Here is a 130,587-nt window from a genome sequence, read left to right on the forward strand (position 1 = left end):
AAATGCAAAATGCAAAAAGGTTTTTAGAAAAGCATTTCAAATGCAAAATGCAAAATACCCATTTTCAAAATGCATTGAAAATGCAAAATGGTTTCTCAGGTCAAACAATTAAAATAATTATAGAATTTTTAAACAATTTTGTCATTTAATAATGGACATCAATGTAGAACAAACATATTACATGATGGTAAATCCAAAAACACCACTACATATTATGAAACCACAAAAAATTTGGGCGGGACTAATGTTGCCAACGTAAAAACATAGAAACTGCTATCTAACGTTTAATATTACAGCGTCATGGCCCCATGTTCAGTATTTGAATCGGTATTTTTTGTAATGGTATCACTCAATTTCCAGGGCTCCTACCAGGGAGCAACTTGACAAATGGAAATTATCTCTCATAGCAAGGTTGAGGACCGACTGATATTTGGGGCTTATGAAAAAAAGATGAGTGGAGATAGTAGGAACAATGTTGCAAAAAAGCATTTAAAATGGAAAATGCATTGAGAAAAGCATTTAAAATGCAAAATGCAAAATGGTTTTTAGAAAAGCATTTAAAATGCAAAATGGAAAATACCCATTTTGCATTTCCATTTGAAATGGATTTATTTGAAATAAAGCACATCTCTGGTGAGCACAGAGATCAACCAGCTCTCTTTTCGAGATCTCCTGATAACAGTATTTAGATTTGAAAGAGAAAGAATTCTAAATCAGGTGTACCTTCCAGTTTATAATAAAATGCAGATATTATATTTAAAGTGATATTTATTATAATATAAAAATGTACAAAAATGTGAGATCAAAATTGCCACTAAACACATTTTAAAAATTTTATTTACCAACATTAAAGATTTTTGTCAAATTCATACATGATCTGAAGGTTAAAATAACTACTAGCAATTTTCTTCAAGTGATTAGACTAGATTTAAAATCATATTTCATTGAAGAAAAAAAAAATTACCAACAACATTCTTGGCAATTTAATCATTTTGCATTAAATAATATTTAATTAAAATATGGATTTTCATAATACTTCTCCTAAATATTAAAGTTATTATTTTGTAAAAAAAAGTTGTGGTCCTACTAATATATTTTTATTTATATCCATAATTTTTCATATTATTGTGATGATCATACATTAATTATTTTTCATTGTGATAATTATTGATTTGTACATTGTAATACATCTGCTATCGAAGAAGTGCAATAATGCAATATTAAAACCAGTTTTCGGATATTTTTTGTTATTAACCTAACTGATTTTCATAGGTTTGTAAATATGTGGAAATCAATAGTTTTTAATGTCTAGGTAGGTACCTACATCGTATTATTATTAATTTGAGACAAAGTATTTAGATTTGAAAATAACTTTTTAAAGGACGGTTCACATTCTTATATTGCAATATTATGCATAATACTAAATACTCGTAGTTTCTCAAAAATATATTTTTGTTCTTAAAAATTTATTACAAGATTTTTTATCGATTTCTCTGCGTAGTTAATTACAATCACGTCACACAAAATATTTTTATAATAGAAAAATTTCAACAAATTATAGTGAAAATTAACTGACTATATCATTATTATTCCTTTATTCTGATGTTTGTGGTTATGATATTATAAATAAACAAACCTTGTGGTTTTTGTGGAAAACTTCTTTTTTTCTATAAACTTATTCAAGCACCATAATGTACAGTTCATATTAACACTAACAATATATTGTTTCCATAATTCACACAAAACTCAACATTCAATCCAGTGCTATATAAATTATTATTATAACCCTTTTGCCGCCGTGTATGTACAAATTAAAATTCTATACGATGTACATTGTACATGATGCACTTGCAGAACTTTTATAAAGAAGTAGGCATACCAATACCATACAGTTTGCCATGGTACCAACTGAAGAACTGTAGTCCAAAGCTTCACAGGCTCAACGGCTTTTAGAATATAAAAACAGAAGATATTCAAGATTAAAAATTAATTCCATCAAAATCTTAGTCATAACTTTTCATAACACTTTGATTTGTCCACCTCAATTTTACAAAAAAATATTAATAGCATTCGTTTATAATAATATAACTGGTACAAAAATTATTTAGACTATTTAAACTTGCATAATAAAACATATAATATATAGGTATACATTGAAGTAAAACACATCTCAGTTGTATATTTTCTTAATCAATAAAGTTCTAACAATACACACATAAAAGGATTTTAAAACACCCCTAAAATCATTTCATCCTATACCCATCGCTTCTTACACTATTATTTGTATTGACTGTACATTATTGAGTTATATTATGTGGTTTTTTAAAAAGCACAGTTTCTCAGTCTTATACGGGGCACCTTACGCTTCACCATGTTTGATTCAGTCATAAAATTTAAAAAAATCATTTCAGTTTACGAAGGAATTATTTTTAATAGCTTCCTCATATGCAAATGATGCCATAGTAAATAGTGCTAATTCCCTCTAAATATAATGAACAAATTTTAGATTATTTTGTTTAAAAACTGTCATTGTTTGGCTATCGCCAGCTGACAGTGGAATCTATTAAGGCACAATAATGAATCACAATATTATATAATTTACATAGAAGTCTCTAAGGGCTGGCTTTTGCTTTTGTTTCTGCTGGCTTCCGTCATGGGTTGAGGTAGGTCCATATCGTCTTCCAGTTCGTCCACGTCAAAGTTGGTTTCCAATAACGCCTCACTCTTGGATCGGCTCTTGGGCATTCCCCTCGGGACATTGTTCTCGGGGGAATATCCGTGGCTCGGATAGGGCTCAGGGCCAGGGCTGTGCCCTCCATTGCTGTGGGGGGTCGGGTGCAGGGACTCATAATGCGGGGGGTGTGGGGGACTGGGAAGATTGTCTTCATAGAAACTATTTCCTGGAAGCCAAAGAAAACATTATAATTTATTTATCACATCTGAGTATTTGTTTATATAGGGCACATACTATATGTAACAATATGCATAAAAGCAATCACAACAAAAATAAAAAAGCATAAAATGTAAATCAATGGCAAACAGATGCATCCATTCAATCCACAAACTAGAATAGTCAATGTGAATGTATACATATTACAAATTCAATGCAAATAATTACTCAGATTTTATATTTATTCTCGTAGATTGTTTGTAAAAATAGTTTTACTTAAAAAAATGTGACAGTTAAAGATTGAGAAGCTAGATGCAATAAAAATTTAAACGCACACAAGCTGTTTTTGCTCCCATCGCCTTTTTGGTATCTCCAATCCCTTCTTTGTCTACTGTGTACATATTGTTATGTAGGTTTTACACAGACGGAGAACACTCGTTACAAGTAAATACTGTGCATTTCAAAAAAGGTATTTTACTCAAAACTAAAATTTTTATCATAAGTTGTCGTGTATTCCACTAGCTCCTCAATTGAATAAGTAAATACTATACATTTCATTTGTACATGGCAATACATCATCACACGCTTATTTAATTTTTTGCAATAAATCTCATTAATAAATTGTAAAATAGAATTTTAGTTTAGCATGATTTCCTAGCGAGACAGGCACAGTATGTCCACCATGTGCTAATGTAATTTAAAAAGCTGAAATTAAGAAAAGTTTATATTTCAGTGGATAAGTAGGCATCACACAGGCCTTTGGTCAAAAGAGTTTTGATTAGCAATAGGGAACAATACCGACAATTTGAATATACAAAATATTTGAATGTACAAAATATGTATTTACCGGCAATATTTTTTCGTTGCCCAAAGCTGGATTGTGAAGCAGAAACATTGGCGGGAGGCTCGGGGATTCTATGTTTTAACTCTTTCAGGAAGGAGAGCTTAGGTTGCTCTCCAAACATGGGCGCACCATATTGCCCGTACTTATTATCATGTTCAACTTCTTTTTTCAAATCTAACGTGTCATCAGATTTCCCCATGTGTCCCCTCAATGGAAGCGTGTCAGAATTGTAATACTGGAAATCACTGTGAGGAGTCAAGCGTTCGTCTTCGCTGTAATGGTTATTATTGCTGGTGGAGGCCCCTTCCCTGTGATGAATGATGGGAGTTTCTTCGGTCAGCAAAGTATTGACGGATGGATTATGGCTCGGCAACGTCGATACGTCTCTAAATCCTTCATTTTTAAAAGACAAATCAAAAGCTGGATTCATGTTTATCGGAGAGGAATATTTCGGTGACTCTTTTTTGTTGAAAGTGGATTGTTGTTTGGGTAACAGCATCGGGTTGGGATTATGGGCCTCGTATATATCGTAGCTCTGATTGTCTTCTAGAGAGGAGTTAAACTGACTTTTCTCAACGGAATCCACTGAAGCGGTGGATGACATCATCTTCTTGTAGTCTGAGTTCTTCGTTAATGTCAGGGTGTCAGTTGACCGGCCACTCTGAAACATTCAAATTTTTTAAATATTAATTTTTTTTTTTGCCTTTAACCTTTGGAACGCCGAGCTTCGGCAACCTAATACCTCCGTAGTATTCCGAGGGTGAAAATCCCACGAACATAATGTGTTAATGTCAGAAATTCTTAAAGATACGTCAGCATTCAATGGGTACAAATTTTTCATAACTTTAAGGATATTTCGGTGAACAATCGATAAAATACTCTCATACAAATTGTAAATATTTTGTTATTAAACTTACCATAGGACCCTTTCTTCTGTAACTGAGGTCGGAGAATCCTCCATTAACGCTTGCCATAGATCTCACAGAGTGCATTGACTGCCTGATAGAATTTCGTCGCTGTAAGCGTTCTACGTGCCTGAAAATGATCAATTCAAATTATAATAACATATTCAGGTAATATAAATTACAATGTATATTTTTTAATATAATTTATATTATATTTTATTTACCTGTGTTTTGATTTAGAGTACCAACAAATAATTGCGGCCAAGACAAATAATAGAGCAAGCGAAAATACTCCTATAACCGCTACCGTCACCACATCATCCTTCCAAGACAGCGGGTCTATCAACACTTTGGGATCTGAAATAATTAATAAGGAGAGCATTAGATACATTAGGCATAGTAATAAATTAAAGGCAACGGAAAAATTAAATCTTTGTCAAATTCATCAGACATTGTTACAACGCGATAATTAGACTTACCTATTTCGCAAACGAATGTGTTCTTCTGGCCGCATTGATCTATCTCTATAGATTGGTAAACAAACACAGTACACTGACTAATGTAGTCGATGTGTTGAATCCACACTTTGTCGCTGTATTGGTGCCATTGGTTTTGCTTTCGAAGAAATTGGAATAAGGACACGTAGTTGCTGGAGATGTAGGGCAGAGATGCATTATCAGACTGAAATTAAATAAAACATTCAGTTAAGAAAACAGTTAATTTAGCAGAATCTATCGACTCAGAAGAAAACATTAAAAATATATTGGTTATTATAAAATCAATTTTTGAAAATACTTACACTGCAAAACCGTCTAGCTTGATCAAATGTCATCGGAGCACCCACGTAAATATAACAAGTGTCGCCAACAAGGTCCCATCCTGGTGGACATTTTCCATTCAGAACAGTCTTATTGTTCAAGTAGAATGGTCGGAAATTAACTTCGAGGAGTTCGGAGTCGTCTGATCGATCTCGGATTCTGCCACTCACTGCCCATGTTTCATTATATCCCCAATAGTTATGGGCAGCATCGATCCTTGTTCTCCAAAGGTCCAAATTGCTGTTGAAATTATTTATAAATATTACAAATGGAAATAACTTTAAGATAAAATATTATTTTAGTAAATTAATGATGAGACAATCTGCCAATAATTACAGGCAAATGAATGATATGGAATTAAGTTTGGTTGAATGTTTTTATTAATTGTGTTGTTTAAATTATGCAAGTAGTTAGTAATTATTTTTCAATTTATTGGTAAGCATTGAAGGGATGCTGAACAACATTTCCATCTCCTCGGTAAGTTAGTTTGTACATCCTTTATACTGCGAAATCCCAACATGCTTTCTCTTGAAATCATGTTTGTTCTTGGTTTTAAGTTCAAATTAAATTAAATTTTTGAAAAGAAAGACAAACATTCCCGGGTTACGAATAACCTGACAATATTTGAAAATCTTCCAATACCACCACAGCAAGCGGAAAATGCTGTTTGTGTCATGATGGAGGACTTAATAACGTGAATTGAACTAATGATGCCTGGGTGGGACCCAAACGCGATGCCAATTCAGCCATTTACCGGTCAATGTACCTTACAAAAGCTCTTAGTCCCAACGGGAGTTTGTACATCGTCATCATCAATGATCGTCCTCTTCCTTCACACACAACGTGAGTGAAAACGAAAAAGATTGAAGATGCAAGAATGCTGACGTCACGTAAAACCTCTCATTGGGACTAGTACAGCTTATATTTTAAGGTTCATCAAACACCCAGACCAGGCAATGCTTATAATAGACAATCAACGTAAATTACATGAATTTTTTGTTTTGAAGAGTTTATTTATTTCTCAATATACATTATTTGTCATTTATTTTTTATAATCGCTACAGGTTTTGATTCTACATATCACCGATGACAGATTATAAAACATAGGTAACAAATGTATATTATTTTAATTCTTATAATTCGTGGTGGAATTCCATTATAATGATATATTGAAACAATTTAAATTTTTTTTTCCTCTTATGTCAGCTTTTTGTAGCCATCTGGTGCAATTGTTCCTTAAACTATGGATTACATATATACAACATTTGAGGGAGGATGTGGGGTTCACAGGGATGGATGTGTTTATAAAACGTTTAAGGAATAATTGTACAAATCTGAATATAGCTATGATAAGCTGAAACCGGCAACGGTAAAAAAATAAAATAGATTGAAAAAAGTTTAAAATTTTTTCAGTATATCATTGTAAAATAAACCCTTAAAAACAAATTAATGGCTATAAATTTTTATATATTAAAAGCACAAGAAATTATTTCATTGCACTGTACGGGTATCGAACATGTAACCTCCCGTCTCAAATCCAAATGCTTAGACCAGTATTTAAAATATGGAGGTTGTTAAAAGCTTAGGGAGATGGATCTTGCACATAGATATGTATGTTATTATTTTATGTAGTGAAATCTGGATTTATTGTTGACAGTTTGGTGATAATAACGTTTTCATAAGATTAATTCTGCATTCCTTGTAATTAATCGAATTAATTGATCACTTTGTTAGCAATAGATCTAGATTTCACTTAGAATAAAATGGAGATGTATATGATTTCAATGACGTACCTGAATTTGTTTGGATTACTTTCGAAAAATCTAGAAGGCGATGAAGACATGCGGAAGCAATACATGCAAAGTAAATAAAATAGTGTTAAATAAATATACGGTCACCCATAAAAATAACTAGCATTTAAAAAACATTTAATTATTATTTTTATACCATCAGATATTATATGTTCTTAAAAAAACTAAACAATATCACAACACCCAGACTGATCTTATTAAATCAAGTTGAATGTTGAAATCCCATATTTGATATAATCCATCTATGTATGTAGGTATGTACTTCACTTATTTGGTTAAATATAATTGTAAAGCTGCTCATCTCGACACAGAAATTCCCAAGTGAGATGTGCGGCAGAGTATTCTATTGTAATGTATGTTTTTATAAAAAATAAAAAATAAATGAATACATAAATCCACATCAATGTAATTTTGCATTGTTTCTGTAATAAAACCTCAAATTTCTCCTTAGACCACTACACTATGGAGGTTGCCTTTTATTATTTTAAAAATTCTTGACTAGGCAAGATATTATATATTCCACAATCTGTGAACTAATTGATAGGGGTTAAGAGGTAACTATTATGTACTAAAACCACACAGCTAAAAATGTCTAGTCGAATCTACTTTTTAATAAATGAATCACATTTTTTTAATATATTTCAATATGGCTACAGATAACTATCAATAAATTACCACCTTAATCCTTATTTTTCAAAATGTAAATATACCAAATTTTCCTACTACGTACTATTAATAAAAAATATTTAAACATATCATTGTTATTTATTTTTCTAGTAGGTATGGATGGTACTTACAAAGATTGATTGACAGTGATCATTTCATAGTCGTTATCCGGATTGAAGAATATATTGTCCACATAATGCTGTCCCGCTGTGCCAGCAACTACCGTTGCACGGCCTTCCCTGTCCAAGGCATAATTCCTAAAGAACAACAAATACCATTAATACAAAAAATAATGCACTACATTCTATACAAAACAAGAATCATTGTTTGAATAAATATATGTATATCTTTTTTTTCTTTATTTAGCACAACACAGCATAGCACCCCAATAACAAATAACAAAAATACTTTTGGCCGTGAAAATCTTAAATCATATTTGATATGTATATCTTATGACAAACATGGTTCGTGAATGGGAAAATGACAATATTTCTTAATGAATGCGTGCACAAAACTTGCTAATGGTAACACAAAGCTAATGACCTATTATTTTTATTACTTACTATCTTTAACATTTATTATATTTTTAAAAACTTACTACTTGCTCTATTATTCTATGTATGTACTATCATTATAAATTCAATAACATGAAACTACGCTATTATGTTTCCTTACCTGTGTACATGTTCTAATACTATTCTAACATTGTAAATATGAACAATTCGTAGTATCAGGTATCTGTACAAAAGCCATGTAATTGGGCTCATGTTGGTAAAAATAATGTAATAGTTATTCAATAACCACTCGAGCGAAAGAGATTTTCGGGCGTTCAGTTTTGCTTTCCTAAAATCACACCTCTGAATACCCGAAAACACATAAACCGCTTACTGTGGTAAAGCTAACTGCCTGAATTTCACCATTTATCTCATATTTTTGATGAAATTGCCCTAACTTGTACTTATTTGCGGCAATATCAAATATTACTATTTCTGTATGTTGTCTATGGTCTACTGGAAATCTCTACAGTCACAGATATCAAAAACGCAAATTTTTAACATGTAAACAGATGTTAATTTTTTATAAAACAATTTTAAATTATATACAATATTAAATGAGACCAACTTCAGTTCATAGTGACATCTTTTGGTATTCGATAGAAGTTAGCTAGCTATCTAATAAACATATATTACTACTGAGAGCGGGAAGTTCAAAATAAATTCATTTTTGATAAATCACCTATCGCTCGAATGGATAAGGAGATTAAAAATACATATTATCACCGCCATCTTTGTGTACTAGTACTTGTACTAAGCCCAGTGCAAGAAGTCCGAAAACAGGTATTTTTAACAACTATCAGTGCATTTTCTACAGCATGGCCTGTATTAATAAAGATGGTGGTGATATTATTGATTCATTCCATTTGCTAATGTAACAACTTGCTTTCAAAATTTAAAAATGAGCTATTTTCTATGTGGATTACATAGATAGCAACTTTGTGCTAAGGCATTCTGATATAATGTATTGTTTTCTATCTTACTTGTAGAAGCCGTTATGCGATGTGGTCTGGTAAATAGGCAGTCGCACTCTGTCAAACCCAGAGACCTGCAGAATCCTCAGACCAGTGTTCTCGTGTACATAGTTCATTGTGAAATTCGATACCACTTGTCTTAGGACTATGACATCTTTGAAAGGTGTCCTGTTCCGGGTGAAGTAATTGCGGTAGATGATCACTTCTTGGTAAGGGGAAGATTGACGGCCTGGAAAATAAGAAAAATCAAATAAAAACTGTAATCTTTACCGTAAATTAGAAAATAGGTTAATCCTCAAGATTTTACAAGGGACCAGAAAAAACTTCTTGCATGGGAAAACATTACTATGTGGGATAAATTAGATCCTTCAAGTGACCCAAATAACTATTATTAACTAAATAATTAAGATCCATCAGTGGAAACCCATTATTGGTTGTATTTTATATTACTTATACTGCTACACTTTACAAAATATTATAACTGTTGGTTTTCCAAATAAAACAAAATAAAAAATAAAAACAAAACTTCTTATGTGGGAACGTTATACATGGGTGTCACTGTATATCCAGCTAAATGCTTTTGAAAGGTGGGCACTTGGGTTATAAAAATTTGACAACATTGATCTGTTTGGAATTTACAGGTCAAAGCTACTATGTTTTATAATTTGTTAGCTTTGATTGTAATTTCCATAATGAATTATGGAGCTTTTAAACATCTAGAAAAAAAGTCTAAAAAGAAATATATACCATACCATACCATAGACTAAATACATAATACATCAATGATTTATACATATTTTGAATCTTTTATATTGAGCTAATAACAGATTTATCTTGTTATAACAGACTTACCTTCGATTTTTAGTGCCGGTAAATGTTGATTTTCAAAGAATAAATTATTATGAATCCATCCCTTTAGCGATGTTGCAGAACCTCTCGAGTCAGCTCTTAGTGAAAGTCCTCCCACATTGTTTTGTACTAGATTACCCTGAAAATTAAAGCATTTCAAACACTCTGTAGTACCTAGATTTGACGAAGTTAGTAATAGATACACAGATGTGGTGGATTTATTTAACTGCATGGTACAAGATGGCTATACTACCATATCTTCTGAATCAATATTAATTTAACCGAGTCTACTTGTACTTAAATATTATACTTCGTATGTACTTGTATCTTCTACTTTTATATCCTTGTAGAGCTTGTATTCATTTTATACTTTTTGTATATAATAAATAGTTATATAAAAATATATAAATTTCTAGTATCGGCTAAAGCTTGTATATGTATTGTGACATCTTGGATATTAAATAAATATATTTTTTTATATCAAATTAAAAATACACTTTGTAAAACACCACTTTTATTTTGAATTAATATTAACAGCCAACCAGGTTTCGCTTAGCTCAAGCTTCATCAGTCTGATGAAGCTTGAGCTAAGCGAAACCTGGTTGGCTGTTAATATTAATTCAAAATAAAAGTGGTGTTTTACAAAGTGTATTTTTCATTTGATATATAATGTCACATCACAAAGTGTTTGCTTCCTTCGATAAATTTTTTTTTTTAGTTATTAACCTTCAAAGGTTGTCAATATTTACCATATTTACTAGATATTGCATGATCTGTTTATTCCTTATGGATATTTTCAATAATTTAACTCACCCTAAAGTAAAATGTTTGCGTATTTTGAATGTCCATGTCGATGCTTGATTCACACGTCGTAAAGTTTCCATATAGTTTATTACAATTATCAGTAAACTGATTCTTTTCTACCGTAATAATGGGATTAACCTCTCCGGCGGAGTAATAGCTCAATGCGCCTTCATTGTTTCTGTTGAAAGTGCTCTGAGATATATTGTGCTGAACATCACGATCTGAAATAAATAAAATATATTTTGATCTATTTTGTAAATCATAATGTTGAATCATCATGAAAAATCAGATTCGCTTTTCACTTACTGAATCCGATAGCAGAAATAGGAAGTGTTACAACTTCGGCGAAAAATCCATGTTTAGCCGAGGCACCATTAGCAAACAGTCGTATGCTGAGACTTGGACCAGTTGTTTTAAATAACTTCTTTTCATTAGGAGAACCATTTTCCAAGTGAGTTATAATCGGTGCCGATACATTGTATATATCCCCATCATAAAGAGTGATTGAATCTCGTTTTCCGTATGTTTGTGTATGGTTAAACAAATTGAATTGAATCAATCTAAAACCAAATGGTTTGACTCTGTACTGGCTGTTAAATATTTTAACACAATTAACCGGATTGTTGTCGTACTTGAAGTAAATGAGGACTCTCTCTTCAATGGTGATCTCTTTGGTGGTATCGCAGATGTCTATCACGGAGAACAGGTGATAAGGCAAGTTTAGGGATTTCAGCGGAGAAAAACTGGATTCATCCGACTCCCGTCCTTCTCCCGTCAGAGAAACAATACTCATTCCGACTCCCAACGAGTCGTGGACCTCATTGAACATGAGGTTAATGGTGTCACTAGGTGAAATCAAGTTGATTCCGTGAGATGCGGATTGAGATATGTTAACAAAGTTTATCCTTGGACTTTTTAAAATGCTTTGTACAGCAGGAGACTTTTCACTGTGCAGTATGCCAGCACCGGTAATGTTTACATATTCCATTATACTTTCAACTTTTCTTACTGTCTCGTGAGTGTGAATATCGTGAATTCTGTGTTCGTATAGATTGTACTCGAAATCTTTATGAGCAAATCGTACTCCTCCCCAATAATTCTTCGATGCATCCATATTTCTGGTTCCGCAGTGAATGAACACGAAATCGGAATCCCATTTGCACTCGTGCCTATGTCCATACAGCTGGCCATTTAATCTAATGGGGCAGTCCTCGTAGTGATCTTCTGTTCCCTTGCACTGTAGGGGCTCGGGCCACGACCACACTCTGGATAGTGAATTGCTGTGAAATTCTATTCGTCGGTCATAATCAAAGTAGACGTTGATGGGGTCAAAGCCGAGCTCCTTGCAAACTACTTGTGCGTTACGTTCTGTAAACCTATGATCGCACATTGGCACCCACTGCAGAGTGGTGCGATTATAATACTCCAAGAATCCTTCGTTGGTCTGATTAATTAAGCGATCATTTATTGAACAGTTTCTTCCAGTGCATAATCTTATCGAGTCTAAAGCCATCATTTCTTCTAAATCACGTTTCAGTTTTTCTGCTTTTTCATATCTATGATAGTTTTGCGCATTTCTTCTTTCTTTATGGTTATTTTCCAAGCTTCCCGAGAAGGGTCTCATCTGAATTTCATACCCCTTAACGCCCTGAGCATTTAAAGTTCCCAGAACGAGGATTCCAACGTTTGGCATAAACTCCATGACCACTCCTGGGGAAATAGTCAGTGTAACTCCTGGCATTACTGTTATATCTGACTTTATGAGGTATGGAGTGTCCTTTCTATGTAGAATCACATTCTCAAGGAGGCGCCCACCCAAGTCTTCTAAATCAGGTGTGGTCGATTCTTCAAAGGAAACTGATAAACTAGATTGCAGAGAATCTTCTGTAAGGTATGGCCGGAAGTTGGCAACTGCGTGATTGTTCCAATCGTCGAAATCAAAAATACCTTTTTTAATCAAAGTCTCGTCGTTGTAGCCCCACCAGTTCTCAGAAACATCGAGCTGATTATTTATTTTGGCAGTTTTTATTCCAGCCACCAGATTATAATCTAAAGCATTATTAGCAAAGAGATTTCTATTCACTTTAACCTTCTGAATTCCACTGAATCCAACCACAAATGTTGGTTCCCCGGTTGTCTGAAGAAAACCTCTCCTGAAAATGGCCACAAATTTATTATACTTAATTTCGTTGTAAGCAAATGTGGCTTTTACTTCTCCAACTATTTCACTTTGACTGTCGGCTTTAAATTCGATGATAAATTTTCCATTATTACGCTCAAGTTTATTTCTCTTTATCTTCATTTGCTTTTCCATTCCCCTTATAGAAATGAGACCATTCTTACACACATTGTCTGAGAAAATATTATCGGTAATATTGACTGATGCGTAGTGACCATCAACAATAAACTCATAAATTTCATTATAACGCCATGTGTTATTATTCATATAAACTGAGTGCGTAAAGTTTTCATTGTATTGCCAGACGTACGGCAAGCTGATTTCAAATCCTCCACGATGATTTCTTTCAATAGAGTTATCTTGCAATATATAGTGGTACAAGTTGTTAGAGCTCCTCAAATCCCTGGCAAACTGCAAGATGCCCCTTCCGTTGTCAGTTATCAAAGTGTTATTTATCATAATAGTTATTTCAGACATGTTGCTCTCGTGTATGTCCCAGAATGGAGTATGGATGAAAACGGCCTCTCCGAGGTTATGAGATATTTCACAGTTGATAATTTTGATTGTTTCATTTGCCTTTCTTAAGAAATGATCGCCTATTTCATTGAGATATCTATTGTAGTAAGAAGACTTGACACCTTGAGCATTTCCTTTAATTTTGGTGGATGTAATCGTTAGCATTGGAATGGCTCCTTTTACAATTTTCCTTTTAACATCTTGAATAGGTGCATTAACTGCACTCACTATCAACACAACTCCACCGAGCGCATTGTTTCCACTATCATAGTCGATGACAATTCCATAGCTGCTACTTGTGGTTGGGAAGACAGATAAATCTCTCTTCAGGCACCACTCCTCGCTGCCATAGTTCATGTTGGGAGAATCATAGATGCAGATTCTCTCCGTGGAATAGTTGTGAATAGGATTTAATAGCTGAATTCCAATCACATACCCAGGGTGGCATTTAACATTGTAAACTTTTTTGTTTGGTGCTCCTAGCAATTTAGATGTTACAATGTAACGTGTTTCTCCATTTTCTAATGATATGTCAGTAGCATATTCTGGGAAAATGATAGGATGGTAGTTTGAATCTGCAATATTAAAATCCGGTGCCATGTTAAACCAACCGGCAAGTTCTCTCTGTTGCATTCCAGAAATGTGCTGATCATGGTTTATTCCAGCCAGATAATTATTTTCAATAGTTGAACCGTAGATTTTCAATCCCAATTGCTTGAAACTAATACCGTTCCCCTTGTTATTTGAGAATTCTGAATTTTTAACAATGTTAATAGCATCTGCTCCATACAGATCGGAATATAGAATTCCCAGACCATCCTGCAAATTGTCCGATACCCGTACACTCTCTAAGCTATGTCGAGCGAAATCTATTTGCAGCGCAGGTTTAAAACTGTTGGTGGCATAATCTAACAATCCAGCCTTCTCTATGTTTATAAACTGTAGGTCTGACCGCTCCGCTAATACTCCAAATCTCAGGCCTGCCCAAGATAGATCGTAGCATTTAACTCCTACATCCAGATCATGGGTGCATGAATTTTCAAACTCTTCGACATGTTCAGATTTACAAAGCGTGATATCATTATCGAATTCGGTACACTCCACATTAGACATTATAATATTTTCCGAAGTGCCAGCGTTTGGGATTTGATTTCTTTCCACAAACCAATCATCTGGGTTCAAAACTAAACCCAGCTGATGGCAAACTAGAGCAGCATTAATAATGTTCCATTTGTAATTGCAGACTGTTCCCCAGTTAGAATTGATGCGTACTTGTAAGCGGCCTTCGTTTGAAGTTTTACCTCCCAATAATCTTACTGGCACCAGGGGTTCGATTTCTATAATAGGTGTCTCAGTATCGTATTTCTCCGTGTCAGTTTCATAAGTGTCGTTATTTACCATTAGTAATTCTTGCTTAAGTGTGAAGGTGATGTCTTTGGGAGAATTACCACGAGCATCCAGTTTGCCAGCTATCATGATTCCGATGGCCGGAGGGAAGTTTAATTTGACCCCCGGCTGAAGAATAAGCTTTCCTCCGGGCCTGATGTTAATATCTCTCTCCACGGTATATTCTCCTGGCTTCAAGACCTCAGTGCCGTCTACCTCGCCTCCCACAGTATTGGTTCCCTGGATGTAGAACTGTGGCACAAACATTGCATTGTAGTTTATTTGTGTGGCTGCTGGATTACTGTTGTGTAGCAAGTAGGGTAAATATTCTATCTTTGCAAGATTATATCTGTCTTTGCGATGAAAAATTCTCTCAAATATTTTGCTCTCTTCAGAGAATCCTAGCCAGTTGAATGTACAGTTTATGATTTTACTTTGGTCCTCGAGATGTGATCCAATTTCATAATTTGATTCAGAATTGTGTAATATGTTACGGAAGATTTCAACATTACTGGAAGACACTACGACAGCGGCCGCCACTCGGCTACGCGGGATGAGGCTAGATGTAGGTTTGTCCGGTGTTTCAAAGGGTTCCCTGATCCTGTTTTCTTTCAAAAAGTTTCTTGTGAAAAGTATTTTCTGATTGTGACTGTACGGTGATAGACCAAGATTGACCACAAACACTCCCCTGTTGAAGTAGAAGTGATTGTGCTGAATCAGAATATTCACTGGGAGGGGATCAAACTCATCGTAAACTCTGTTTTCAATTTGATTCTTAATAAATATCCCTCCAAATCTACCGCCTTCAAAGTGATTATATTCAATGCGGCCATTCACGTTCAATGCTGGATGAATTTTAATTGACAACTTTTGACTTTGTATAAATTTATTATGACCAATTTGAAGATTCAGATGATGATTATTTTGGTCATTCCTCCAGCAGGTAGATATTTCTACAGCATCTTCCAAGCTATTGTTAAACCAGTTGGAGGTGACATTCACCCAACTATCGCCACAATAATTTCCATGAAGTATTCCAATCTGAAGGTTTTTAAATATCTCTGAATATTGCACGACTGTCGACTGATTAAAATGAATATATTCTGTTTCTCGGCTATCATTTAACCAAACGGCCATACCATTGCCCAAGTTGGAGCTCAAAGTAGTAAAGGAGACATTTCTGTTTCCACCAGAGTATGTGATATTTATACCGTCTCCTTTATTAAATGATATTCGACTGTGAGTTACATTAACATCTCCTACTCCACTGACCACATGAAGCCCAGCCACGTGGTTATTGTTAGAGATTGAGCTTTTGTGGACGTGAACTTGTGACCGAAGGTTTTCAATGGCTATTCCTCTTCCGTTGTTGTCGGCGATTGCACTGTTGCTGACGTTTAAGTCATATGTTTTACTGAGACCTGATGTGAGTCTTAAAAACCCAACAATTTCAGTTTTAGTTTCAGCTTTATATTTAATAAAGATCATGTTCCTTGTAGTAGTAATAGTTTGAGGTCTTGTGTTATTCTTTAACTTAAACGAAGCGAGCAATTTGTCATTCATCGAACTTCCGTCATAAACAGTAATCACGGATGATTCATTTCTATCCGTCAAGAGTTTGATAAAATGCAGTGTGAGCACGTGCCCCGGTCGAGTATAGAAATACTTGTTACAATCTCTTTCCGAATTAGAATATTTAGATTGTTCAATAAACATTTGTATAGGGAATGTCTGACTGGCAGTTGTGGGAAGAGTACAGAAGTCGTAAATATCTGTTCTGTCGTGTTTCTCATTCGGGTTAATCTCGTGCACTACATATTTAACTCCATCACCGCCATTTTCGTTAATCACACAGTTATCTAAGTGGGACAAACCATAGGATGAATTAATAAATATGCCATATCCTCTGTTATTCCTTATTGTGCAATTGACAATAGATACTGGAGCATTGGGAGTCGTTATATTTATACCATTGTAAGCTGAATTGGTTATTTCTAAGTCCTCTACAACGGGCGGCACACCAATCACATCCAAAGCGCCGGTGGCATTGTTATTTCTGCCCACTCCGGCGTATTTTATAACGATGTTGGTTAACCTCGACATGGATGTTGGAACATATAAAGTATTGGACATAGTGAGGATCCTCTCAAATTGTGCTTTTTCGAAGCGAATGCCTCTCCAGTATTTAGTGGTTTGAATGCGATTGCCATTTTCATGAATAGGCAGACATTGAATTCCCAGGTCGGGGTGGTAATCGCAGACGCCCGAGCCTAGTTGGCGGGAGCTCCAGTTACATTGTGTTATTTCAGTCTCAGTTCCTTTGCATTTAGGTTCCTCGTACAGCAGGCGAGGTTTCCTCCCAGGTATCCTGTCCACCCAGTTGAAGAACTCTCCTCCGTGGAAGCCGAGCTGTCGACAAGCAGTCTCCATGTCGTGTCGGGTCCAACTGAAATATTTTAAATCTTATTTTATTTTTTTATTTTACAATTAATAATGCATAGTTACAATGGAGAAATTTATAGATTTTATCAGTATTTAAATTATGTTGGGCGCACCCAAAGCCAAGTTCTTCTAAAACAGTATAATAATGTATATTTTAGGTATTATTGTCAAACAGTTGACATTTGTCCCACGAGAATGGGTCGTTTCTACGACTCATTCCTGAGTTCAAAAGCTCGGCAGTGAAGGATTTGCCATCCTTTGTGTTCCCCCCTCCTACAAGATGGGTCTCTTCAAAATCATTTTTCACTCATTCCTCTCCTCAAAGAGACCCTCTACACAGCATCCCCAAAGATGACAAAGGAAAATAATTTCCCTCAGGGCTAAACTGATTTTGTGAAGCAGGAAAAAGTATGCCATCATGAAATATATATGTATAACTTTTACAATTTCATTTTCCGATATCAAAACAACATGAATTTTAGATTGCAACATCATTTGTGAGTTATGGAGCTTTGAAATATTCAATAGATAAGTGTTTTCTTACTTCCTAGAATTGGTGCAGACGGAGCGCCACTCGCCCTTATGTAAAAGCTGCACGCGGCCGGCCAGAATGGAGGGCCCGTCCACCAGGCGCAGGTCTGGCACCTCCTTGGCCGGCTGCTCGGGGGGCTCCGCGCTCGTCAACACTATACGGCTCTGCTCGCTGCCCTGGAATTCAAACACAAACACTCGGTTCATTTCACAGAGCAGGTATTCCATACAAGTGTGATCCACATGTAGGTAGATAGAAAGAGCATGGAAGCGTGCTGACTAATAGCCAGCAGGGCCACGCAGATTGGTTATAAACTGCACAGACTACCAGACCGGCAAAAACACCTCTAAATTATAAAAATGTACTTTTGCTTACTAACCCTAAGAGAGCTAATGAAAATACAGCGCTCTGTCTCTTTTACACTGCCTGACATCATAAATAATCTCAATATGGGAATTGAGATTATTTGCCCATAGAACCATTTATTGTATAACCAACACCCCTGCCATAGGTCACCCCGAGAGGTCTGCTACGTTTGGTGACTTAGAAGGGGTGCCCGGGTTCATGGGGTAGGGTTTGTCTAGGCTCTAGGCTTTGATGGCGGATGCGTTTGCCCACCTATTGCGTGGCAGGTCGGATCGGGAGAGACGGTTGAGGGAGACCTTTTGACCTCTCCAGCCGGATTCTAGCGACCCATCGCCTTACACCGCAGTGGGTCGTGGGAGGGATGGATTCATAAGTCCGTCACTCCTGGATAAATTCACTTCTACCCACAGATTCTTACCCACCACTCATACCTTTTTCCTTCCCAAAACTTCCTCTTGTTGCTTTCCCTAAAATGACCCTCCACACAGCATTCTAAAAGATGATATAATCCCAAGTTTTTTTTTCCTTTAGGGTCTCCTGTGTAGAGCTACCGCCATTCCATTTGATTTTGAATTTGTACCGATGGATTCAATTTCTGAATTTTAAATTTATGCAGAGTTTTTCTTGTGACATTTCTTGTGTTTTTTTATATGGCCTACTACTTGCAGTAGGGCAGTAGGTATCGATGAATGATGTTAGTGGAATGCGTTGTGCGCGGTTTCATACTTATAATGGTTCATGGAACAAAAGACTAAATAAATATCGTATATATATTTAATCGTCAATTCACTTTAACACCTTTCACCTCATGGGCTACAGACAACCAATGAAACAGATTATCTGTTCAAGAAAGAATTTAGATATTTGAAAAACTAATTTCCATCAGTAACCGTCGAATGTACTTACGCCATTTTTGTGGTCAATTTGAACTGTTCAATAAAGTGCACAGATATATAATATATTATGATGAAAAATCTAAAAAAAGATGCAGGTACCTACCTACTTTTTATTTCAAGTAAGGGGTGTATAATAAATATTATTTAGCAATTTTCTGTTGAAAATAGGTACTTTGTTTTTATCATGCAAGCAATCGGTGATCCTATCTTCATCTGCCGAGTCATCAGTCATGCATCCTACACACGTCTCAACCGCCCATAACACGAAGCACATAGCCCCATAAGACAGCAGTCAAGTTGCAGTTAGCAAGTGCACTCTTGCATCGTGAACAGATAAGCTATATTATATTAACTCACCTTGACTGTACAGATCCGCACATAACGCACGTCTTACTTTTTTTAAATTCCACTGTTGTTAATGTTGCGTCCTCAACAACTGTTTACGAATTACAGCTTCAGCTGCACTTAAAATGGACTTATAAAGTGGACTGTAAATAATGAAGAAGAAAACGGGATGACCAATCACTTACCACTACATCTCTGCGAAGGAGCACACAACACAATCACAATATATGTAGTTGCACCGTGATGCCTCGAGGTAATTATCGCCACAACAAAACGAATGAGTACTTAAAACGATATTAGGTATATATTCAACATTCTTTTTTTTACTGTTCAACGAAATTATGTACACGAAAAACACCAACAACTTGATCCAAGGTAGTCCCAATGGTCCCAATCCTTCATCTATTTTAAAAACAAAAGCACTCGAATTTCCACTATTTTCTAGCCATTCTTCCAAATTTCAACTTCTTTTCCAGCAAAGTGATGGTTAGGGAGAGGTAAGAACTGAATAAATGACATCCCAGTAGGAACTAAGCCTATTTTCATTTAAAAATGATGTTACCTATATTTAGAAACGAAGTACCTATCTTACTGTTAAACTAATACCCTATAAATTTCTAGAAATACCTACGGTGCATGGTGCGTATCTTGGATACTTTTCCGTGCATTCATTATTTTCACTCACATAAATTACGTAGTTAGCAAATAATACCTTGAAGAAGAGTGAAAGATTATTATGGTAAAGGGGGTGAAAATGACATAGATTTTTTTCAGTGTGGTTTGCTATACCAGTATGAACATTCGATATTAAATTATTTATTTAAAATATGGTACATCTCTTATCAATACAAAAAATAGATATCTAATAATCTAATCACGAAAGTGAATGATCATATCAAAATAGGAGCATGAAAAAGGGAAGATGTCAAATTAGTATGGCTCCAATACAAATAATTCAATAATGCTAACATCGTAATACAACGCCTTTTATACCAATAATCAAAATCAAATTACCTAAATTACCTACATCGTATGGATGGTATGCATACGATGTTTTCATATTATAAACTATCCAGTGAGGCATATTATCCAACGATACAAATAATAACATATATATTTATTTAAGAATGTTTGCACATTACAACTAAAAATGCATATTATTATGTATATAATAAAAGTAGACATGCACCATGGACCTAATAAGCCCATGCACTTGAGCTTGAGATGGCTTGACCTCTGCAATTGAACAATACATATAACACCAATCGTGGTACATAGGTAACTGGCGTCTAAAATATTTCGTGAAAATATTTGACACAAACCTTGTATTTTATTCCAAAACATTATAAATTCTTCCCTTGACACATTGACAACTTCAACACATTTGATTTGATGGACAACTGACGAGCTGCAATGACTTGTGGAGCCATTTTTGTATTGGTATTGAAGGAGGTTTATCGTGTTAGTGCGGCATATTGTTCCATATTCACCTGAAAATTTCGCGTTTAAGTACAACATTCGTGAAAACAAATATATCTATAGGTAACTAAACCTAACTAGCTATTTTTGTTTATTTTAATTCAGTTTATTTTCTGCTTCAATTAATTACCATAATAGAGAAACACCCTTATAATTTATACCGCAAAGATTAGGTAGGTACTATCTATCTAAACACTTCCGTATTGCCGACTTTTTTAACGGAAATATACCTGGAAATGTACCTATTATCCACCCTGGCAACGTTTTCATTAGGGTAAGTATACCTTTGCGCACCGAAACGCGAACCATACCACGAATTACGGGAAAGAAGCGAATCAACTGCAAACGGTGTTTCGCGCCATTTACGGTTGCTTCGTTTCTTTACCCTAAAGCCGGGAATACACATGCCTGTAGCTGGCACACTTGCATGCCAGCTCCTTGCACATGCCAGCTACTATCATGTGTATACGCTAACTTGCATGCCTGTACCTGCCTTGCCAGTAGATTGCACAACATTTGATTTACTGGCATGCAAGTTGAGGGAGGGGACGAGGGGGGCTATGAAACCGGCATGTGTGAACGTCGTGACAAGTACGGGCATGCCAGTAGCTGACCTGTTGTTCGCCGCGGCCTTTTCTCTCATTAAATTAGCCACACATTGTACTGCCAATTGCAATACGATGATATTTAATTCACTTCGAATGTTTTCCATTGCCAAAAAGCTTGAGACTACTCAGTCTCAGAGTGATTTGAGACACGTACTGTCTAGTGACTGGCATGTGTATACGTCTTGCAAATACAGGCATGCAAGGACGCAACTGGCATGCAAGTTTAACTTGCATGTGTATTCTCATTGCGCCAGTAGCTTGCACATGCCAGTAGCTTGCATGCAAGCTACTGGTCCATTTTACAGGCATGTGTATCGCCGCCTTTAGTTGAGGTTCAGTTCGGCAGTTCGGCTCGCGGATATATACGTAGCATTAGGTACCTACCTGCACAGTTCGAGCTTAGAGACCGGTTTTGCACGGAAAGTAACCTCCGACCGGTCCTGCTTAGTTTAGTTTAGTACTGCCGCTGATCACTCTCCGAGACGAATGAGTAAAAGAAAGCACGTGCCAGATGGAGTTCACGTATGCGCTCATTGACAATGTGCATCGTGCGTCGGTGTTTCATCCCATTTAGGCCTATAATGATTGTCACGCTCTAGTCCAGACTGCTATGCTATGGCTAATTACCTGTGAGTCAATGTACCCCAGCTCTTACTACGAGTAGGTATATGTAATTCAATAGATACCTTTACAAGATAGTGGGCTCTCTAATTATTTTTGTCACGCATCCATCAATTATTATTATTTCTGCAGGTAGGCAGGTGCATAATCTAATATGGCGGCACAAATTCGTAAATCAATGACAGTATTTTTTAAAACGTATGATGAGTATTATTAATTATAATGTAGGTGTCCATATCAATTTTGGGTAGGTAGGTAATTTCAAGTCTAACAGTAGAAATAGTTAAAATACAATATTGCAGTCGACGTTTTTCACAATTATTTCAAAGTAGCTACGCATTTAATCAAAATTTAAATGGCTCTCTGCCAATCACTGTTAGAATACGGTATTATCGGATGGGGCAGTGCATATAAAAATATACTAAATCCACTAATTAAAACTCAAAAAGCCATAATGAAAATTATACTGAAAGTTCCTGTAAGAACTAGCACTGACGAAATCTTCACCAATCTTAACATAATGTCAATTAAACAACTATATTCTAAAACTATAGTCATTTACATTCATAAGTACAAAACCCAAGAAATAACAACAAGCACGTACAATAGAAACACTAGATCTCATGGTCAAAAACTTATACAACAAATAACCACTAATACAACTTTTGGGCAAAAAAGCTTCTTATATCATAGTATTACTCTACAATAAAATACCACTCTCATTCAAAAACCTCAACATTATAACATTTAAATCTCAAATAAAAAGCTGGATACTTAATATAGGGAGATCTAAAATAGAAAATATAGTGATATCAAACACAGACTAAAGCCGAATCTACTAAACTGAACTATACAAAAAACACTATCTTACTTATTTTAAAATTATTAAAAAATATATATATATATATCCTACTACATGATATATGTTTATAATTAAATTCATATGTTATTTTGTTGTAATATAATTTTTTTATAATTAAATTCTAATATGTAAATTAAATCCTCAGCACGGGAGATCCCAGTGAGGATATCATTATCTCTATATGTTACTAAGAAAAGAAGACAATAAATCATTATTATTAGTATTATTTTAAAATTTCATAATAATAATTAATAATTAAATTCATATGTTATTTTGTTGTAATATAATTTTTTTATAATTAAATTCTAATATGTAAATTAAATCCTCAGCACGGGAGATCCCAGTGAGGATATCATTATCTCTATATGTTACTAAGAAAAGAAGACAATAAATTTTTTTTTTTTTTTTAAACTTCCGATTTAGTTGTCCGGGTTAAGTCTTCCCCAAAGGAAAAACTTAACCCTTCCACTCACTTTTCCACAAATGATCAGCTAGTCAATCAACACTATGTAAGTGCATTATATAAGTAAAATAAATACAAAACAATACAAGAACAACAACACGTCAAATCACCAGATATCAAATGGGAAAAAAAATTCACCGTCTCCAGATATTTTCATATCAGAGGGTTCGGCTCGGTAGAACTTCTAACAGGGCCTATAAATCCTACTGATCCCTCAACATAAATATTTAAAAAATCTTTTGTTATCCTACATGTATTCAAAATGACCGACTTTTGCATCTTTATATATAAATTTTTTGATAGATCTAATACGCCTAAATTTTTAATTAGAGAGCTAGGTATAATGCCAGTAGCCGAAATAACGAATGGTAATATTTTTATAGTCTGAGAATGCCAAATTCTTTTTATTTCATTTCCTAAATCTGTGTATTTTCTTATTTTTTCACTAACAGATTTTTGAATATTACAGGAATTTGGAATAGCAACATCAATGATATAAGTTATTTTTTTAATTTTGTCATGTAAAACTATATCGGGTCTATTATGACTAATCGCTCGGTCTGTTAGTATAGTTTTATCATAATATATTTTATAAAATTCGTTTTCTAAAAATGAATTTGGTTCGTATTCATAATATGGTACTACATTACGGCAGTCAATCAAGTTATGTTTAATTACCAAATTTTGGTGAATTATTTTTAAAACTTGATTGTGCCTAAATGTATACTCGGACGGTGCTAATATAGAACATCCCGATATAATATGTTCTATAGTTTCCGGAAAAGCCAAACATTTTCTACACAAATCATCAATTTGATTTGTATCTTTGATTATATGCTTTCTATAATTTTTAGTATTAATGACTCTATCCTGAATTGCAAGCATAAATCCTTCTATTTCTGCGCTCAACTCTCCAATACTCAACCATTTGTTTGACTTAATTTTGTCAACATACGTTTGGTTGAGATAATTGAAGTGTTTTGCGTGTAAAATTTTATTTGACCAGGAATCTAATAGTTCCTGGTTGGGATTTATAAAAATGTTGGCATTCTCATCGTATAAATTTAAAGGTGTAATATTTCTATCTGCCTTGCAAATTATTTTGTGCATTTCTGAGCTATGAGCTTTCCTATGGAAAAAAGTTCTTAGCATTTCTACCTGATTATGTTTCAAAGAAGTTATTTTGACTATACCTCTACCTCCTAAATTTCTAGGTAAATTAACTCGTTCTATAGCTGAATTTGGATGATGGCAATTAAACTTTGTTAGCGTAGTTCTAATTAATCTTTCTAAGTTATCTAAATCTGTATTAGACCATTTAATTATGCCAAATGAGTACGTTAATAGAGGTATTGCCCAAGTATTTATTGCTTTTACTAAATTTTTAGCAGATAGATTGCATTTTAAAATTTTCCTTATCCTAGTTTGAAATTTAATCCTAATATCATTTTTAATACTACTATGGTCTAATCTATTTGATTGTGGGTATCCTAAATACTTATAAACCTCATCCCTTTTCATACTAGTAATTTGGAAATTTCTAAATATACTCTCGTCCCCATCTACAATTTTGCCTTTCTCTATATGGATCGTTCTACATTTATCTAAACCAAATGTCATTTTGATATCATCTGAAAAGTTTTTAACTACCTCGATCATTTTCTCTAAATTTTGTTCAGAATTCGAAAATAATTTTATATCATCCATAAATAATAAATGCGAAATTGTACTACTCTCCCTTGTATTACCCTTAACTTTTATTCCAAACTTGCTTTTAATTAACATTTTAGATAGAGGATTCAATGCTAAGCAAAACCAAAGAGGACTCAATGAGTCTCCTTGAAAAATCCCTCTTTTAATTGAAATGCCCGGTATTACTATTTTCTTACCTTTTAAATTGATAAGTAAATTGGTATTCCAAAAGGACATAATATTTTCCAAAAAGCTAATAATAATGGGGTTAATTTTATATATTTTTAATACTTTGATCAGCCACGAGTGCGGGACACTATCGAAAGCCTTTTGGTAGTCTATATAGCAAGTATGTAAATTACGTTTTCGAGTTTGAATCTGTTTTAGAATTACAGAATCGATAACTAATTGTTCTTTACATCCCATATGTTTTCTGCGACAACCTTTTTGTTGTTCAGATAAAATATTTTTTTCATCTAAATGAGTATATATTAAATCTGTTAAACAAGAGGTTAAAATTTTGTATATTGTCGGTAAACATGTAATGGGTCTGTACTGAGAAGGATTATTAATATTTTCGCTTTTGGGTAACATATAAGTAATACCCTTAGTTAGAAAATTTGGAAAATTTTGAGGTTGACTGACAAATTTTGAAAGATTTTTTGCCAAAAGAGGATGTAAAGTAGTCAGACGTTTGTACCAAAAATTATGTATCCAATCGCAACCCGTGGCTTTCCAATTATGAGTATTTTTAATAATTTTGGTTAACAATTCAACCGATATATTAGAAAAACTCATTTGTTCAATACCTGAAAAATTGAGTTCTTCATTTTCTATCCATGGAGTTGACTCGTTATGTTTTATATCTTTACTCCAAATTTTAGTCCAAAAATCGCGCATATCTGATTCAGATGGTAACGGAATATTATTATTCGAAATAATATTTTGTTTATCGTCAAGTTTGGAATAAAATATTTTTTCATTTTTCTGAAATAATCTATTATTATTTTTTTTATTATACGTATAATTATATCTTTTTAATCTACTAGCTTTTACGCCTAATTTTTGTTTTAATAAATCCAATAAATCATTGATTATATTTTCATTATTATGACTATCAATGTTATAACCAAATTTTCTACAAATTTCATCTACATGTCTCAAAATTTTCCTACTTCTATTTCCATTTTTATATTCTATTACTCTAGCTATGTTACTTCTTAAAAATACTACATCATTTTCTAATCTGATCTGCCATTCTGGTTTACTATAACTATATGATCTATCGTCAGAGGATGATTTAGTATTATTATTATTAGTATTAGTATTATTTGACTTAGAAAATACATGTTTTACAAAAATGAAAAATGCTAGTCTTGCAAAACTGCCACATGGCTGCACCTATGGTTTTTTGCTGTCACTAGATCAATTACGATTTCAGGATGTCTAAATCAATCAATTCAGTACACGTAAATATTAATCACTGCCTTGTTTACCTTAAAAATTAAGTGTAAGGAGGATATATGATGCAAATGCGAATGGTAGCAGAAGTCGGGGACGCCCGAGGAAGACATGATCAGATACTCAGATACTAGAGTCGGGACATGTCAAGAGTCAGAATAATAGAAGAGTATTTATGAGACGATGTATGAATGTGAATGAGGCAATAAGTGTGTGCCAAGACCGAGTTGTTTGGCGGTTCGTCCTCTCTGCCTACCCCTGCGGGGAAACGGCGTGATTGTTAGATAGATAAATTCAAAGATGAACAATGTAGGTAACATTGGAGTGATGTGTCAATATTAACTCTTCTGTTCTGACAACACATAAATTATGCATATTATGACATGCATAGGAAAATTGGTCTTGAAATAATTACGTTCCTTCCTACCTAGATGATTTTAAGCATAAAAAATGGCGACGGGTGTATTAGCACTGTTAAAAGCAGACTTTAACTGTTAATTAATCTAACGATCGAAAATAAGACGCGCCTATGATAATGTAACCAGCATGTCGGGGTGTTTCACACAGACTAAACAATAGTTGTTTTATTACGTGGTTTGTATAATATAACGGGCTTTACAACTTAGGTAAATCCAAATAAACGGAGGAAGTTCTGGAAATTTGGGCAGCGTGGGAATGTTTGGATTCGCGCCACATGCGGTACATAATATTCCACCTACTTTGGTTTCAAACTAAGTTAAAACATCGACTTGATAAGTAACGCTGTGATTAAAAATTATTAATTGAAATACTGGAACTTTGAGAACGTAGCTTTATTTGTTAGAGCACGCCAACTTGTTTCGATGTAACCTCGCCTTCATCAAAGCAGATATAGTTTATATTATTATCAGTGGCGTGTAAAGCTCTATGGTCAAAGGTGTAGGTTGTGTGCAGGTCCGGCCCTGTGCCAAACGGCGTATAGCGCGAGTTAAAGCTTGGCGTCACTTGTCAAAACCAGTAGATACCTAGGCCCTAAAAGGGAAATCAGGGTTTTATTTGTAATCACTAAAACAAATACTTCAAAACATTATTTGAATAACCTTTGAAGTTTATACATCAATTTAATATTCAATAAATGGAGAGGGAGATAAAATTAATAAATCTAACTGAAACACGAAACTGTCTATGTTAAAATAATATATTTGGGTAGATTTTGGTAATCATATAAAAAGATAACAGTCTATAAAATTTGGAGATAATATAGGTAATTCTTAAATAGAAATTTGAGATAGATAAATATTATGGAAAATAATCAGGGATCAATAGCTCAGTATTGTCCTGGCAAGGCAGAGGTCCTTGGTTCGTTTCCCTTTTGTTACCTTTTATTTTCTGTATCTTGTACTGTTTCATCTTTCGTTTAATAATATTGTCCTTTTCATCAAAAAAATCTTATATTGGTGATTTTAAAGATCAAATTATTAATCTCCATAAATTCGACTTTCTTAAATAATTAATTCGATTCAAAACATTAGATAAATTCTATTCGAACATTTTCCATAGCCAGTCAAACGATTTCTAAAAAAGAAGAAAATAAATGTACTACGGAAAACCTAGTAAATGCAATACTTAAATTCAAATAATTTCTAAATGGACACCAAATAACATTATTTTGGGTTAATAGCCGAGGGTGTTAGTAAATTTATTGACTAATTATTGTGCTCTGTGATATGTTTGTTGTTCTTAAACGCATTGCTTTTTAAGTCTTGACAAAAATATTCAGGTACGCTCCATGGGTCCGTGGCTACACCGCGGAACACACCATAGGCGCTATATGAATATTACAGCACAGGCAGTGTTCCTTATAGCCGGATATACATTTTTCGCTCTGGTGAATCAAGGAATTGTGATTTATTATGTAGCTAATTATTATTGCTGATGTTATTTAATATCTCCCCCATGGTAACTAAATAAGCACTTCACTGTAGTGTCACCAGACTTGGAAGCATTTATTTCATGCACAATTCAAAGTGATATTCTCGTAAAGAAGGGAATCCATCCATCAGTGAGGTTTATGTTAATTATTTCTCATGAAGTATTACAAAATTTTTAGATGTTTTTAGACGTATACCTGTATACGGTCACATCTAGGATTCGAACTGGACCCATGCCTTGCCGGGACACCTGTCCTAGAATCCCTACATGTGACGTATCTTTTCTGATTTTTCTGTTTCAAATATTCGTTTAGGAATTGCTAATATTGTCATCAATAATCAATAATTACAATTTGAGGTTTTCTCATTAAGTTTTTCAAAAAATATATTTATTCAACCTAAGTCTACTTATACTTGTATATATTATTTATTAATATATAATTTATTATTTATAATATATTGTGGATTCTAAACGAATAAATTAAATAAACCTAAGTATATGGAGTAAAAGAAATTGAAGAAATATTATCTTTTCTGATTTTTCTGTTTCAAATATTCGTTTAGGAATTGCTAATATTGTCATCAATAATTAATAATTACAATTTAAGGTTTTACTCATTAAGTTATTCAAAAAATATATTTATTCAACCTAAGTCTACTTATACTTGCATATATTATTATATGGAGTAGTATATTTTCTGATTTTTCTGTTTCAAATATTCGTTTAGGAATTACTAATATTGTCTTCAATATTAGCAATATATATATATATATATATATATATATATATATATATATATATATATATATATATATCCCGCTACATTTGTTGCGTCCGACCCCTAAAAACTCCATAGCATTGCAGCGTCCACCGACTTACAGCGTCCGATATACGGACGCTGCAATGTTTTGACCTCAAAATTGGCCAGAACGATTCTTACCCCATGTAGAATCGTATGGCAAAAATTTTTGTGGAAGCAAAAAATGTCTCAGAATGTCTGGAAACGAATATTGAACGTTTGACATTTTGCCGACAGGTTCGCTACACGATGTATATATCGAGCAGTGTATGTTTTTATTCATTTCTACGATCTTGCCGCGTCCACGAAGTAATATAATTTTCGATACATAACGACGATCATGCTGCGTCTACGCATTACATCGTTAGTATTGCGTCCTCAAGACCGATTACGAGTAGATATTATTTTATATACATAACGACGGTCGTGCTGCGTCCACGCATTACGTCGATAGTACTGCGTCCCCGTAGCCGCTCATGAGAATATACTATTTTTAACTCATAATGACAATCATGATGCTTCCATGCATCACGTCGATAGTATTGCGTCCCAGTGAACGATCACGAGTAGATATTATTTTGAATATACAACGACGGTCATGCTGCATCCACGCATTACTTTGATAGTATTGCGTTCCCCTGGCCGATCACGTTGAAATATTATTATGAATACATAACGACGGTCTTGCTGCGTCTACGCATTACGTCGATAGTACTGCGTCCCCATGGCCATTCACGAGTACATTTTTATAAATTATTTGAGCGTTTGGTTGAGTAAATCATCAGATTTGGCAACGTTGGGTTAATTTACAACGATGCCGCTTGACACTAAGAACTAAGAAGCATCCTGCGTAGTTTTTAATGCATAACGACGATCGTGATGCGTTTACGCATTACGTTGGTAGTATTGCGTCCGTTGTTGTTTTTTTTTAAAGAAAAAGCGTTTTTTTTGGGAGCGAAACCCGGTCGGCACAAAGTATAAAAAATAAAAGTGGTGTTTACAAAGTTATTGTTTTATTTTAAATTAAATATTGTTGTCAATTAAACAAACAATTTATAAGTTCCCGAATATTATCTGAATATAAAATAAATCTTATAGAATAAAATAAAAACCTCAAGATATGAATTGAAATCTAGCAAGAATATCGTAACACAAATTGTGAGGATTATTATTAATATATTCATAGAATTATAACTATATATTTTATCACACCTTCATAAATGCAATGAAAACTTTAACTTAAATGAAATCAACAAAAAATCAAAATATAGAAGAATACGTATGTGAAACATACAGCGAATGCACTAAAATCTAGAACAATATAATAAATCTACTAACAATCTTGCACTTAAACATAAGGAGTATAATTTGAAACATGGACGAACTTCTGGTATACCTATGTATTTAACATTATGTCCACAACCAGATTTTTTAATACTATCCGAGGCACACTCGCATGCAATACATAAAAATATACCAAGTATTCCAAACTACAAACAATAAGTCACAAATTATCACAAAAATAAAAGTAGTGGAATTGTAGTCTATGCTAAAGAAAAATTTACTGATATCAATGTTAACGAAATACAATATGTAACGCAAACTGTTTGTCAATTAATGAATCTAAATAATTAGCCAATTAATATAATCGCATGTATCGAATACATAGCTCGTTATACCCTTATAGTCCAGTAGGTACCCAAGCGATTCCTTCAGAAACTTGATCAGGGTGCTTAGGCTGTGAACATCTTGGAATAATTATCGATAATTACATCAAATGGAAAAGTCAAATAAACTCCACAGTAGACAGAATGAGAAAACTCATCTTTATGTTTTTTAGACTTAGAAATACTGTATCATTAAAAATACTTAAAGGTATTTATTTTGCACTTGCACATTCTACACTACTAAAATATGAAATCGTGGTTTGCGGGGGGGGGGGGGTGCGTATAAATCATACCTACGTCCACTTGTGACAATTCAAAAAATATTAATAAAAATCATATTTAAAAAAGCCATATAACTATCCAACAATAAATGTTTTCCAAGGTTTCCCGGTTCCCCTTCTCACAAAAATTTATGACAAAAATACTCGTACATTAAGAACTTCAATTACATAAAGATTTATTTGATAAAAATAATATTCCATAACTAATTTTAAGCTAAATAATTATTTTTATTGGAGGACTAACCGTACCACTAGTTCGAACTACAACAGCAAAACATCATTATTTATTTAACGGTATAAAATTATTCAATAAATTACTCCTGGATATATCTGAGGAAAATTATGACAGTTACAAAAAAAAACAATTTAAAATTCTCTAATACCACCTAATAAATTTTCTTATTGTTTTAAATTATTTATTTATTTATTTTATTTCAGGGAAATCAACAGTTTACAATGTGGTTCATTTATACACGTGTAATTTACCTAACTGAGAAACCAATTGCAGATTTCCGCAATATTCTATTCTATTGTGTATGTAAAAATTTAAAAACTATACTTACAAGAACTAAAAAATATTAAATTTATCGAAGAAAGCAAACACTTAGTGGCTTAACATTGTACAAAATGAAACAAATACTTTGTTTTAAACCACTTTATTTTTATTTATATTTCGTCGACCGGTTTGGATTGAACCCAAATATTGTATAAAATAAATATAAAGTGGTTTAAAACATAGTATTGTTTCATTTTGTAAAAAATATAACGTTATTCAAGAGGGAGATTATTATAACATGAGATTATTTTAACTGGAGATTATTATAACGTAATACTACATAATATATGTCATTACATAATATAATAACATTTTATGCAGTTTGGTACACGTTTAATACATTTTTAATATAGTTTTTATATTTATTTTGGTTACATTGAAAATAGAATCAGAGAGAATGTTATTATACATATGTTGAACATATTCTTTTAAGACAAGCATTTTTATTTTACTAGTTTACATGAGCGTGTGGGCCGTGTAGGTACTTTCAAATCAATTCTGCTTAATAAACTCCACATATTATGTTTCTGCTTATCATTCCTTGGTATTATTTATAACTAACCTGTTTTTATTACTTTTATTGTATTTTCTTGTTAGGCTATTAATAGTTTTTGTAATAATATTTGCTATATAAATATGTAAAAATATATTGTTGTCCTCTCCTAAGCACAAGCAACAATATTATGTTGTAAATATTGTAGCACTAAAGATGTTTAGAAATAAAAATAAAAAAATATTTTTATTTTGAACTTAATGGTATTAATAAGTTTAACTCATTAATTAAAATATTGCAATTTGAGGTTGAACTAATTAAGTTAAATATAAAAACAGATATTATTATATTGAATACGTAACGACAGAAGTTCTGCGTCGATGGTATTGTATCCTCGTGACCAATCACGAGTAGATATTATTTTGTATACATAACGACGGCCGTGCTGCGTCCACGCATTTCGTCGATAGTATTGCGTCCCCATAGCCATTGGCGAATTTGTACATTTTTATGTATTGTTTGAGTCCTTGGTGAAGCAAAACCCCAGATTTGGCAACATTCAGTTCATTTACAACGTTGCCACTTAGCACTCAGAACTAAAAAGCGCCTTGCGCGGGTGGACATTTTTGTAAGATGGTTTACAATGGACGGTAAATTGATATCCCGACCTAAAAATGTCCGACCGCCCTCTGCAATGGAGCGAACTGGCGCATTATGAAATGATACATTTTTACTAAGGATATCGTTGTAAAAAAAATTGTCGCACGCCTGCGCCCAGTAGGTACGTTTGTATACAAGGTGCAACAAGATATTCATTCAAACTTCTCACTATCAATAGACAGTTTGTTGTCAGGTCTGGTGTGTTTCTGGATGTCAAAAAAATAAAACATAAATATATATACATATATTTTTTTATATACCGCACAAGAGTCTCAACCGCTCCCGTCTGGAACAGCGAGACTGTGGCATCCCCAATCTGAGTACTAGGGTGAAGGTATTGGGGAGGGGAAGAAGATGAGGAAGAGAAATGTAAAAAAGTACCTGGCTATTTATATCTGGTCACCAAACACGGCAAAAGCTTGGAAATAACGTTTCCATTCGGAATGGTGGTCACACACCAGGGCGATACTGAGAGTATATTTCACTCTGGAACGTGCTGCAAACACACTTTATATTATGTTTAATGTATTAATTGTGAAATAACACAAACAAATAAAAATTTATTTGCGCACGCCGGGTTTGACCGTCAGATTACGGGCTTCGGATTGCGAGTCGAGAGTCTTATCTCTCAACCACAGATGCTGTAATTAATTAATTAATTCACTATGAACGTGAAAACTTCACTATAAAAGTAATTAATATTTTGTGTTGTTTATTTATTTGTTAATTTATTTATTACACCTAATAGACGTTTACATTCTAGTTTAATAGTTGAGTATCGCAGTTATTATAAATTCTTCAAAATTAAAACAATAGAGAAAACAAAATAGAATGAAAAAAAGTAAAATGTTACAACAAAAGCGTATAATAAAATAAGATACATTGGTAAAAATAATAAGAAGTCTCACATAAGTAGATATTCAAAATAAAGAAAAGATTGCAAAAATTATAGATGTCTATTTGTCTCTATATAAAAGAATTAAAATAAACAATATTTATATTTATTATTTTTAAGGTGAAATATATCTCCCATATCAGAATAAGTCATGTAATCCTAAGGGGTTTAATAATATAAGGGGCATAACAACGGCCTAAATTTACCTTTTGAAACTCTCAAAACAAATCCAAGAGTCTTAAGGGCCGTATATACGGAAGACGTAAAAATTAAATCGACCTTCAAAACGCCATGTAACAAACAAATAATATACACTCGGACGCAAGAATATATTATTCAGTATGGACGTGAAACCTTTATTAGAATAGTCAGAAATATACGGCAGACGTAACAATTAAATTAGAGTGAACGGACGTGAAACCTATATTAAAAGGAACCTTCAATATACAAAAAATATACACCCGGACGTGAGTATGTACGTGACGCTAGAAATGTATGAGAGTGTAATAAACATCAAAACCTGCATTATTATGAATATTAAAAAAATATGATATTAGCGATTATCATGAGTAAAACATAGTGCAATATTCACAAAAACAATCTAAAAAAAAGAACTAGAAGTGCTGGACGCCCAAAGACGGATTTACGCACGGACGCAATAAATGTTGTGGGACCTATATATATATATATATATATATATAGGCTCACATTTTAATTAAATCCGACGAATTTGTAATGATAATATATATTTGTTTCAGACCGATCCTTACGGATTTTTTTTTGATCGTTAATGTTTGAATGAGTTAAACCTCAAATTGTAATATTTATATATATTTATTATAATATATATATATATATATATATATATATATATATATATATATATATATATATATATATATTATAATAAATATATATAAATATTACAATTTGAGGTTTAACTCATTCAAACATTAACGATCAAAAAAAAATCCGTAAGGATCGGTCTGAAACAAATATATATTATCATTACAAATTCGTCGGATTTAATTAAAATGTGAGCCTAGAGCAAACCCCAGTTATTAGAGTCTTGTGTGACCGTGTGAAGATATTTATTGGCACTTCAAATAATACAAGAGGAAAGATCAATGCCCCCACTAGGGGGCACCGCTACTTTAGATATTGTGATTACCTGTGCTAAATAAATTAGTTCGTTAGTTTCTGCACAGGTAAGTTTTGAAATCTGATTGTTAAATTGAACGTAAAGAATTAACACAGATCTACAAAATACCCCCTATAGATCGAGCAACAAAATCCCAACCCACAATTCAGTTGAAACTGACATACCTACTTATTTGAAATCGGCTCTTCTTTTCTTCTTCCCTAAATAGTATAAACAAAGTCACTATCCGTGTATAAATATAATATCCATGTATTATATACATAAACTATTCGGAAAAAAATCTCTAAATGATAGTGAAAACCCTATCAAACTAAGTTGCATAGTTTAGAAGAACTAAGCGCACAAACAGACAGACGTGGATAGTGACTTTGTTTTATTTATTTAAGGCCCAGAGGGCTTTTACATGTGGGTGGTACAATTTTAATGACAGTTTTGAAACATAAGAAAGTAATAACAATAACAAAAATAAAATTACATTACATTACATGCGGGACACTATCGAAAGCCTTTTGGTAGTCTATATAGCAAGTATGTAAATTACGTTTTCGAGTTTGAATCTGTTTTAGAATTACAGAATCGATAACTAATTGTTCTTTACATCCCATATGTTTTCTGCGACAACCTTTTTGTTGTTCAGATAAAATATTTTTTTCATCTAAATGAGTATATATTAAATCTGTTAAACAAGAGGTTAAAATTTTGTATATTGTCGGTAAACATGTAATGGGTCTGTACTGAGAAGGATTATTAATATTTTCGCTTTTGGGTAACATATAAGTAATACCCTTAGTTAGAAAATTTGGAAAATTTTGAGGTTGACTGACAAATTTTGAAAGATTTTTTGCCAAAAGAGGATGTAAAGTAGTCAGACGTTTGTACCAAAAATTATGTATCCAATCGCAACCCGTGGCTTTCCAATTATGAGTATTTTTAATAATTTTGGTTAACAATTCAACCGATATATTAGAAAAACTCATTTGTTCAATACCTGAAAAATTGAGTTCTTCATTTTCTATCCATGGAGTTGACTCGTTATGTTTTATATCTTTACTCCAAATTTTAGTCCAAAAATCGCGCATATCTGATTCAGATGGTAACGGAATATTATTATTCGAAATAATATTTTGTTTATCGTCAAGTTTGGAATAAAATATTTTTTCATTTTTCTGAAATAATCTATTATTATTTTTTTTATTATACGTATAATTATATCTTTTTAATCTACTAGCTTTTACGCCTAATTTTTGTTTTAATAAATCCAATAAATCATTGATTATATTTTCATTATTATGACTATCAATGTTATAACCAAATTTTCTACAAATTTCATCTACATGTCTCAAAATTTTCCTACTTCTATTTCCATTTTTATATTCTATTACTCTAGCTATGTTACTTCTTAAAAATACTACATCATTTTCTAATCTGATCTGCCATTCTGGTTTACTATAACTATATGATCTATCGTCAGAGGATGATTTAGTATTATTATTATTAGTATTAGTATTATTTGACTTAGAAAATACATGTTTTACAAAAATGAAAAATGCTAGTCTTGCAAAACTGCCACATGGCTGCACCTATGGTTTTTTGCTGTCACTAGATCAATTACGATTTCAGGATGTCTAAATCAATCAATTCAGTACACGTAAATATTAATCACTGCCTTGTTTACCTTAAAAATTAAGTGTAAGGAGGATATATGATGCAAATGCGAATGGTAGCAGAAGTCGGGGACGCCCGAGGAAGACATGATCAGATACTCAGATACTAGAGTCGGGACATGTCAAGAGTCAGAATAATAGAAGAGTATTTATGAGACGATGTATGAATGTGAATGAGGCAATAAGTGTGTGCCAAGACCGAGTTGTTTGGCGGTTCGTCCTCTCTGCCTACCCCTGCGGGGAAACGGCGTGATTGTTAGATAGATAAATTCAAAGATGAACAATGTAGGTAACATTGGAGTGATGTGTCAATATTAACTCTTCTGTTCTGACAACACATAAATTATGCATATTATGACATGCATAGGAAAATTGGTCTTGAAATAATTACGTTCCTTCCTACCTAGATGATTTTAAGCATAAAAAATGGCGACGGGTGTATTAGCACTGTTAAAAGCAGACTTTAACTGTTAATTAATCTAACGATCGAAAATAAGACGCGCCTATGATAATGTAACCAGCATGTCGGGGTGTTTCACACAGACTAAACAATAGTTGTTTTATTACGTGGTTTGTATAATATAACGGGCTTTACAACTTAGGTAAATCCAAATAAACGGAGGAAGTTCTGGAAATTTGGGCAGCGTGGGAATGTTTGGATTCGCGCCACATGCGGTACATAATATTCCACCTACTTTGGTTTCAAACTAAGTTAAAACATCGACTTGATAAGTAACGCTGTGATTAAAAATTATTAATTGAAATACTGGAACTTTGAGAACGTAGCTTTATTTGTTAGAGCACGCCAACTTGTTTCGATGTAACCTCGCCTTCATCAAAGCAGATATAGTTTATATTATTATCAGTGGCGTGTAAAGCTCTATGGTCAAAGGTGTAGGTTGTGTGCAGGTCCGGCCCTGTGCCAAACGGCGTATAGCGCGAGTTAAAGCTTGGCGTCACTTGTCAAAACCAGTAGATACCTAGGCCCTAAAAGGGAAATCAGGGTTTTATTTGTAATCACTAAAACAAATACTTCAAAACATTATTTGAATAACCTTTGAAGTTTATACATCAATTTAATATTCAATAAATGGAGAGGGAGATAAAATTAATAAATCTAACTGAAACACGAAACTGTCTATGTTAAAATAATATATTTGGGTAGATTTTGGTAATCATATAAAAAGATAACAGTCTATAAAATTTGGAGATAATATAGGTAATTCTTAAATAGAAATTTGAGATAGATAAATATTATGGAAAATAATCAGGGATCAATAGCTCAGTATTGTCCTGGCAAGGCAGAGGTCCTTGGTTCGTTTCCCTTTTGTTACCTTTTATTTTCTGTATCTTGTACTGTTTCATCTTTCGTTTAATAATATTGTCCTTTTCATCAAAAAAATCTTATATTGGTGATTTTAAAGATCAAATTATTAATCTCCATAAATTCGACTTTCTTAAATAATTAATTCGATTCAAAACATTAGATAAATTCTATTCGAACATTTTCCATAGCCAGTCAAACGATTTCTAAAAAAGAAGAAAATAAATGTACTACGGAAAACCTAGTAAATGCAATACTTAAATTCAAATAATTTCTAAATGGACACCAAATAACATTATTTTGGGTTAATAGCCGAGGGTGTTAGTAAATTTATTGACTAATTATTGTGCTCTGTGATATGTTTGTTGTTCTTAAACGCATTGCTTTTTAAGTCTTGACAAAAATATTCAGGTACGCTCCATGGGTCCGTGGCTACACCGCGGAACACACCATAGGCGCTATATGAATATTACAGCACAGGCAGTGTTCCTTATAGCCGGATATACATTTTTCGCTCTGGTGAATCAAGGAATTGTGATTTATTATGTAGCTAATTATTATTGCTGATGTTATTTAATATCTCCCCCATGGTAACTAAATAAGCACTTCACTGTAGTGTCACCAGACTTGGAAGCATTTATTTCATGCACAATTCAAAGTGATATTCTCGTAAAGAAGGGAATCCATCCATCAGTGAGGTTTATGTTAATTATTTCTCATGAAGTATTACAAAATTTTTAGATGTTTTTAGACGTATACCTGTATACGGTCACATCTAGGATTCGAACTGGACCCATGCCTTGCCGGGACACCTGTCCTAGAATCCCTACATGTGACGTATCTTTTCTGATTTTTCTGTTTCAAATATTCGTTTAGGAATTGCTAATATTGTCATCAATAATCAATAATTACAATTTGAGGTTTTCTCATTAAGTTTTTCAAAAAATATATTTATTCAACCTAAGTCTACTTATACTTGTATATATTATTTATTAATATATAATTTATTATTTATAATATATTGTGGATTCTAAACGAATAAATTAAATAAACCTAAGTATATGGAGTAAAAGAAATTGAAGAAATATTATCTTTTCTGATTTTTCTGTTTCAAATATTCGTTTAGGAATTGCTAATATTGTCATCAATAATTAATAATTACAATTTAAGGTTTTACTCATTAAGTTATTCAAAAAATATATTTATTCAACCTAAGTCTACTTATACTTGCATATATTATTATATGGAGTAGTATATTTTCTGATTTTTCTGTTTCAAATATTCGTTTAGGAATTGCTAATATTGTCTTCAATAATTATATATTACAATTTGAGGTTTAACTCATTCAAACATTAACGATCAAAAAAAATCCGTAAGGATCGGTCTGAAACAAATATATATTATCATTACAAATTCGTCGGATTTAATTAAAATGTGAGCCTAGAGCAAACCCCAGTTATTAGAGTCTTGTGTGACCGTGTGAAGATATTTATTTGCACTTCAAATAATACAAGAGGAAAGATCAATGCCCCCACTAGGGGGCATCGTTACTTTAGATATTGTGATTACCTGTGCTAAATAAATTAGTTCGTTAGTTTCTGCACAGGTAAGTTTTGAAATCTGATTGTTAAATTGAACGTAAAGAATTAACACAGATCTACAAAATACCCCCTATAGATCGAGCAACAAAATCCCAACCCACAATTCAGTTGAAACTGACATACCTACTTATTTGAAATCGGCTCTTCTTTTCTTCTTCCCTAAATAGTATAAACAAAGTCACTATCCGTGTATAAATATAATATCCATGTATTATATACATAAACTATTCGGAAAAAAATCTCTAAATGATAGTGAAAACCCTATCAAACTAAGTTGCATAGTTTAGAAGAACTAAGCGCACAAACAGACAGACGTGGATAGTGACTTTGTTTTATTTATTTAAGGCCCAGAGGGCTTTTACATGTGGGTGGTACAATTTTAATGACAGTTTTGAAACATAAGAAAGTAATAACAAAAATAAAATTACATTAAAAAATAATAAATGCAAGCAACAAAATTTAAAATAACCAGAACATAAATTAAAAAATACAGCGATTTGACTGGTTTACAAAAATATAACTTCCATTTAGGAATAAGAATATTGAAATAAGTCTTTTACGTAATCCCTAAAATTCGCAAAGTTAATATTAAATATATCGACATCACCTAAGTATTGGTTTCCCATAGTGTAAAACCGTTGTATTGGGGAGTTCTGTGTGTTGCAGTGGAATAGTGTATCTTGTCGTATTGTTATTGTAGGTATTCGTAAGTTTATGAGTTGCAGAAGTTCGCAACAATATATATTTATACTATTTATAGATTTACCAAATGCCCAATCCCGTTTTGAAAATAAAAAATATATTTCGCAGTGCATTTAACCCCACACACCTCTGGCGTAGTGTCAGATGATCAGATTATTTCCGCTTTGCAATAAAATCTATATAAATTGAATATTTTTAAAGGTAAATTTATTAGAAATAAACATACAGTTTTTTAAGTACAATTTTTCATTAATACAAACAAATATATTTTTAAATGGCTCACCTTAGGTTTTTCCTTACTAAAATTAATAGTAACGAAAAAATAACAACACATACATATTTCATTAGACAAAATAATGTATTATAAACGTTATTGTAACCTTACTTTTTGCTTTTTCATGTAAAAATAATTCAAACATTTTTCAAATTGCAGTTGGAAACTTTGGTTTTTTTATGTCATTGATATTGCAACACCAGCACATTGACTATTGGGCTGTTGTTGCTCACTATGCGATGTTACTCCAAAACAACAAAAGCCTATCACTAATTAAATTATACTCTATTATTACCTATAGTATTTAGAATTAAATTTTCACTTAACGTAGTTAAGAATTCAACAGAAAATTTCAAAATTTCGCTTTTCTTTCAATCCTCCAGAACTCAGTTCAGTTTTATGGGATTAGGCTAGTGTTGCTCTAAACAGCTCAGATATTGTAGGTAAAAAATATGTAAATAAAACATAAACGATTAGAAGTTCGTACGTTGGTGCATTTGTTTCTTTTTTGGCCGCCTGTACAGATATGTATCTAGGCATATTACAAATAAATAGAAAGGTATAAATGTTTTACAGCGAGGACTCCTATGTATAAGCAAACCCACTAACACGAACGTTTTGCGAAATAGAATTTGAAATGTATCGGTAAACAAAAAAGCTAAAGAAGATAATTGATAATTATTGGTACTGTCGCTGAGAGCTCAGAGTCACCTTTTAACCTTACTTTTTGCCACACAAACACGGTTTATGATAATGAGGTGGAGGTTACCGCGGAGTTATCAGCGGTATGCCTTTACGCACGTGCCTTAGATACATTACGCTATATTATGCGCGTATAATTTTGGCGTGGCATATACGTATTATATGTTGGAATGACACGCTATGCTATAATATTCCTCAGGAAAGGGGTTCAGATCAATTGGGGAACTGCCGCGGAATATCAATTCTTTATATGGGATCTGTAACTTTTACAGATGATAGCCGCGTAACTGTCGCATAATTTTCAAATATCACCTGGCTAGCAGATCACAGCGCATATCGTCGCAACGCCAACACTTATAAAACATCATATTTTTGGTGTGACAGGTCTGTATGGGATTGTATGGCGAGCAATATGGAGTTTTGAACGCTTTGAACTTATAGAGTAATCTGTCAGCCCCTTTACAGACGTGCACCTACCCAAACAAACTAGGTGTCTGCTATCAATACCACCAACGGCGTGGCATTAACCTTAGTAACATTTTCAAAAATGAATTGCGAAAACCCGATTTCAATTTAAAACTTTTTTTTATTCTTTGGCATTAACTGGAAAACAAATTCTAGGCGTTTTCCAACGTCATACAAGAGAGGGTGCAAGTAAGATTGTTGTATTTTCCAGGAATATAATCTGATAGTAATATTATCTTTTTTCCTACTCAATAAACATTGAGGCTGATAAGAAGGAGGGGGGTCAACCCCCAAAACCCCAACCCCCCCCTTATATGCTCCCTTGCTCAAAGAAATGTTAAAATTAATTAGGGACACAAGTTCGGTGTTGCAGTTGATTTTATTGTTTAAAATTCTATGTAGAAATGTTATGCTACGTATACATATGCCAATCGAACTGCCGAACTGAACATCAACTTATGGAAAGGGACCAAGCAACCGCAAATGGCGCGAAACGCCGCTTGCAGTTGCTTCGTTCCTTTCCCGTAATTCGTGGCTCGGTTCGCGTTTAAGTTCGCAAATGTATGCGTACCATTAAATCAGTTACTGTTCGCCTTTATTGCAATGATTGAAATATATGCTGAAAGTTATTGTTGAATTTTAATAAAATGAAAGCTTATTGCTATTCTATCACTGGTCAGTGTTTACAGCACAAAATTTTGGCTTTTGAAAAAATAATTAACACACTAATTGTATTATTTTTGGATCAATTAGATACCATTAGTGCCACCTGTGAAGGTTAGGTTATAGTATTTATGAAAGGTTCTCGCCTCTGCTGTATTTAAATCGCGTCGACAAGGACAATTCTTGTATTGCTGACTTTTGAATTTGAAGTTTGTCAACTGTCTTTTTCATATAAAAGGTTAGGTTTCCTTAAAAACTCTCTCTTGCTCAAAAACAACCAAAGGTTTCACATTTCCTAAAGAATCACAGGAACTGGCCTGTATCTAGAGTATTTTACTGTAAAAAGTTCCTGGTCATATCATGTGAAAGTGTTTTTGTGATTGAAATAATAAAGTTTGATCTTAAAAATAACGGAGTTTAATTTAAAAGGTCCCTAATTAATAACAGTAATAAGTGTCAACACATGCCACTGAAATGCAGGATTTACTTGGCAGACATGAAATGGTATAGTATTTATGTACCTAGAGCTTATTGATATTAGGTACCTACCTACAATGTAAAGCATATTGTGTTAGTAGAATGTAGAATGCATCAGAGATACAAATGTTGGATTCAACATTCAAAATAAGGTCTACGAGTATTTCTATGTATCATCGTTTGCTGCGTCATAGAACGATAGTGAGCATTATAAAAATTTATATGGGTATGTATAAGTATTGTCTTTTATCTTTTCATGTATCTAGTGAGGAAGTGAGTGACGCAGGATGTGGTAAGTGGTAGGACCTACTTAGTGTTTACGTGTCAACCACACCATTATTTCATTAATGAAGAGGCATGCATCACATTATCTAAGAAAACATAGAATAAATAATAACACAATAGTGCCTTCCATACAAATTTAAATGGAAAAAAAGTTCTATTTAGCTCAAAGTCGCTCCGTCTCTCTTACACTCGCCTGACATCGTAGATCTCCATCTCATTTAAATTTCGAACAAATCATTTTGTCTTGGAAATTTAAGCATATTTTAGGCAAATATTTCGATTATTCACGTTTAATATGAGTTTATTTCCGTACAAAACTACAAATCCATTCGTTTATTGGAATGGAATCAATCAGTTTTGGTTAAATCATATAAGAAAAAAATACCTTACCATTTATTATAGGTCAACAATTTGAAAATGAAAAGGTTGTAATATTTCAAATGTATGTGTCAGTATTGAAAACATACAACAAATAATTATGTGATATTATTATTGCCGAATTGCATCGATAACCAGGGCCGGCTCCGAGCCAAACGGAGCCTAGCGCGAGTAAAATTTTGGCGCTTCTTGTAAAAACCAGAAGATAGGTGATCACTGTAATCAATAATATTCTGATGATTTGTATTTTTGTGTGGCCCCGTTTTTATGTAAAATAATCTCAAGGGTGATGTGTTAGGTATCATCAGCGCCTTGGCAATTCGGCGCCTGGAGTGGACTGCTCCAATTGCGCCCACGTAGGGCCAGCCCTGTCGAAACCATGGTAACCGTCTACCGATATTTTAATAAAACCTTGACCTAGTTAATAGCGGAAATTAACTAATCTATGTAGGCATTATACCTACATAATATCATTATGTATAGTTTATTGTTTTGTGTGCCTGTAAATGATGCAAAAATATATGGTTTGTCATCAGTTTTTTTTGTTATTATACGGTTTTGCGCTCCCCCACAGAGAAAATTGAGTACTACTAATTTATTAAGAATCTCTTCCAATTACTGGTAGTCCGGTTAAAATCGGGACTGCAGGCCGTTTCTTGATAAACTTTTAGTAAATTCCTAATATACCGGAACACGTGTTCATTCGCCTTGATAATATACAGGGTGTCCGAAGGGTAAAGTATGCTAACTTCTACATGATGGTAGAAGTAAAAAAGAAAAACAACTTTTATCGAAATTCCAATGTTTCCATACAAAAATATTTTTCCATAGAAGAATATTTATTTGCCCAAATAAACAATTCATCTTTTTTACCTAAAAACATTAGAATTTCGAAAAAGTTTTTTTTCTTTTTTACTTTTAAAACCATGTAGAATCACCCCCAAAGTTAGCACGTTTTACCCATGGACACCCTGTATAATGAGGAAATGCGATAATATTAGTATTTTTATGAACACGTTTTCTGACTTCTTGTTAACATGTTCGAATTTTACTAAAAGTTTATCAGGGAACCTATATATTCATTCGTTAAGGGCCTTCAGAGCAGATGTAGGATAAATGATTGGACAGGGCAGATGATGGACACTCCGCTAATACTTGTAGCCGTTTAAATCTCAATTAATACATGTATTGTTTAATTATTCGTAAAAAAATATTGAAATTTTGTTATGTACTTGCCTCACTTACTCTAATTTCAAATTTCAATGTTAGGTTACAAAATTTTTTTGACGTTTTGTAGAAGCATGTATAACAGCTTGACATACTTAACCGTGCAGGCTGTCAAAAGAGGCTCTGACGAAAGAACGAGCTATTTTTAAAATCCACAAATCCCCACGTATAAGTTTGACGTGCTGATTTACATTAAAAACCAGCCCAGACCCGTGAAAAATCACGGGATATTATGTTGGTAAATCTAGTTAGATAGTAAATATATATATAGAAACTGGAAAAATGAAAATGAAAAAAATCTGACTTTTCCGTCAAGATAACTCCAAGAAATTTAAACAAAAGAAATACAAATTTCAAATACAGAATTTATTATTGAAATAATACATTTTCTGGTAAAAAAATTTAATATAATTACAGGTAGGTAGTTACTTTAAATACTAAAAAATAATACGAAAGAAATAAGATAATCGAGATCAAGAGTTCATTGAAACAGAGTTACAGACAGACAGACAAAAAAACCAAGATTAGCATTTTTTATAATGGTAGGTATATATTGCTTATATTATGGACAACACAAGTTTTCCTCTCTATGTCCATCAACTTTTCTCAAGTTTTCGCTTTTTACCATCCGCACTTTCAGATTTTTTAGAAATTACTCCTCTGAGATAATTCTTTTAATAGGTACCTAGTGAGTTATATTGTTTAATTAATACTGTAAGTACTAAATAGGTAAGTGCCTACGCATATCACCGTTTCTGTGAATGGTTGCATCAGGGCGCCTGTGAGCAGTGTAACCTGCATTCCTATAAAGTGGCGCACGCATTTTTTCACGGCGATGTTTATCATCGCATTTCAAGAACAATAGTAGTTTAGTATAAAAACATGCCTTCCGTGAGCATGTTTAAATAATATCAAGGTGATAACGGCAGTATGATATATATTATAAGTCAGATATCTACTCTATATGTACATTTATTGTATCGTGACTAGGGCTGCCACCTTTCAAAAACAGTAGACCCGGAGATTTTAGAAATATAGTTTTTTTTATTAAACTAAAACTTTTTTAGTATGAATTATTTAATTAAGGCAAAATGTCATGGTAAATGACCATTGATAATGTTTTTTTTTTTTAAATATAAATGACCTAGCTAGTGCTCAGCTGACTTGGACCAGCTTGACACTTAAAACTATATTTTCATTCTGAAGGGATTGTTTAAGCATCTTTTCTTGCTCATGTTTCTTCAAAAATTCCTGGCAATTCATATTGTAATTAATCGTCACAATTAACTCTGCCTTCACCATATCCACTGACAACAGTTTCGCTCGTCTGTCCACAAATTTCACATTAAAGAAAAGACGCTTTCAACAAAAGCATTGCTTATAGGGATTGAAAAAAAAATCTAATTATTTTTGCCAGTTCGGTGAAGTTTGATGTGACTAAATAACTGAACCCATCGTTAATCAACAGGCAATGTTGAATTACTAGATTGTACGAACTGAGGAATTACTTGGTTTAATTTTCGGGTCTCGTCATAAAGTTTATCATCGTCGTCATTTTTCAAACCAAGTGATTCGACAGTTTCCACAGTATCTTCGTAACTTACTGCACTTGTTAATTGATCCTGATCAGAAGACCTCAATGCACTCAGTCAAACAGTCACGAGCTCCGCGCCGTGATGGTTGTCTGTCGGTTCGCTGCCACCGCCCGGTCTGACCCGGAGATATCGATGTTAAACCCGTAGCCCGGACATGCACCATGCAAACCGGCTCAAACCCGGAGAGGTGGCAGCCCTAGTCGTGACTGTCGATTTGTTATTATTTATACACATGTTTAGTAACAAAAATGTGTTATCTCAAAACAGTATAAAACAAATTCGCGATCCCCGTCTGTCTGTTTGTACGCCTAGTTGTTCTAAACTACGGAACGGATTTTTATGGGGTTTTCACTACAATTTAGAGAATTTCTTCCGGAAGGTTTATATATACACGGTGTCCGGAAACTCGTAGTACAAGCGGGAAACTGGAGAATCTACACCACATGGGGAATCCAAATAAACATAAAGTTTTTTGATTTGAGCATTTTCACAAAAAAAAAAAAAAAAACAAAAAAAATATTTTTCGGCTATTTTAGGGTTAAAGTTTTTTCTGGTGCTTAGGGTTAAACAACAGATGTTTTAACCCTGCAGAGCAGAAATATTTTATGATTACACCGGATTAAATGAAGGGTGATTTCAAAATAATGCTTCAAATCCGAGTTTCTTCATTTGTTTTACTTTCAAATAGTTTTAATTAGTTGGGTACTTCTTATCTTCAGTAATAATTTATAAGAATTTGATTTAAAAAAAAATCAACTTCTAACTCTAACCTGTATAATACATGCAAATTATATTTATATAATGTAGACAAAATTCGTGCAACGCCGGGTAAACGTCAACTAGTTTCAACATAAAAGCTAACCAGAATGACATGATACATTATTTGCACACGGATAAAAATGATTTATTAAGAATCTCTTCAAATTATTGGTAATCCGGTTAAAAACGGAATTGCAGGCGGTTTCCTTATAAATATTTAGTCAATTCCTAATATATCGGAACACGTGTTCATGCACCTGCATTTACATGGTAATATGTAATGACGAAATGCTAAAATATTAGGATTGTTATGAACACGTTTTCTGACATCTTGTTAGTATAAATAATAATAATGATTGGATTATTTGTTTAGCGCAGTTTTCAGTATTTTACTAAAAGTTAATCAGGAAACTCATTAATTTATTCGTTAAGGGCCTGCAATCCCATTTTTAACAGGATTACGAATAATTTGAAGAGATTTTTAATAAATTGGCAATATGTTCTCATTTTTCTTAAATATAAAGACAGACGTTATTTAGCAGCAACATACCTCGTGTCATTCTATGCCGAGAATCCGAGACAACACGTCTGTTCTGCCATGTGCTATACATAGCAGATCTTGGTGCCGCCACAAGCAGTAGTTGTTCGGTACAAACAACTTACAGCATTCCAGAAGGAAATAATCCATAATTTTATACGCTGTTACTGCATGGGTCCCACCCGTTCTCGACAGAAAACTTAGGTAACGCGTCTCAGGAAATAAATTAATCTTCATAGTATAAATAAATATTATGTAACAATTTCAACATTTGTAAAAAATGTGTCACTAAATTGTTTTGGTTATGATTCAGCATTTGGTAAACAATTCGTTAACGGCTACCAAATGAACATCGAAAAGCAAGCACTACCGAGAACTCGGTCCAAGATCTAGATTAATAATTGTAAATAAATAGTACCTACTTACTTATACAACTCATAACTCGGCCAAACTTTAGTCACTCTCTTCGTGGTAAATTCCCAGACATTCATAGAACTCCTACTACGTTAAAACCAATCTACCACAAATAATTATGAATATCTAGTGTTATGTGTTATCTTGTGTGTTTCATTCAACTAATCACACAAGGGGAAAAATGAGTTTGGCTAATTTATTAAAATCTCTTAACAAACTATTAGTACATTCAGAATATATCTTAACACGTGTTCACATAGCTGCACTCATCCTAATAAATCTAAAAACGAAAAGCGAAAATATCAGAAGTTTTATGAACACGTGTTCCGACATCCCCATAACATATTCGTGTTTCCTATAGTTTGTTAGTAAACCTTTGAAGTCATTCGTTAAAGGCCTGCAGTTCCGTTTTTAACAGGAATACGAAATATAAATAATAAATTAGCAATATTTTATATCGGTAAGTTTTCCCCGCGCGTGATAGTGCAAAATTGAGGCAGAGGTAATTCATATAATAACTACGAGCAGTTATGCAAACCAATTTCCTTAACAATGGGTTTCCAAATAATATAATTTTTCAATACATTAATTAATGTAATTACAATAAACACTTTCAACATGCAGATGTAGCTATATTACATGTATTATACATATTATGTAATAAATTGGTATGTTACATAATATACCTATGTATCGTATATAAAATATAACTCAATGCAGGACAGTCTGAGTTTTTAAATATACCTATGTATCATATATAAAATATAACTCAATGCAGCCTGAGTTCTCTTATATGGCACATTTTTATCATATTTGGGTTTTTTGGACGGAAGGGCCTTTGTTAGGAAAAGCTTTAAATGTGTCTTAAACAGAAGATAACTCATACAGATTTCGCAAAGCATCGATTGCTAGAAATGGGCCTAACCGTGTTGGGTGACCAGATCTAAATAACCAGGTACTTTCCCTCCTTTCTCTTCCCCATCTCCTTCCTCTCTCCATATTCTTCAGCCTCATAATATATCACAATTGAGGATGCCACAGTCTCACTGGTCCGATTAGCATGAAACAGTTTGGAACTCTTGAGCGGTATGCACATAAAAAAAATCCACAAAAAAAAGTACCTACATATGGTTTACGGAAACCCTTAGAAAACCCTCTACCAGATGACACATTTTCCTAAGAGTGAAACATTATTCTTGTTCTACATGCTTATGCAAATTGTCCTAGTTTGTGACGTATTTATAGGTAGGTAATACTTCACCGAGTACCCTAGTAATCGCGAATGTTTACGACTTTACGAGACGCTTTAGCGGAACTCTGACGAGTGTATTTGAATGAGGCGGAGTAACTAGTAACTTCATCAGGAGGTCAACCGTGTATATTAATGTCATTGACTCAGCACAGCACAGAGCAAAGAGCCACAGAGAGAAGAGCAGAGAGCGTAGGTGCATTAATTCATCTCCCGTGTATACTGTACCTAGGTACCGAATAATGACGTCAGGGTTAATTACGGGGTCAGTTGTTTCGAATTAAGAGATCGGCGCGGAGCAAAGGAGAGCGGGTCGGGTTGGTAATTTCATCAGGAGCATTATATTATTTAGTATTTCCTGTGCGAGAGAGTTTCTCCGTTGAGCTGGTAGCTGGTAGGTACTGCTGGTAGGTACAGCTGGTGGTTGGTAAGTAGGTACTATCGGTTGGTATAATAACGGGATCTCTGCTCCGAAAGGCTTCTCGACTGGAACATTGGGCGGCCATTGTCCCGCGCCGATCTCGTTTAGCAACCTACCTTACCCAACAAACTAATCTGCAACTTATCATTTATGGTTGCCGAATTCTGCGTTAACTAACATCCTATTTTTGTGCATTGAGAAACGCGCAGAATTTAGGACCAAATTCAGGGTTTAATCCAGTGGCGGTTCGTGACTTTTGAGTGTGATAGAGTACTAAGATCGAAAAATACGATATTTTTGATATTTTTAGTCCAAAACGTTTTATATTTTTTTCAAGAAATTTCAGTTTGGCAGTGCGCATCGATTTCCCGAAAATCTTCATAAAAAAGGGAATTTTCTAGATTTTTTTTTCACTATTTATAATGTAAACGACGCAACGCTCGACGTTTCGAGCTGAAGATAATTGATATAGACCTAGAAATTCCAGACAGAAAAATCTGTACAAATTTAGCAACGCCAGGGGGTACTGTTAAATATGTTTTTGCCGAGATAAACAAACAGTTTTTCTGCTTTAGTCTATTTTGAGCAGGGAATTTCATAATGTTTCACACACATTACCTGTTACCTGCCTCAGGTATTTGACACGATCTTCCAAAACTTCCAAAACCAAAACAATCTCTGTTATCTACGGCTACCTTGTTAAGGTATTAAAAATAGATACCTACACAGATTTATTACAGATTTATCCCAGTTTGTCCTATAGTATTTCTACATTATCAAAACGAATAGGTACCGTCTCAAGATAAAAACAAATATTCTTTTCATAGTGTAGGTTAAAAAAAAACTCCTTTTGTTGAACAGATAAGAAGGTCCCCAGACATTATTATCTTTTCAAGATAAAAGGTAACATTTACAGGGTGTCCGGGGGTAAAGTGCGCTAACTTCAAGAGGTGATTCTACATTATGCTAGAAAAGTAAAAAAGATTAACAATTTATTTCGAAATTCCAATGTTTATTTTCCCATATAAAAATATTTTTTCATAGAAGAATATTTACTCACCATACAAATAAATTAAACTTTTTTACCTAAGAACTACCTTTTAATTTATTAAAAAGTTATTTTTTTACTTGTACAATCACGTAGAATCACCCCCCGAAGTTAGCGCACCTTACCCCCGGACACCCTCTATAGATAAGCACGAATGTCACCGCCGCGCCGTATTCCAGAATCATAAGACTATAAAAATTATAAATACGGGCCAATAATGCATTCCAAATTCCCCCCTAAAGCATATTATTTACAAATATAACAGATGTGAAGCCTTTAAATGCAACGCCGAAACATAAAAAAACACGCGTGTCTTTTAACAGCATTTAGGTATATAATAGTATATAAAGTATAATTATTTTACCTCAATGTTTAACAGTCACAATATCGGACCAATGTTCCTTCAATGTACAACAGTTGTTACATCACAATAACCAGGCTGTCAACTCCATTATAATACTTAAAATATTAAAAGAGAAATTCGGCAGCAAAACATTATTCTGTGTAAAATTAAAATTTAATTTTACCAAATAAATTTGCCCGTAGATTAAGTGTCGAGTCATCGTTCATTGTTGACATACCTAATTGAAGTAAAAAAGAAACTGCGGTCTTAGTACCTAACTGCGAAATGGACAAAAAAACGTCAGAACAATTTCCGACTTGATTCGATAATAACTGAAATAGAACCTTCGAACGAAGCGGTAATCCGTTCGAAACCGTAACCAGTAACTTTGCTCGTAATCCTTAACTAAACCGTAACGTTATGCATTCAAACAGGCCACTGAACCAATAACCATTATTCGGGAAATAAATACTTCCCTGATAGCGAACCCCGTTGGACCTAATTCCACTAAGCGAACAACTGGCGTGGATTTTGATTATTCGAACAAGAGTCAAGATGCCATAGAATAATATTCAGACTAGAACCTAGCTAGAATCAGACTAAAATGCGTAATTTATTTATATTTGCACAAAGTGTATTACTTTTTAGTAACTAATTGTGGGTTAGGGAAATATGCATTTTTAGGCATTGTACAGAGAGTTTTTTTACATTAACCTCACACAAGAGGAAAATAATTTCCCTCAGGACCTATGTCAAGACCTTTTGGGATGCGGTGTGGAGGGTTTTTTTTTAAGAAAGGAAGGAGAGGGAGTTCTGGGAACATAACGGTACGAGGGTTGAGTATGAATCTAGATAGAGATCAGTGAAAGAGAGATTAAAGATTCATTAAAATCCTGTTAAAAGGGTGATAGCAAACCATTTCCTCTCACGGGTTCATTCATTCATGCAGCTGCGTTTATACTGTTTTTACATAATGATGAAATTCTAAAATATTTGAATTTATATGAACACGTATTCTTACATCCCCATTATTACTGATAGTTTACTATGAAATCTTTCAATTAATTCGTTAGAGGCCTGCAGTCCCGTTTTTAACAGCAATACGAATAATTTTTAAACAATTATTTAATAAATTAGCAGTATTATATCAGTAAGTTTTCACCGCGTACCCATCCCTATCAACTAGTGATGTGTACCTATCTATCATCATCTTTGATAACGGACATCTCGTTTGTTCACATCGCCATTAGCATCAGTACAAAGTACAAATCTTAAAAAAGCGGCTGTCAAAAAATATGTCGGTTTATTATTACCCATTGTAGGAACGTTTACTTTCATTTCTTCTGATTTTAAATAATAACCGACACCGAACTGACCTAAACCAGAACGGACATGACTTCCTAGTACTTTTTCTAATATAAACTAAACCAGAGGTTCCCAAACTTTTTTGCCCCGTAGACCACTTGCCAAAAAAAAAATTCCGTAGACCCTGCCTGCCGAATATTGAATTTTTCTAAAACTATTAATGTCCCACGTGATAATCATTTATTTTTTTCGTAAAAAGATTCCCCTCCCTTGCCTAGCAACCGGGTGGCGGTATAGTTCATCTGTCTTTACACTGTGCAGACAGGGGCGCCCTTGTGAGGTATTACACCAAATGAAAATGAAGCAGGATAAGCAACGGGAATTTCTTTCTGTAGCTGGCCCTACAAAACTGCCCTTTAGCTCTTTGTCAGTGCTTATTCCGGTCGGTTCTTCTTGTCACATGATATCCGATTTTTCAACGTTCCATTTCCATAGTCAAAATTTCCTTTAACTTAGTTTTGAATTCTGTGTGAAGTGCATTTCACTGTTGAACATCATTATTACCCTGGACGTTTTCCAAAAACAAGTTGGGAACTAGGAAAATTCGCGGCTTCCAATGTGCAATGTTTTGCTTGAATATATTAATTCTGACGAGAAAAGTAACGTAGACTCTATTTATATATCTCAATTAACAACTTTACGACATATAAAAATACAAAAAATCAAATAAGTAATTTATCAGTCTATTATATCTGTGTTAGGTCTATTGTGTATTTTACGGAACTCCTAAATGTTGACTTGAGGTAAATGGGGGTCCGCTCGTATGTACCCCTATTTGAATCTAGTGGACCCCTAAATTTTTTTCTCGCTGACCCCCAGCAAGCCGATATCGACCCCTGGGGGTCCATATAGACCACTTTGGGAACCTCTGAACTAAACTAAAATGGATTGTTCACGAAATACCGTAGGTACCAAGAGACAATAGATCTGAAATAAAGTAGTTACCCATATAAAATTATGAAATGCTATTATTATTAGTATACTTTTGCACGTTGATTCAAACGACGTACCTATACTACCAACATATAATCTATTCAATGTTTCAAAGGGTATCTAATGCTAAAATATAAATTTGATAATAGAAGCAATATAATATTCAAAACATGTGCGTCAGGTTTTAAAAATTAATAAGGCGTCCACAGGTGTTTAATACGCCATAAATAATGGCACTCGTACATACATTGTCTAATTTCACTTCGTAATTATGAAAAACAAGCTTCTCTGTATGCATGTAAGCACCTAGTTTCAGGTTATTGGCCATTGTGAATTGTGAGAGGAGGTAAGTACATTGAACTTTTACAAGATCTCAAAGTTCGCACATTTCACGCACTTTAAATTGTCATGTTCCTTTTTTGCCCCCAAAAACCGTAACTATCCATGCTATGCTTATGTCCCCGCATACCCAATTTATACCGATTTATAACAAGTTTCTCGTAAACTCGTTAATACATGTTATTTTTGAAGATAATATCTTTACATTTGTAATGCCGAAAAGTTGATTATATGAAATTCCCTCGATGGAAAAAAATCCCAAGTAAGCTCCGAAAATTATTAACACGTTTTGTTCTGTCATTTAATATAGTATAGGCAATCGCAGTATATCTTTGTGTAACTAAAGCATTTGTCGAAAGACTTTTGCGCTATTTCAAACGAGTTGTGTTTTATTAAATATATTTGATAAAAAACCATAATTTTTATCGTTTTTTTAATATTAGTGCGCTCACTCTAACATTCGTATTTACATATCTTCCTTTCAAACCATCTTTGAACGCTTACTACGGAGCCTTAAAACTTTTACGACGTACCTACATACCTACAGCCAATTCCCTTCTTAATCTTCTTCCCTTTTACCTCAGTCTCAATTAACTCAAATTCCCCAATTATGGAAGTGCCATAGTTCCACTGAGTTTTGATCGTGATCTTGGTAACTTACTTTGATGTTCACAATGGTAAAAAGGAAACATGACAAGTACCAATTAAAATTCAAGATGCATTCTACAAAGGAAGTGCCTCCCCACAGTCCCCACCACAATATAAATTGAAATTCCTACAGGTACTCATTTTAAAAGTACCTTCTTACTCTTGAATAAACATATCTACTCGTAGTTACCTCAAATATTATACCTACTACTACGCATTGCGATATGCAAATATTTATTCTTTGCCCAGGATAGGTAGGACTCCCTTATTTTCTCCGTAGGTAGGAAGGAGATAGATAGGTTGTACGTTGCAGGTTAAATAACTTAAAAAAGGCTCACAAAAATGTGCAAATATTCCTTTGACAAAGTATTTATTTGGAATCAAATCTATTGCGCACGTTGGCAGTTGGCGGCTCGTGAGTTTTGAGTGTGCTAATATTACAAAAATGGCATTATTGATGTTGTTGTAGCTGAAAACGATTTTTTTTTCCATAATGGATTTTTGTAGGGAGATTTTCAGGATATTTCAGTTTGGCCGTGCGCCGCACAGATTTCCTGATGGAAATCTTCATACAAAAAATCGAATTTTCAAAAAAAATAAAAACATCGTTTTCAGATGCAACATCAATAATGCATTTTTGTAATATTAGCACTCCAGAACACCCAATAGTCACGAGCCGCCACTGACGTAAGGTATGTAATTAACTAATTAGATGGAATCCGTGTTCAGCACGCGCGCCAAACGCCCATTGCAAGAGGAAAGTATTTTACGAGCTTTCTGGTACTTTCATATTTCGAAGCGACTCCATGTGAACGGTCAACAGGTTTCACAAGATACTGCCGAAAACTCCTCAAAGGGCCTCACGTAAACTCTAGAATAAAATCAAATAAAAAGCTGTTTTTTTTTATTTTTTTTTTTATTTTTTTATTGCCGGTAACCCGGGCGTTTATTGACATCAATATTTGTTTACAAATTATGTGCGCTACCCGACTCACTAGACAATTTCTGTTCTGAGCCGGGTAGCAGTATCTACTATTACATATATCAATAATAATAAAAGTGAATAAAAATACAAAGTAAATAAATAAAAATACAAAATACAGGAAAAAGAAACGTAATTAAAAAAATAAAAGATTACCTAGATAAAATAATCTAAATATAAATTATTACATTCATATGTAACAGTAATTGAACATTTTAATATGTCATATAAAAATTAGCATGGAAGGTTTGCGAGTAACTTGTTAATGCAATTTCTTTTTTTGTTTATTAGCCACGTATTAAAGTATTTATATGTACATTTTCTGTTGATTTGAGTTGTATGTTGTGTTTCATTTAAGAAAATATTGAATATGGAAGGTGCGAGGTAAGATTCATGTTTTTTAGCAAGAGTGGATTTAATTATTGGCACTTGTAAATGATTGTTAGATTTAGCTCTAGTGTTCTGGGAGTGAGATATGTGTGAAGGTGACGATTTTATGCAATTTGTATGGATAATTTTTTTTATGAATAGCTTCCTGATATCAAGTATTTTATTTTTAATTAAAAGATTTTCAGTGGGATAAAGATATGGTTTTTTGAACATAGTTCTAATAAGTGCTTTATGAGCTGTATTAAGTAGCTTGATGTATGTGTCTGCGGCACCACCCCATGCCGATATACCATAAATTAAAATGCTTTGACAAAGGGAAAAGTAGACATTTTTTAGTAGTTTAAGTGACATAATGTTTCTAATCGTTTTAAAAATGTATATTTGTTTCCGGATTCTCATTGCAAGTGAAATTATGTGAAGTTCCCATTTTAGTTTGCAATCCACTGTTAAACCAAGATACTTAATATTATCCGAATGTTCAATTTTTTCGCAGTCGCAGTTTTTGGTTTGTGATGTAGTACATGGATACAGGTGTAAAAGCGGGACGGTTTTTGGTTGCCCAATATTTGTTTTACTGAATGTTAGAAATTTGGTTTTCGAGGTGTTTAGGGTAAGAAGATTTTTGTCGAGCCATTTTTTTATCTCCCTCATACCAAATTCGGCGCTCTTAAATGCCTTTTCCCAAGATTGCTCTTTAATAAGAAGTACAGTATCATCTGCGTAGCTGATCACATTATAGCAGAGTGTTGGAATTTTAATATCAGTGAGACCATTAATATAGATAAGAAAAAGAATAGGGCCTAAGACACTACCCTGAGGCACTCCGTACTTTATTTCTGCTGTGTCACTCAAGCATTTATTAAGTTCAACTATTTGTTTCCTATTTTTTGTATAACTGATGAACCATTTGAGCGGTTTTCCATTGATGCCAATATTTTTAAGTTTTTCGTATAGCATATCATGAGAGATGGTGTCAAAGGCTTTAGCCAGATCTAGAAAAACTCCAATTACTTTAGATCCCTTATCTACATGTTTTACAATGAAGTTGGTTAATTCAGAAATTGCCTGTTCTGTGCCCATTTTTGCCCGAAAACCGAATTGATGACTTGATAGTAAGTTGTGTTTATCGAGGTAGGATAGTAGTCTTTTTTTCATTGCTTTTTCTAGGAGTTTTGATAGAGAGTTAAGTAGTGAAATAGGTCTGTAGTTGGAGATTAACGTTTTGTCTCCAGGTTTATGGATCGGGGTAATACTGGCAATTTTAAGTTTGTCAGGTACAACATATTGGAAGAAACTTTGATTAAATATATGTAGGAGAGGTATACCGATATATTCTCGTAAATTAATCAGGATTTGGTTAGATATGTTGTCCGGGCCAGGTGCACAATGAGTTTTGAGAGAAAGAATGAGTTCGTTTATTTCTTTTTTATTTATTTTATAAATGTTAAAGGAATGATTTGGTAGAATTGAATAGAAACTATGTAAGTAGTACTTTGTATACCTACTTCTGCAGTATTATATTTACGTAAACCAGTCAAAATTGATGTTATTCTGTATTTAAAAGTTAGACGTAGCTAAAAGTTATTGCTGACTCGACGAAATTTTTCGATCATGAATGATTGATAATTTGATGAAGTGCTGCCAACCTTAACATAATCTAATGCAACCGGAAGTAAAATGCATTAATTTTGTGACCATGAAAAAATGTTCAATGAATAAAGAGAACATTCCTAACAGGATGTGCATTGTCCAACCCTTTAGAAACCCTAAATATCAGACATTGATGCGTTTGCATGATCAGCCTGTCAGAGACAACTCAGATTTACATAACTTAGTCCTAATAGGCGCTATAAAAAACTTCCACGTTAAGATACCTACATAATATTGTGTAGAGAATGTAGAGGAAAAAACGTATGGTCGGTCTGGGATATAATAATTATGTAAATGTATTCTTACGCTCTAAATAAAATCTGGGAGAATTAATAGAATCCTACTGAATAATATTTTTTCAGAATACCTTGTGAAAGAAAAATAATGTTTGATATGCGATTTAGCGCATTTAAAAGGGAAACCAAATACCTAATTATCCATAAATATAACTAGTAGTTCTGTGAACTTTTTAAATTTTCAATTAATAATTATAAAATTCGTCCAAAGAAACGTCACTATCTCAATGACGGCAGATAGGTACCATAATTTTGCAAAAATTGAATATGAAAATTTAAATAAACACGAATATTTCAAATTTCAAAAAAATAACTTTACTAAACCATGATCAAAGTTAGCCATCTAGTCAAAATAATGCTTGCTTGAATAACAAAGTGGATGCAGCAGATTTTCTAATACGGAAACGGAATGCACAAACAAATTTACAGGCAGACCAAACGCAAAACGGTCCAGTCAAAATAAGATTTCGCTCAATCAATAATATTTAAATTATGTTTTTCTTCTTTTTTAATACCTCACAAGAGACACAACGGCTTCCGGAGCCAATGGGACTATGGCAACCCCAATAGGGTTATATTGTGAGACTGAAGGAAGTGGGAAGGGGAGGATACGATAAAAAGGAAGGTTGGTAGTTACCTGGCGGTTCAGGTCTGATCACAGCTACCATTTCAAGCAGCGTTTAAAATATGAATGACGTTTTTTGACAAGTGCGATACTCTATCAAACCCATATTTTTCTCATTTGTTGTGAAATCTATTTATTATTGTCCTAGATGTTTATTATAATAGTTAAATCAGATCGACAATAAGATGAGTATTTTAATCACCTTTGATGCGAAGAAAACCATCGGATAAATAAAAGCAAATATTTTTCATAATCGACTAATAATTTTGAAGCAAACCGCCAAGTAATATTATGGAATTTTTTTACATTTATGTTGCAGTAAAGGCAAACATGAGAAATGGGGCGTGTCTGTACACATTTATGTCGCAGTAAAGGCAAAAATGATAAATGGGGCGTGTCTGTACACATTTATGTTGCAGTAGAGGCAAACATGATAAATGGGGCGTGTCTGTACACATTTATGTTGCAGTAAAGGCAAACATGATAAATGGGGCGTGTCTGTACACATTTATGTTGCAGTAAAGGCAAACATGATAAATGGGGCGTGTCTGTGCACATTTATGTTGCAGTAAAGGCAAACATGATAAATGGGGCGTGTCTGTACACATTTATGTTGCAATAAAGGCAAACATGATAAATGGGGCGTGTCTGTGCACATTTATGTTGCAGTAAAGGCAAACATGATAAATGGGGCGTGTCTGTACACATTTATGTTGCAGTAAAGGCAAACATGATAAATGAGGCGTGTCTGTACACATTTATGTTGCAGTAAAGGCAAACATGATAAATGGGGCGTGTCTGAACACATTTATGTTGCAGTAAAGGCAAACATGATAAATGGGGCGTGTCTGTACACATTTATGTTGCAGTAAAGGCAAACGTGATAAATGGGGCGTATCTGTACACATTTTTTAACGCAGACTCAATGTTTGTTTGAACATTTGGTTCAATGTTGTTATGTTTGTGGAAACGCGTCGCAGGACACCCGCATTAAATGGAGATACTTAGAAGCTACTTGGCTGGGGCGCAACCGCAAGTAGCCTACCGATATGCTACTCTTTAATGCTGGTTTCCGTACACGATCATTTGATCATTTTTTCACGTGCAGCTGCCAAATAACTCGGGTAGTGCTACCAGCACTGTCAGTAAAGTGCAACGGTGCAACTGGCGTCAAACCCGTAGTCGTTACGTAGTGTTGTGTACGAACATTAGCAAAATAGTATGGCTATGGCTATGGCTAAAATACTCAAGGGGGTGACAGAATAGATTACGCTATACGCTTCAACGAGTTTAAAAGACAGGACAACTCCATTAATGGGGGACTGAACGCAGCTGGCGCCAACAAAAATTGTCCAAAGAAGCGATGTTAGCAGTCCACAATGGAGTGCTGGTACCTACCCTGATGTATGGAAGTGAGGCATGGAAATGGCAGAGAAAAGATGAAAGTAGACTGAATGCTGTAGAAATGAGATCCCTGAGGAATATGTGTGGTAAAACCATGTATGATCCTGTAAGAAATGTGGAGATCCGCAAATAGTGCAAGGCTGATGTAAGCGTAATGAGTAAGATTAAGAAAGGGACACTTAGATTGTTTGGGCATGTAGAGCGAATGACCGAAGAAAGGAGTGAAAGGAGAATATATGATGCGAATGCGAATGGTAGCAGAAGTCGGGGACGCGCCGTGATCTACTAGTCAGACTATATTTGAAAATGCTGCGATCAATTCACGGAGCGCCGTGATCACGCGGCTGTCATCTGTCAAGCTGTCAAATAGATGATATTCCGGGGCAGTTCCCCAGTTGATCTGACCATCTCTCCTGAGGAAGATTATAGCGTAGTGTGACACCCTAACACATAATTTGTATAGACCATGCACAAAAAAGCTTTGATGCGTATAGCTTGGTCTGTCTCAATCCTCATGAGCGGCGCGTATACTATGCGTATGCTGTTCGTATGCTTGTAAGTATCTCCATGTACGTAGGGCCTAAGTGGGTATTGTGTATGGTCTTTCATTTGAAATAATCTTCATAAATAATTAGTTTACACGATAAGTACAGAGACGAACGACTAGGAAATCATTTACCTAATCAAAAATATTTACCGTGTTATCTCACTTCTTGCTATCACAGAGATTGAAGACATAAACAAACACACATAATATGATTACTGATTACACCCTAATACTTACTGTAAATGTGTAAACGGTATATGTAGGTATCTACTTAGAAATTAAATGACTAACAAATATATATGTAAGTAGATAACTTAGATAGTTTTAGTTTAACGTGTGATTCACCAATTGATTCAATGAATATGAATTAGGAAAATATGAATTACTCACACTATCTGTCACTATAAGGATAACCACTTTCAATAATTATCATTAGGAAACTACCGATGACTGGATAACTCATTAAAATGACAATTCAACACACTTTTAAAACGTGATATAAAGTCTTGAAAAGTGATGAAACAAAACTAAGTTAAATAGATTACATGTGTTCGGTTTATAGGTTAGATTTTCATCGCTTTTAGTGTCGTTATTTTACTTTTTAATGGTGTGTTGAATTGTCACTGTGTTGAGTTATAATGGAACCGTTTTTTTTAATACATCTTTTTGAATGTCGATTATGATTACGTAAATGAATACATGCATACCATCGACCTGAAACTCGACAGATAGGCTTGTTGGCGATGACAATCCATTATATCAAATTTTGGTTGCAATCACGCGGACGTATACGCATTTCTCTGAAATTAACAACAGTTAATATACGAAATAAATGTCGGTTCGACCCATCACGATTTGGCGCAGTTGTTGGCGCGGTTGTTAGATTTCAGTCCCTGTGGAGGGAGATTCAATCCTCAATCAAACCAAAAACAAATTAATATACTCGTATATTAATAAAAATAGATGTATCACAGTAAAACGAACTTTATTTTTACTGCTTGTTGTTTTTAGATCTTACCGAAACTTCGAAAAATTTGTAAAAATAGCAATGTGGCCTCTTGTTTTTTGTGTTCGTGATTCCAGAACTTAAAGTTAGAGTTTTTTGGGAGGTACTACACAAAGTAAAATATAGTTATGGGTTTCTGTCGCATGCTTAGGCCGATAAGCCACTGAACTATTCACGCAAAAATACATTTTAAAAATATATAAAATGACGCACAAGTGTCTCAACTGCCCGGAGCAGTGGCATTACCAATAGGTTCTAATAATATTAGTATTATATTCTAATAGTGGGAAGGAACAATTTTAGAAAGCACTGAATGGATTTAAAAATGATTGTTTTATTAGGTACACTTTAGTAAAAATTTCAGACTATGGATTCTTCTACCTCGGTGCAGCACGATTTATTGAACAAATCTCGCCAGTCATTTTATAATAATAATAGTATAAATGGTAAATAGTTGGGACGAAGACCACATAACGGCAATCTCTTTGTTTGGGAAGTAATATTATATTGTTTGAAGTTTAAAGCACATTATTCATTTCTAACTGGATTCTAGCAATCGATGTTTCTCGTGTTGCAAATTATTTGATAAAATAACAGTTAAATAACATTTTGAAAAACAGACTAACTCGTCAAATAAAATAAATTGACAAGAGGCAAGGTGTTGTTTGCTTTCAATATAATACCTACGTACTTACGCATTATCAATTATTATTACCGATGTTTTAGGTATTGAAAAAAAAATATTTGTTCTTTCGGTAGATGCAAGCTAACACTCGTTGGCTTAATGAAATAATTTGTATCACAGATCCCAATGTACCTGTACAGATAATATACAAAAGTGTTATCTTGAAGAACAGGTCCCGCTGATAACGCATTATCCATGTGTTTAGATTAGCAGGTACCTAACTAATCGATAATTATCGCGGTAAGATTTTTTCAAATTGCAGCACACCTTAACTACGTAATGTTCAAAGAATATTTTTTATTCATAATATAATTATTTTTATGATTAGTCATCTTTCGTACTAGTAAAGGAATAAATAACACTGTGGGAACTAGGTACGTATGTTCGAGTCGTGAGTAGAGATGAGATGAAAGGGCAATACATTTTTTTTGGTACTCACCCAAATACAAAATAGGTACCTACCTACCTCCTAAAAGGTTAAATTACCTAACTAGTACATGAAAATGAATGTAATTATTGATGCAATTGAAAATTTAGGTGATTGTAAATAACAATGGGAATTTGATTGCGTTGTGTATAGTATTATTTCAACATGTCGAAATATTTTTAAATAATCGTCGGATATAATAAACTTTCGCAACGTTCCAAATCGATTACAAAATCGCATCAAATTCTTATAAGATTCAAATAACTGGTGCATCTTTACTAACCATGGCGGTGAGAATTCCCCTCACGGTGATCCCGACCATTGGCCCGAACCTGACTTCCACACCAGCCTCGATGACCAGCTCCCCGTCCTTCTCGATGATGAGGTCCTCCCTCACCAGATAGGGGCTCTTGTTAAGCCTCCAGACGATCTGTCCATCCGTGATGGTCCCTCCGGGCAACTCCGTAACATCGGGGAGTTGTCGTGTGGCGGAAAAATTGTCCGTGGCATACGAGAAAGTCGTCGGAAACTCTACATTTTGACACTCGACACTAATACACATTTGTAAAAGTCCAAACACTAGAAACAACGCAACATTGTTCCACTCCATAGTCCGCCACTTGTGTTTTGTATTGCCGTATTGACTATTGTTTTTCAGTTGACGTGCACCATCGGCACTGCAGTAATGTTTCACTTCCATTATTTTGTTATTTTTTTCACCTAACAGGTTGCTTTCCATACAAATTTGTTGTCATCATTCAACTACATAATAACAACGAACAAAGTAGGTACCCAACGTAAAACGGACCCTTAAACACAAAAGTCTAGATGTAAACTTATAAGAATTAAATAAACACACACACCACCCTAAACAAAGGGATTCACACCTGAATGATATAACATAACAAACGGGATGTTTTATTCACAGGTAGTTGCACTTTTTAACGATTGGTTATTGTTAACGACTTTGTGTCATTCACGAAACAAACATACAGTGCAGGAAATTAAAGTGATTGAACAAGTAAAACAAAATCGAGAGTAGGCGCGGCCAACGGCCAGACAAGATGTAATGGTCACGTGACCGCCGTTACTCGCAGGTATGTTTCTCAACACTCCCCTTACCAACAATCGCCGCTACCTCCGCTGAGTCTACCTGTCGGAGGTAAACAACCAAATCAACGAACAACGAACTAAGCTATTGTAACTCCCGCTCGTACCGCGCTGCTGGGGCCTACGGGTAATGGCGCCACCGACCAAACCAGTTATGCATGCGCCTTGGATCTTCGAAGTACCTTCTTTGCTTCTAACTGAGTGCCAACAGTCAACATTCAGATCGGTGATTCATTTGGAATTTTATTCAAATCCTTGTAACGAACGTAGGTACCTACCTAACAGTAATGGTAATAAAAAGGTTCGTAGAAAATACATTTTCTATCTTCAACCTTGGGTATTGATGTAATAATTAACGATGCGAATTCGAAAGGACTAATTTTTAAACGATTAAGGTACCTACTTACTTTTACATCAGGAATCTAACTTCTAATGACTCACAAAATAATTATTTACTGTTTAGAACTAAGTAATTATAATTAAATGACGAAAAATGATAGACGAATTTTCACGACTGAAAAGCAATTCTTTTGAACCAATTAGGTATTGTATGGTCCATTAAACTTAATCGATATCGCAGTCGCAGTACCCAGACTAGGTAGCGGTGATGTATATATAAAATCCACATTAGGTATGCACCAACATATTATTGCACTTCAGGGGAATCGAATCCCCAATCTCCCGACTTAAATTCAAATGAGTATGCCACTAAGCTATAAAGGCCGTTTCCCATACTTTCTTATGAGTATACTACAATATTCTGCGGACGTAGTAAAAAGTACAAAGTAATATGCACAATTAACTGAATCATTCTAATTCAATTTTAAATCACACTTGTTGCATATCGCCCTTTTATTGAAATAAGTAATAGGGAAAGTTTTCGGAGATTTCAAATGTCGCGCTTGGCAATTTTGTCAAAGAGAAAACCATTGACATTTTCATGGTAGAGATTTTACAATAAACTAATACGGGGCTAGATGTTAAGCGAGTATACAGATAAGTGAAAAATCACGACAAATTATAATTATTGTGGGATATTTGAAGTAGAAAGTATTAAATATGTGAATACAATATTTTCATAACCATTCCAAACCTTTCAAAAAACGATCAGAAATTGACCTTCCGAATGAACATCGATAGGAAACTTGAAAAATTACGACATTTGTCTAAAACTCACAAAATATATTTTATTTTATAAACAAAATAAATGTACATTTCAAATATAAAATAATTTTAGTAGTTACAAAATAAGTTACAATTTTGAAAATCAAAGCGAATCTCAGTTCTAGAGGTCACTAACCACCGTATTTACTTTTTATAATAACTCCTTGAATAAGGAATTTAGGGAAACAGTGTGACTGATTTTGCTGAGAGCTTTAAAATTGTTGTGGTTTAATATTGAAAAAAATTTAATAATTCAAATTCCTACAATATTATTTAATGTACGTTGTAAAATGGCATGCGAATAACTGAAAAAAATCCACAGCAAAGTTGTTTTATGTGGTGACTTTTAACGATAGGATTACAAAATTATGTTAACGACTAGAAAACTTATCTAGTACTAGGTGTACATTGTACATCTTGTGAAACTGCAAAATAATAAATTATAGTGTAGTACCCAGTACCTAATTTTTTAGTTTTTTTTAATATATGGAATATTATTATTCCAATAAAGACTAGTGAAAGGTTACATTTGAGGTGCATTGAGTAAGTGAAATACATTTTTTCGTTTGTACATCAATTCCCGAAAATAAATAAAATAACACTTTTTAATAAACTGCATCAGATCGATTATCATTTAATAATAAAAATAATAACTTAACTTTTATAAAACGCAGTTTTGTGTTATTTCACTTCAAGTGCGCTTTACAAACTAATTCAGCGTTCAATGGCCATGTTTTTTAAATTACTTTTACAGTGAGCCTTACCTAATGCAGATCGAATAATATAACACAAAAATTTGGACCTAAAAAATCCTGGACGGAGCAAATCGAGAGACAATTTTATGCCGCGGGGTGAGGGGGGAGATTAATGGGAATGACAAAACATACTTAAATTTTTTTATGACATCCTCATTCCTTGTTGAAACAAAATCATCAGCCGATATAAATGCATTAACAACACAACAAAAAAATAATAATAGTTCATTATGTACCACTTTGCAAGCAAATCAGTTTAAAAGTAGTCATACAAGATGGCTGCCAGGCCACTTACCCTCACCCTAGATTTGGCTCCAATGCCATTCATATAAAATCTCACAATACTTTTTCCAGGGCTGTTTAGGTCCATGCACAAAAATGTACCTTATATTTTTGAAATTTTGTGGATAGATTGAGTACGAGTACTAGCCATGTTTTAGCAGTGTGTACTACATGGTTTGAAGTGTGATTAAAAATCGATGAAAATATTATTATCGATAGAAAAAATGGTTTTCTCAATAATATCATTATTTTAAAGGTAAATATTGTGATACTCAAAAAATTATAAATATATCTCGGATGGTGATTCTGTAGATAATTCAAAATATTTTCTCCAGTTCCCGCAAGTGTGCACGATTAAAACAAAAATTGTGTAGGTACCTACTTAGCATAATATAGAATGCAGAATTTTGTAATCTTTGGATACTGAGTTGCATTGTTTATGGTATTTGAAACGGAAATAGCATTATTGATTTAATTTTTCTTTCTTCACATAAACATATAAATTATTTGAATTGTATTTGTAGCCAGAAAGTATTTGAACCACAGTATATGTATTATCAAGTGAACGAATTTAATAATAATTGTAAGCTAAATGTTATATAATATATAATCGGGAAAATAATTAAATTGCCGCAAACGTTCGAAAGCCTCGCCAGAGGCGCTGCCGTCGTACTTCTTCAAGCGCCAAATTGTCTCCAGGGATGCCAACTCAGCTCCTTTAGAGCTAGATTTAGCTCTAAATTGAAGCCGTCACTTTCAAAAATGTGGTTTAGCTTCTTAACTCGTTTTTTCAGATAATCAAGCTCCTTTTTTAAAAAACAAAATAGGGGGAAAAATACGTATTAGGGAAAAATCATAAAAATGTACGGAAATTTTGAAAACGTCGCCGAAATTAGTTTCATGTGGGGTATCATTTTCCTAGCCACTTCTCCCTCCCATGGATTTCAAATAATGTGGGAAATAATTATTCCCTAAAATTTTCTAGAACCCCACCAATAAAGTTAAAAAAAATGTGGGGAATCATTCCTCGAAATATTCCTTCCAAAATTTGCGTGGAATATTTTTTCCCGAAATTCGCTAGCCAACCCTCCATCCCCCCCATGGATTTGAACCAATATTGTGGGGAATCCAGAAAAAAATTATGATATACAAGATTTTAGCTCTTTTTCAGCTCCTTTTCGGGAAACGGCTGGCTTTATTTTGAAAATCGAGTTGGCAACACTGATTGTCTGTACGTTTGCGTCTTTCGGCTTCACTTCCGTCTCTTCCGGCAAACCCTGTGAAAGTTCGGTTTAGTTTTCGTTTTGAGTGTGAATATTTCATCGGATAAGACAGCAAACGGTAACTTCCAATTGACTTTTAAGATTTTTCCGATCGAAGACCTTTGTTGTCATACAGATTTCCACGTTTTGGTCTCATTATTTACGTAAATATCTTGTAATTGTATGTATTTTAGAATCGGCGTCATTAAAATGGCGTCCGCCAACAATTATTTTCAACCCTTTTAATCGGTTTGTTTTCGGTCGTTCATCGGTTGTCGTCATTAGCATCTTTCGATATATTTATTATCAGATTTGTTTTGGTTTCCTAACATCGTTGTTCCGTTTAGTATCCTTGAAATAAAGTAGCCGATCATCATTGGGCGTCTAAAAATTGTTTTCTGCGCAGCTATGCGTAAATCGATATTCTGTGTACATTGTAATACTTTACTGTTGTCTATATGTAAACTTGAACTGAATCAATAAATTGTTGTAGTATAGTTATTGTATTTGTATATTTATCTCTTTGTATGAACCTCCGCAATATTTCCGTATCTGCTCCACAGTAACAAGAAACCACATCATGAGTAGCAATTATTCAGAAGGCACCCGCGTCTATGTGGGAGGCCTGTCCGAAAGCATCAAGAAGGAGGATTTAGAGAAAGAATTCGATAAATATGGCAAACTGACATCGGTTTGGGTCGCGTTTAACCCCCCCGGCTTCGCATTCATCGAGTTCGAAAACCTGGACGAAGCTGAACATGCCTGCGACAGCCTTAACGGCTCCGAAATCCTCGGCTCCAAGTTGCGAGTAGAAATCTCCCGCAGAAGAAACAACCGCGGCGGCGGCAGGGGAGGTGGCGGCTTCAGGGGCAGCCGGGGAGGCACCGGCGGAGGGTTCCGCGGAGGATTCAGGGAGGGTGGCGGAGGGGGCGGCGGCGGTGGCTTCCGAGGAGGTTACGAAGGCGGGCGGGGAGCCGGTGGCGGCGGCTTCAGAGGGCGGGGCGGCGGCCGGGGCCGCGGCAGCTTCGAGCGTGACTCCTACAGCGGCGGGGGCGGTGGCGGCCGAGGGGGCGGCAGCTACGGCGGCGGTGGCCGGGAGAGCAGTTACGGTGGAGGGGGTGGGGCCCGTGGAGGAGAGGTCTACGGCTCGAGGGATGCCTACAATGGCAGCAGCGGCGGCTATAATGGAGGATCTCGCTTCCGTTCAAGATCTCCAGTGGGCCGAGGAAGGTATTAAACCTTACACCACTGATAATTGATTTTTTTTACCAAATCTTCATAGTCAAATATTTTTATGAACCTTTCTACGCCAAATAATAGAACCAAATTTGAAATCCCTTTCCCGGCTGTTGCCTGTTTGTGTTATTTAATAGGGTTGTCCCAACTGTTTGTTGCCAAACAAAGGAATGATTTGGAGTCCCCGTGTTGTACTTATGAACTGTTGTTGGAGACTGGGTTTGCGAACATCTGAATGCATTCTAGCGCACGGGAATTCGACGAACCAAAAAGCTACGGCGGATCTGGGGGAGGTTACACGCGGCCCGAGACCTACGAGCGGTATTAGCCAGCTTTATCTACCTCCACTTCGCATCCCACAATCTTATAAGGTACTTTCATTACTCTGCGATTTATAACATACAATTTTACGCTTCGTATTATAACATTATCCTCCGAAACTTGCATCTTGCATCCTTCGAATCTACAAATCTAATCTCCGTAATTGCTACCATTGTCCTCATAGTCAATAGCATTCTATTTGACCCGTCTCATCGCTTATGACTGCCTTGTACATGTGCTTTTATTAAAATGATTACAGTCAGACGGCGCAACCAAGCTTCGCTACGAAATGATATCGTCGAAACAGCCGTCATCTCCACTACAAAAACGACGATAAAACATGAAAACATAAATGTCAATAGTATTACTACGAACCATTGTTTCAACCTAATTTTAAATCTTCGTTTTTATTATCATTATTTTTTTAAATAATTTTCGAATATAAGAAATACAAACTACCAAAAAAAATTATCTTCGATCTTCGTAAATTTATTTACTTCTGTATGCCCTGTTTTGAAAATACTACATCAACAATTAAAATGAAACTGAAGGTAATTCAAATAAAATACAACAAACAAGAGTATAGTCTATACTGAAAACATCCATCTTTTGTTTTACCACATGTTGACCTCGTTCGATCGAAGCCATACCACAACTAGTTCTGTCATTGGACGTTTCTTGGGAATAATTATATCCACCTGACTCAAATATTTTGAAGCGTAACACTCCGTTATTGGTTTTACCAATCTACGCAACAAACCTTACAAACAAATTAATGTGATAATTTTATATTCGATTCTGCAATCCTTACACTTCATCTGAGTTGTTGATGTTCAATATTGCATTGAAGAAGAGAAAAAAAAAACAACTGGAATGCCATCAATTGTCAAGGAAGAAACTTCGAGGAAAGATAAGCGTAATGGTAAAGAGGGTTTTTGAGGTCTCCTGGACTTAAATCTGAAGCTATTTTGTCCTAGTACAAATAATAATGTGTTATATTTTATCGCTCTTGATTAATATTTCCTTCGCTGAAGATAATATAAATTCTGGTACCAAATTGTTTTATGTTTTCATAGAAAGCAGTAAAAACTCAAATAAAACAATTGCTTTGTATAAAATACATTTGTCGCAAATAATTTTTGTTATTAAGTTTTGACAGTAGTGTATTGTCAGTTGGTGACAATTACATGCAGTCAACAAATAAGTGGTTCATAGCGCTTGAATGCAGCGGTTTTGGAATTGCTGAAAACTACAAACATGCTGGCTGACATTTTTTTTATACTTAATTCTGTTTCAGTACCACTGAAATATAATTGAGTAATTCACGCCAGTCACGGTGTTTGTATATGGTTTGGCATTTTCAGCTATTCCAAAACCATTGCGTTTGATCTCAGTGCGCATGCTAGGCCTTGCACAAAGTAATAGTTGAATGCTGTCATTGAGTGAGACTTAAGGGGGGGATTAAAAATTTGGGTCCATTGCACTATTAGTACTAAAATGGGACAATCTGTGATGGGAGTTAGTCCTGACACTGCTGATATAAGGAAAGGTAAGCGACCATATTGAAGCTAGAGAAAGAAATTGAATGGCTGGCCGAGGATGGATTGCAAAATAGTATATTGAAATGTAGGCCGACCTTAAGGTCTCCAGTGAGTTGATTCCTGTTTTATATCCCTAGACAGGGACTCCTCATTTCAACCTTGGCACAAACCGAAGCCAGCTTGGAGGTCGCTGTGCGGCTATCTCACTCGCTCCAGTCTATGCCAAACTAACATGAAGGGGATAAGTACACTGAGGACATGTCCCTAGCCAAGGATAAAGAGGGTGCAGAGAAGATTTCTTAAGCAAATTTATGATTTCTGGTTATCGGAAGTAGTTCAATCCCTATCATTTGTCCAGATACTTTATCCCCCTTTGTGAGGGTCCAGAGTTGTACTAATGACAGAATGTATTTTTTGTGCGGAGGTTTTCTGCTGCAAGCTATACAAAGTTGTCAGTCCATTTTAATCAAAGGTGAACAAATTACTGTAGGAGTGGAAGGATAGACGAAGCAGAATCACATATGTGAAATTTCTAGTTATCCCCACACTTAGCAAGACTATTCCTGAGGTATGGGAGCTCGAGTTATGTTGCTGGATTGGTTGTGTTCACCAGTGACTCGATATTTCACCTTGTGTGACACCTGATACAGGATGGTGAAGGTGAGGTGAGGTAAGCATATAATTTATACTCTAGCTCAGGGGTCTCCAAACTTTTAAGCCGGAGGGCCACATTGACTACTCCAGTGAGTTCGGAGGGCCAAAACCGTTTTAATTTCTAGACACCCATATTTTCTGTCCTAGGGAGGGGGGGGGGTAGACAATAGAATTTGCAGGGATGATAATATAGCTTTATATAACGTAGCTTTGAAGATATTTTTTGATACTCGTTTCTCAGACCTTGATATCATTGCGAATCAAATAGAGATTTTTCAAAAAAATCCTCTTGATATATTCGCGCGATACTTGTGGACGCAATGTATTGGTGCCAAGTACCTCGCCAACGAGCATATTTATTTATTCGCACGAAAAAATTCGCGGAGTTTTCGCCCCTTCTGAGCAAGGTCTTAGCCATTAGCTGTCACGGGTCCTTGATGACACTGGTCATTAGATGTCGCGGGCCGGATGGAAGACACTGGCGGGCCGGATACGGCCCGCGGGCCGTAGTTTGGAGACTCCTGCTCTAGCTGATGGCATTTTTGAAAGCATTCCTGCTTCAAATGGTATTTGTTAAAGCAACTGTATTGTTTAAAAAACAACTCTGCAGGAGGCCCTATGGAAAATAATTTACCTATGGGCCTATGTCCAATTTGGGAATGCTGTGTGGGGGGATTTTTTGAGGAAAGGAAGGAGTGTACCTGGGTTTTAGAAGAGATCCATACTGTAGGAGGGAGGAAACAGTCCGGCAAATCGTTGTTCGGGAACTTGTTAACGAATCTCGGGATGGGTTGTTTCGGAGAATTTTAACAATTCTTCAAATTTCGATGTTCATTTTCGGGTTCTGTGAAAGTCATATTCAAGTTCTGTTATTATATCATTACAGGCTAGTTGCTCGACAGAACTGAAATAATAACAGAACTTAACTTTGAAATTTGAAAAATTGTTTCAATTCTCTGAAACAACCTGTCCTTAGAAATTATCCGTTCTCATGTACTTAAAATGTCCGCAGAGTTAGAGAAATAAGTCAATGATTTTATATTTCACTTGTCCATATTCATTCAATTTATTTTATTTTATGCTTTCTAAGGAGAAAGATAATAAATATGAAATATTGAGCAAACTTAGTGACAAAATTTTGGAGTTCTTAAAAGAAAGGAGAATATATGACGCGAATGTGAGTGGTAGAAGAAGACATGGCACGATCAAGTGAATTAAATATTTGGGTTGGGTCATGTTGAGAGTCAGAATAACAAGAGTTTTATGAATGTGAATGAAAAGAGGAGTGTGTGCTGAAACAAGAGTTGAATGGCAGTCTACCTTCTGCCCACCCCTGCAGAATTGGCTTGAGTATTACTTTTATGTGAATATGCTCTCAACTCTGCAGTCAGTGGGACTGGGATGTGGGGTAGGGGAAGATGGGAAGTACCATGCTATTCAGATCTGATCATCACAACACAAATGTGTGTACATCATGACCCTGTTTGTGGCATATGTGCAATAGTTGAGTCATATAATTGCTAAGTCAGACTTTGCAAGATTTTATTGGATGAGAATTATTTTCTATTTTTGCGTGACACCTCGCGAGAGCATCGCCTGCCTTTACAGCGTGAAGACAGGGAAACATGTCATCACCAGGTTGATGGATGGAGAACCTTCTATGGAAGTGGTAGCATATTTTAAAATGAAAGAATAAGAAAGATAATACGTATGTATATACACACGTAATTATATTTGTTGAGTTTTACATATTATTACATGATTTATTAGGCTGGGTTTACACTTGTAAGTAAAATTTACGTCTTTCGTAAATTTTTGAAAAGTTACTCACAGGAGCGCTTACATATGCATCCAACTTATCGTAAATAATGCTCACGGAAGTTGTTTAGAAGTTTAATTTACGAAGTTCTCACATAGACCGTTACACCAGATTTTCTATTTTTGGTAAGATGGCTTCCTGAGAATGCGTTGCCGCCGACTTTGACAGTTGTCAGTTAGTAATATTTGATAACAGGGATTTGTTTATTTATAGTTAGATCATGGATCCCCATATAATACCCATTTCCGCACACAACGGATTGCCACTGCGATAATATGCACAATTTTTGTCAAACAAAAACGTAAGGGCCCGCAGAGTGTGTTCTTTAATTTTATCCAAATTATAGCAACTGACTTCTAATACATATTGGAAACGATGTATGAATGTGAATGAGGCAAGAAGTGTGTGCCAAGACCGAGTTGTTTGGCGGTCCGTCCTCTCAGCCTACCCCTGAGGGGAAACAGTGTGATGGTTAGTTAGTTAGAAAAATTAATGTGACTATTCGATTTTTGAGTCGGGTAATGTTTTCTTATATTGCTTTTTTTGTATGAATTCATTGGAGATATTAATTTGTTGTGAAGTTTGATAGCTGATCCATCAGTTTGTGAAGTCGAATACTAGAATCATTATCACACATTTACACGGGCATTTTTTAAACATGACATTGTGTTAATGATAAATAATGTTATGTTAGTCTCCATAGATTATTGCAAGTGTCAAGTCAGTAACAAGTCCCGAGGAGCAACGGCGGAAAGACCGAATCTTACTGTCAGTGTTGCAGATTTCTGTTTTACCATCCCGACAGTGACGTCAAAATTTATTGTAAGCTCTCAACTTATCAATCTGTTTTGATAAGCTGTGAGAGAGCCGTAAATTCCCACGTGAGCGATTAGACCTGTCAAAAACTTACGTAAAAAAACTTCTGTAGCTTGGTATAAATTACGGTAAGTGACTTATGGTGTCGTTTACATTGGTAAATTTGTCATAAGTCGCTTACGTGAGCAACTTACAGGAAAAAACTTACAAGTGTAAAGGCAGCCGTATAATAGTTTTTTTTTTTACATAAATATAAGCTTTTCTCAAACAATCTTTTGTCTTTGTATTATTATTTGCCTGAGGAAATCTTGTCCCCTTCAGCATAACATCACAGTTACATTCTTATTCTCATTTAAAAGTACAATAATAATCTTTTTAGTCAGTATAAAATTACTTTGTTCAAGATATATTATTTATTCACGAGGAACTACTTAAACTGGCCATCAGCAGTTCCATCTTATTGAGGAAGTTCTTGCCTTCCATTTTGTCAAAGCGAACTTCCTTGAAGGACCCCCCGAGGTGTTCCCACTTGCGCTCCTGCACCAGCTGCCCTGCGAAGAAATCTTTCCTGGGGGACTGTGCAATGGAGACTTGTATGCCCGTTGAGGGCTCACAACGTACTGAGATCATTCTATCGCCTGGAAAGAGGAAGCAACAAACATTTAGGACGGGCTGTTTCACAAAAATTTGAAGAATTTTATCAACCACAAAACAAAACTGTAGATTTGTATAAAAAAAAACAAACCCACAGCAGGACTATTTTTGTCAAACGATCAAACTATGGAATACTTTTATATTAGTGGAATAAATTTTTGAGTAAAACCACAAATTGTAATATTTAATCATTGAAGATAATATATATTGATAACTCTCAAATGAAGATGTGAAACAGAAATTATTGAATATTAGTCGATAGATGTTTGTTAAAAATAAAAATGGATATATTTATCCAAGACACTATCTAGATTGCAATTAAATTTGGGTAGAATCTTGCAATCACGTACAGAGATAGCAGTGAAAAATTATGCGTTAATATAATGTGGTAGCGCTTAGTCAAAGTATGATGGAAGTTGATATTGTCGAATTCGCTCAGTGGTCAAAGCGCTACCCCGGCAAGGCAGAGGTCCTGGGTTCAATTCCCAGATGCAACTGAATCTTTTTCTGTTTCGCATCTTTGTTTAAGAGTTCTTAATATATTATCTTCTAGACACAAGCGCCAGCTTCTATAGAAGAGGAACATTAAATAAAATCAAAAGCAGTTTAATCAATTAGCACTAATTTTAGGAATTATTTTAGTTGACAAATGATTATACGTAAATTGATTAATTATTTTAATAAGGAATAAAAAAATAAATATTTCTTCAATGATTAAATTAACCTTGGAGAAGCCTTTCTTTAAAATAAAAACCATAAACAAGCAAACAAATAAAATTTAAGATCTCATACCATTGGGTGAGGCAAGCAAGCACGACGAGGCATTGCCCAGTGGCTCGACGGGCCCTGAGCCGAGGTGGGCGCTGCCCGCCAGGAACTGCCAGCCCATGCAGCGCCCCACTGCTTGCACAGCTACCATCTGGTGCTGGTATATCTGCAAAAATCACAATGAACCTTTAACCCTCGGCGACAGCTTTTTGAAATCGCGATTCAAATACTTAACAAGACAAGCGGTTGGTGCAAAATTGGGGTGGCGGGAACAACATGGGGCCATGCAGTTCAGTACCAAAGTTGACGACTTCGAGGAAGGTGGATCCTACAGTCATGTAGATATAGGTTGATACCTAGAAAAATGGAAACTACCATCCTTTTTTTTTTTTCATACATAAGTGCTTCTACAGTTACCGTTTATTTTTCTTGCTTTAGTTTTTGTGATCAAAATACATTATTAAGTTTTCCAAATTAGTAACTAAACAACAAAAAATATTGGTATTTTGACAGATTATTCAAATAATTCTTTCTACCTGAAATATGATTGTGATACAAATACAAAAATAAAATTTTTGTTCTTCTAAGGCAGTAGTCCCACGGGTCAGTAAAGAATCGACAAAAAACGTGTGCAGTATACTGAGATCCATATATTTGTACTGGGGCCTGCAAACGGGTGCGCGGCGAGCGGGAGCGATGCAATGTAATTACCGTACACGGCTAGCGATACTCCTCATTGTCGCTCCCTATTTATCGTGTCAGTGCCAATATAAAATATTGAACTTCTAATTATTATTTTTACTAATATTTATTTTAGTTAAGAATGATTTTAAAATATTTTTAAGAATTTATTATTTAGACACATTAATAACATCACAAAAAATTCCTCGTCGTCACTTGGTGATTTGATTCATAATCATTTGTTATTGTTTACATGTTTACGCACCATTCGGCTGTCTTCTCAGTCTTTTATCAAATCACAATTTATATTAATAAATTAAATTACCTGTTACAATAGTACCCGTGAGTCAATTTTACGATGATGAGATAGTGACATTCAGCGTGAAGGCGGTAAAATCAGAAATCTGCAAAACCGACAGTTTAGGAACTGGGCTACAAGCTACAAAATTATTACAAGATATCTGCCGATCTTTACCGATGGCCTAAAAGATGTTCTCTTAAGCTAGGTGTGCGCGCACTAGGCAGCCAGGCTTTATAATAAGATCTTTGAATTTCCGTGATAATCTTTTTCATCCTTCAAATAATCCGGACCTCTTCAAAACTCACATTAATAAATCCCTTCCTACAGCCCCTACCTTAACCTGCCTCGTAACACTGGTTAACCTTTCCCTTACTGTGCTAAAAAAATCCACGCTTTCCGGTGCTGTGTAGTCAATACACATCTCAAAATAAGCAATTTAATATCGGAAAAATATCAATATTTATAGCTACTCGCTTATGTTTATTATATTGTATATCAAAAGTGATAATAATTGTAATTTAATTGCTGAAAATATGAAAAAACCATCAGCAAATGCTAAAAAAACGTGTGAAGGGTCCACATCTAACGACGGTCCGCGACCGACTGGCTGGCGGCTAGCACACACACAGCTATGCGGTCATATGTATCGACGGTCTAAATCAAAATACAACTGCGGACGTGTGGATTTCTCATGTTCCCGCATACCGAACTAAAGCGGGACATCAATAGCGTGTCATTTCCTCGCACACTCTTCGCGTACCAGTGTCACGCAGTTGATTGTAATGGTGTATTTGTTTCCGATTTTTAACAAAAATCTCTGATTTTTAATTGAATTTGAAAACTATGTAAAATTATATTTTTTAATTCATAGCATAAATGTATAACGGAGGAATATCTAAAATCTGAACCCAGAATTAATTATATTTATAGAGTTATTAAAGTTATTAGAAGCAATGTGTAGTAAATACACACCACAGATAAGGAAAGGTTAACAGCTTACATGTCTTTACGCTATACAGACTCATATGAGGTGTAACATAAAAAAGCAGCAATAGTTTTAAAATATATGGATAATTTTTAAACTTCCAACCACAGGATTTAAAAAAACTGAATAAATAATTGTAAGATGAAAGAAAAAGAAAAGTAGATTTTACAAACCTGACAATAGATGAGATCTCTCAATTCCTGAGGCTCATAGGACATGTGCATCACTCTCCCGTCCCTGCAGATACACTTCAAGGTCTTCTCTCCTACGTGCACCACCAGGGAAGTTCGGCAAACTGCATCGTAGCTAAAGTCATTTAAACTAATATGATCATTCTTGTGAATGTGTTTGCCTTATCAAAGCTTCAATGGTATCAACGGACGGACACACACGTAAATAGTATAAAACCCTCACTCACCCATGAGTCATTATGTTGATTTTCACGCAGGACTGAGTGGGGCTGTTCAGGGCGTTCCAGTGGGACACTATCAGAGGATCTTTTACCTGGACAAAATAAATACATCATTGAAGTTTTATTGCAATATGTTTCAACTTAAACCGATACAATACAACATTGAAATGATAAAAAATATATATTTGTACAAATATATACATATGCAACTAACTTTAGAAAAAGATGAGGTACAGAGTACATAAATGCTTACAGGTAAAAAATATTTCCAATTGATGGTCTGACATAAATATAATATAAGCAAATACAGAAAGAGAGAGCACCACTTTCTCTTTACACATAAAAGTTTACCATAGGTGCTTCTCTATATGTACATAATTTGAAATAATTCTATAAAACAGAAAACTGACAAAAAGTTGACTCGGTAAAGGTTTACCAATTTGAAGAATTATTTTTCATGATATTTTCATTTATAATGTTAAAATTGGAAGGAGTCTTTCACCTGCTTTCGAAAATGGTATTTAATTTTGGGATACATTAAAAACAGCCAATCTATTTGAAATTGAATATCAAGCATGAATATTATTATCACTTGATATTTTTCTGTCCAGGGGTTAATTATGTACTGTGGTGTGTCACTGCAAGGAATGTAATGTGGTTTATTACCTCCTTTGCTATTGTATCCAAGACATATTCAGTTCTTCGTCGCATGAAGAAATGTTGCGCTTGTTGTATGATTTGTTCCAATAATGTTTGTTGCTTGCTCATATCTAAGAGTTCATAACGATCTGATGCCATAGGACCTGGAAATATATTAATTTACATTATTCACACTGTTCTTTAACCAGGGTCTGCCCTGAGCCAAACGGCGCCTGGAGCTAGCAAAATCCTTAAGGGCGCAGTAATCAAGTGTTAGGTATTATCAGCACCCTGACATCTTGGCTCATTGGCGCCTTTACAAGTCAGCGCTCGGAGCAGACTGCTTCAATTGAGTCTGCACACAGCTGGCCCCGCCCTTAGCACAAAACATAATTCATGGTTAACTTGTTTTAAACCATGGATTCTAAAAGTGATATTTTTCGGTAGTGGCTGTAGATTTGAGAGAGTTAGATATAAACTGGGACTGGTTGGAAGATAACTTTACTTTGAGTTCCCCTTTAATCTTAGAATAGTAAAAACAATATGTTTTATTGTTTAAAATTTGCACAGCCTTTTCTGCCTGGAATTTTTAGATCAACGCAATTATAATCAGCCTCCAATATTATTACCATCATGAACTTTGGAGTTTTGAAGCATCCCAAGCTGTTAAAAATAAATTAAAGCTGTTAAAAATGAATATTTTTCAATTCAATAAGTAAAAATACTGTTGGAATCACTGACATCTCGCTCTTTTGTAATGGTTTTAAGGGTTCAAATACCCCTGAGCGCGCTGAAACTGAGTAAATTTGAAAAATTATTATAAAGGTAACGGAGAGACTCCCCCTTCCATTCTGTACTGCGGTTTCCAAATGGAGGAACAAAAGATCTGGAACAAGAAAGTTCTAAAAAAACTCTTAATAAAAGCAGAAAGGTGCCAGATATTTGGAAAAGGGCGATGTCCACCAAATATCTAAGGGGACCGCTCCGATCCTTCCAATTACCGCCCCACAGCCATCACTTCCATACTCTCAAAGGTATTGCAACAAGTTGCTCACATGCCTCGAGAATAACAACATTCTAAGCGATCGGCAATATGGATTTTCTCGAAACCGATCATGTGGCGACCTGCTCGTGTAAGTGATGCATATTTGGGGGCGGTACTTGGAACGTTTTGGAAAAACTCAAACCGTCGGGTTGGTATCTCCAAAGCCTTTAATAGGGTTGGCGGTCTGGCAGGAAGTTACCATCGTATGGGATCCATCCAAGCCTTTATAGTTGGATTGTGGACGAAGTTGAAGGCTCTTCTTCCTCTCCACACCAAATCAATGCAGGGGTGCCACAAGGATCTGTGCTGTCCCCAATGCTGTTTTTTTGCACATCAATAATCTTGTTGAATGTGCATCAATTCATTGCTACGCTGACGACAGCACCTTTCACGGGGGTTATCTTTTTGACAAGCCCCCTTCCACTTATGATGTCCGCACAGACAAAAAGTTGACCACCACCTCGAGAAGGTTTGTGGCTGGGGTAAGCCAACCTGGTCAGTTTCAACGTCTTAAAGACCCAAGTGTGTCTGATTTCGGCAAAGAAGGAGATCAATGACTATCTGGTGCAATTTGATGGAAGAACCCTCCCCAATAAAAACTCCATTGAAATGCTTGGAGTAATATATCTAGGCAAATGAAGTAAAGTATCTGGGCAGTAAATCTGGTTTTTTTCCTAGAAACTGGGTGTCTTGTATAGGACTTGCAGATTTTTCAATAGTAACCAGCTGCTAACCCTTTACAAATCTCAAGTTCGCCCAACAATTGAATATGGAAACCACCCCTGGGCTGGAGGCCCACAATACATGATAAACCTACTTTATTCTGTGCAAAGGTGTGTTTATTCTGGGCGGTCCATCTGATTGACAATCCATTGTTAAGAGACTGATTGCCATCTCTAATGCACAGACGCAATGTGGGCATGCTGAGTGTGTTTTACAGGTATGTTAATGGAACCTGCTCTAAGGAGCTAGCAGCATTGATCACTGCTGCACTGGTGGTCATGCGTAAAACGTAAATGACGTATACGACCCGTTCACAGTTGATGGTGGCTTCATGAGAACGGGTCGCTTCTTTGACTTGTTTTTGTGTAAGATGGCTCATATGTGGAATGAGCTACCGGCATCTTTTTTTCCTCTTTTATATAATGCGGGCCTCTTCGAGACCCGCATTAATAAAGCCCTTCCTGCATCCCCTACCTTGACCTGGCTCACAACGCTGCCCAACCGGATGGCCCCATAGCTCCCCTGCCTTTACATTGTACAGACAGGGGCACTCTTGTAAGGTGTCACATAAAAAATAAAAATGGTGAAAAAAATTTTTAATCGTTAATTTACTTATCAACGATAAGATAAAAAAGAATCTTGTAAAATAATTTTGTAGTTATAGTCTGACGAGAGGTTTTATTTAATTTTTTGTTTGGAATTATTTATATAAATTATAAAATAATAATTTGAAAATGATAATTGCATTCTAAAGTTTGAAATACTGTAATTTCTTTATTTATATTCTATAATTTTTGGTGAAGTTATGATGTTGATATGGTTTTCTTCAGTAGACCATATATAACTGTTTTTTTTTTTTAGATTTTTTTTTCTTTTTGAAAATTATTAAAAAATGTGAAATCAACAATTTCATAATTTTTTCACTATATAACCTTTATAATTATTTATTAAATGTAAACAGTTTTAAGTGAGCGCATGGGTATTTTAGCCCTTAAAAACCTTATACTTCTTTAGGCTTCAATACGTATATCAAAAGACTGCGAACGTCGATCGGTTGTGGATGGCGGACTGACCTGCGAGACACCTGCGCTTGGAGGGCCCCAGCGGGCCGCAAGCGGGGTGCGGGAAGGGGTGGTGTGTGTTGGTGTGGTGCGCCTGTCGCAGCAGCTGGTGGAGCGAGTGCTCCAGCACATGGTCGTGGTCGGACTTGCGGTGCGGCCGGGGGCCCGCGGGGCGTGCCCCCCCGCCCGGGGGCTCCTCGCCTGTCTTGTGACACAGCCCTATGATCAGCTGGATGCCGGGGAGCATCTGGAAATATATTTGGGTTGGATAAAAAATAAATACATGGGAGTGGTAAGATGACATTGTTGATGTTAAAATGTTTTTCTTTTCCCAAAATGATTTTTTTTATATAAGAAGAATGGGTAACAACCTAACTAAAAGAATCTTGAAATCTCACTACAAAAAAATTGGTGAGTCTTATGGGCTCCTGCTATTGAGAGCACTATTGTAGCCTCTCTTGCTAGGGAGAGGTGACAAAGGGATCAGTGGTACGCCTTTAAATGGTAAGTAATTCAAACTGTCAATCATTACAGTTATAACGAAAGGGATACTAACGGTAGACATAATCTGGTTGCCGACCACCATGTGCGGTACGGGCGCATTGAGTTGCACAGCCTCGGAGGCCAGGCGCCCAAAGAGCTCCTTGCAGAAGAGGACGTTCTGCGCCGACTCCAAGCGTTGCTGCCAGTGGCGCTCGTGGCCCGGACCCGCCATGGCTGCAGCACCCACACCCACCGTGCTCGCCGATATCTGCGTGCTCATCAGCTCTTCTTGATCTATACAACACAAAAATACAGAACGTTCATTTGGATAAAATTCCGAACAAGTATTTTCGTGGGAGATTCCATGCACTTTTCTATGCCCTGAAAGCGAGGACATCTGCATACAGAATGCGCCAATCAACAGAGCGACTCAACTGCTTAACAATGCTGCATTGACCATTGGCATATATTTTCAATGTCACTTACAGACAGCGTTAGCAACTATCTTTTGATGCATTTCACAAAATAGTCAAACATCCCCAATGACCATTTTATACTTTGATCGCATATCAATCATTTCTAGTAGTACCAACGTACCATAACATGATAATGTCATTAAATAAATAAATTGAAGAGGTGAGTGCAAAAAAAGATAATGAGTGGGTCTAAGGTGACAGACATTACCACCATAATCTCCAACCTCAAGGCATGTGGCACGACGTACAGATGACTGAATTACAGTATCATCGGATGGCGTCCTTGTTGACTAGTCCACAGACGAAATGTCTCGACGATTTGACAAGAATTGCTTCGAAACACTTCCGAGAGGTGAAAGCCCTGGAGGGGTTGGAGGAAATAGTTTGTTTTGGTTAGTTACTACACAGTATTAAATATCCTCACTCTTGCGACATATGACAGAGATGAAGGCCACCCCCTGCAGCTCGGCGGGCACCGTCACTCGGAGGGCCGAGGGCGGGGGCGGCTGGGGGCCCAGCAGTCCCGTCACCGGGTTCATCTGCAGCGAGTCCTCGGGGGCCTTGCTCACCTGAACACAACAATTCAACTTCAATATACGAAAATACGATACACATATTATTTACATTGAAGTGTTTGTAATGCTAAAAACATTGTAAAAGAATTATAGGTTATGGGGTCAGTGACTGATTTGGGCAACTCAGATGTCGTGGGTTCAATTCCTAGGGTGGCTAAGTGCTCAACCACGATACAAGCAAAATTTTCACTTAGTGTGATTGTGGTAGGAGGTTCTTTATAATATGATCAGGTTTTAGTAACCTAGAAATGTTTTTGGATAGTACTTTACAAAATAAAATACATACAAATGTTAAATTATTCCATCTAGCATATTCAGATTTCAGACCACGGGCGAGTATCCCTACGATCGAATACTATAAATCAAGACTTGCTCTAAATTACAGGATTTTATGTTCGAGTGTAAGATTTCAGTATAAAAAAAATTATTTGTGACAAAATTGAACTGTTCATTATGAGCGCAAAAAAAATAAATATGTATATAAGCAGTTGTGAAATCTCCTGCCAGTAGGAAGACTATCAGAGATGTGCTTTATTTCAAATAAATCCATTTCAAATGGAAATGCAAAATGCAAAATGGGTATTTTCCATTTTGCATTTTAAATGCTTTTCTAAAAACCATTTTGCATTTTAAATGCTTTTCTCAATGCATTTTCCATTTTAAATGCTTTTGGCAACATTCTTCCTACTATCTCCACTCATCTTTTTTTCATAAGCCCCAAATATTAGTCGGTCCTCAACCTCGCTATGAGAGATAATTTACATTTGTCAAGTTGCTTCCTGGAAGGAGCCCTGGCAATTGAATGATACCATTACAAAAAATACTGATTCAAATAGGTACTGAACATGGGGCCATGACGGTGTAATATTAAATGTTAGATAGCAGTTTCTATGTTTTTACGTTGGCAACATTAGTCCCGCGCAAATTTTTTGAGGTTTCATAATCTGTAGTCGTGGTGTTTATGGATTTACCACCATGTAATATGTTTGTTTTACATCGATGTCCATTATTAAATGAAAAAATTGCTTAAAAATTCTATAATTATTTTAATTATTTGACCTGAGAAACCATTTTGCATTTTCAATGCATTTTGAAAATAGGTATTTTGCATTTTGCATTTGAAATGCTTTTCTAAAACCCATTTTGCATTTTGCATTTTCAAATGGAAAAGTTTTGACCCATTTCCATTTTGCATTTCAAATGGTTTTGGGTACCCACTTTTCACATCTCTGAAGACTATAATGTAAAAAGACTTACCTCAAAAACTCCGGTCTGACTAAATTTGGAACCAGCCGTTCTGTAACTCAGGTCTCCGATGATAGAGTTGGAGACCTTCTTGAGTCTCCAATTTTGTCGGAGTCTGAGGAGGTCGATGTGGAAGTCGGGGGCGTTCCTGGTGTTCCGGATGGTTTCGTTAGTTCGGAGGCGCTCCACACCGGCCAGCAGCGTGCTGGCAGCACTGGCCAGCGCCTTCTTGCGTCCGTACACCTGCACCATGGGGCGGGACTCCACTGGCTCCTGGGGCACAGGATCCAATACCTGGTGATAGAGAGGAAACGAGTAAAGCTTTTTTAATGCTGAAGTAATATGGAAAATATTTTATTGTAATTTACCTTAAATAGTTTTGGATACAACTGTGCCTTCACCATGGTATTACAACTACTAAGTATTACTCCTGACGAAGGTGCAGTTGTGCCCAAAAACAATTAGCGTATTAATCAAGGGCAAATTATTGAGTTGCATTTCAAAATGTTTTTCAGTCTATTTTATTAGACACAAAGCATAGAAACACGTATTCAACTACTTTTTCAATGTATGCATCAGAGCCATAAAACTTTACGTAAATTGAGAAAAACAATTTAAAATACATGCATGCAAATTAGCTGTGGAAATCTCTGATAAAAGTCACAGTAATCTTTTAGGATTGCGGGCCACGCTTAATATTGATAATTATTTTGTTGAAATAACACTTTGATTCAACTCAATGATTATAATAGCTAACTATTTACATCCGGGGAATGGAAAATACTGCATTTATAATTACAAATATGTGAAATGAAAATTTAATTTTATGACAGACATATTGACATTTTGGTATTCCTGATGTTTTACATTTAAATCAAAATATCAGGAATACCAACATACCAAAATGTCATAGTGTGGACAGAAATTATTGTAAAACATCAATATGGTGGTCATCCCATGCAACAATCATAACATACCGCAGTAAATAAACAAACTTATACAATCTGATAATCGTAATTGCACAATGTAGAGTTAAATCTGGAAGTGAAACCCAGTGTAAGAAAAAAAAATTAACAAACCATGTATCTTTTTTCCTTGGCGATGGCCAAAACATCAGCCAAAACGCAGACTTCCGTCAAAGCGCTTCTTAGCTTATTCCTCACGGCATCCCAGGGCCATAAGCTGGACTGAAATCCTGGGTCTTTGATATCATCATCGGTGATGCTTTTAGTTTCAGAACTATTGTCGATCAAATCTTTACTCAAAATAGCTCCCACTGCATCATCTTGTGTTGTCTTACTGAAGTCAATTTTTTGGGCAAGTTTAGCCAAATTTTCTGACATGGACAGAGGCCTGGAATCAAGAAAAGCATTTAGTGATTATTAGTATCATCCAATCCAATATTATTTACTTTAGCAGCATGATTCGTTGGGTAAATAATACAATTTCACTTACGCTTGATATATTTCTTGTCCATCATAACTGATTTCTTGTATCAGATTTTCTATAGGGGCTTCAACGGATATGTTTACCGAGAAAGACATTTTTCACCGCTAAATAAATTATCAGTTCGAAATGGATACGATTCCTATTAAATTAGATTTACCAGACGCGCCATTTACACGACAAACGCAAAGCGGCGAAACAAAAACGAAGTTGAAAAAGATAAAATAGATGACAGAAGCATAGATTTACCATGGATCATAAATAAATGCCATGGATATACCCATTTCACCACTCACGACAGAAGCATAGATACAAGATATAACACAACCATAAACACAACACACAACCATAAATAAACCACTTACCACAACCTATCCAGCGTTGCCAGCTCAGCTTTTTTATAGCTAGATTTAACTCTGAATTGAGGCCGCAAAAAAGTGGTTTAGTTCTTAGCTAGTTTTTTCGGATAATCTAGCTCCTTTTTTTAATACAAAAGAGGAGAGGGAAAATATTTTTTAGGGAGAAAGCACAAAAATGTACAGAAATTCTGAAAAACTTTACGAAATTAGTTAATCGTGGGGAGTTATTTTCCCAGCCACCCCCTCCTCCTGTGGATTTCAAATATTAATAATGAATTATTTATTTGGGGTATTTGATAAGACATAAAATGGGGTACGTCATTAAAAAAATTAAGTAGGTTTTCGCATTTTCCATACAACTTCTAACAGGACTTTTAAGGTCCATGTTTCCCATACGTTCTGATGGCAACAATCTACAACATGATACACTAGCTCCCCCTAGTGGCGTGAGTTGTGCGCCTTGGTTTTCTTTCATACATTTTAATGGATTTTATTTATCGTTTATTTATTTTTTTTTTTTCATCTTCAGCATTTTAGGGTCATATATATGACCGGGCGTCCACATTATATAAATAATAATGCTTTCCATTTTCCCTCAAATATACTGGAATCCATTGATAAAATCTTAAACAAAGCCAAAATTAAAATTCACATTTCGTGCCCCATCGTAACAATCAGTTTAACTTAAAAAATAATTTCTTATTTTTATTATGAACGAGATAAAAGTGAAGGTACAGTTTTCTTGCAAATTCTCCAAAAAAAAAGTGTTTTCGAAATTATCGAGTTCTCTAAATTTTTGAATGATTGGAGCAAAAAATGAAGTAAAAATGTGGTTAGCGTTAGCGTTTTTAACAAAATTTTCACGTTTGATATTAAAATTTTAATATTTACAAATAGTAGTGTTTTTTAATGCATAAACCGGAAAGATAATGATATACCTAGTTTCTAAAACAGAATTGGTTTATACGGAAAATATAAAAAAAGATCTTTATGGCATTTGAAAAACACAGTAAACATTGCAAACTGAACAAAAGTGCTAAAATTACTCAAGGGTTAATGCCCATAATGGTTTTTCAAGCATAATACATGCCAAAAATATATAAAACATTATACAGAAATATCCTATCAGTACACACATATAATACATAGGAGTACAATACGAGTAAATACTTGTCATTTTACAAACATAATAGTTATATTCACAACTAATTATTTTTGCCTGAAATATCCATACAAATTGAAAATATATCCCGAGTAAAAATAAATGCTGCCGACCGGAATTGAACCCGCTCCTGGTGGATATTTCAGGCGAGTAATTAATGCTTATAATAATTTGATTCCGTCTGCGTTATAAAGAATGGCGTCTTTATCATCACTTGATTCTGTAGACATTTTTGAACGCAATATGACAGTGTCAGATGACAGCTGAAGTGTTCTTCTTCATTCAATGGTTAAACAAGTTGAGATTATTAGTGCAATCGTTAACTTGGGTTGCTCCATGAGAGAAGCTTGGTTGCCAACCAACATCCAACCTTTGATTATAAAAGCATCCAACCAGTTTGCAACCCGTTTTAGTTTAGTTTCGGTTCCCCGAAGTTTCCTCGTGAGCGGAGCGCCTTACACATTTTTTCTGAATTAAGCAAAAATTAAAAAAATATATTTTTGTGGTATAATCCATTTTTTACGTAGGTAATCATTATTTTTTTTCTAGGATTTAACACATATTGTATATTATATTTCACCAACTAACCTGTCAACGTGTTTTGGCGTCCTGAAAAACGACCTAAAGTGTTTTTCTTGTCCGCAATTATTATATCCGTAAACTGCGCGCACAGAATATATTTTTTGTTTTTTTTTTTAAACAAATAATGATCAAAATACAAATTAGAAAGCGGAAAACACCGCCACTAAGCACTAAATAAATTAAATTTGCCGCCATTGAAAGAACTGTCAACGGCAACGCCTCTAGCGGCCGGAGTTGGTGATATTGCCGATATTTTACTGGAGTTGGACGTATTTTACTGATTGCAATAAGTTATGGAAACATTTTGTAGGTACACTGTGACAATAAATTAATTTGATGGTTTACCGAACTAGCTAAATGATAATTTGCCGTACCTACACGTTTGTGCTATAATAAAGTGGTCGATAAGGTTGCAATATATTATTTGTTTTTGTCTCTCGTTTTTTCATTGTTGATTGATGTTTGATTGCGTCCATCGCTAAAATCTCTTTAGAATATAAAATAATTAAAATATTTTTAGGTAATATTATTCTACGAGTTTTATCTGTGTTTTATTTTGACACTTTGACAGTCTTGCTCACCGAATTTTTAATTTTCTTCCTTCGCAATGGGTGTTGAAAAAGAAATTACAGTCGGTTTGAAAGAAAACTATGCTAAGGTGAGGAAGTTACTAGACGAAGATTGTAAACATGACCCGGACGATGAACCATACACTTCCAAATACGCTGCCAGGGACATACTTTATACAATGCGGAACACTATAACCGGGCTATTGGAATCTGAAGACGATCCTGAACGGAAACTTGAGTATACTGCTATGCTTAGTTCTGTGCTTCTAAATATTGGGATTATCGCCATCGACACTGAGGAACTTTCGGAAGGAGAAAAGTATTTGATTCTGTGTTTAGAAACCCTGAAAGACAGTGACAGATCTCCTAAAATCGTTATCATTGCGCTAACATCTCTCAACCAGTTGGGAATTCTTTGGTCACATAGAGAGAATGCTGAACAGTCAAAGGTATTCCTCGACAAGGCAGAAGAGTTATATAAATATTTTAAACAGTCTGGCCAGGAGCCAATCGATATAGTCGATTTGTTTCGAGGGCCCGAGGATGCCCCGAGTGACCAAAGCATGATCAACTTGGAAAAGACTCACACTTTGACTCTTTATTACTTGGCTCAAATTTATGGTAGTCTCGAAGATTATTTGAAGTCCGCAGTTTACTGTCATATCACATTGAAGAGGCAGTTGGAATACATGGACTACGAACCCATCGATTGGGCCCTGAACTCCGCAACTCTATCGCAGTACTTTATGGAGAAGAATGGCTTCAAGCAAGCAAGACACCATCTGGCAGCTGCTTCCTATATTCTGGAAGAATATGGCGAGGAACTGTTTGCCGAGGAAGTGATGGGAGAGGCCCACGATGCCAGAGTGGAGACCTTTAAACACAGATCTGCAGATGTGGCTCGCTGTTGGGTCAAGTACGGGCTACTCCTCCTTTCTAACTCCAAAGACAGACTGATGAGTCATACGGATGATGATGAAGATGATCCTCCTTGTACTCTGTCCTCAGGTAATATCTCTACTTAAGTAAGAAATTAAGTTCTGTTTAACCCTTAGGAGCCGGAGCCCTGCAATTGCAGTGTCGACCTTATTCATTAATTTTGCCTTTGGATGTTACTTTTACTGGGTTTGTTAAACACAAATTTAAAAATGTCACTTTGTTAAGTATGGTATTGTCTTAATTGCCTTAACAAAAATGTATATTTATTAATTGAATATACTTGCTGGTTCACAAGTTGGTTCATGATATACTGTAGTTTAATGATTTTCTTATTGAAGCTGTATTTGTTTTGTTTTAGACCTGTCTAAGCTGCAGTTATCGTCAGACAGTTCTGTGTCTATACATGATCTGTCGGATCTAAATTTTCCAACACTAGATTTATCTGAATTGGAAAAACAAATAACGGATCAGTTCGTTCTTGAATTTAACGATGCCAAGATTGTATTCATAAATGTCCAATCTTGGCTTGAAAAGGCAAAAAAATACTACTCTATGGAGAATTTGGCTTCTGATCATGTCCAAATCATTCAGGATGCATCGCAGCTGTACAAGTTTCTAGCATTTTTCGAAGATAGTGAGGAACGTCAGGCTAAAATGCACAAGAGAAGAGTAGATCTCTTGGAAGACGTCATCAAAGATCTGAACCCCCTCTACTACCTTCAACTTTGCCGTCAAATTTGGTACGAGCTAGCGGAAACCTATTCTGACATATTAGATATTAAATTAGAAAAGTTCCAGAAATCTGAAGAACGTCCAACTCCGCAAGCGCTTAAGAAGATCAATCATCTGTGTGAACAGAGTATTAAGCATTTCAACAGCTTCCTTACCTCTCTCCAGGAGCCCATGTCTCACAAAATGCCCAGTAAGTTTTCTCCAGATTTAGTGAAGCCCTCTCTGATGGCTTATTTCCACATCGGCCGACTGTATATGAAGATGATAGTGTTGGATAAACAGATTCAACTGGATAACATTGAAGAGACCTTGAAAGCTTACAGTAAACTGGTGGACTATTGCGATGCAGATGAAACTGCAGCCGGTAAGATGACACAAGAGCTGAGTGTGTGCCGCGAAATGGTATCTCTGCTGCCCCTGAAGATCCTTAGGTTGAAGAGAGAGCTGCAGCTGCCCGTCTAAGTGTCGGGGATTTGAGTAACGTTGTGCACTGTACATAATCCAAGCGAACGCTTTTACTCCTAGGTGCTGTAACCAATGTATGCATAATGCAAGCTATTAATGTGTCTTCATAATATATTATGCTTGCAGTGGTTTATTTGGTTAGAAAAGTGATATTTGTTTTAATCTTTAGCCAGTACCGTATTTGGTCAACTGTTCATTCTCAAAAGAATTCAGACGTATGAGTGACATAGTGTGGAATAATGATTTGTATGTTTACACAATTTTATGAAGAACATTAATCATTTTGAAATCACATTAGTAATAGTTGTAAATTGGAATTTTCGTATTTGGTTTGGTTTTGCAATTGGATATTATATTCATTGGATACTATTCAAGTAGGTTTACAAAATAGCTTTCCCATAACCTTGAATATAGAATGAACTGTAATCTTCCTGCCCTGCTGCTACCTATAAATATCACTGTTCTCTCGTGTTATGTCTGCTTTAAATGACTAATTGGCTAAATCTAATTTTATTACGGACATAAACGATATTGATAGTTGATATATATATACTTATTTATTATTCTCTGTGGGCATCGCGCTTAAAACAGCCCGGACCAATTAAAAATCTTTAATATTATTATCCAACACAGGCAATTTTTTTCTGAAGTTATATTTGTAATTATAATTCAAGTATTTATTTAGAAGAACTTGTTTTCCTAAAGTATATCCTAAATTGTTTTTGTGTTGGTTTGTTTGGTAAATCTTTATTGATGAAATGAATTTATTATGAAGAAAAGGAATTTCATATTCATTTTCCAAGTGAAAGTTAACTATGTTAATGTAAAAAGCCTAATATTCAACAATCTATGTGCTGTAGTAATCTGTAACCAACTTTTTAAGAAATTAAAAGGAGAAATACCAGAAATTTTTTATTGTCAGACTTCATATTATGTTCTAATCATTTGCATAGATTTTTTTTCAGGTAGAAAGTTTGTGAAATTTAGTTCCTTAATCATAGTCAACATTTTTAAAATAAAAAAGTAACTTTATTGATTGAATGTGATATAATATCAATCTTGTGGACAGCAGAATGGTTTAAGTTCTTCATTGTCTTAAACAAAGCACACACTGATGAGAGCCAATAATAAATAATAATAATAATAATTGGATGACTTGTATAGCGCCGTTTTTGTGCAAAATTACCTCAAGGGCGCTGACTACTTCGACATACCCAATATTGGGGAGTATTGTGTAGCGGAGGACATATAAAAGGGGGAGAGGAAGTTATATTATTTATTTATATAAAGAAGAGTGTCAGTGGCGGACTGGCGAATTTGATTTTTATACAAATCTAGATTTTTATTCCGAGGTTGATGAAATTTTGCACAATGCATTTTGAAAACTTCAGCTAGTCAAATCAATAAATTTTGTGTCTAATGGTGAAATTATTATTATTCTTACAGTCACCAAACCTTACCTCCAAAATATTGATTTTATATCAATTTTAAACACACAAAAAACACAATGGTATTTCCTATTTTTTTCTTTAGTCATTAAGTATTTTTGTAGTCAGTGATTTCTGCTTGCACGCCCATGATTGGTTAATTGCTCATTATAGCCGTGAACTCGGTATTGCTGTGATCGTTAACTTAGGACGGGTTGTTGTTGACAAGATATTTATGCGACAATAAATTGGTTTGTAAATAATGAAAGCACATAGTGAAGAAATGTATGTTATTATGTTCTGTAAATAATGTGGTAAAAATGTTCAACTACACACCCCAATATCTTCTATCGTTTGTGTCGATGGGTACTCGTCAGGGTATTTTTACAAATTATGTCTCAGAACTTCCTAAAATCAATTTATATAACCCCACTGGTAGCATTATTACTTTTAAGCACGTATTTGACTTTTTCTTCTTCTTTCGTATGTTGGGAGATCAGAGGGAAACATCTAGGTCAGTGAGCCAGTCTAGGGCCTCGCCCTGTGGACCTCATCAATCCCGCCGGGGAATGAATGTAGCGGGCATTCTTTGACCACATGTTCGGCGGACAACACCACACAGCATTCACACATCGCCGACTCTTTAAGACCCCACCTGTGCATCATGTGGGCACAGCGGATGTGGGAGGACCTTATCCTATAGATAGTGGACCAGTGTTTACGAGACAGTGAGAATCCAGGCTGTGTCTCAGTGGCATCATGCACGAGATGGGCATTTCTCACGTCGGCCGATTGCCACTCAAGTTTCCGCCTATTTTCCGGAGTGAGAGGTAATCGGGGGAGTTTTCTCCTTCCATCTAGAAGGGTTGTTGGGACTTCAAGCGGCATGCAGGGTGAGAGACGACATCATCATGCAAAGGTATTGCACTTTTTTGCAACGCCTTCTTGTATTCCCTCAGTATTGTTATCTCTCGCCTAATATTGGACGGTGTTATATTTGCAAGTACAGAGAGCCAATGGAGAGGTGTAGATTTTAAAGTCCCGCCGATGGTTTGTATTAAGTTGAACATCAACCATGGAAGTGTGGGTGCTTCTAGCCTATACTGGAGCACAGTATTCAGTTGAGAAAACCAGGGCAATGGATGCCGCTTAGGGTGTTGGCATCACATCCCCAGCTAATTCCAGCTAGCTTATTGACTAAGTTGAGCCTTGTCCTGGTTGTTTTGTTCACTGTTTGCATGTGTTGCTGGTAGTTCAGGCTCCTGTCCAAAATAACTCCCAGATAGCGGGGTTGGGGGTCATGGTAAATACAATTGTAAGAGAGGATCTACCGCCGAACATGAAAGATGATATTCTTAGTAAAAGTTGTATAAAAGAAAATCTCGCTCTGACAAATGGGTAAGGGTATTCGAATCTAAACCCAAATTTCCAATCCATAGATGTTTTTCATCCATTTGGACATCAACCAATAATTGCACACCGCAGAGGAAAAAAATCAAATACCTATTTTGACATTCATGAGCCAAAATCGCTATTTTTGGAGAGAGTATACAACTCAATCGAACTGCAATCCGCTTAGTGAAAATACTCTATACCTACCTACATAATGATGTAACTAAGCGTCTCCGGAGGGGTTCACAGTTAGGATAAAAGGCCGGAAATCAAAAGTCCACATCTTATACAAGCAGTTGGCTAAATTTACTCCACCTACCCACATAATAATAACTATCAGATAGGATGTCTATATATATGCATATAGGATAGATGGTTGAATAATTAAAATTTCAAAAAGTTTTTGAAACCTAAATTCTCAAAACCAAAATGATTTCCAAACTAAAAAGTTTCGAAACAAACAAGGTACATAACTAAAAAGTTTAGAATATGTAAAGTTACGAAAATTAATATTATTGATTTTTTTTGGTTTTGATCTTTTTAGTTTTGAAAATTGTGACACTAATTTTATTTATTTTACAAGGAATGGTTCAAGGCTATATTTTTTTTTAACAACACTACTCATTACCCATCTCAGTTGAGAAATCTATTTTTGTGCTCGAGATGGGGAGTAGTGCTTAGATACTTTTTGAACCTGTTTTATGAATAGGTATTATAATTGCTTCTTTAAACGTTGCGGAAAATTTTCTTTCTTTTAGTGTCATTATAAATATATATTATGTTAATTAAATAGTATGAACATTTTTTGGTACATTTTGAAACAAAGTATGGTGAAATACGTTCACTGCCAGCAACCTTACTAACATCTAAATTCTTCAGGTATGTTTTGATCACTTAATTGTGAATTTGTACATTCCCAATCGCATTATGATTATTCACGTAAGTAGAACTGTCTATTATGCTGGGATCAATTGTGCCCACATCGGTGGACTGAAAGAGTTTAGAGAATAATGGGCACACCTGATGAGCGCCGCTGCCTGACTTGTCTTAAAGGTGCATTATTTGTGGGATGCCCTTTATTTTTCTTTTGCTTTTAGCGTAATTCCAAAGTTGGTTATTATTTATCAGAATCAGACTGAACTTATGTATTGATTATATCAATACTTCTGTAAGTATTTTTGTTGTGTACCTACGTTTCATTGAAAACTCTTTGTAGTTTTCTGGTTATTTTATTGGATTTCCATTTTTTATGTAGTTTTGATTAGAGGAGCTGAACACCAGTTTGGATATTTTACCCTTTTGATGTTAAAAAGTTTAGTTAAAAGTTTAGGGACAAACTGGTTAGTGGTATTGTTAAAAATGTCAAGTCAGCGTTCTCATGCATAAATGACTATGTACCATGTAAATGACCTGTCATCGTCAGATGTTGGTCAATAAAATCAAAATAGGCTTTTTCAAACTGATACTTTAGGTTAATAATAAAGGAAGTGCCGATTTGTAGTATGTATAATTTTAAGCGATGGGTGGTGCTAGTGGTTGCAGGACAAAAGAACACACGTGTAATGTAATTTCATGAGAAAATGATTTACGTTACAATAAATCATTTTCTAAATCCAACATTTTTATCTGCATTTTAAAATTTTCATACTTCATTTGTTCTTTTTATTAGATATTAATTTATTGTACCATTTGATGCCGAGAAAACGTTAATAATGTTGAGCTGTAGTGGTTCTCAACATTGGAATGAACATTAATCATTTGTTTTGAATCTATTGCTATCGAATCCAATGGGTGGATTTTTTAAAAAGAAGTTTTCTTTGTCGATTTGGAGAGTGGCATTTTTTTGTATAATTTAGTAACTGAAGGGACATATTCTCCAAAAATTTTTAGGGTAGTCATTTGTTTTTTTTAAGGATGATTTTAATAAATATTTTTAAATAATATACATAGTATAATAATTCCAGACCTTATGAGCGATTGTACATAAGCATAATATACCATTTTAATTGTTTTCATGTCAATTACGTTGCTTAAGTTGTAGAACATCTGGATAAGCTTACGCGATTGCTCCACGGTAATGCTAATGTGGTCTTTCCATTTAATTTTCTGTCGATTATATTACATGCAGTTAAGCAATTATCAGTTTTGGCGCAGTTTTTGTTATGAATCGTTATACATATAGAGATCTTCTTGACAGTATATTCGTGTAATGGATATAAGTAGCAAATTTAGCCGGTCCCCTCGTACTTGTTATAACTACGTTTGACTGTTTGATTATTTTAACCCTTTCCGAAAGGAGAAACTGCGTTGGTAGTCAGGAAGAAGTCTCCGGAAGAACTGAAACAGAATATTGACCCGTATTCATTTTTCTTCTTATTTATCTAACAAGGTAGTTTTTATTCAATTACAATTGTGTTTTTTTTTATTGTAATTTAGTGCTTCAAGAACCAATACATGTTTTTTCATTGCAATATTAAATAATTTAGTGAGTAATTTGTGTGGTAACATTAAATAATAGATAATCTAAAATATTGTGAAATATACTACTTTTAGCTGAATTCATAAATTATAAACTACTAGTGGATACAGCAATGCTTCGCTACTGATAATATCCTTCTTGGGCGTCTTCGACTTCTTAAACCTTTCACTATTGTATTCCACAATGTTACTGTTGAAAAACTACATTATATTGACTTTGTATTTCATTGCGGTAAGTATTCCTCGGCCGTCCCAGACTTCTTCTATTTTACTATTCTATTCCATTTAAACCACTCTCTAAACACTCCTGGCATTAATAAGAACAAACTTTGACATTTTCTTCTATATCGGACAACTACAGCACAAACATCTATATCGGACAACTACAGCACAAACATCTATATCGGACAACTACAGCACAAACATCTATATCGGACAACTACAGCACAAACATCTATATCGGACAACTACAGCACAAACATCTATATCGGACAACTACAGCACAAACATCTATATCGGACAACTACAGCACAAACATCTATATCGGACAACTACAGCACAAACATCTATATCGGACAACTACAGCACAAACATCTATATCGGACAACTACAGCACAAACATCTATATCGGACAACTACAGCACAAACATCTATATCGGACAACTACAGCACAAACATCTATATCGGACAACTACAGCACAAACATCTATATCGGACAACTACAGCACAAACATCTATATCGGACAACTACAGCACAAACATCTATATCGGACAACTACAGCACAAACATCTATATCGGACAACTACAGCACAAACATCTATATCGGACAACTACAGCACAAACATCTATATCGGACAACTACAGCACAAACATCTATATCGGACAACTACAGCACAAACATCTATATCGGACAACTACAGCACAAACATCTATATCGGACAACTACAGCACAAACATCTATATCGGACAACTACAGCACAAACATCTATATCGGACAACTACAGCACAAACATCTATATCGGACAACTACAGCACAAACATCTATATCGGACAACTACAGCACAAACATCTATATCGGACAACTACAGCACAAACATCTATATCGGACAACTACAGCACAAACATCTATATCGGACAACTACAGCACAAACATCTATATCGGACAACTACAGCACAAACATCTATATCGGACAACTACAGCACAAACATCTATATCGGACAACTACAGCACAAACATCTATATCGGACAACTACAGCACAAACAAATAATTTCATCTATATCGGACAACTACAGCACAAACATCTATATCGGACTACTACAGCACAAACATCTATATCGGACAACTACAGCACAAACAAATAATTTCATCTATATCGGACAACTACAGCACAAACAAATAATTTCATCTATATCGGACAACTACAGCACAAACAAATAATTTCATCTATATCGGACAACTACAGGACAAACAAATAATTTCATCTATATCGGACAACTACAGCACAAACAAATAATTTGTCTTAATATTTTAAAGCATAAAGCAAGTGTATTTTAGTAAAATAATTCAATTAACTCCATCTATTATAACGTAAATTGCGTTTAACCTAAAGTTTATATACTTTTGTAACTTTAAAAATTGTTATTCATGTCTCTGTAGAGGTACCTACTTATCCTTCCTTTATTTAAACATTTTAATATTCTCTTTTTATATTTTGTAATCACTGTAAGTACAGTTTTTATTTTATTTACATTAACGAGCACTTCTTTTGTAAAACACAAGCACCAGCTTACATTAGGCAAGAATATAATAATGCACAAAATTGTACATTACAAAGTCGCGTAAAAGATGTAAAAAAAAAAAATACTACATAACAAAGAAAAAAAAATTATGACTGCTCTTTGTAGTTGCTAATCAAAATTTAGAGAGTAAAACTGCTGAAGATATCCTAGCAAATTAAATTAACGGATACATTTGCTTATTTTACCTATTATCAGCGTTGATTCCCATGTACACAATTGATCCGGCTTTGAAACATCCGTCCCTTTGCACAGCGGGGAATGCTTTCGGGTTTACAACGGATTCGGCGTAGAATCTCCAAGACCTCCAATGGCTGCACAAATCTGTCAAATAACACCACAAGTTTTAGGCAATAATATGAACATATTATATGGAAACAACAGAAACCAAAACAAATCCCCGAGTTTAAGAAAAGATAGAATAGAATAAGTTTATAAGAAATAAGATTATTTTGCAATACTGATATTTGAAGATTATTATTAATAGTTTTAAAGATTTTTCTCGTTGTTTATACCTTCAGGGGAAAGTATTGCTGATGCAAAGAGAGGACACCCCGGCTGTATTTTAATTCCTCCGTTGGGCCAAAAGTCAGCTTTTCCAGTGTGCTGGGGGGCTCCATAGGCACCAGCATCAGTGTGGATGATGTCAACGAACTTTGCGTCAGAAGCTGAAATGTGACCAATATTCCATCCCGGGTAGAAAAGAGGAAAGGCAGGTTCCAGAGAAGTGATCCTGGTAACCAACAAAAAAAAAACGAACATAAAAGTCTACCACACAATAATTGCTTTGATTACAAAACTCATTTATAGGGTGCACTGAATGTACTTCATAATCATTTGTCTAAATGAGAGGTACTTTTGCAAAACCGACTTATTCCACCTGAACATTTTGTTGGAAAATCACAAAAAAACTGATAACTCGAGTCAAATATGTGATTTTATTGATTTTCGATTTGACTCATGAAATATAAATAAAGATTGAAAATTAATGAGATGTTTAGAATAGTTCTGTTTTACGTTTTGCAAGATAATCTTGGAATAATTCTGTTTTGTAACTAACTGTTTGGACTAAGCTGATGTTGAAACGCTATATCTTCAACACATCTGCAGTAAATTTGATCAGAATTGGAATAAGTCAGTTTCGCAGAAATACCCCTGAAATAATATTACAGAGTAGGTTTTGCGTTTTGTAGAAGTTACCTGTTCAATTTGATGCCCAGAACTTGTATATCTTTGCCGATGAATCCAACCATCTGACCTCCGAGGGAATGGCCTATAAGGTGAATTCCTGCCTGATTTAGTCCTTTTTCAACCAACTTCTTGATCTGGGCGGCTACGGCGACTGCAACCTAGAAAGACACAAACATCAAACAATAAAAATCTTACATTTACTTTCATAATTATTGAAGTGAAACTTCTTTACGCCCGTTTTGCAATTTCGAGGACCGGAGTAAAACCAACTCATGACCATCATCCAAAACCGTGATCATTTCGCTATAGGAGCCTAGCCAATATTATATACCTACTTTCGGTCGCTCTCCAAACTCAGCTTCGCGGTCTAGAGGCAAAGCGCCCGATTGTCGTCGTGAAGAACCGAGGTTCGATCCCCGCTTTAATTATTTTTTTTTCTTTTTGTGATTTTTTTAACAATAATTTTTTTAAAAGTGATCAAATGCTCTCGTGCTGCGACTTTTAGATATTTTGACTATATGGTATTTTGGCGGTCTAGAGGCAGAGCGTTCGACACTCGTTATGCAGGACCCGGGTTCGAATCCCATATTTTTATAACTTTTAATTTTTTTTTATCAACGATTTGTAATAATGTAGTAAAAAATTAGATAAATTTTTCAATTTAAATTTAATTTACTTTACGGTACCTATATGATATTTTGGTCGAAATATAGCTTACAAATCGAGCCGTTAGAGTCGCTCGGTATTTTGATTAATTATTTTTAATTATCAACGATTTGTAATAATGTAGTAAAAAATTACATAAATTTGTTAATTTACCTTTACTTTGATTTACGGTACCTATATGATATTTTGGTCGAAATATAGCTTACAAATCGAGCCGGTAGAGTCGCTCGGTATTTTGATTAATTATTTTTATTTTGAATCATTAAAATTACGAATCAAGGCCGATAACGCCGCGTCGCGCTAAATATCTCTCCTCGCGGTCTAGAGGCAGAGCGTTCGACACTCGTTATATAAGACCCGGGTTCGAATCCCATATTTTTATAACTTTTAATTATTTTTTATCACATGCTACTTATAAATATGTCAATAGACAGAAAAAAAGAGAGAATGAAATGAAAAGAGAGAGAGAAGAATACTAAAAGTTTCACTTCCGTCGTGCGTAGGCTTGCCACACACTGTATTTTTTTATTGATGTACTAGACTTTGCAGCGGCTTCACTCACTCGATATTAAGGAGAAATTACTGTACAAAATTCCCACGGGAATGAAATGTTTTCCGAGATAAAAATTAGCCTACGTCACTTCCCAGTCCTCCAACTATACCCTATGCAAAAATTCAAGACAATCGGCCGTTCCGTTGCGACATGAAAAAAAGACAAACAAATTAGCACATTTTCGCACTTACATATAATATTAGTTAGGATTGTTACCCGTATACCTTAATATTTCTTTTACAATAATGTTTCGTTTCAATGCTATCTGCACGCCTTATTATTTTGTTTAAACGGCTGGAGAGATTGGTGTCATATACAAATATACCTTTACCAAGTTATTTGATTGACACCATTCCTCAAAATATTAATATAAAAACGTATGAAACTGCTCGCTTCGGTTTAAAGACAATGAATCCACCTAGATTACACTATTTATCCCATATTTTTAGATTCTATAAATAAGGCACATTATGACAAAGGATCTCTCAAAACGTTTTTGTCATGTCCCATAACATTACTATTATATTATATTCTATTACATTATACACTTAAAATTCCCCATTTCAAACACGAGAATAGCTTTTTCAACTGAGATGGATAGTATTTAAAAAAAAGGTTGTATGTAAATAGCCTTGATCCATTCTATACAAATCAATGAATAAAAAAATAAATATGAGAAGACACAAAGGACAGCGGCATGACCGCGTGCTTTCAGAAGAGCAACAGTTAATGCATACATATTGATTTCTGGAATCTTACCAGCTTAGTGTTGGGGGCGGCGTTGGTGAAATATGATCCAAAAGCCATATTGGACCAATCAATCAATACGATGTTGGTGTTGGGTCGACTTTGAAGGTAGGCTGACACAATAGTGAGAACACTCTCAGAATCAGGAGTCTCCACGTAGCCATGGATGTAGAAGACAGTTGAGTTTTCCATGTTGAATTCCTTTTGGTCCACCAACTTGGTGGCATTGGGGAGCTTGATGTCCACAAACTGATCGGTAGTTTTGCTGAAATTATTTTTGTTACCATCACAAATTTTTCAGAACATAATTTAAATATTGAAAAATTTAAGTCTTACCCATTGTAGAACCTCAACTGAATATCTTCAACATTATTTCCTCTGCTGCCTTCTAAAAGAAAACTGTTATTAGACCGAATTGATACAATAAAAATGAAATGATATTTATTTACGGACAAATAGTCCAATAACAATATAATATTTTTTGAGATTAGTCACCGAACCTCGGTAGTGTGCAGTCGTGTTTACTTCCAGTGCTCTGTGTTTGATGGCTTGCTGACGGCGCACAGTGGGCTGAAAATCGGCTTTCATAGACATAGAGACTTGAATTTTCAAGGGTATTTTTTTTGGCTAGAAATGGATTCTGCTGATCATTACTATGCTATAAAATGTCGTACGAAGCAATTGCGTGTACAAATGAAGGAGTTATAATTTTTTTAAGAAAAATTTGTATGGCGCTGACATTAAAAATGAGGCTATCTCTGGAATCATAAGGTTGGCCGTTCTATCCTTACATACAGATAATACTACTATTTATTTGTATTTTTTTGACATACTTCGTATTGTGGCGCAAGGTGCGATTTTTTTTTTTAAAATCCTCAAAGTTGAAAAAAACCCTTTTTAATGTTGATGATTCATTTTAATGCTTAAATGCTTTTAGGCTTGCAGTGTAAATAAAATATTGTAAACTAGACAAAGCATACTCATATGTAAAGCATTTAAGCATTAAAATGAATCTTCAACATAAAAAAGTTTTTTTTTCAACTTTGAGGATTTAAAAAAAAAAAATCACAAGTTTCGCCACAATACGAAGTATGTCAAAAAAATACAAATAAATAATAGTATATTTGTGTGTAAGGATATAATGGTCAACCTTATGATTCCAGAGATAGCCTCATTTTTAATGTCAGTTCCATACAAATTTTTCTTAAAAAAATGATGACTCCTTCATTTGTACACGCAATTGCTTCATACAAATTTTTATAGCATAGTAATGATCAGCAGAATCCATTTCTAGCCAAAAAAATACACTTGAAAATTCAAGTCACTATGTCTATGAAAGGCGATTTTCAGCTCACTGTGCACAGTGTTTTGGCTTGGAGTGTAAATAAAATATTGTAAACTAGACAAAACATACAAAATACTTTACATACATATGTAAAGCATTTAAGCATTAAAATGAATCATCAACAAAAAAAAGATTTTTTTTCAACTTTATTTAAAAAAAAAAAAATCGCACCTTGCGCCACAATATGAAGTATGTCAAAAAAATACAAATAAATAGTAGTATTATCTGTATGTAAGGATAGAACGGCCAACCCTATGATTCCAGAGAAAGCCTCATTTTTAATGTCAGCGCCATACAAATTTTTCTTAAAAAAATTATAACTCCTTCATTTGTACACGCAATTGCTTCGTACGACATTTTATAGCATAGTAATGATCAGCAGAATCCATTTCTAGCCAAAAAAAATACCCTTGAAAATTCAAGTTTCTATGTCTATGAGAGGCGATTTTCAGCCCACCGTGCGGCGCGGCGTACAGATAAGATTTATTTATTGTTGCCTTTTCGTATTCATTATTTTTGTTTGTGTTATTGGTTTGCGACGAAGTTGCGTGTATTATTTCTATCATTTATTATATCTAAAATAATAATTATTGTTTAATTTTTTTTAAATTTGTTGATATTGAGGAGGAAGAAAATCGACCTCCGGACCCTGAGTCCATTTCTAATATTGCAGACGTCTACGATTCTGATGATTCCCAAACTTCTGTAACCATTCCTTCCCGAAAACGACGACCTCCGCTTTGCCTTAATGTACCTCCTAAAATTAAATCTCTTTCACAAACAAAAGAAGCCCCAATCTCTCATGGAAGTTATAATGATACCATTCCTACAGAAGCAAAAGCCATTGAGCTTATGTATTCTATTTCATCTTCAGCTCCATTTATTGTTAATGTCCAAAGGACTGAACAGGGGAAAATAATTCATCCCCTGGATTTTGGTAAATTTATTTTTAGCTCAAAACTCAATAACCTCGGTATTATTTATTTATTTATTTATTTTTACATTTATTACATACAAGATATACAAATATAAAAGGAAGCTTTGACTGTCCAACTAGGAAGTTTCCCGTTTTAGGACAGTCAATAAATATAATATGTATTATAAATGGATCAATATAACCGGAAGGTCGATACAAACTATCCATAGAATTTAAATCCGCCACATTAGCTAATGATTTTGTTTAAAAAATAGGTTCTCTTTCAAATAATAAATTTAAATCTTTCATACCTACTTTCAATTTAACCAGAATGGGCAGAGTAAGAGGTATCCCAACCGATCTATCAGAAACAGAAATAGTAGACGCTCTTAATGACTCTCAATTAACTCCAAAAGTTTTAAAAGCACGTCGTTTGAATTTCAAGGATACTTCCACCGGCACCACTATATGGAAACCTTCCCAATCCGTTGTTATTACTTTCGAAGGTCAAACATTACCATCCCGTGTATTTATTTATTATAACGCTCTTCCCGTTGAAATATACAGATTCCCGACTATCCAATGTTTCAACTGTTGCCGTTTTGGCCATTCAAAACCTATTTGTCGTTCCCCTCCTCGTTGCTTCCATTGCGGAGAGGATCATCCCTTTGAACAGTGTCAAAATACAACGAATAACCCTATTTGTATTAATTGTAAGGGCAACCATACTGCTGTTAGTGTGGCCTGTCCAGAGTTATCTAGACAGAGAAATATCAAACAGTCAATGGCTGCAGACAATATTTCCTACTTTCAGGCCTCTAAATTATGCTCTCCTACAAAAAATCTTTTGCAAAGATAACGTCTAACGCTTCTCTCTTTCATTTTTCTTCCCCTAAATCCCCTCTATCATCTTCCCACAAAGAAACAATTTTCAAACCGATAAAATCTAATCCAAAATTTATTCCTTCTTTCGATAAAAAACTACATAATGAACTTTTACTTAACCCGAATGGGAATAATAAATCCCAGGCTCCCAATGGGACTGCCTTAAAAAACTGTTCCACTTCCGATATCTTCCCTAAAGTCACGATTGAAAATTCTTCTTTTATTCAAACTTTAATTACCCTATTAATTACGATCCTTTCAAATAACAATAAAGTACCGTCCAACGCTGCCGATTATATGAAATCTTTACTCTCTAGCCTTCCCGATGTATCCGCAACTGAGCAAAATACTTCAATGGAATAGTAGAAGTCTATTCGCCAACAAAATTGATCTTGTACAGTTACTTGATGAACATAATATTTCAGTTGCTGCCATCTCCGAAACGTGGTTAAAACCCTCATACCAATTTAAGATTCCTGGATATCATTGTCTAAGACATGATAGACTGGATGGCAAAGGTGGCACTGCTCTTATTATACATAATTCTATCCCTTTTAAACAAATTATTTTCCACACTCTCTCCAATAATTTTCAGATAGTAGCTGCTGTTATATCTGATATTACATTACTATCAATATATATCCCTCCCTCTACAATTTTTGTTGAAAACGAATGGTCAACATTTATATCCCAGATTCGTCCCCCGTATATGATACTTGGGGACTTCAATGCTCATTCTCCTTCTTGGGGCAGTGAGTTAACAAACCGTTCTGGCCATAATCTATTAGATTTTATGGATACCTATAATTTATGTATACTAAATGACGGATCTTCAACTCGTTTCACTGCCCCTCAACATTGGAAAAGTGCAGTCGATTTATCTCTTTGCTCATCATCGGTGATTCCCATATGTTCTTGGAACATTCTTAAAGATCCCCTTTCCAGTGACCATTTTCCTATAATAATTACCTTCCACCATCTATCTTCCACGCATTCCTTTTCGATAAACAATCGTTTTAAATTTAAAACGAAAGACGCGAATTGGAGAAATTTTTCTTCAGAATTAGACTCCATTGTTCAAGCATCTAAGTCTTCCCTTGTCAACACTAGTTTACAATGTGAATTATTTCCTAACATGATAATAAAAGCTGCAGAAAAAACACTTAAAAAACGTAATGTTAACATTAAGATAAAACATTCCTGGATGAAGAATGCACTAGTGTCGTTAAATCCAGAAGAGAAGCAATTTCCATTTTCCGTAAATGTATGTCTTTCGAAAATTACCTTTCTGTGAAACGCGCCCAGGCAGAAGCAAAACGCGTTTTGAAAAACAAAAAGCGGTCTGGATGGCGAAAATTCTGTGAACGCTTGTCTCCTGAATCTCCCCAGTCATCCGTTTGGTCCAATTTAAAAAAATTCGGTTCGTCATATACTCCGCAGCGTTCTAAACATATTCCAGAAGAAATTATTATAGGTTTTGCTGATAAGATAGCTCCTCCGTCAGTTGCCAGATGTGAGGAAATGCCTTCCTTTATTTCTTATCCATCTCACTCTAGCTGGCTGGACTCTCCTTTCTCAGTAAGTGAATTAAATCGAGTAATCAATTCCCTTCCAGACTCTTCTCCTGGCCCTGATGGAATCTTATATAGTTTCATTAAAGCATTCTCAGACATGTCGGTTGAATATTTTTTATCCCTAATTAATTACATGTTCGAAACGGGATTTATTCCTGAAGTCTGGAAAGTTCAAAAAATCCTTCCGATTTTAAAATCTGGCAAAAATCCATCTGAAATCTCATCCTATCGTCCTATTGCTCTTTCGTCATGTTTAATGAAAGTAGCAGAACACTTGATAAAGAACAGATTGGAATGGTTTGTTGAAAATCACAGAATTATCTCTCCTAATCAATATGGCTTCTGGAAAAAGAAATCAACCATAGATAATTTAAGTGTGTTAACAACAGACATCCGTATATCTCAGTCCCTTAATTCTTGCACTCTGGCCACATTTCTTGATCTTTCGTCAGCTTACGACGATGTATTAATTAAAATTTTGAAAGAAAAATTAATTAAAAGAAAAATTCCCTTAAAACTAGTTCAATTTATTATTAATTTACAAACAGACAGATCCATTATTATTCACTTTTCCTCAAAAACGATAGATCGCAAACTATGGAAGGGGTTACCTCAGGGGTCCGTAATCAGTCCATTATTATTTAATATATATATAAGTGATTTAGACAGTGTAATTCCTTCCTCTATCAAGCGACTTTATTTTGCTGATGATTTCCTTATTTATTTATCACACAAAAATCTATCGCGCGCTGCGAAGGAATTGAATTTGGCTTTACATAATATTAAAGTTTGGTTGTTGACAAATGGGATGAATTTAGCTACGTCTAAAACCAAAGTAGTGGCTTTTACACGCAAAAGAAAAATACCCCCCTTTTCTGTCTGCTTTGATAATGTCCCTCTTCAAATCGTTAAGCAAATTAAATTTCTTGGACTACTTTTGGATCATAAACTTTCCTGGCTCCCGCATATTCAGAAAATTTCGGCTAAGTGTGAAAAGGGGCTAAATATTATGCGAGCTGTTTCCAGAGTGTGGTGGGGATCTCATCCTACTACTCTTAAATTAATGTATGGTGCTCTAGTGCGAAGCCATTTGGATTATGGAACATTTCTTTTTGATCCTCTTCCTAAATATTTGGACAAAAAACTTGAAATAATTCAGTCCAAAGCGCTCAGAATAATTATTGGAGCGATGAAATCTTCTCCAATTAATTCTCTCCAGGTAGAATGTGTTGATCCCCCCTTAATTTTAAGGAGACAATTCCTAGCTGATAAATATATTTTTAAATCTTTTTCTATATCGCGTCACCCTTTAGAACAAAGCCTTGATTATTTGTTCAGTAACTTAAATAACGAAAAAAGATCGACAGATAAAAATCGACTTCCTCTCCTTCTAAAAAGTTTTCTTTCATTCAAATCTCTGTCTTCTTCCCTCCAAAATCTACAAAAAGATCCTATCCTTCCTATTTTCACCATCCCATTTGATTCTATCAATTATATCCCCAACGTTATAACTTCAGACTTCCGAACTGATATTTTAACCTCATCTAATCAAAATGTTGAGGAAAAATTTAAAAACATTACATCTTCTAAGTTTCCAGAATTTTCTCTCATTTACACAGATGGTTCTAAGTCTGATAACAAAGATTGTGGAGCTGCGGTACACATTCCCGAATTCGATTTAGATTTGTCTTATAAATTGCCTAAAGAAATTTCCATATTTACTGCAGAATGCTTCGCAATTGAACAAGCTTTGAGCCAAATCCAGCTTTTCAATATTCGACGAGCCTTACTGTGCACTGACTCACTAAGCGCAGTGTTGAAAATTTCCTCAAATATCCATAAACCAGAAGACTATATTATTTATAATATTAGAAACACCCTTAAATCTTTAAGTGAATTAAATTTCGAGACAATATTGGTTTGGGTCCCTGGCCATTTAGGAATTGAGGGTAGCGAGAAAGCCGATTCTCTAGCTAAACTTGGAACAATTTCTGGCTCTAATTAATATTAATATTATTTTTTTTTTTTTTAGTTAGTTACATTTTTTATATTATAATTTTACTGGTCTTCCATTAAAAGCCTTAGCTTGTGGATGGAAGAAGAGTTAACATTTCACATATTATGTACAAATAAAGTCACGTGTACAGATAATACAATGCAGTTAATACAGTTAATACATTTCATATAATTATAATTACTATTTACTATAATCATGTATTTCAATATATATGTATGTGTAGGTAATATAGACACATGGCAATCAGACCCGTTAACTAAAATATGTAAACATATATGTATTCAGTAAGAAGAAAAACAAGTAAGATTTTTAGTGTGACATTCTCTAAAATACTTTTTGATGGAGTTCAACAATTGAATTTTGTTCCTAATGCTTCTGATTTCTATTGGTAGGTTATTGAAAAAGAATTTTCCTTGGTGAGTATAATGGTGTTGTGCAAAAGAAGTGTTTAATTTGGGGCACACAAATACATGTTTAAGTCTAGTACGATTTTCAGTTATAAATGCGTATTTATCTTTTTCTTTTATAATTTGTATAATTGAATTTTTTATAAATAAGTTTTTAAATGTTGGAACTTTGAATTCTTCGAATATGCTGTCAGTTGGGAAGTCTGGAGGTTTTTTTAGTATAATTTTTATTATTAGTTTTTGAACAATTTCTATGGGGGTCAGATTAGTTTTGTAAGCTGCTCCCCAACTGATAATGGCATACTGAAGAATAGACTGTACTAATGCGTAGTATATTGAGTATAGGTTTTTCGTTGATAAAAAGTTTCGTATCCGTAAGAATATATGAATTAACTTCCTAACTCTTTTTATTGTATGGTCGATGTGATCTTTCCATTTTAGGTTTTTATCTATGATTATTCCAAGATATGTAATTTTATCCGCTATTTTCAGAAGTGAACATTTTTGTTGGCAGTGATTAGTATCGTGTTGTGCGAGAGAATGATTATGTAAGAATATTTGAAGATTTGGAGGTACAATGTTAGTGTTAATTTCGAAAGGAATGACATATGTTTTATCACTATTTAACGACAAGAGGTTATTGTCAAACCATATTTTTAGATTATTTATGTCTTCTGTAGCTTTTAGATTAATTTTTTCCCAAGTTTTTTCTTTTATTATAAGGACTGTATCATCAGCGTAAGAGATAATTTGGCCATGCAATGGTTGAATAAATATGTCGTTTACATACAAAATGAACAATATTGGTCCAAGCACGGTGCCCTGTGGGATACCAAAATTTGATGTTTCTTGGTCGCTAGTTTGGTCATTTATTTTAAAAAATTGTGCACGATTGTTCAAATAACTTTCTATCCATTGGACGGCTTTATCATTGATGTTATTTAATTTCAGTTTTTTGATAAGCTTTGCGTGTGAGATACTATCGAATGCTTTTCTTAGGTCTATGAATATTCCTGCGCATTTATTTCCTTCATCAAGTGCAGAGTATATAAATGATGTTACATTTGCTATTGCATCTTGTGTGCTTTTTGTTTTTAAGAATCCGAATTGATTGGAATGTAATATTTTATTGTTTTCTAGAAAATCAACAACCCTTTTTTTCACAATATTTTCAAATATTTTTGCTATATTCGATATTAGTGATATCGGTCGATAATTTGAAACATTTTGCGGGTCGCCGGTTTTAAAGATAGGGGATATTATAGATTTTTTATAATTTGTTGGGAATATGCCTTTAGTCAGACTGAGATTGATAAGGTGGTTTAGTGGTTTCAGTAGATACATTTTCATTTCTTTAAGAATTTTCACAGAAATGTGGTCAAAACCTGGAGAGGATCCGTCTTTCATGCTTTCTATTACAAGTTGTATTTCAGTTTCGGTAGTTTTTTTAAAAGTGGATAGTGTATTTTGTTTTTGGGTATTAGTTGTTATAGTTTTTGGTGTGTGTACAGATTTAGTGATTTTATCAGCGAGATTGTTTCCTACTTTAGAGAAGTAAGAATTAAAAATGTTTGCTGTTAGTTTTGGGTCTTTGGATACATCTATGATATTATTTTCATGTTTTAAATATTTTATAGAATTATTTTTTTTCTTATTTTCAATTGCATAATTTACCGTTTTCCAAATAACTTTTAGATTGTTTTCTGAAGTAGAGATTATTTTTTTAAAGTAGTCGTCTTTACTTTTTTTAATTAAAGCTGTTAATTTATTTCTATATTTTTTGAGAACTATCTTAGCATTTTCATCGTGTGGATTTTTAATTGTATTTTTATATAGCCTTTCTTTTTCTCTGATAGATTTTATTAGGCCACAAGTGATCCAAGGTTTTATACGTCTGAATTTTGAATTCGTGTATAATGAGACCTCTGTTGTGGAGGTTTCAATATGATCCATAATTTGTTTTTCAAACATATTTGAGCATTGTTCGACATCGTTAGATTGTAGTATCGTACACCAAGTTTCTGCTTTCAATTTTTTCTCTAAAGTGGCAATATTTGTGGTTTTTTTAATAGTAATTGGAGCCTTAATTTGTGATTTTATTTCATTATCATACAATAATAAGCAAGTGTGGTGGTCAGTAATATTCGTTTGCCAAATCATTGTTTTGATTTTATATAGGTTTTGTAATTTTATGTTTATCCAAATATGATCTAAGCAAGACGATTTTTGTCCGTGCATTTCTCTAGTATTTTTGTTTATGCATGATTTAAAATCTAATTCAGTCATACAATTTAGGAACTCATTTTTGAAAATATTTTCTGATTTTTCGTTAATGTTAATATTAAAATCACCCGCGATAAAACAGGTTTTATTTTTAAGCGGTAGTAATATATTTTTCAGTTGAGTTATAAAATGTGAAATATTTGATTCGTGTGTTCTGTAAATGGCAATTATGTGATAAATATATTTATCGAGTTTAATTTCGATTTGAATACAGTTAGTCAGTAATATTGGGTGTTCTAAAGTCGTGATAATACTGAATTTGGTGTGAACGAATATTGCGATTCCACTATTTTTATTGATATTTATTTTAGTTGGGATGTATGTATAGTTAGGAAGTTGAAAGGCTGGTGACTCATCATTTGTAAATGTCTCTGTTAATATTATACAGTCTGGTTGTAATATTAGATTATTGATTTTAATAATAAATTCATCAAAATTTTGAAACATACTACGAATATTTTGGTGTAATATGAATAGACCGTTAAATTTGTGTGGGAAAAATTCATTACATGTCTCTGTGCTTGCACATTCGTATTCATGGATTTTGTAGAAATTTTCTATTTGGCTAGCTATAAAATCATCCATTTAAAATTAATTTTAATTCATTTAGAGCAATTGATAGCACATACATCCATAAGCTTGCCAAAACTATGAAGAATTAAATTAAAAGAATTACGCTCCGTTATTATAATTATATCGGTATCGTGTCTATTAGTGAATAAAGTGTACTTATATCTGTTGCGAATGCGAATCCTTTAGATTTTAGAATTCCTATCTCTGACGTCATCCCAATTCTTAAATCCAACATGATCCGCTCCTGGGAAGAAAATTGGACTAATACGAAAACCCGAACTGGTACTTTTTATGCTAGAATACAAAATCATATTCCAAGTAAACCTTGGTTCCACGGCAAGAAAAAATCCAAAAGATTTATATCCTGTATCTCTAGAATGAGAATTGGTCATTGCTCCATTGCATCCCATTTGTTTAAAATCCGGGTCCTAGATAGTCCACTCTGCCAGTGCGGCATGGAAAATGAGACTCTTGATCACGTTTTCTTTAATTGTAAAAATCATTCATCCTTCAAAGGCATTTATCGTTTACTTATAAAAATCACCCACCAATCTCCCCTTAGTATTCCTTATTTACTTTCTCTCAACAATTCTCGCATTTTCTCAGTTCTATACAAGTTCATAGACTTGAATGACTTCAATATTTGAGATTTCCTATTCTCGTATAGATTTCCCATAAAATTATAACCATCTCCCTTAACTTTAACGGCACATAGCACTCTCTTTAGGGTGAATTGCCTAATACAAAAAAAAAAACTTTATTTCGAATCATATTTATATTGTTATAATGTTATCACATCCTGTACTATCAAACACTCTATGATATTACTTGTTACTCCTACACCCAAAATAAATTTCCATGCATCGTTGCGATATAGCAGACAGAAAATCCCTTTCTACATTGATAGATGCAATACTAACTCCAATCAAATTGAATTTATGAACTGGACTATTTCTGGATTTAGAAAAATTCAATATTTTTCCACTATCTGAACACCTCATTAATATTTTAAAAGAAAGGCAACAAATATTTTTATGAGTATTGGGTTAATAAAGTTTTACTAATTAATATAGGTACCGACAGATGGCACTGATTGCTTTTGCTAAGCGTCGCAATTTGATCTGAAAGGCGCTGCATATTTAGATACCGCAAAAGAGTAATTTCTTGAATCACACATCACACTCGTACATATTATGTTCAGTATAAACATATAAAGGAAACCTGGATTTGGCATACTTAGTTTCTATCTTTAAGACTTTATAATGTGCAGTTGGTAGGGTGCTCGAGGTGCTGCGATTCTTGGCTAGAAATTGGCGCATATATTTGATAAATTTGGATGGTCAATCTGTATCAATAAGTTAATATAATTTATATTATTGTGTGAGTAAGGTAGGGAAGGCTGTGTTTATGCACCCATTTGGAACGCATGCATCTGAGTATTATGACTAATTATTTTCCTTATGTAAATAAATAAATATCAATCTTGTTCACATTAAAATAGTGCAAGTTAGTCCCAAGACAGCGATCTACTCTCTGTTCAGAGCCAACTGAATATTGAAATGCTAAATACATATTGGGGAAATTTGGGAAGTATTGTGTCGCAGAGGACAAGAAAGAGAAAAGGAAGATATCAAAAAATAGATTGATTTCAATAAATTAATAAAATTTTGTATTCAAATAAATAACATTTTTCTGAAAAATATTCAAGACGAATCAAATAAATAAATAAATATTGTGTCAAAAATGGGATAATTATTTCTTATGGCGGATTCCGTTTTCACCCTTTCCGAATGGAGACTCTGCATTGGTGGTCAGGTAGTAGTCTCCGGAAGAACTGAAACATAATATTGACCTATATTAAATTTTCTTTTCGTTTTAGTTATTACAAGTTAATTAATATTCAATAATACTAAGAGTATTGTAATAACATGAACAGTACTTTGAACCGGCGAATGTTATTGCGTTGTAATTTTAAATAATTTCTTAACATTATATCTAAAGATCTTTTGAATCCGGTTGAGTAACTTGCATGGCAACATTACATAATATGAAAGATATTATTTAATGGCTGGAGTCTGTAGTTCCTCTGCAAAATTATGGTAATTTAGAGAATATTACTCTTGAAAATATCATTACAAATTAAATTCAAGGATAAATTTGCTTATTTTACCTTTTATCAGCGTTGATTCCCATGTACACAAATGATCCTGCTTCGTAAGTTCCATCCTTGAAATGGTGGTAGGATGTGGCTTGCACAGCGGGGAATGCTTTCGGGTTTACAACGGATTCAGAAAAGTACCTCCAGGACCTCCAATGACTGCACAGATCTGACAAATAATTCAATATTTTATAAAATAACAAATATTTTATGGAAACAATGAGAATCAAAACATTCCTGACTATAGGAGAATTAGCAGGCATAGATTATAATGAGTTTATGGGTAATTTAATTATTTTTAAATAATTCTATTTCAAGTTGAATATGTAGTAAATAAAATAAATATTTAGTTGTTTATACTTTCGGGGGAAAGTGGTATTGGGGCAATGAAAGGACATCCGGGCTGTATTCCAGTTCCTCCGTTGGGCCAAAAGTCAACTGTTCCAGTGTGCACGGGGGCTCCATAGGCACCACCATCAGTGTGGATGATGTCAACAAACTCTGCATCAGAGGCTGAAATGTGACCAAGAACCCACCCCGGATAGAAAAGGGGGAATGCGGGGTCCAGAGCAGTAATTCTGAAAATAAACAAAAAGGGTACATTTAAAAATCTCATCACACAATAATATAATTAATGTTTTTTTATAATACATATACAACTTATTTACGTATATGAATATATTTGCTAGATTTATTTATTTTCATAGTCTACGTAAAGCCGATGAATACCAATATTTTACAGAGATATAATGTTATCAAGTGGGTTTGTATTTTGTAGTAAGTAGTTACCTGTTCAATTTGATGCCCAGGACTTGAATATCTTTGCCGATGGATCCAACCATCTGACCTCCGAGGGAATGGCCTATAAGGTGAATTCCTGCTTGATTGAGTCCTTGATCGATAAACTTCTTGATCTGGGCGGCTGCTGCGACTGCAACCTGAAAAGATGTAAACGTTAAACAATGCATACACATACATTGTATATGAGAATAAATAAAAGACAGAGTGGGGGGACTGTAAGAACAAAACATTTGGTTTCTAGAATCTTACCAGTTTAGTGTTGGGGGCAGCATTGACGTGATATGATCCAAAAGCCATGTTGGACCAATCAATCAAGACGACGTTGGTGTTGGGTTGAGCTTGAAGGAAGGAGGACACGATAGTGAGAACACTCTCAGAATCAGGAGTCTCTTTGTAGCCATGGGAATAGAAGACGGTTGGGTTTTCCTTGTTGAATTCCTTCTGTTCCACCAACTTGGCACCATTGGGGAGCTTGATGTCCACAAACTGATTGGTAGTTTTGCTGAAAATATTTTTATTACTATTACACATGTTTCAAGATATAAACTAAATATTTATTCAGTTAAAATTTGAAGAGTCTTACCCATTATAGAACCTCAACTGAACATCTTCAACATTATTTCCCCTGTCGTCGTAAGCATCTAAAAGAAAACTGTTATTAGACCGAATGTATTCAATAAAAATGATATTATATCTAAGCTTATTGATGTGACAAATTAATATTTTTTATCCTTCCATATAATTACTGAACAAAACCTGAAACAATATGCTTTAGCAATTCATACACACTTTTCATGCAAATCTTTGATAATATCTGTTAATATATTTTTGCACTGGATATTACAAAAATAAATTCTTACTAAATTCTTCTTTAAAGGAGAAGGTGTGGAGATCATCCTTGGGATCCTTTAACCCGTCGAACAGTCCAGCTTCGATGAACAAGAAACATCCAGCCGCAATTGCTGCGAAGAATAGAAAATTGGCCATGATTGGTCTGTTATTACAGTACAAGTACCGTGAAAAAGTGAAGTAAACTACTGATATTTATCTCAATGTGCTGCTCTTTTATATGAAATGATAAGAGATGTTTCACTAATTTGCAAAATTTTATTCAAACTCAGCAAAATTTATTTCAATTTCAGCAAAATAATTTGGATATTAGATTTACTAGGGATTTATCTAACACGTGTTTATTAATCAGTAACGGGGCAAATATCACCTATCTGCATTTCAGCAAATTTTACTGGCAACCATTTAATATTTCTAATTTAATAATTTATTTTTTGATGGGCATAAATAATGTGAATTCTAAAAGTGTAAAATATATGTTTTTAATATTTAATATCATGGATTGATTTGCATTAAAAAAAGTTATGATTATAATTGTTGTGCATAAAAAATCAATTGCATAATAACGTAAATAAGACAATAAATAAAATATAAATGAGTACCCCTATGAGATAGGTAAAATTTTGTAAATATCTCAAACCCAAATTTAATATTGAAAATTAAATTAGAAATAATAGATACACTTCTACAAAATGAACTTTTGATTTTGGAATTTTCATGGACAGTAACGAAATAAATTCAAAATGTCTAAGACCTAGCTATACACACTGCACACTGCAGTGCAACTCAAGGAAGTCATAAATTCACTGGACTGTAAATGTAGCCAGCCGCACAATAGGGGTTAAAGAGAGTCACAATATTTCAATGTTACTACTTAGAGAGAGTCACAACATTTCAATGTTACTACTTAGAGAGAGTCACAACATTTCAATGTTACTACTTACAGAGAGTCACAACATTTCAATGTTACTACTTAGAGAGAGTCACAACATTTCAATGTTACTACTTAGAGAGAGTCACAACATTTCAATGTTACTACTTACAGAGAGTCACAACATTTCAATGTTACTACTTAGAGAGAGTCATAACATTTCAATGTTACTACTTAGAGAGAGTCATAACATTTCAATGTTACTACTTACAAAGAGTCACAACATTTCAATGTTACTACTTAGAGAGAGTCACAAAATTTCAATGTTACTACTTAGAGAGAGTCACAACATTTCAATGTTACTACTTAGAGAGAGTCACAACATTTCAATGTTACTACTTAGAGAGAGTCACAACATTTCAATGTTACTACTTAGAGAGAGTCACAACATTTCGATGTTACTACTTACAGAGAGTCACAACATTTCAATGTTACTACTTAGAGAGAGTCACAACATTTCAATGTTACTACTTAGAGAGAGTCACAACATTTCAATGTTACTACTTAGAGAGAGTCACAACATTTCAATGTTACTACTTACAAAGAGTCACAACATTTCAATGTTACTACTTAGAGAGAGTCACAACATTTCAATGTTACTACTTACTTAAGATTTTTAATGGAAAAGATTCCAGATTATTCAGAAATAAAAATAAACGCCACTATCTACTATTTATATAAAGATGATTTTTTATAAAGGTTGTGCGGGCAGAATCGATTTTATTTTTATAAAAATCTACACTTTTATTCCGAGATTGATGAAATTTTGCACACTTGAACTTCAAAACAAATCGGAGGTCACTTTCTACATAAGATTTAGAAAAACTCAGTTTAAAGCTCGAGCAATGCCGGAGACTTTAGTTAATAAACTGGAACTCCTCAATATTTAAAAACTAAAGATTTAACAACCTAAAGGGTGAAATAATAAAAAAAAAAACATTAATTTAAATTCGAGCTGGGCAATAATCTAGGTCCTTGAATCTTACCCATAATACTTATTAAAATTAATTTGAAGTTCACGCATGTCGAAATATTGTAAAGTGCTTAGTTATTCAAATCTTAACCTATTGACTTTCAGCAAGTCAATGCTCTCAGTGGTCACACTATTAATTTAATATATTAACAAACATAAACAATAATATTCACATGTGTGTAGTGAAGTCATCAGAGTCAATGACTGATAAAATGCATGCGACTTCAAATTATTTAAAATAGTTATTTAAAAATTCGCAGTAAATCTTCCCATTACATAAAGTTTATAAAAAATAATTTTAAAATTGCACTTTTCACTTTTCACTTGCAGCCAGAGTTGGCATGAATACGGTACCCACATTGCTGCATTCATAATTGCAAAACAAAATATTTCAAATAAAGAATTATTAAATAATATTGGTACCTACTTCATCGCTTGTCTGATATGATTTATACTTATCAGTTCCAATTTTGAACACTTAAAGCTCATTCAACTGTAAATAATGTTATGCTTTACGTAGGAATACAATTTCAAATCACGCACATATGAACCGACAACCGAATTCAGTATAGAAAAATAATAAGTATTTTTTTAAATCAATTTTTTGGCAGAAAATCCAACCAAAAAACTTCTAATTAATTTAATAATTTTTGTAAGTTAGTTATAAAATTTAACATTTTATATCTAGTGTACATCTATTCTAAAATTACTATAAATATATTCTATTACCTACATACTAGTATTTAGACTTCACAACATTGAGACATAACCAACGAAAAACTGCAAGACTTTTACTTCCTTTATTTAAAGGTAAGTTCATTGAACATTTTAAAACCTTTATAATAAATATTGCTTTGTGTTGCCGGTAAATTTGCCATAGGAAGCCTAAAATCATTGCAGCTTCCCGTAGGATAGCCACGGACTTTTTAACATATAATCAAGTAACATTTTATTTTTTAACTTGTATTTAAATACTAGGGTATTATAGACAAAACGTTGCCACATACTTAGAATATTGAGTTAGTGTTGCATTGGTTTTATCCTAGTATATCTGCTACAGCACAATATAGACCTCATACATCTGTTCTGAATTATTTCCATTATTTTAAGAGGAAGCTACAAGCCAAAAATGCGTATATTCTTTGTATACCTTATATTGTAGATTGTAGGTAGGTAATAGGCATTAAAATAGCTTGAAAAACGGAGTCTAGAAACGTTCGGTTTCAAGCACAAAACTGCTTTTTATTTATTTTGTAAATAATTTTATAAGAAAGCAAAAAAGTTAATCAAATGAAACCGTCACAGATAATCTTACCTATATTTCTGTATTTTTTAAAAATTGTTTCCTTTACGTGTTCATACATTTCTATTGAAGAAAAATATTTTTTAGTAGTTTACATTTATATTTTTTATTGAATATTTAATTTTTTTATTTGTATTCTACTCAAGCGAATCCATAGGAAAACCTTCAATTTATCTCCAGCATATTTTTTGGTATTCATAATGTACACCAATTCGTTATAAAGATTAATCAAAATAGTGATTTAGCATTGAATATAACTTGTGTTTTACCTTGAAATAAAACATCTGTTTTATTGCTCAAAAAATGACACTTGTGCAGTAGTTCAGGTGGGATGGCTACAGTTGTGTTGAAGACCAATTTCCTCGGTTTATGGTCTAATTTTCCCCTTATCCTACTGAAGAAATTAGTTATCGATAATGAATTTCCCAAGTGTTTAATTTCTTCTATTTCCTCAATATTTTGATTGTGTTTAGGTGTTTAGGTCGTTTTTTTTTACCTAACTCCATGAAATTACATTTAGTTACATATAATTTCAATATAATCATTTTCATGAAGTTCAATTTATATTTTTGAAATTGCATCTTCAATATTATTTGCTATAATGTATAAAAATGAGTCATCGGCAAAAAGTTTTAAAAATTGGATTGCTTTATATTTCTCCATTATTACAATTTATTGCATTGCTTGCGTACGGCATGTTGGAAACTTGTTATTCGACTTCAAAAAAGAAAACTCTTGTGAAAAAGAAAACAATTTTATTTTTAATTTAACACTCGTAAAATGAACACACTGAAAAACTCTTTGAACATCTGTAAAAAATTTACGACTATTCAAATTCGAATAAATTTAATAGGTACATATACTTTAATAGATAATAAAAGAAAGGTAATAATTACTTACTTCCTTATCGGGAGCGGTGGTCAACCATTTTAACCATTGTACCAACTACGTAGATATTAAAAAACCAACAGTGTGTGTAGCAATAAAATTGAACGTATTTTTTCCCTCCTGAAATGTTACTATTGGTAGTTTTCAATTAATTTATTTAAAGTAGTAATTTGTGAATTACTTACAGAGTTCAAACAATCCACCAACAACGGATCTGTGCTCCCATATTGTGTAAGTTAAGTACGAGTATGTATAATAATAACGAAATCTTTAGTACACAAAGAAAATATTTTGAATTTCTCTAGTTAAAAAAAAAATACAATAGTAATAACACAAAAATGATTTTTGAAGTTCCTAAAAAAGTAAGAGATTTTCCAACTACATGGTGAACTTTTAAATATATTTAAGGTCTTACCGGCAGTAACCGTTTTGAAAAAAATGCTGTCTTAAAAGTTTTTAAAAATCCGAAGCTTCCTCAACGCAAAGTGTACGACCGAGAACTTCTGGGAATATATATGTAAATTAGTTGATCGGTAATGTTAAGTAACATTTGATTTGTTAACATTAACATTTTAATTTGTATCTTTAAAAATTATCTTGTTAAAAAAAACAAGCTCCGACATGAAGGAACAAAATAGTAAATTTCGAAAAATCTCGATCTTGAAGTGAACCTCCTTGAAAGTGCTAGCCAGGTGATATTTGAAAATAATGCGTAGCCGTAAGCAGGAAAGGGGGTCAGAACAATTTACAGAGCGCCGTAATTACGCGGCCTCTATCGTGACAGATCCCATACAAAGAAATGATATTCGATTGGGAGTAGTTCTAATTGGTATGTTGAAGATATCAGACTCAATAAATCAGGGCTGTCTATAATTCCAATAATAATAAACTATAAATTACAACAATGAAATTTATAGTTTCTGTTAGTCGGTAGAAATTAAATCTGAATTTTTTAAATGGAATCAGAGCGGATTTTAAAGTGAGGCGACCAGATAGAAGAATGTATATTCGACTTGACTTCGAACTAAAGAAGAATATAATATTTTTATATGATATGTTTTTAGTCTCGGCCATTACGGAGAATGATGCCAAGCATTTTTAATCCTTTATTTGTTACTGTATTGATGTGAGAAAGAAAATTAAATATGTAATCGAAAATAATGCCAAGATCATTAATTTCATTGGCTGATAGTTGAAAGGTTGATTTATTCTAAAAAATCTTATTATGTGGCATTTGCTAATGTTTAGATATATGTAGTCTGTTAAGTTTGCATCAATCTTGTAATTTATTTGAATGTGAATACAATCATCTATAAGCTTAAAGAGCTTTAGATCGTTGGCGAAAAGCAACAATTTAACATTGTTATCCAAAACAGTAAAAATATCATTAATAAACAGTAAGAAAAGTATTGGACCTAAATGCGACTCTTGAGGTACACTATTTGTAGCCATGAATTTGTATGACAGTTTAGAATTATTTGTTACTTGAAGAATTTTATTAGTTAGATAGCTCTTTATCCATTCCAATAATTTACCCTCTATTCTGAATTTGCTAAGTTTGTTTCGAAGAATTTTATGGTTTACTTTTTCGAATGCTTTCACGAAGTCGGTATATTATATTGAGTCGACTTGGGTTTTATTTATGAAACGAACGTGTTATAAACTGTTTGTAAAAAGAGAGATTTGTTGGAGTAGATCTGCCCGGCATGAAGCCATGTTGATTAGGTACAATCATCTTATTAATGTGTAGAGATTCTATCAAGTATAAGTTTTTAAAACAATTTGGTGATTGTAGAGAGCATGCAAATAGGTCGTTAATTTGTGACATCATGAATATCGTCCCTTTTTATACAGGTGTTACATGACTTTTCCATAGATCGGAGAAGCAGCCAGAATTCTAAGCAGTGAGTTGGTGGTTCATTTATGATTCTAAGTCTAATTTATAGCTTGGTTAGTATTGATACACGGTCAATTAGAAAAGCTGGATTGATTATGTTGCACATAACACCAGGGTATTGATTCTCCAATCGAGGCAGCTCGCAATCGTCGTCGAAAGTACATACATTGGTCGACATTCTTATTCTTGAGTCTCGTCGACGGTACATACTTACATACGCCAAACGTCAAAAGTCATTCCAGTGGCATTCCAATTATTATTATTCTCCACTTAAGTCATTACTTCGTGGAGAATCGAGGCCCAGGAATGTTTTTATGCAAAGAAGGAATGTGGATAGTTTCTGTTGGATGAAAGGGTGGAATTCGATCATTTGAGATATTCTGTTCGAAAACATTTTTGAAGAAATCGGCAAAAAACTTAACAATGTCATTAGTGTTACTAATACTTTTCCCCCTCTTAATACATGTATGTAGATAGGCAGGGTTTATTTTTTCTTTGTGAATTTATGTGTTTTAAAAAAGTTTTTGATATCTAAAGGAATAGAATTTTCAGTCTTAAGTATGTGTGTTTGATATAATGTTTGTTTTACAGTCAATTCTATATTTTATAGTCTGAGATAGTCGCTATCTTTGAAATTTTTGTGCCAGATTTTTTGTTTGTTTTTTATTAAGTGTTTTAAGTCATTGTGTATTCAACCATTTGAGGAACTTTGACGGTTTAATTTGTTAATCTTTCATTGTTTAACTTGAGAAACCATTTTTTATTTTCAATGCATTTTGAAAATATGTATTTTGCATATTGCATTTGAAATATTTCAAAAAACTATTTCACATTTCGAATTTTCAAATGGGAAAGTTTTTACCTATTTCCATTTTGTATTTCAAATAGTTTTGGGTACCCATTTGGCATATCTCTGGGCAGAGGACAAGAAAGAGAAAGAGAAGAAATAAGAAATGATTTATTTCAATAATTTAATAATTTTTTTTATTCAAATAAATAACATTTTTCTGAAAACAATTCGAGGCTAATCAAATAAATAAATAAATATTGAATAAAAAAATAGGTAATCATTTCTTATGGAGGATTCCATTTTCACCCTTTCCGAAGGGAGACTCTCCGTTGGTGGTCAGGAAGAAGTCTCCGAAAGAACTGGAACAGAATTTTGATCTATATTAATTTTTCTCCTCGTTTAAGTTATTATTTAACTAACAAGTTAATTTTTATTCGATAATAAAAATAATATTGTGTATTTATTGTAATTTACATGAATAGTGCTTTGAAACTATGAATGTTCTTTGTTTGTAAGAAAGACAAGCCCGGGTTACAAATAACCTGACAATATTTAAAAATCTCCTACTACCACCACAGCAAGGAAAATGTTGCTTGTGTTGTGATGGAAGACTTAGCCAGCCGAGGAATTGAACACACTACGCCTGGGTGGGACCCAAGCACGATGTCAACTCAGCCACCGACGGGTCGGTACATTATATCTAAAGATCCTTTGAATGCGGTTGAGTAATTTGCATAGCAACATTACATAATCTGAAAGATATTATTTAAAGGCTGCAGTCTGTAGTTGCTCTGCAAACTTGCGGTAATTTAGAGAATATTAATGTTAAAGATATCATAGCAGATTAAATTCAAGAAGATGCTTATTTTACCTTTTATCAGCGTTGATTCCCATGTACACATTTGATCCTGCTTCGAAATTTCCGTCCTTGAAGTGGTGGTAGGATTTGGCTCTCACAGCGGGGAATGCTTTCGGGTTTACAATGGATTCGGAAAAGTACCTCCAGGACCTCCAATGGCTGCACAGATCTGACAAATAATTCCACACATTAAGAACTCAAAAATAACAAATATTTTATGGAAACATTGGGAATCAAAACATCCCTGAGTATAGAATAATTGGCAGGCATAGAATAGAATGAGTTTAAATCTATTTATCTATTTGTTTATCAAAACATCCCTGAGGAGTATTGGCAGTAACGATGGGTCATTACTCGTGTTACTAAGAGCGGAAGCCACGGTACCAGCTCAATAATACTCAGATTATTTTCTGAGTTTGATTATTTTGCAATACTTCTATTTGAAGTTGACTATGTACTTTAAAACAAATTGTCTAGTTGTTGTAGCGTTTGCACCTTCAGGGGAAAGAGGTATTGGGGCAATGAAAGGACATCCAGGCTGTGTTCCAGTTCCTCCGTTGGGCCAAAAGTCAACTGTTCCAGTGTGCACGGGGGCTCCATAGTTACCACTATCAGTGTGGATGATGTCAACAAACTCTGCATCAGAGGCTGAAATGTGATCAAGAACCCATCCCGGGTAGAAAAGGTGGAAGGCGGGGTCTAGACCAGTGATTCTGGAAACAAAAAAATAATATCTATAAATCTACCACACAACAATTTATTGTTCTTTAATAGTACATGTACATTGTACAACTTATTTAAGTACATGTAAATGCATATCTTTGTCTCGATTTATTTATTTTTCACAGTCTACATAAAGCCGATGAACACCCATATTTTCCAGAGATATAATGTTATCAAGTGGGTTTGTGTTTTGTAGTATGTAGTTACCTGTTCAATTTAATGCCCAGGACTTGAATATCTTTGCCGATGAATCCAACCATCTGACCTCCGAGGGAATAACCTATAAGGTGAATTCCTGACTGATTGAGTCCTTGTTCAACCAACTTCTTGATCTGGGCGGCTACTGCGACTGCAACCTGGAAAGATGTTAACATTAAGCAATGCATACATACATTGCATATGAGAAGAAATGAAAGACAGAGTAGCGGGACCGTGTGCTTTCAGAAGACTAATACATTTGGTTTATAGAATCTTACCAGCTTAGTGTTGGGGGCGGCGTTGACGTGATATGATCGAAAAGCCATGTTGGACCAATCAATCAAGACGATGTTGGTGTTGGGTTGAGCTTGAAGGAAAGCTGACACAATAGTGAGAACACTTTCAGAATCAGGAGTCTCTTTGTAGCCATGGGAATAGAAGACGGTTGGGTTTTCCTTGATAAATTCCTTATGGTCCACCAACTTGACAGCATCGGCGAGTTTGATGTCCACAAATTGATTGGTAGTTTTGCTGAAAATATTTTTATTACTATCACGCATATTACAGAATATAAAATAAATATTTATTCAGTTAAAATTTTAAGAGCCTTACCCATTATAGAACCTCAACTGAACATCTTCAACATTATTTCCCCTGTTGTCGTAAGCATCTAAAAGAAAACTGCTTTTAGAGCGAATGTATACAATTAAAAAAGATATGATATCTTACCGTGGCGGCACGTGACTTTTGTGTGTACCTACTAGAGTGCTAATATTATAAAAAATGGAGTTGCAACATCAACAATTCCATTTTTTGTAATATTAGCACTCTACTACACCCAAAAGTCACAAGCCGCCACTGGTTGCTTATATCTTATTGATGTGAGAAATGAATATTTATATTCTTTCATATAATTCTTGAACAAAAACCTGAAAGAATATGCTTTAGAAATTCATGTGCATATTCACACTCAAATCTTTAATAATAAGTGTTAATATATATACAATGAATATAATGAACAAAAAATCTTACTAAATTCTTCCTTAAAGGAGAAGGTGTGAGGATCATCCTTGGAATCGTTTAACCCGTCAAACAGTTCAGCTTCGATAAACAAGAAACATCCAGCCACAATTGCGGCGAAGAATAGAAAATTGGCCATGATTGGTCTGTTATTACAGTACAAGTACCGTGAAACAGTTCAGCAAACTACTGATATTTCTGCAAATGCACTGCCCTTTTATATGAATTGATAAGAGATAAATCACTAATTTTAAATTTTTTATTAGAAAGTGAAAAAGCATTCATAGCAAAATCAATCATATAATTCAGATTTTCTTGGGATTTATCAAACACGTGTGTTCTAAAAGTATAAAATATCATTTATCATTGGCATTCGACCTTTTTTAATTACGAAAAAAAAGTGAAAATCATAATTATCATGCATAACAAAATCCTAATAACATCAATAAGATAGTAAATAAACATGTTACAACTTAGTGAGAGTCACAACATTTCAATGATTTTTAACAGATAAGATTTCAGATTATTCAGAAAAAAAAATTTATGCAACTATTTTCTATTTAAGTATATAAAGAAAAGTGTCTGTAGCGGGTTTGCAGGCAGAATGGATTTTTAAAAATAAAAATTAACAGTTCTATTTTTTTTTTAATTTTGCACACTTAACCTCCAAAACAAAAGGAAGGTCACTGTCTACATTGGATTTCATAAAACTCAGTGTAAAGCCAGGTTAATGCCGGGACCAGACCTCCTCAATATTATTCCCTTATAAATATTATTCTAAGTAACCTAATAAAGGGAGAAATAAAATACTTCAAAACATTCATTTAAATTCAAGCTGGGAAGATACTAAAAGTATTTACCAATCTGGAATGTGCAACGTTGCAATCTAAGCATAATGTCTACATATTATTATATACGGCGTCCGTGGTTTGGAGGTAATGCTTTCGGCTAGCAATCCGCAGGTTGCTGGGTTCAAATCCCGGCATGCACAAGTAAATTTTGATTGATTGATTTATGTTATTTACAATTTAATCATTAAAAATAATACAAGGTATATTTGTGGCACGTTCCAGAGTGATAGATGCTTTCAGCACCGCCCTAGTGTAAGATCATCATTCACAATTGAAAAGTTGCTTGAAATAGCTTTTGCCGTATTTGATGACCAGACCTGATTAGCCAGGTACTTTCCCCACCTTCTTCCCCTTTACTATCTTCAGCCGCACAACATACCCAGATTCCAGTCTCACCGCCTCCAGACGGTTGGGTTGTTAAAAAATATTAATGAATAAAATCCCACATAGGTGACATAGGTAAAGGCTGTTCTAAGAAATGGGTATTATAAATACGATAAAAGAATTTAAAATTATATACATACTTACTTAGTTGTTTATATTGACGTATAGATAATTCATAGCAGATAATAATATTTTATAATAATATTTATGTTAACAGCATTGAATTATATAGTTAGAAAGCAAAGAACACATTTATATTTATTTAATAGTGTATGTAAAATATATGTATATTTATGTAACTGTAATACATAACAATGTAAAATGAAAATGTAAGTTCTATTTTGAATGACCTAACATTAACACAAGAAAATATATAATGTATTACGTGTCATGCAATTAATATCTGATGTTTTTTCAGGTAGAGAAATTTTTTCACTTGTGAAAAATTTATATTGATTTGTTTTCCCAGAATAAGGGAGATTTCTCGATACATCACACCACTGCCCAAGTCATTCTATTAAGCCTTAGACAACACATTACGCTACTTTATGCGCGCATAAAATTGGCATGGCATGTACGTATTATATGTTGGGATGACACGCTACGCTATATTCTTCCTCAGGAGAGGGGGTCGGATCAATTGGGGAACTGCTGTGGAATATCGTTTCTTTGTATGGGATCATAGTTTGTAAAACAACTAAAATGTTTTTTTTTCTATTTTAGCCGTATTTTACTTACATGTCGCCTGCACGGAGATATACTATTACACAATACGTCACGAGACTCCAGTGTGTAACGTGTCCGTAAAATTCCAATGAATTAAACGAAAGTGGGATTTTTTTTTTCTATTTTAGCCGTATTTTACTAACATGTCGCCTGCACGGAGATATACTATTACACAATACGTCACGAGACTCCAGTGTGTAACGTGTCCGTAAAATTCCAATGAATTAAACGAAAGTGGGATTTCTTTTTTTTTATTTTAGCCGTATTTTACTTACATGTCGCCTGCACGGAGATATACTATTACACAATACGTCACGAGACTCCAGTGTGTAACGTGTCCGTGAAATTCCAATGAATTAAACGAAAGTGGGATTTCTTTTTTTCTATTTTAGCCGTATTTTACTTACATGTCGCCTGCACGGAGATATACTATTACACAATACGTCACGAGACTCCAGTGTGTAACGTGTCCGTAAAATTCCAATGAATTAAACGAAAGTGGGATTTCTTTTTTTCTATTTTAGCCGTATTTTACTTACATGTCGCCTGCACGGAGATATACTATTACACAATACGTCACGAGACTCCAGTGTGTAACGTGTCCGTAAAATTCCAATGAATTAAACGAAAGTGGGATTTATTTTTTTCTATTTTAGCCGTATTTTACTTACATATCGCCTGCACGGAGATATACTATTACACAATACGTCACGAGACTCCAGTGTGTAACGTGTCCGTAAAATTCCAATGAATTAAACGAAAGTGGGATTTCTTTTTTTCTATTTTAGCCGTATTTTACTTACATGTCGCCTGCACGGAGATATACTATTACACAATACGTCACGAGACTCCAGTGTGTAACGTGTCCGTAAAATTCCAATGAATTAAACGAAAGTGGGATTTCTTTTTTTTATTTTAGCCGTATTTTACTTACATGTCGCCTGCACGGAGATATACTATTACACAATACGTCACGAGACTCCAGTGTGTAACGTGTCCGTAAAATTCCAATGAATTAAACGAAAGTGGGATTTCTTTTTTTCTATTTTAGCCGTATTTTACTTACATGTCGCCTGCACGGAGATATACTATTACACAATACGTCACGAGACTCCAGTGTGTAACGTGTCCGTAAAATTCCAATGAATTAAACGAAAGTGGGATTTCTTTTTTTCTATTTTAGCCGTATTTTACTTACATGTCGCCTGCACGGAGATATACTATTACACAATACGTCACGAGACTCCAGTGTGTAACGTGTCCGTAAAATTCCAATGAATTAAACGAAAGTGGGATTTCTTTTTTTCTATTTTAGCCGTATTTTACTTACATGTCGCCTGCACGGAGATATACTATTACACAATACGTCACGAGACTCCAGTGTGTAACGTGTCCGTAAAATTCCAGTGAATTAAACGAAAGTGGGTTTTCTTTTTTTTATTTTAGCCGTATTTTACTTACATGTCGCCTGCACGGAGATATACTATTACACAATACGTCACGAGACTCCAGTGTGTAACGTGTCCGTAAAATTCCAATGAATTAAACGAAAGTGGGATTTCTTTTTTTCTATTTTAGCCGTATTTTACTTACATGTCGCCTGCACGGAGATATACTATTACACAATACGTCACGAGACTCCAGTGTGTAACGTGTCGGTAAAATTCCAATGAATTAAACGAAAGTGGGATTTCTTTTTTTCTATTTTAGCCGTATTTTACTAACATGTCGCCTGCACGGAGATATACTATTACACAATACGTCACGAGACTCCAGTGTGTAACGTGTCCGTAAAATTCCAATGAATTAAACGAAAGTGGGATTTCTTTTTTTCTATTTTAGCCGTATTTTACTTACATGTCGCCTGCACGGAGATATACTATTACACAATACGTCACGAGACTCCAGTGTGTAACGTGTCCGTAAAATTCCAATGAATTAAACGAAAGTGGGATTTCTTTTTTTTATTTTAGCCGTATTTTACTTACATGTCGCCTGCACGGAGATATACTATTACACAATACGTCACGAGACTCCAGTGTGTAACGTGTCCGTAAAATTCCAATGAATTAAACGAAAGTGGGATTTCTTTTTTTCTATTTTAGCCGTATTTTACTTACATGTCGCCTGCACGGAGATATACTATTACACAATACGTCACGAGACTCCAGTGTGTAACGTGTCCGTAAAATTCCAATGAATTAAACGAAAGTGGGATTTATTTTTTTCTATTTTAGCCGTATTTTACTTACATGTCGCCTGCACGGAGATATACTATTACACAATACGTCACGAGACTCCAGTGTGTAACGTGTCCGTAAAATTCCAATGAATTAAACGAAAGTGGGATTTCTTTTTTTCTATTTTAGCCGTATTTTACTTACATGTCGCCTGCACGGAGATATACTATTACACAATACGTCACGAGACTCCAGTGTGTAACGTGTCCGTAAAATTCCAATGAATTAAACGAAAGTGGGATTTCTTTTTTTCTATTTTAGCCGTATTTTACTTACATGTCGCCTGCACGGAGATATACTATTACACAATACGTCACGAGACTCCAGTGTGTAACGTGTCCGTAAAATTCCAATGAACTAAACGAAAGCCTTAGTGCAAATATTCAAGCATGAAACTAAACGCTTTGTTTTGAAATTTGACTTTTTTGCTTGCTGGTGATATCGGCCAGTACAGTACAATTTATAAAGCGGAAGTAAAAAAGCATTTTAAAATATTATCACGGAGTTTTTGATTCAAAATAGCAGAAAATGTCAAAAACTAAATACAATGCGGAAATAGAAGGCTACGTATAAGTTTTAAGTGTCTTACATAACTTATACCATATTAGTTTTATGCATTGTGATAAATTTGTAATACACTTTCATTTTTCGTGAAAACTGAATACATTTTTTTTTCATCTGTGTAAAATTTTTATTGATAAATTATAAAAATTACCATTTTGTTAATTTTCTCAACTCCCACTAGGCTGGAAACAAATAATGAAACAAGGGAAAATAAAACATTATGGAAAAAATACAAAATCATATTATTATACAGGGTGTCCGGAAACTCGTAGTACAAGCGGGAAACTGGTGAATCTACATCACATTTGGAGTCGATTTTGTATTATATATTTTTTTAATTTGAGCTTTCGTTATCGAGTAAATCGAGTTTGAAGTTGTTTTTTTTTTTTTTTTTTTTTTTTTTAATAAAATTCTTATAAATTATTACTGAAGATCAAAGTACCCAACTAATTAAAACTATTTGAAAGTAAAACAAATGAAGAAACTCGGATTTGAACCATTATTTTGAAATCACCCTTCATTTAACCCGGTGTAATCATAAAATATTTCTGCTCTGCAGGGTTAAAACATCTGTTATTCAACCCTAAACACCAGAAAAAACTTTAACCCTAAAATAGCCGAAAAATATTTTTTTTTGGTTTTTTTTTTTTTTTGAAAATGCTCAAATCAAAAAACTTTATGTTTTTTTGGGTTCCCCATGTGGTGTAGATTCTCCAGTTTCCCGCCTGTACTACGAGTTTCCGGACACCGTGTATAGAAACAAAAATAAAGATTAAACTGACTGATAAATAGATTTTACAGCGCCCTTGAGGTCATCTTGAAGTCATGCAATTATTATTATTATTATATTTCAAAAACAAAAATATTTAAAGTTAGTTAAAAACACATACAAAATTATACCAACAATTTTAATACAGGTTTAATAATGGTACGTACCTTTCTAGAAGTGTACCTACATGTTTACGGTCAAATTTGAATTTACTGATATGAAAAAAAAAATTGAAATGGTTGAGCGTTTTTTTTAAAAATAGTGTTAGGAACTCATGTATTCTTTAAAAAAAGCTTGTCTCCTTTCAAATAGCTAATGTAACAATGATAGTAAAATGGGATATTGAATGATTTGACTTTATTGGTGCTCAATGCATTATTCTCAGATTGAAAAAGTATTTCAATAAATTATTCAAATATTTGAAGGTGTTACAGTTGACGTTTTTTGATGATGTACTTTTGAGAAATAAATTCACCTTTATATAACTTAAGGCGGTCGTTTGAACAAACAAGCACGGAAAAGCTTGACTCGTAAGTTGTCCTATCTCCATTCCACTGTGTTCAATCTCTTGAATTAGTCACTTTACTAAGAATTACTTTTAGTAATTTGACCTTTAACTTTGCTGAAATAGTTTCATCTCAAACACCTATCATAATGTTTCATTGAAATAAATAAAGAAAACCTAAAAATGGTTGTTTGAAAAATTAAGCACTGAGGCGACGACTAGTCTAAAGTTACTAATTTATTTCTCTACACCCGACATGAAACTATTCGGCAGTTCTGGGGTGTCCCTACTTTCCTGCCTAAACCGTCAATTTCCTTAATTAGTCGGGCGATAACTTCCGATTTCGAACCTTCTTATGATGCTTGAACATGTTGATAATATTATTATTATCGACATGTATATTATTATTTTTTTATGGTAAGTACCTACAGTAGGATATAATAGGTTTGTTTTGTTCTTCTATTACGTGTTTCACTTACTTTCAATCATTCAATCAGTAGTTATTTTCACACATTATTTTAACCATTATTTACTATTGGGATTGGTACATATCATACAGTAAAAAATACTGATTATTATTTAGATGAAGGAATGTATGATATCGTCAAATTGATTAATTCCTATTAAAATCAAAAAATGTACGATTATATTAGACCACATGAAGTTCAACTATTTTAAGTTTAATAAATAAAATAAAATTAGTAATACATTGCGATTTAAACAAAAACTGTTAATTTTAAAGATTTAATCGTAGACCTTAGCTATACAATGCAAAAATCTTAATTGCAACTGTGCTAGCCTTTTTTTTTGAGGGAATTAAATGAATGAAT

General features: G+C 34.2%; 7 protein-coding genes across 9 annotated transcripts; 2 read left to right on the forward strand and 5 right to left on the reverse strand.

The window, feature by feature from the left end:
- Window positions 1-284: 284 nt before the first annotated feature.
- bark (C-type lectin domain-containing protein bark beetle) lies at window positions 285-63,973 on the reverse strand. 2 transcript variants are annotated; one of them, XM_089635941.1, is made up of 14 exons: window positions 63,097-63,973; window positions 18,183-18,346; window positions 11,422-17,642; window positions 11,125-11,336; window positions 10,315-10,450; window positions 9,472-9,691; window positions 8,066-8,191; window positions 7,251-7,280; window positions 5,439-5,697; window positions 5,119-5,320; window positions 4,864-4,996; window positions 4,652-4,769; window positions 3,738-4,395; window positions 285-2,900 (listed from the first exon to the last, which is right to left on the reverse strand). In XM_089635941.1, exons 1-14 carry the CDS (start codon window positions 63,550-63,552, stop codon window positions 2,599-2,601), a joined length of 9,237 nt encoding a protein of 3,078 aa, XP_089492067.1. In that variant the 5' UTR covers window positions 63,553-63,973; the 3' UTR covers window positions 285-2,598. The 2 variants fall into 2 exon arrangements, with proteins under 2 accessions (XP_089492067.1, XP_089492068.1); XM_089635942.1 differs by lacking the exon at window positions 7,251-7,280 and having other exon boundaries at window positions 286-2,900.
- A 3,367-nt stretch (window positions 63,974-67,340) lies between these two features.
- Rsf1 (Repressor splicing factor 1) lies at window positions 67,341-69,414 on the forward strand. The gene is made up of 4 exons (XM_089635945.1): window positions 67,341-67,465; window positions 67,950-68,616; window positions 68,869-68,993; window positions 69,203-69,414. Exons 2-3 carry the CDS (start codon window positions 67,967-67,969, stop codon window positions 68,948-68,950), a joined length of 732 nt encoding a protein of 243 aa, XP_089492071.1. The 5' UTR covers window positions 67,341-67,465; window positions 67,950-67,966; the 3' UTR covers window positions 68,951-68,993; window positions 69,203-69,414.
- A 2,235-nt stretch (window positions 69,415-71,649) lies between these two features.
- MED17 (mediator complex subunit 17) lies at window positions 71,650-85,565 on the reverse strand. Of its 2 annotated transcripts, none has more exons than XM_089635943.1 (11): window positions 85,277-85,565; window positions 84,901-85,174; window positions 83,834-84,115; window positions 82,426-82,570; window positions 81,599-81,819; window positions 81,055-81,289; window positions 78,241-78,377; window positions 77,581-77,666; window positions 77,336-77,483; window positions 75,220-75,361; window positions 71,650-74,411 (listed from the first exon to the last, which is right to left on the reverse strand). In XM_089635943.1, the coding sequence occupies exons 1-11, from the start codon at window positions 85,363-85,365 to the stop codon at window positions 74,191-74,193; spliced, it is 1,980 nt and encodes a 659-aa protein (XP_089492069.1). In that variant the 5' UTR covers window positions 85,366-85,565; the 3' UTR covers window positions 71,650-74,190. The 2 variants fall into 2 exon arrangements, with proteins under 2 accessions (XP_089492069.1, XP_089492070.1); XM_089635944.1 differs by having other exon boundaries at window positions 71,651-74,411; window positions 77,336-77,468.
- A 1,827-nt stretch (window positions 85,566-87,392) lies between these two features.
- On the forward strand, window positions 87,393-90,944 carry LOC149421311 (KIF-binding protein). Its single transcript, XM_089635469.1, has 2 exons — window positions 87,393-88,947; window positions 89,237-90,944. The coding sequence occupies exons 1-2, from the start codon at window positions 87,978-87,980 to the stop codon at window positions 90,070-90,072; spliced, it is 1,806 nt and encodes a 601-aa protein (XP_089491595.1). The 5' UTR covers window positions 87,393-87,977; the 3' UTR covers window positions 90,073-90,944.
- A 6,716-nt stretch (window positions 90,945-97,660) lies between these two features.
- LOC149421312 (lipase member I-like) lies at window positions 97,661-100,733 on the reverse strand. The gene is made up of 4 exons (XM_089635490.1): window positions 100,665-100,733; window positions 100,341-100,593; window positions 98,372-98,520; window positions 97,661-97,904 (listed from the first exon to the last, which is right to left on the reverse strand). The coding sequence occupies exons 2-4, from the start codon at window positions 100,518-100,520 to the stop codon at window positions 97,661-97,663; spliced, it is 573 nt and encodes a 190-aa protein (XP_089491616.1). The 5' UTR covers window positions 100,521-100,593; window positions 100,665-100,733.
- Window positions 100,734-112,080: 11,347 nt separating this feature from the next.
- LOC149421313 (phospholipase A1-like) lies at window positions 112,081-114,274 on the reverse strand. The gene is made up of 7 exons (XM_089635491.1): window positions 114,148-114,274; window positions 113,871-113,928; window positions 113,537-113,789; window positions 113,276-113,424; window positions 112,847-113,064; window positions 112,499-112,655; window positions 112,081-112,162 (listed from the first exon to the last, which is right to left on the reverse strand). The coding sequence occupies exons 1-7, from the start codon at window positions 114,272-114,274 to the stop codon at window positions 112,081-112,083; spliced, it is 1,044 nt and encodes a 347-aa protein (XP_089491617.1).
- A 6,921-nt stretch (window positions 114,275-121,195) lies between these two features.
- LOC149421314 (phospholipase A1-like) lies at window positions 121,196-123,857 on the reverse strand. Its single transcript, XM_089635492.1, has 7 exons — window positions 123,731-123,857; window positions 123,311-123,368; window positions 122,977-123,229; window positions 122,708-122,856; window positions 122,273-122,490; window positions 121,790-121,946; window positions 121,196-121,277 (listed from the first exon to the last, which is right to left on the reverse strand). Exons 1-7 carry the CDS (start codon window positions 123,855-123,857, stop codon window positions 121,196-121,198), a joined length of 1,044 nt encoding a protein of 347 aa, XP_089491618.1.
- Window positions 123,858-130,587: the final 6,730 nt, after the last annotated feature.

This window comes from Hesperophylax consimilis, chromosome 9 (genome assembly GCF_061612785.1).
Source record: "Hesperophylax consimilis isolate HC1 chromosome 9, BYU_Hcon_1.0, whole genome shotgun sequence".
Lineage (NCBI taxonomy): Eukaryota > Metazoa > Arthropoda > Insecta > Trichoptera > Limnephilidae > Hesperophylax > Hesperophylax consimilis.

Bases quoted from the DNA above. Each gene is read 5' to 3' on its own strand.
- LOC149421314 (XM_089635492.1), bottom strand. From the start codon at position 123,857: ATGGCCAATTTTCTATTCTTCGCCGCAATTGTGGCTGGATGTTTCTTG. The intron at 123,230-123,310 runs GTAAGGCTCTTA...AAATATTTTCAG, and splicing joins CAGTTGAGGTTCTATAATGG to CAAAACTACCAATCAATTTG. The intron at 122,857-122,976 runs GTAAGATTCTAT...ACATCTTTCCAG, and splicing joins CCGCCCCCAACACTAAGCTG to GTTGCAGTCGCAGTAGCCGC.
- bark (XM_089635941.1), bottom strand. From the start codon at position 63,552: ATGGAAAGCAACCTGTTAGGTGAAAAAAATAACAAAATAATGGAAGTG. The intron at 18,347-63,096 runs GTTAGTAAAGAT...TTTGAATTCCAG, and splicing joins GGGGAATTCTCACCGCCATG to GGCAGCGAGCAGAGCCGTAT. The intron at 11,337-11,421 runs GTAAGTGAAAAG...TATTTATTTCAG, and splicing joins TATTTCTGCTATCGGATTCA to ATCGTGATGTTCAGCACAAT.
- MED17 (XM_089635943.1), bottom strand. From the start codon at position 85,365: ATGTCTTTCTCGGTAAACATATCCGTTGAAGCCCCTATAGAAAATCTG. The intron at 81,290-81,598 runs GTTAGTATCCCT...ATATATTTCCAG, and splicing joins GCAACCAGATTATGTCTACC to ATGCTCCCCGGCATCCAGCT. The intron at 77,667-78,240 runs GTAATAAACCAC...TATTTTGTCCAG, and splicing joins TGGATACAATAGCAAAGGAG to GTAAAAGATCCTCTGATAGT.
- LOC149421313 (XM_089635491.1), bottom strand. From the start codon at position 114,274: ATGGCCAATTTTCTATTCTTCGCAGCAATTGCGGCTGGATGTTTCTTG. The intron at 113,790-113,870 runs GTAAGACTCTTC...AAATATTTTCAG, and splicing joins CAGTTGAGGTTCTATAATGG to CAAAACTACCAATCAGTTTG. The intron at 113,065-113,275 runs GTAACTACTTAC...GTTTATTTTCAG, and splicing joins CTGGGCATCAAATTGAACAG to AATTACTGCTCTGGACCCCG.
- LOC149421312 (XM_089635490.1), bottom strand. From the start codon at position 100,520: ATGGAAAACTCAACTGTCTTCTACATCCATGGCTACGTGGAGACTCCT. The intron at 98,521-100,340 runs GTAAGATTCCAG...GTGTCTTTCTAG, and splicing joins CCGCCCCCAACACTAAGCTG to GTTGCAGTCGCCGTAGCCGC. The intron at 97,905-98,371 runs GTAACTTCTACA...GTTGGTTACCAG, and splicing joins CTGGGCATCAAATTGAACAG to GATCACTTCTCTGGAACCTG.
- LOC149421311 (XM_089635469.1), top strand. From the start codon at position 87,978: ATGGGTGTTGAAAAAGAAATTACAGTCGGTTTGAAAGAAAACTATGCT. The intron at 88,948-89,236 runs GTAATATCTCTA...GTTTTGTTTTAG, and splicing joins TCCTTGTACTCTGTCCTCAG to ACCTGTCTAAGCTGCAGTTA.
- Rsf1 (XM_089635945.1), top strand. From the start codon at position 67,967: ATGAGTAGCAATTATTCAGAAGGCACCCGCGTCTATGTGGGAGGCCTG. The intron at 68,617-68,868 runs GTATTAAACCTT...AATGCATTCTAG, and splicing joins TCTCCAGTGGGCCGAGGAAG to CGCACGGGAATTCGACGAAC.